Source organism: Hoplias malabaricus, chromosome 1 (genome assembly GCF_029633855.1).
Source record: "Hoplias malabaricus isolate fHopMal1 chromosome 1, fHopMal1.hap1, whole genome shotgun sequence".
In the NCBI taxonomy this organism is placed as follows: domain Eukaryota; kingdom Metazoa; phylum Chordata; class Actinopteri; order Characiformes; family Erythrinidae; genus Hoplias; species Hoplias malabaricus.
Window position 1 is genome coordinate 87907774 of NC_089800.1, and position 117236 is coordinate 88025009.

A 117236-nucleotide genomic window follows, 5' to 3' on the forward strand; every position below is an offset into this window, starting at 1 on the left:
CTTTCTCTCCCTTTCTCTCTCTCCCACCCTCTCTCCCTCTCTTTCTCTCTCTACCTCCCTCTCTCTCTCTCTCTGTCCCCCCTCTCTCCCCTTTTCCCTCTCTCTTTCTGCCTCCCTCTCATACTTTCTCTCTCCCTCCCTTTCTCTCCCTCTTTCTCTCTCCCTCCCTTTCTCTCTGTCTCCCTCATACTTTCTCTCTCCTTCCCTATCTCTCTCTCTCTCTCCCTTTCTCTCTCTCCCACCCTTTCTCTCCCTCTTTCTCTCTCCCTCCCTTTCTCTCCCTCTCTTTCTCTCTACCTCCCTCTCTCTGTCTCCCTCTCATACTTTCTCTCTCTCTCTCCCTCTCATACTTTCTCTCTCGCTTTCTCCCTCTCTCTCTCTCTCTTTCTCTCTCTCCCACCCTTTCTCTCCCTCTCTCTCTCTCTCTGTCCCCCCTCTCTCCCCTTTTCCCTCTCTCTTTCTGCCTCCCTCTCATACTTTCTCTCTCCCCCCCTCTCTCTCTCCCTCTTTCTCTCATACTTTCTTTCTTTCATACTTTCTCTCTCTCTTTCTCTCATACTTTCTCTCTCTCTTTCCCTCTCTTTTTCTCTCTCTATCTATTTCTCTCTCTCTTTCTCTCATACTTTCTCTCTCTCTCACACTGAAAACAGACCTTTATAACAGGATCTATATAATATCCATTGTGTTACTGTAGACAGAGGAGCTGTGATGTGTGTTCACTGTCATCTCCTTGCTTTGATGTTTGAGTTCACCGTCTCTGACGGGAGCTGTTAGATATTTACACATTCACAGAGAGTTAAGACAAATTTATGCTTCTGCTCCATGAACATGGATCAAGTCGAGTAGAGATAAGGCAGGAAGTCCGGAAATATGAACTCCACTTCACCGCACGAGACACAGACCGCACACAGCAGCCGCCTCACGGCAGTTTAGAGTTCGAGTTTATTTAGGCGTTTACTGGAACATCCTGACAACAGCGCGTTACCGTCATCTCAGGTGGAAGTAATTAAAGCACGCCGTTGTTTTTCTGCGTCATGAAGGGCTTTTCTTAATACAGCAATATTTCAACATCCAGTGTTTTACATCTTTTAAAACCATCCTTCATCTTGTTTAATCTAAGCCTATCATTTAGTTTGTCTGATACGGACGGTGTATGTCATGTTCACTTACAACTGTGCCCAGTGGCAGCGTTTATAGTGTGAATAATAACGGTCCTAAAACAGAACCTTGCAGAACTCCGTATGTCACTTGTGTTTATCTGGATCGTACATTTACAAACTGATACTGTTCAGTTGGATAAGATTTGAACCAGGCAGGAGCTGCTCCTGTGATTCCACCCAGTAAACATTTAGCCGTTGATACAACGTTGAAATAACGTAATGACTGCCGTCTAATCAACGTTCTCTTAAGGTTGAAAATGAAAGTTGAAAAGACGTCCAAACACAGACATTGAAAAGACGACTATTAGACGTATTTTGGACGTCCACTGACGTTATCGATTGGTCACCACTTAACTAACTTATTAAGATGGATTTTGGACGTCCATTGACGTTTAAAATATGTCCTTGGCGTACAGACTACTTTTAGACCTATTTTGAACGTCCAGGGACGTTCCTTGTTTACTGGGCATGCTTTCCGATCTTTCTAAGAGGATAGTGTGGTCTATGGCTGTGGTACGGCAGCAGGAAGTGGTGGTACGCCATATGACCTCGAAAAATGTACACCTTCATTAAGGAATTTATTCATAAAAAAAGGTAAAGTTTTCATGTGTAAATTACATAATGATTCACAGTTTTCATAATTATGCGCCAATGAAATGAATAGCATTACATTCATTGTGTTAAAATACAACGTGCTACGCGTACACCGTAGATGATTACGTCTGTGAGGGAACAGCACGTGGGGGGCAGCGTTCCTCCGCTTTTTTTTTTTCTTTCCAGGAAGAGAATGCGATCCCCCAGTTTTTTTTGAGAAATCCTAGTGAAGAAAGCCCAGTGTCAGTTGTTTGCTGGACGTAAGCAAAGGATAGAGATATTTATTATGAAAAGGGCAAAACAAAAGAGGCAGAAACAGAGAAAAACGAAGAGAGAATTCTGTACAAGTGAAGATACAATAGAAGAAAACACTCGGCTGAAGGACTTGGGTCAAGTAGAAAAAACAAAGACTCAGAGTCTGGACTGAAAACAAAAGAAAAATAGATCATTTGTTGCTTTAACAAGTGCTGTCTCTGTGCTGTGAAAAGGCCTGAGTCCAGATTGACATTTTTGTGTGGATATGAACAGAGCAGCCTTTTCTAGGATCCTAGAGATGAATGGCAGGTTAGAAATAGGTCTGTGATGCTCTATGTATGTGGCTTGGATCAAGAGAAGAGTTTACTGTTGTTAGAAGAGGTTTGATTGTAACCGGTAGTGTTTCTTTAAGTAGGTTTGTTAGAATTGTGTCGAGTTGTGGGATCTGATGGAACTTTTATCCCGGTTCTGGCTGCTGAAGCTCTCTTCTGTATCTGTTTTCTGTGCTGTATCAGCCACGTCAGGTTGCAGTCAGTATGTGAAGAAGAGGAATAACTTGAGGGAAGTTTATAATCTCCTCCAAAATCACGTTTCACTGTACGAGGGTCATGCGCGTTTCAACTTTAGGTGTCAGTGATCAAACACTGTGAACATGCAAACATTTAGTGCAAATCAAAATAAAACGAAGCAGATGAAAATGAGCTTAAATAACTTTAATTGAAAGTGAAGGGGGGCGTCACGGTGGAGCAGCAGGTCGTGTCTCTGTCACAGCTCCAGGACTTGTGGGTTTGAATCCCGCTCCGAGTGACTGTCTGTGAGGAGTGTGGTGTGTTCTCTGTGTCTGTGTGGGTTTCCTCCGGGTGACTGTCTGTGAGGAGTGTGGTGTGTTCTCCCAGTGTCTGCGTGGGTTTCCTCCGGGTGACTGTCTGTGAGGAGTGTGGTGTGTTCTCTCTGTGTCTGCGTGGGTTTCCTCCAGGTGACTGTCTGTGAGGAGTGTGGTGTGTTCTCTCTGTGTCTGCGTGGGTTTCCTCCAGGTGACTGTCTGTGAGGAGTGTGGTGTGTTCTCTCTGTGTCTGCGTGGGTTTCCTCCGGGTGACTGTCTGTGAGGAGTGTGGTGTGTTCTCTCTGTGTCTGCGTGGGTTTCCTCCAGGTGACTGTCTGTGAGGAGTGTGGTGTGTTCTCTCTGTGTCTGTGTGGGTTTCCTCCGGGTGACTGTCTGTGAGGAGTGTGGTGTGTTCTCCCTGTGTCTGCGTGGGTTTTATCCGGGTGCTCCAGTTTCCTCCCACGCTCCAAAATCACACGTTGGTAGGTGGATTGGAGACTCAAGAGTGTCCGTAGGTGTGAGTGAATGTGTGTCGCCCCTCCAGGGTGTGTTCCTGCCTTGCTCCCAGTGATTCTGAATTGGATAAGCGGTTTTAGACAATGAATAAATGAATGAAAGTGAATGGATCTGTCCCATGGAACGGCCTGTTTATCCGATACCCGATCTACATCATTTTGTTAATATCGGGACAGATATCCGATCCGACGGGAAAACTGTGCCAGCATTGTATTTGTTACTTTCCTGGCACAGCATGTAAACTATGCTCTGTCCCAAATAGCACCTCTGATCCCTAAATAGTGCACGTCACAGATAATAAAACTAATCATACTACACTACTACATTATGAACAACAGAGGTTTGAGGAAGATATTTGTGATTCAGCCCTAGTGTTGTGGTGGTGTAATTACAGAGCTTCACAGACACCAACACAAACTATAAACACTCACAAAGGCGTAGGGCACTGCTCAAGCTGCAGCGTAGACTCTGAAATGATTTGAGGCATGAATCAGCCTTTACTCTTGTACTATAAGAGAACAGAAGCGTCAGAGTGTGCCACCGAGGTCACATTGCTGCATCCAGCGCTCCCACCACGTAGAGCCCACCCCCAACACTATCAGTGATGAGGGGTTGTTACCTTTAACTCTGTTTTCCTTGAGTGCATTATTGACTCTTACCCATTGGTGCACTGTTGTTGTTGAGGGAGCTGCTCCTCCCAAACACTCAGAGGCAGACCCCTGTGCTTTTACTTTTTCATGTGAATGGAGACGTTCTGAAAACCAGCGTTTGTGCGGAGGAGGCCTGACACCAGCACTAGGACCTCCTCCTAATAGCATTGGACACACAGGATGGTTGAGCTCCTTTACTGATGAGCTGGAGTGGCATTTGTGATCCAGAACGAATCGTCCAACGTGACACCTGCCCTTGCTGCTGCTCTCCTGGCTGTCATCAAATTCTCACAGCAGTGTTGCTACATCTAGAATGAAGTAGTGAAGAGGAACACAGTGCTGTTTAACGGCCTTCAGCTCAGAGGAAATGCTGAAGAAGAAAATGTCCACATGGTTTATGACTGTAGGGTCACTAAGGTGCAGAGCTGCGGTGAGAGACCACACAGTGGACGCCCATCGGGCCGAGGGTCTGCTGTACTTTACGAGAGAGGGGCGTCCTCTCTTAATTAATGGCTTTAATTGGCTACAGTAATTCAGCCTCATTTCCTGTCCTTCCGCGGTTTCCTGCTGGTGATGATGAACTGCAGAGATACACATCTGCTCTCTGTGTTTAATCAGAGAGAGAGAGAGAGAGAGAGAGAGATGGAAACACAGATGAAGATAGTTGAAGAGAAAGAGAAGGAGATGGGGAGAGTGAGACAGAGAAAGACAGAGAGGGAGAGAAACAAAAACAAGTAAAGAAAAAAACAAAACAAAAATCTGTTTATGAATAAATGACTACAGATCATAGCAGCAGCCTGCAGTGTAACCTCTAGGGGGCGTATCAGCAGCTGTTGCAGTCCGGTACCAAATGATCCAGGGCTGTTTCTCAATGCAAAGACGTAGAGTTTGAACTGCCGTAGTTGGTAGTACACACTTGGCAAGTTCGACTCGCGAGTACAAACTCCTGTGGACGGGAGGATGCTGTGTTCGTTCTGTATTTGAAACGGCGGCGTAGTTGATGAGTCACTTTCTCAGTGGCAGGAAAAAAGCCATCACACAGAGTTTAGTGCGAAATGCATTCTGGGATAACTGACTCTCTCAAGTCTACAGGAGTCTCGTCCCACTGCATCCTGGATAATGTGGGCGGAGCAAGAACACTGGGGTCTGGACTGTACTTGGCTAGATGTGGACTTTTTAAAGGGAACGGGAATTGGTTTGCGACTGATGATGTTTCATCACAACACACAAGAAAGCATATTGAGAAACAGCTCAGGACTCGGTGGAAGAGTGTGTAGGGTCACCATGGAAATAATAGAAATATACCCATGAAGGTAGTTGTACCGTAACCATGGAAATGAGCGTAGTGCAACCATGGAAACAAGTGTAGCATAACAATCAACATACGTGAACCATGGGCATGAAAATTGTTTTAGTGAAAAATGGAAACTCTTGTGACACAGTGGAAATGGGTGTGACGTATCCATAGAAATCATGTGGTGTAACCATGGAAATGGGTGTACTGTAACCATGGTAATAGTTATCGCTTCAGGGTCTGTGTATGTGCTTATCAGTCTCAGGTTATAGCTGTGTTTCTATAAGTCGGATTAAGAAGGGCAGCCTGTATTTTTTCCACACCGCATGTTTCCCCCCAGCCTCTAGGTCACTTTGGTAGTGGGTGGGGGGCAAAACCTAGATTATGAAAAGTGGCGGTCCCAAGTGGAAACTACACGAGGGCATGAGTTTGAGGGGGGAATCAGAGTGCTGAGAAAATGAGAGAATGAGTGTTCCAGATGATTGGTCCAGATGTGTGTGTTGCTTCATAATTTTTGCGTGGCCCTCTGGGCTGTAGGGTGGGGGTGCTGCAGCAGCATGTGGGCCAGAAACCACACATACAGGGCCAACAAACATCTGGAGTGTGTGTGTGTACGGGGAGGCCTAAGCATGTAATCCAAACCTCATGAGCAATCAGAATAGTTACAACTGTCTGGGCGTGTGTGTGTGTGTGTGTGTTTGTTCCTATTAAGCGTCCATCTGAGTTTATGTCTGCTCTATGGCTTGTGTACTTCAGCCTCAGACTGTATAAAAGCCAAGCTTAATCATAGCCACAGACTCACAGAGCTGCTATTAGATCTAACTCCAGCCTGGGAGCTGCTCGCTCTCCCAGATGTGCACTGTCCAACCACTGCCTTTTCTGGTCCCTTCCTGTTTTAAACCTGATAAAGTCGACAGAGGGTTAATGTAAAGATATTATTTTGAAGGGCAGTGTTCATAAGGCCGCATAAAACAGTAAATCCTCTACGTACAAACCTTCAAATCGCAATCAAAGATGCACCAAGGAGAGAGACACTACCCAGGCATCACTGGACCCGTTCTTCCACCTCTTCTTCCTCCTCCTCATCCACCCTCTCCACCTCTTCCTCCTTCTCCAGCATCTCCACCTCTTCTTCCTCCTTCTCAAGCCTCTCTACTTCCTCCTCTACGAACTCTACATCCACCTCCTCCTCCTACTTCTCCACCCTCTCCACTTCTTCCTGCTCCTCCTCCTCCTCCATTCTCTCCACCTTCTCTTCCTCCTTCTCAACCCTCTCTGCTTCCTCCTGCTCTACATTCTCCTCCACCTCCTCTTCCTCCTTCTCAAACTTCTGCTTCCTCCTCTACAAACTCTATATCCTCCTCCTTTTCCACACTCTCTGCTTCCTCCTGCTCCACCCTCTCCACATCCTCCTTCACCTCCACCTCCTCTTCCTCCTTCTCAACCCTCTCTGCTTCCTCCTCCTCCTTCTCTTCCTCCTTTTCCACACTCTCTGCTTCCTCCTACTCCTCCTCCTGCTCCACCCTCTTCACCTCCTCCTGCTCCACTTGGATTCAGCAATGGGGCATCACTGATTATTCACTCAGAAAATGCCTTCGCACACCACACACACACACACACACTACTACGCTTCTGGGAAGGCTTACACTAGATATTGGAATTTGCTGTGAGAATTTAATGGCATTCAGCCCCTAAAGACAGCTTGTGATGATGATGTTGCCTTCTAAACAGCAACAAAACAGAGGTCCTGCTTTTGGGTCCAAAAGTGACAAGAAATAAATTATCAGATTTAATTTTAAATCTCGCTGACTTTCCAGTTAAACCTGGTTCAGCAGCAAAAAATCTTGGTGTCATAATTGACCCGGATTTATCATTTGATCAACACATAGGTAGTATCACTAGGACAGCTTTTTTACATCTTCGCAATATTGCTAAGATTAGAAATGCCTTATCCCTCCAGGACGCAGAAACATTAGTACATGCCTTTATTACTTCAAGGCTTGACTACTGTAACGCACTACTGTCAGGATGCACCAGCAGCAATTTAAGAAAACTTCAACTAGTTCAAAATGCTGCAGCTAGGGTCCTCACTAAAACTAGAAAATTTGAACATATCAGCCCAGTTTTATCATCACTTCATTGGCTGCCTGTTAAATTCCGCATTGACTACAAAATTTTGTTATTAACATATAAAGCTCTACATGGGCTTGCTCCTGAATATCTTCAAGATACAATTTCCTATTATGAGCCTCCACGTTCACTCAGATCACAGAATACTGGATTTTTAAATGTTCCCAGAATTCAGAAGGCCTCAGCTGGGGGAAGAGCCTTTTCTTATAAAGCCCCCCAACTCTGGAATGATCTTCCAAAAAATGTTCGGGACTCAGACACAGTCGCAATCTTCAAATCTAGGCTAAAAACTCATTTGTTTAGTTTATCATTTGGTAGCTAATGCTCCCCCATAGATAAAGGCGGCAGATCCGGGGGGTGCATGGACACAGGGAATTATAGTAAACTGAGACGCTGGTGCTGTCGTCCCGCCGCTTCTCGCGATCACTCAGGTTTGTTGACGGTGGAGCGGAGGGATGCCAGTGTTTCAGGATGCTCCCGTGTCTGTGTGTCCTCCTGGTTCTCTCCTTTTAGTTAATGCTGTCATAGTCAGATCTGCCGGAGTCATTAGCCACACTCTGGAAATTTTTATATTTTCTACTTTACAAACACAAAGCAGTTCAAAACTAATTCCATCCCTTTACATCTTTCCGAGTAAACGACTGCCCACCTGTCTGTCTGGACACTGATGGATGACTGTCGAGATCCTCCTCCACGCTTCAGACCAGCTGCCCACGCTCCAGCAACCACCAAGTGCCTTGAAGCTGTCCCTACACTGAAGTTCTCATGGACTACTAACTATCATCACCAGTAGATTGACCAGAGGAGGATGGGTCATCCCTTGTGAGCCTTGGTTCCTCCCAAGGTTTCTTCCTCAGCTGGGGGAGTTTTTCCTTGCCACTGTCGCCCCTGGCTTGCTCACTTGAGGGTTTTACATTTGTCTTTACATTTCATGTCAAATCTTGTCTTACTGGAATTCTGTGAAGCTGCTTTGTGACAACATCAGTTGTGAAAAGCGCTATATAAATAAATTTGATTTGATTTGATTTGATGATGGATGATGAAGTCTGGATCACAGACACCACTCCAACACAGTCCCGAAGGTGTTGGATTCGTCTCCAGGCAGTGCAGGTCTCTCTCTAATGAATGACACGCTCATGTGCAGCCGATCCAGAATGTCCCCTTCTATTTTACAGTGGTTTATGGAGTCTATGGAGAGTGTACCCTAAAAGCACCATAAAGGAAAGTCCATGTAGTTTTTGACATCTTCAAATTCAGTCTTGGGCAAATTCACTAGGCTCCAGATTGACACAGGGTTGTTTTCCAAGGGAGTGCACTCTTTATTATCATTCTCCATTTCCACAGAGACTGACTCTGGATATTGTTGGACGTAATCTTGATTAAATCCAGGCCAAACACAAGAGACGCTGGTCTGCAATACCAAGACAAACTCCAGAGTATACAGGGAAAACACTGGTGTAACCACGGAAACCACAGCAGAGCTAAACTATGGATGAGGTTATAGAACAACCCTGGAAATTAGTGTAGTGTAACCATGACAATGACTGGAGTAACCATAGAAGGGTTTATAGAGTAATCAAGAAACATGGAAACATGTAACATCTAATCTAACGGCTATAGAGCAACCCTGGGTATTTAGTGTAGTGTAACCATTGCAGTGTTTATAGAGTAACCATGGATATTAGCATAGCCATGGGAGTGTCGCGTAACCATGGAGATAACTGTAGTATAACCTTAAAAGTAGTCGTATCATAACCATGACAATTATTGTAAGATAAACAAAGAAAGGATTGTAGCATAGCAGCGCAACCAAGGAAATGATTGTTTAGCAGAAAAATGCACCTAGGTGTATTGTATCCATGGAAATGTTTGAAATATAAACATGAAACTAGTTGTACCGTAACCATGGAAAGTAGTGTACTATAACTGTGGAAACAACTGTAGCATAACCATCAAAGAAGGTGTAAAATGGGTGTGGAAGTTGGTTCATTGAACAGTGGGAAAATTTTTGACACAATGGGAATGGGTGTGGTGTATCCATAGAAATCATGTGGCATAACCATTGAGACAGGTGTAATGTTACCATGGTAACAGGTATAGCTCCAGTGTCTGCATATCTGGGCGGCAGTTGTGCTTGAGTTTTATCAGTCAACTCATGTTATAAATCTGTTTCCATCAGTCAGGATAAGTGGGTCCGGAGCCTACCCAGAATCACACCCTGGAGGAGGCGCCACTCCATCACAGGGCGACACACACTCACACATTCACACCTAGGGACACTTTTGAGTCCACCTACCAACGCATGTATTTGGAGCGTGGGAGGAAACCGGAGCACCCAGAGGAAACCCACGCAGACACAGGGAGAACACACCACACTCCTCACAGACAGTCACCTGGAGGAAACCAATGCAGACACAGGGAGAACACACCACACTCCTCACAGACAGTCATCCGTAGCGGGACTTGAACCCACAACCTGCTGTGCCACCGTGTTATTTTATTTTATTATATTTATTATTATTTATTTAATTACTTTCTTTCTCAGTAATGTCAATTGTTCAGATTTCCTATGACGTATAGGTCTGTAGTCTTTCAGTCTGTCTTTTATGTTGCTTTTGTTGTTGGTTTTTGGTAAAAAAAAACACTGGTCCCCAGTGGAAACTAAAGTTAAAGGTAATCCTAACAGATGAGTGACAGTGGTTTACGTTTCAAAGACAAGCACAGAGTATCTACTGGAAACACTCTTATCTGCTGTGGTTTCTCATCTGTTTTATAGAACTCTTTACTGGACCGACTGGAACAGAGAAGCTCCTAAGATCGAGAGTTCCAGCGTCGATGGACACAGCAGGAGAGTTCTGGTTCGGGACGGTATCGGCCTGCCCAACGCTCTGACCTTTGACCCCAGCACACGTAGAGTGTGCTGGGCCGACGCAGGTACGAACCTCCTCCAGCATTAAAGCAGTCAATCTGGGGCTGCACCAAACCCTTAGAGAAGAAATGTCCCTAAAATGAAGATTGCAAAGCTATGAATGGCATTTAATGAGGGGTATCAGAGTTAAACAGGATTGATACCACCTTAAAAGATTGCTCTTGGTCAGCAGAATAGAGCAGTACAGATGCAGCTAGCATGCTAACACCCACTGTAGTCAAACGTTATAATGACTAGCATTTATTCAACTATTTGAATGAGAATCTCAGGTGCCAGACTGTAACTGCTGCACCATTTAAGGTGGAACTGAAAATCTGAATGACAATCTTAACTAAAAAGTGATTTCTGCACCATTTAAGGTGGAATGAAAATGTGAAGGAGAAACGTAGGAGCAAAAATAGCTGCTGCTGTAAAATTTAAGGTGGAATAGGCAATGGTGTGTTCTCCCTGTGTCTGCGTGGGTTTCCTCCGGGTGACTGTCTGTGAGGAGTGTGGTGTGTTCTCCCTGTGTCTGTGTGGGTTTCCTCCGGGTGCTCCGGTTTCCTCCCACGGTCCAAAAACACACGTTGGTAGGTGGATTGGCGACTCAAAAGTGTCCGTAGGTTTGAGTGTGTGTCGCCCTGTGAGAGACTGGCGCCCCCTCCAGGGTGTGTTCAGGCTTTGCGTTCAGTGTTTCCGGGTAGGCTCCGGACTCACTGTGACCCTGAATTGGATAAGGGTAACAGACAACGAATGAATGAATATATAGCTGCTGTATCATTTAAGGTGGAATGGAAAATTGAAAGGAGAAGCTTGGCACACAATGTTCTTACACAAATGTATTATACCATACTGTGATTAAATAAACACCGGACAGAGTTCTAATCAATCCCTGTGTTTTTCCACTGGAAAGGGACGAAGCGTCTGGAATGCATTGCTCCTGATGGAACTGGACGACGTGTTATTCACAGCAACCTGAACTATCCCTTCAGCATGGTGTTCTACGCCAACCACTTCTACTTCACAGACTGGAGGAGGTCAGACCTCTCTCACTGAACACATGGCCACACATTTACAGCTGTGGGGGTCTTCATACATCAGACAGACCACCGTCATTCACCCCGTGCCCCTCTGAGAGCACCTTCTAATGTTTAGCCCTTCTTTTTCTCAGGGACGGAGTGATCTCTGTAAATCGAGACTCCATTCATTTGACAGAGGAGTATCTTCCTGATCAGCGGTCACATTTGTACGGCATCACCGTCGCATCCTCCAGCTGTTTATAAGGTAACCGAACAGAAGCCACGTCTTGTCAAAGCCAAAAACTACTGTATGGGCTTTTTTTCTTAAAACAAAAGCTGTCCTTTACATGTGTGAACATTTCATTATAAATGGACTGATATTTCTTTTAAAAACGAAGGCTGTTAATGAGGAGTTTGTCCCCCTTTGATGCAGTGTTAATTTTGTTAAAGGCTAAGCACCACTTAATGGACCTCCATGAATATTCCACATTATTGTAGTTACTGACAGATATAAGTATGAATTAAAATGAAAATAGCAGCTTAATTTGCTTTAAAACTGACAATTTTATTAAACTGACGGAAAAACCCGAGCTCGCTACGGAAATTCTCGAACGCGACCGTGACGTCACTGGTGGACAACAGCCGAACAACGCCGCGGTAAAACACCGTTATGACTGACTGTTATGACAGTATCTAGCTAAATAACCAACATTATTCATGACAATAGCCTAGCAATAAGCTAAACTCAAATGTGGAGGTACCGTTATTCTTGTAAATGTGATCGAAGTCGAACTCGAATTCATCCGACACTATAAACCTCCGTAATGCAGCTACGTAGCCGAGTATAATCTGAGCACCGAGTTTAGCGAGTCAAGCTAACGTTAACTAACACCAACAAAACAGGCGAAGTGAGTGTCCTTACCCTGTTTACCTCCATGTTACAGAGGCTCTTGAACACCTTTCGTTGGTGTCCTTACATGCCCATATTGTTGGAAAAGCGCCAGTGAAATGAGCTACAGATAACGGAGTGAGCGGAGGGTCCTTTCCAAAGTGCCCGTTTAAAGTGGACAAATTTAGTCCATTTTCTGGATATTTTGGGATCTTTGGGCCATTTGTTCACAGATGTCCCACTGTACATTGAATGATTGCAGCCAAAAACAACACACCTTTTCCTCATTTTGCATTAAATTAAGTGCAGCTTCTAGAGTGTTGTCCACCATCTACGTCACAGGCAAGACGCCTATTAGAGTTTCCCAACACCGTTGAGGGGGGTATGAATAAATGACTAGAATGAGACGAACACAAATACAAATTTTAGTCAGAAGACTGAGACGAACATTAACTCTTTGGTGCAGTAGCCTCTGTTTCTCAAGGACGACTTTGCAGTAGATGACTGGACGTTTCTGTGAGGATTTGGTGGCAGCCATGAGAGCATTAGTGAGGTCAGGAACTGAAGTTGTGATGAGTTTTGAAGAAACTGGGTGGACAACTAAAGATTATCACAGTGGAAAAGGAGAAATGAGCCCCTATCCTCGGCTGAGTCTAGCTCTAATTGTGGTAAGAAACAGAAGGCAAATTAGCGTTCGCGTTAGTTTGTGGTGAAATATTTCTAAACACGACACACACAACCTTTTTCGTTGCAGGAAGTGTATGCGTTTGGAATGTTTCGGCCCTTAGGAGTGTAAATAACAGAGTACGACAGGTTTTCAGTTAAAGGCAACTCAGGAGAAAAGTAGAAGGCACTTGAAGCTAAATGACGGTGATTCCAGGAGTGGTGACGAAACACAGGCACTTCTTACAGAGACTTCAAAGCATTTCATAGCTGTGGAGAACAGAGGAGCCTCCACAAGTTTGGTTCTTGTAGCTGTGCTGCTTTTCAAAAAGAGGCCTCTATGTCCAAAGTTTTGTGGACACTCCTTCTAATTAGTGATTTCCTCTGCTTTAAGGGGTGTATGTTGCTGACACAGGTGTTCAGCTTGTGTAACTTCCACAGAAGCACGTAGTGAAATGGAAGCACATGACTTTAATGGCGCTTTTCTGCCTCGTAGTCCCTAGTCTACTTAGGTTTTCTGCTCCTCCACCAGGTGAATCAGGTCCTGCTTCTGGAAGTGGGTTCTTGTTTAGTGGCTGTTCTCTCGTGGGTCAGAGTGAGCCGAGTAGGGACTAAACCGCGGCGTGTAAACCGTGGCGTGTAAACCTTGCAGAGCGCTGATCGTCCAGAGAGAGTCGTCACTCTACGCCACGCAACGCAGACGACCAGCACCAACTCTCCATCAGTAAAATCTCCAGCTGCAGCAGAGATCACGTTTGTTTTTATCCGACTCACGACGGCAGCTCGTAAAATGACGCCGTGGTCTTTTGAAGAGGTTCAAACGCTCCTCGGATCGGTGGCCGACGAAAGAATCCAGCGAGAGCTGGACGCTGCAACAAGGAAGGAACAAACTCTACTGATCTGTCTGAACTGATGACGGAGCTGTGTTCAGTCCCAAACAACAACAACACGCCGATACACCATGAGTAAACACCGCTTAACGTCACTGCTGCTGTTGTTTTGGTTTCCAAAGCCCACTGTTCCCCTTAGAGACAGGGGTTTGAGACAGATACATTTAATGCGGGAGCTATGGTCGTGGAGAACCAAACAGAGAGTAGAGTCCAGTCGTGTAGGTACCATACAGTGTAAAAGCAGCATAAGATCAAGGTGCCAAGTGATGAGTGTGGGCTTGAGGGGTGTAAAGTGTCCAGCATTGGGCTGAGGAACAGTGGAAAAGTGTTCTCTGGATCACAAACTCCATCCTGTCCTCACAGCAATGTTCCAACATCTTTGTAATTTCCCAGAAAAGCGGAACAAACTCCTGATTAAAACCCTTCAGACTGCAGCTGTACACAAGCTTTCGTTTACACGTCGCTGGGGCTCTAATAAAGATTTCAAATACTGCATATATGGCCTAACATGGAATTATTTTTTCTTCCAGGGAGGCAGTAATAACAGAGCCAGTCTCGAATGGTGCTATTTTTGGGGACGTTTCTGGCAGCAAACGTTCACCATCAACCAAACATCCGTCACCAACGCCACTGAAAACCTGCTAATGCAAAAACATGAAAACGGTGACTGTGTTTTTATTTTGTTTTAAATCTAGTTTAATTTTGTACATTTGTTTTATACCTCATTTCTTTCTACTGTATTTTTTATAATGTTTTTTTTGATAAACAAAGCAAGCCAAAGAGTTCCAAGTCTTTCTCGGTCATGCAGCGAGTCCTGTTTTTTGTGTGCGTGTGAAATACAGAGCAGTGCAGTATTGGAGAACTTGGTGCACTAATAAGTGTTTGTCGTAATGAATATAGCCAATGTTTCTACCACGTCTTGAATTTTTTAAAACCTTTTTTTTTTTCTTTTTAAAGGTTTTGTAAGATGTTATATTTATAACAATAAAATGTGATTCCACTGCTGTCGAGGGATTTCTTCTACTCTTTATTTATATAATTCCGCAACGTCTTGGCACGGAAACTGGATGTTTACTTCATGAAGCGTTTGGCACAGCTGGATTCGGAAATTGTGCAAGACTCGAGGCCCCTGCGGACTGCAGCTGGAGTCGCTGCGAAAACCAGCGTTCACATTGTCACAGAGCTTTAACGTGTTAACGTTCGGTTAAAGAACGAGACACAATCACTGGGGTTTTTTAATATTGATGTTGTTTATTTACACGCAGATACACCCTGGAAATGTTTCCTCCTTTTGTTCTGATCAAAGCAAAATAAAGTAACTGACTCTGTCCAAACAAGGACGTTTCTCCAAATCCCAGGGAATAGTTCTGTTGAGTTGATGGAAAACAAAGTGCCTTTCATTCTTTTTCAAGGAGTTTCCAAACTGACTGTGGATTGAGACTGCGATAGTAACCCACTGTTAACCCCAAACAACAAGTCTTTTTAAAGCAAATCAAAAAAGTAACGGTTTAATTTCATAATTCCCAATTCATTTTCCCAACCATCCGTCAAAATCACAAATCCGCAGGGCATCGAAGATTCCAGACGTTTGGTTTGACTTCCCGTCCTGAGGGGGATCATCTGCCCACCTTCCCGAGCCGGTGGTCTGTCTTGGGGTCAGCGATGATGGCCTGCACGGCGACGATGGCCTCGTTAATCCGCGTCTGCAGCTCTCGCAGCTCCTCTATGTGCAGGAGCCTCAGGATCTTGGCCGCTTCGTTAAGAGCGGCGTCTACACGTGAGGGGAAACGAAACAGACCCGTTACTGAACAAATGGTGTCAGCTCACATCCACAACTACAGCAAACTGTCCAGAGATCAGCCAATCGCAGATCAACGTTGTTTCTACACTCACTGGACATTTCATCAGCTCCAGGGACCGCACAGGAGCACTTTATAGAACTACAATTACAGACTAGTCCATCTGATGCTCTGCATACTTTGTGTGCCCCTTTCGCCCTGTTCTCGGGTAAAAAGTGGAGTGCTGCTGGAGTTTTTAAACCCTGTGTCCACTCTCTGTGAGACACTACTCCCTCGTTGATGTAAAGTCAGAGACAGTAGCTCATCTGTCGCTGCACAGTGTGTGTCACTCGTCCTCTAGTCCTTCATCAGTGACACAGGACGCTGTCGGCTGGATGTTTTTGGTCGGTGGACTGTACTCAGTCCAGACACTGAGGGGTTTAAAAACTCCAGCTGCAGCAGAGATCACGTTTGTTTTTATCCGACTCACGACGGCAGCTCGTAAAATGACGCCGTGGTCTTTTGAAGAGGTTCAAACGCTCCTTGGATCGGTGGCCGACGAAAGAATCCAGCGAGAGCTGGACGCTGCAACAAGGAAGGAACAAACTCTACTGATCTGTCTGAACTGATGACGGAGCTGTGTTCAGTCCCAAACAACAACAACAACACGCCGATACACCATGAGTAAACACCGCTTAACGTTACCACCGCCGTTGTTGTGGTTTCCAAAGCCCACTGTTCCCCTTAGAGACAGGGTTTTGAGACGACACTGATACATTTCAGTGGGGAGCTGCTAGGGGATAAGCTCTCAGGGACCAGGAACCAAAAAGAGAGCAGGGACAATGTAGCAGAAAAGTGACTGCTCCAGGTCACTGATGATTAGCCGGGGAGTTACCTGACGAGTTTAATCAGGTGTGCAAAAGATTCAGCTCTTCATCTGTGGTCTAACATCTAGTGTTGTTTGTCAGACTTGTGTTCAGACATGTTGACCATCATCGAATCATCAAATATGACTCTACCTCAAATATGTCTGGGTTCGAGACATGAATCATCCCCAATCTGCTCCTAAACAGAAGCAGTGAACATACCTCCAGTGTCAAAGCCCAGAATGTGCTTGTCCAGCGACACAGATAAACCCTAAACACAGAAGAGAGAGCAGCACGTTTCAGAACAGCACAAGAAAAACAGTAAGAAAAACAACGACACAGGTGAACAGTACCGACCTCTTTGGCTTTACCGGCTTTAGCAACGGCCTCTGGGGTCAGTCTCTCCTGGATGAGGATCCTGATCGCCTGACAAACCACGAGACAGATCAGATTAACGTCAGCTCACATGAACACAAGACCAGACAAACGTTAGACTGTGAGATTAGACGACTGCGACTCCTGATTAACTCGAGATCTAATAATGAGTTTGGAGGAGATGAATGAAGGATCAGACGTGGATGTCTGGAACATCAGCCAGAGGGGTAACTGACTCACCTTCAACATCAGCAGGTAATCGTCGTGTCTCTGGATCTTCAGCAGATTGGCCAAAGCCATGACTCCTGCCTTAAAGTCGGGATTATTACCTGCAGCAAACACAAAGGTTAAACCCTCAGAGACACAGACTCCAGAGTTCTCCCTCTTCTCCGCTTTTAAACAAACGCTCCTTTCTCTAGTGACTTTAAAGAGAAACGAGAAGCAACTTTTCATGGAACGTTTAAAGGAATATATTCGTCCTCTTCTCCACAGTGAACACAGTTTTAATGAAAAGTCTGTGACTTGCTTTGATCAAAACCCCACGAGCCCCACAGACCACCCACAGTTTCCTGTGCGCTGCCCAAGTCAGAAACATGGGATAAAACGAGTCGTTCTGACTGTGCGCCGCTTCTGACGTCAAGTGCAGAGACTTTACAATTGCCCCGCCCCCTCCTCTGAATCTGTCCAATCACGGTGTTGGACCCACAGACACTAAGAGCACTGAGTAAGAAAGAGAACTGAGCAAAAACGGCTAAAAACCAGAGCTTCTGCTCCTCGCTGCTGTGCGCTCGGGGTCGGGGTGAACAGCGTGCGGCTCATTATCATTTAAAGGAACAGGTGCTGAAAGCGGGCGTTCTGAACAGGGGCTGTTTACACAGGGGGAGAACACTGCTGTGGGGCTCGTGGGGTTTGGACCAAAGCACAGTCTGGACACAGACAGTTCTTTAAGAAACAGAGCTATGTTCCACTGTGGAGACGAGAGGGAATGTGATTTTCAAAGTAACTAGTTATTACCCATCACTGAACATACTGCTCCATTAGAAGACACTAATCTTAATAAGAAGCGGAGCACAAAGAGGGAGAGGGGCTGAAGACTATCATTAGAAGAAAGGAAAGAGGAGGGAACACTCACTGTCCAGGTTAATGAGAGGGTCAGCTGCTTTCTGGGCATTACTGCTCTCAGATGCAGGTGTGCAGTTTCTGTACTTCTCCACTGTAGCGGGACACAACAAACACAATTTAGCAACAGAGAGAGTGTGTTATATGGTCCTCGAAAGAAGGAAAAAAAAAAAGGCAAAGGGCAGTTTATTTGGCTTCGTTTTTGCTTTATACAAAAGTTGTAGTAAAACGTTGTAAGTGATGTGTTACTGTGAAGAAACCTTCTGTTCACAAATATCAGCAGTTTGTGAAAATGTGGACAAAGCACAGAATTGTAACGACGTATCTGACATATTACAAACAAGGAAATCCTTTCAGAATCAAAGCCCAGTGGTGAAACTGCTCTCAGGTCAGATCCAGTCACTCAAGTCTTGTACACACAGCAGTACACAGTGTATTTTACTTCAGACTCAGAATCTGATACAACACTGCCATCCTGTGGTCTCTTACATTTCACTTAAATGTGAATTCATACTCGACACATACTCTATTATTTTTGCTGAGTTTAACATTAAAAATATAAAATGTCCTCGCAGGAAAGGTCCAGACCTCACGAGCTGTGCTTGGTCTCTTCACATTGCCGCTCTTAATTAACACCCTGCTTTGGGATCCACTGTTTTAGAACCACAACCCACTCCATCCATCCATCTGTAAACAGTCACTTTCCTCATTCTGGAGCAGGACACGCGGTCCAGTCACGTCCCTCTCACTCTCTCTAACTGTCCACAGAGGGTACACCAGGTTAATTGGCTTCATGAACATTATAGTTTATGTATATTTAATTATTATTTATGTTCATTATTATTTATATAAATATTATTATTGTATTATCATGATTATTTATTTAAGAGGTCATTTTAAATTTTTTTTAAATACTATATTATTAAATAAGTTCTACACAATGGTGTTCAGAAGCAGCACGGTGGCGCAGCAGGTAGGTGTCGCAGTCACGCAGCTTCAGGGACCTGGAGGTTGTGGGTTTGATTCCCGCTCCGGGTGACTGTCTGTGAGGAGTGTGGTGTGTTCTCTCTGTGTCTGCGTGGGTTTCCTCCGGGTGACTGTCTGTGAGGAGTGTGGTGTGTTCTCCCTGTGTCTGCGTGGGTTTCCTCCGGGTGACTGTCTGTGAGGAGTGTGGTGTGTTCTCCCTGTGTCTGCGTGGGTTTCCTCCGGGTGACTGTCTGTGAGGAGTGTGGTGTGTTCTCCCTGTGTCTGCGTGGGTTTCCTCCGGGTGCTCCGGTTTCCTCCCATGCTCCAAAAACACACGTTGGTAGGTGGATTGACGACTCAAAAGTGTCCGTAGGTGTGAGTGTGTGAGTGAATGTGTGTTTTGCACTGTAAAGAACTGCCGCCCCTGGATAAGGGTTACAGACAATGAATGAATGAACAATGGCGTTTAAACACAGTGCACAATTTTGCATCAGTAAAAATATAAAACTATTAAACAGACTAGGCCTCGCCTCTATCCACCTTTCCATGGAAAAAATCACTATTCAAAGCGCAGTTTAGTCCAGGACTAGGCTTAATCCCGGCCTGGGAAACCACCCCTAAATAAATTAAGAGTTGATTAAATTATAAACAGAGTATAAGGAGAAGTTTCCAGAAACCTTGATTAAAAAGTTACGTTTTTAGTCTTGATTTTAAAATGTCTGGTGTTGGGGAGCTTCTGAGATTTCCTGATCGGAGTTAACCCTGGGCAGGGCAAGCTGAGCTATTTATGAGGACTCTGGAGTCCAACTGGGCTTATAGTGATTAAGCATGTCTGAAAAATACAACAGTCCTACGCACTCAAGGATGTACAGACTGATAAACCTAGAAGATACATGTAGTCAGTGAAGGCATTTAACAGTTAATAAGACGATTGAGGAGAGGGTATTTCATATCGGACTGAAGGGTATATGAGGAGCGCTTTACCATTATCACCATATTCAAAGCGCACTGCGAGCCCCAGCAGCCAGTCCACAGCCTCCGGTCTTTCCTGGACACTGAAGGGACAGTTCACATCCTGTAGATACTGTAACACAAAGAAATGAACAAAGATAAAACGTGAATACCTCATGACCACCTTCATTTGTTTAGTGTTTTGCCTTTATGACCTGTCCCTCTCCCTCCCGCACCTCTGTTTTATATGTGTGTGTGTGTGTGTTTAAATATATTAATGAAAATGTTGAAATATACCTTCTCAAAGTACTGTGGCCATTCAGAGCTAGCGATGTTCCTCAGGTTTCCACGGTCCTCAATCTTATAATGTCTGATTTTCTGGTCCTCGAGCCAAACCACGAAATTTCTGAACTCAGTCTCATCTTGAGTTAAAAAGAGCAAAGAACACATTTAAATACAGGCATATATTTAATATACAATCAGATTTATTCTTAAATGTATTCCTCCTAACTCTGTCTATCATTGTATTATAAAACTACACCATATTATATCTGCTATATTAAACTACTTCTCGTAGAAGATGTCAATTATAACAAGAAACAAACGCAAATATGTTTTCATTAACAGAAATATGACTTTGTGGTAATGGTGTGTCTTTGGCCTACAGTAAACCACACGCTATAAATAAATGTTTTATTCACAGACCATTTAGAGCGGAATTAATACTCAGAAAGCTGCAAGTATTTAAAGTTAATGGTGATATTTGTTCTGATTTAAGGCTTTTTTCCAGAAATCTCTCCTTTCCAATGATTGAAATCTGTTTTTTATCTCACCTTTACAGTCGAATCCGGTGGGATTGTGGTAATCTAAAGCCGTCAGTTTTCTGCGGAACATGACGATTATCCACAAAAAAACAGATTTATACTAAAATATGAAGTATTTCTGTCAAGTTTTTAATGAAAACTGAAGCTGAAACAGAGACCGTGAGAAACACAGCCAGCGACAGCCTGGCATGGACTGTGTATTTCAAAATAAAAGTCCACCCAGTAGAGCCGGCAAAAAAAAAAAAAAAAAATTATATATATATATATAACTACTGGGTAGTGTCAGTAAAAAAAGCCTTTATATATATATATATATATATATATATATATATATATATATATATATATATATATTTTTTTTTTTTTTTTTTTTTTTTTTTGTTTTTGTTTTTTTTTTTCTTTTGTTTTTAAACAATAAAAGCAGGAAACCAAACTCCATAAATAAAAGATGTTAAATATCAAATTATTTTTTCATGGTATACATCGTTTCCCCCAATAAATTCACTTCATATTTATGACCTCCGAACTGGTAAAGAGACTATTCCTGAGGAGAATCTAAATTTAGTCGCTGCACAATTTATAATGTGCATGTGTTAATTTTCACCTGCTTTTTTTCAATTTTGACAACCATTTTAGAAAATTCTAACCAAAGTTTGATTAAGGCAGTTGTAGACTTTACCTTCATACATTTTTAGTGTAACAATCTCTCAACATCATTCATTCATTATCTGTAACCCTTATCCAGTTCAGGGGAGCGGTGGGTCCAGAGCCTACCTGGAATCATTGGGCACAAGGCGGGAACACACCCTGAAGGGGGCACCAGTTCTTTACAGGGTGACACACAATCACTCACACACTCTCACCTACAGACACTTTTGAGTCTGCAATCCACCTACCAACGTGTGTTTTTGGACTGTGGGAGGAAACCGTAGCATTTATATATATATGTAGTGTAATGTGTTCTCCCTGTGTCTGCGTGGGTTTCCTCTGGGTGACTGTCTGTGAGGAGTGTGGTGTGTTCTCCCTGTGTCTGCGTGGGTTTCCTCTGGGTGACTGTCTGTGAGGAGTGTGGTGTGTTCTCCCTGTGTCTGTGTGGGTTTCCTCCGGTTGACTGTCTGTGAGAAGTTGCTGTGTTCTCCTCTTGTCCGCATGGATTTCCTCTTGATGCTCCGGTGTCCTCCCACGGTCCAAACACACTCGTTGGTAGGTGGATTGATGACTCAAAAGTGTCTATAGGTGTAAATGTGGTGCCCTGTGAAGGACTGTTTTATAGCCTTACTAAACTTTATGCTGAGATTTGTAAAATCACCTCTCTCTTAACGCTAGCAAGACGAAGGAGACTGTTTTGCGATTGATCAATCAATCCCATTTATTTATTTTGCACTTTTCACAACAGAAAGTCATCGCAAAGCAGCTTTGCAAACATCAGGGTCCAAGCCTGCTATGAACTGAAAAAAAACTCCCTCAGCGCACGAGGAACAACACTGAGAGGAACCAAGACTCATGAGGGGGAACCTAGCCTAAGGCAACCCATCCTCCACTGGTCAACACCAGAGAGCACAACAAATAACAAAGCCGTAAAAATGAGCTGATGAAGACGATGAGCTATAGGTAATGTGAAGATTAAATATAAGTTAAGAAGATGTATGAGGGAGACAGGAAACAAAATCAGAGAGGAAAAATAAGGGGGTTAGTAGGTTGATGGCAAAGCAGGGCAAAAATGAGTTTGCTTGAGTAAAGAGCTGTGGCTTAGTCTACATCAGCGGTCACGAATAGGCGGCCTGCGGTCCGAATCCGGAACACGACGCTGTCCGATCTGGACCTGGACCTGTAGCTGATAACTATTAAGAGCAAAATTCTGAACAGAGTGTGTGCTTTAAATGGTGTGACTCTTCTAGTCGTTCCGGTGCAGGTTTAGCGCTCCAGGAAACTCACAGACCAATCACATGTGTTTCTGCATATCACACGTGAGGCTCTTCAGCCAATCAGATCTGTGAATTATAATGAGCGCTGTGACTCCATTGAGTGAAACAGGCTGTTTCTCAATACAAAATATGTCAAGTTTGGACTGCCGTACTTGGTACACTGTGGTCTTTATGTAATTGGAACGCCAGGGTACTTGACGAGTCACCATCTCCGTGGCGCAAAAAAAGAATAGAGCTAAGGTTGGTGCAAAATGCATTCAGGGATATCTGACGGTCTCAAGTCTACAGAAGTCCCGTCCCGGTGCATCCTCGATATTACAAGCGGAGCAAGACCACATCCGGGGATTTGGACTGTACTTGGCTAGGTGTGGACTTTTAAATGGAACAGTACTTGGGCTGAGACTGATGACGTTTCCCATGAACACGTATTGTGAAATGGCTACACACAGGGCAGGGCTCCAGACGCCAGTAAAAACAGCCCAAGGGACGTGATAAGAGCTCTTTTGGAACGACACTGTTGTGTGAGTTAAAACCCGAAATTTTAAAAATAAGCGAACATTTACAGGTTGAAATATTCTCAAAACGCTGAACATGGATTCCCGTCTTTCAGCTTTAATAGCCAATCAGCTTGCTGTTAACGGATAAAGTCCCGCCCTCAAGCAATAAGAGCCAATCAGATTGCTGGTTAAGTAAAGCAGTAAGTCAACTGCAACTACAAGTTATTAGGGACTTTATTTACATATGCATTTTTATGTGAGTGTGGTGTGTTCTCCCTGTGTCCGCGTGGGTTTCCTCCGGGTGACCGTCTGTGAGGATTGTAGTGTGTTCTCCCTGTGTCTGCATGGGTTTCCTCCGGATGCTCCTCCGACGCACCAAAAACACACGTTGGTAGGTAGATTGGAGACTCAAAAGTGTCCATAGGTTTGAGTGTGTGTCACCCTGTGAAGGACTGTTGCCCCCTCCAGGTTGTGTTCCTGCCTTGCACCCAGTGATGCCTGGTAGGCTCTGGACCCATCGTGGCCCTGAACTGGATAAGGGTTACAGACAATGAATGAATATCTCCTATAGGCAGCATTTTCTGATACTCTCCATTTAGCTCATTCAGATCATCTTACCTACTGTTTTATTTAAGCAACTTTACTTATAAAAGTACACTATGGCAGCACATTTTGACAAGGTGTTTTTTTATTGTTATTAAAAAAACAGAAATATAATAAACCCCTCCTCAAAAATGACAAGTACTGCTCTCCTCTTGATGTAGAATGGGCAGTTCTAAGAGTGGGTAATGCTTATGTCAGTATTACCCTGACCAATCACACAGCTACCATAGCCACGCCTCCTCTCTGAGTCGAAGAGACTGGAGAGCTGAAGCTTAGGAGCCATCTAGCTATCCAGCTATTGACCAAGCAATGCCAGCGTTTCGTGTGTGTGCTTTCCCTGGATGCCCATCCAACAGTAAACGGGATAAAGACCTGACCTTCTATAAGGTATCCTTGCACAAAACCTGGATACGTTTCTTAGTTCATCACGGGCACAGTGGCGTCGTCTACAACACGACTAGCATATGCTGTAGACATTTCACCGATGACTGCTTCAGTAACCTCAAGCAGAAGGCAAGCGGCTATGCTAGAAACCTTAGCTTGAAAGCTGGAGCCGAACCTACCCTTTCTCTACAGCCACATCAGGTGAGTCACATTTCCACCATAATTTGTAACGTTACTGCACATAAATCCTACTGTCTCCGCGGCTCATTCGTTAGCCGCTTTTATAGAGTGTCCAGCTGATTCTCCAAAGTCGTTCTGGCTGTGTTGCCACGGTAACACAGACAACATTCTGTTCCCAAGTGACAGGCTGTGTCTAAAACGACTGGGAGGCTGCCTTCTGAGGGAGCGAGGCGAGTGTGAATCGAATGTCGGTGTATAAAATGCTGCCTAAGGTTTCACCGTTCGGACGATTTTTGAAGGCAGCGTAGAAGCATCCATAGAATTCCCATAATCCCGTTCGTCAGAACGGTCAACAGCAGGGTCCGTTGGGTTTAGAAGTTCAAACGTTTATTTACCTTGAAAAATACATAACGGGAAAATAAATTATGGGTTTAAAAATTACAATCATCGTGTACATTTTCTCTAAATAAATAAGTATTATTATTAACAACAATAATAAAAAAGCCCAATTACTTTGGGACGAGCAGTTAAAGAACAGCCATTTGAGCAGACTTTGCCCTGCTGCCTCCTCTTCGCACATACAGTATTATTAAAATGTGTACAACTTTATTTAACATTTTATTTCAGCTATCTCAGCTAAAACATTATTGTTCAATATTAAAAATATTAAATAGTGTTGCAATGGCCAATTGTTTTTATGGCTGTCTTGTAATAACTCACTGACTGCACTCACACATTCAATTGTATAAATAACTGGATTTTTATTTAAACACCTTAATAAAAAATCACTTGTAAACTCTGAAATACAGCCAATGGAACCCTAAAGGTAGGTATTACAAAATAGCTTATTAAATTAAATAATCATCCATTTCTGGGAAATAAAATAAACAAATACTCTGCAAAGTGCAAAACAGCAGCATTCAACGGTAGTGATTAAAACAACCACAACTGTCAACAAACATTTAACTGATTTAACATTTTCTTCAACTATGTTTTGGAAGGCAGACTGGCATTCAGGAAAACCAAGTGTCTCAGCTCGGAGGGGTGGAGGGGTGGAGCTTGCTTGTTGTTCTCTGATTGGTTGAATGACAAGCCTTAGAAAAAAATGGCTCGGTCTTACACGGGAACCGGCTCTCATTGTTCACTTACAAGAGCCGGTTCTTTGAACCGGTTCGTTCGCGACCGACACATCACTAGTAAAGAGACAGTGTAGGCAGCAAGGCGTCGAGTTTGCTGCCTTCTGTTTCAGCCACAGCAATGTAGAGCAATATTTTGGTGATTTCTGAGGCGAGATTTATCATAGAAATAGAAATAGAAAGCCTTTATTGTCATTATACACGGCATACACAATATACATAGTACAACGAAATTGCTGCTCCTTAAAAAGTGCCCATAGTGCAATATTTAAATAGAAAAGTTAGAATTAATAAAAACTACTGTGTAAAAAACGCTACTGTGCACAGACAAGAACTCAACATATAAGTACACAATAGACAAATAGGACAGACAAAACAGATGAGGCTTTGGGGAAGAAGCTGTCCCTGAGTCTGTTAGTTCTGGCCGGTATGGACCTGTAGCGCCTACCAGAAGGCAACAGGTTAAGGAGGTGGAAGCCAGGATGGGTGGTATCCTTCAGAATGTTCCTGGCCCTACTAGGCAGAGAGCAGTCTCCTTCTGTCGGCCTCTGTGCAGCTGGAGTGCCACACTGACACAGCATAGGTCAGTAGGCTCTCTATGGTGGAGCGGTGGAAGGTCATATCATATTTTTGTTTTGTGCTTTTAGTTTATAAAGTTTGCTGACGCTTTCACATAACATCCAAGTAAAAAATAAATAAATACATAGCTACATTATCAAAATGTAGCTCCCAGTTTCCCTGCTACACCATGTACTGTACTTCGTGACTGTAGTGAGTACTCCGCTCCTGTAAGAGGCGGTGGTGCAATTTTGCCGCGTTTCTGCGCTGAGCCGATGTTGAATGGAGCGCGAAGGCTGCTATTTAACTTTATCTGCGTTTTTAAAGCGATAAAGTTTACAAAACGCAGCAAAACCTTCACATCTAATTTTAGCAATACTCATACTAATAAATCCGAGGGAGAGAGTGCGGCTCGGAGCCGTGGGTGATTCTGTTAGCAGCTTTACTTAAACAGGGCGCTTAAAAATCATCAGAGATTTAACATATTAAAGTGTAATTACGCTGTAGTCAGGTTTACGGTTCCAATAAGACTGAAGATGCAGCCTTAACGGGGGGGAAAACACAGGTAAGAAAACCAGATTATATTTGCGTTCACTTATTTCGCAGCGTCTTCGTCTATTTTTCCATTCCACCTTAAATAGCTCTTTTGATTCCTTCAGGCGCATGGATCGTTTAAGGTGGAACGGAGCATTCGAAGAGGGAGCCAAGTTTAAGCTCGTAATTTTTTGGATTTTGTTACAATGAGAAGAAAGTAACATATTTAAAATAAGTCTATGTAACTGTCGACATGAGATAAAAACGGAGGACGAGCAAAAGTATACGGTTAAGTGGAAGATAATGGGAGCTATGTTAATTAGCAGCTAACGTTAACGTCAACAAAGAAATAAGGCTAACTCCAAACCCCGTGAATAGACTGGGCGTCTTTGTACAGTCAGTAACTGAGGTACGGTCTGATTTATCTTCAGTGGAGGTTAAAGATTGAGAGGAAAAGTGTTAAAATAAGAGGGTTTTGGAATGTGTTGGTTTATTTTTGGTGTTATTTACACATCTGTGAATGTCAGGAACCACAGTGTTGAGTAGCTGTATATAATCACAATATAATTTATTCAGATATCCATCAGAAATCAAAATATACAATACATCAAACAATAATAATACATTTTATTCATACATCACTTTTCTACGTAAATATAGAAATGGTAAATACCAAAAATAAAATAGTTTACGTAGTATTTTGATTTTTAAAAAGGCCATTAGAATAGAGCAGTCTATCAATTAATCAATTCGTTAATTCGTCTTTCATCTGTAGGTGTTTAATCCTTGTCAGGATTGGTCTGGGTCCGGAGCGTACTTTGTATCACGGGTTTTCATAAAAATAAACAATTAAAATTTTATCTTTACAGGAGAAAGTAAAAAAAGTGGAATTATGTTGACAGTGGGAATAAAATAAAACTTTTTATCCAAGTTATTTTGGATGTTTCCAGTTGTCCACACACACGGAGAACACAGCCTCTGCCAAAACACATCAATAAATAAATAAATAAACTGGAGACAGAAAAGCATAAATACTTAAATATGACGTAAAGAAATTTGTGTTTCTACATTTGTTTATTCATGAATGAATTTATTTAAAGGATTTCTATGTTAATTTCCACATTTCTTCCTTCAGTATGTAAATGAGAACACACATCTCTTAACCTTAAAGAAAGCGGAGAGGAGGCAGCGGACGGACCAGGCTGAAGTTGGCTTCTTATTTGCATTTTCTGTTCCACCTTAAACTGTCGCAGTTACGATCTGTGTTTAAACGGTCACAGAATAATTTGCATAAAGCCTGCTCTGAATCAAAGTAAACTCAGTGTTACTGGTCCTAAATTGTTTAATACATTTTAAAATATTTAAATATAATATCAGTTCCGCTTAGATTTATAGATATTTGTTCCTTGTTTCCAGCGTCGGATGAACATGGCGACACCGTTTGGAAAACACATGACACAGTAAATAAAAGTATGAAAATGTAGTTGTAGAAGCATTATATTATGAAAATAATTGCATTGTAAACAAAATACAGGGGGTCCTCGACCTTACGTTGCGTCGTAATTCGATTTTCGGTGTAAGTCGGAACATACTTTACGTAAATAACATACTGTAAGCACTTATCCTATCCTAACACCTATCCTAACACAGTAATTATCAAAAAACACATATAAAATACGTTTAATAATGAAATTAAACAGGAATAATAAACATTCATTCATTGTCTGTAACCCTTATCCAGTTCAGGGTCGCAGTGGGTCCAGAGCCTACCTGGAATCATTGGGCGCAAGGCGGGAACACACCCTGGAGGGGGCGCCAGTCCTTCACTGGGCAACACAGACAAGCACACACATTCACACCTACGGACACTTTTGAGTCGCCAATCTACCTACCTACGTGTGTTTTTGGACTGTGGGAGGAAACCGGAGCACCTGGAGGAAACCCACGCAGACACAGGGAGAACACACCACACTCCTCACAGACAGTCACCCGGAGGAAACCCACACAGACACAGGGAGAACACACCACACTCCTCACAGACAGTCACCCGGAGGAAACCCACACGGACACAGGGAGAACACACCACACTCCTCACAGACAGTCACCCGGAGGAAACCCACGCAGACACAGGGAGAACACACCACACTCCTCACAAACAGTCACCCGGAGGAAACCCACGCAGACACAGGGAGAACACACCACACTCCTCACAGACAGTCACCCGGATCAGGAATCGAACCCACAACCTCCAGGTCCCTGGAGCTGTGCGACTGCGACACCTACCTGCTGCGCCACCGTGCCGAATAATAAACAGTAATTAAAAAAAAGAGAGAACAATTCCTTACCTTTGTTCCTATGGTTGGTTTGCACACTGGAAGGGGCGTCGCACTGCGGCTGGGGTGATGCCGTCCTCCTCGGTCCTGAGCCGCGTGACCGTGTATTCTTCCGCAGCGCACACCAAACACGAAGTTCACGTTACAACGTTTACGACGCAAAACCACTTAAGTCGAAACAAGGCTTTATACAGTAAATGGGAGATGTGTCGTAACCACGAAACATCGTAACTCGGGACTGACGTAACCCGAGGACCTCCTGTAGCTTGAAGATCCATGGTTCTTATTAAAATACAAAAGGAAAGAATGTAGAAATTAATAAATGCGTAAATCTCTGGATAAACAAATAAAGAAGTACATAAACGCATGATTTATGCTTTTTCTGATTCGCTTATTTATGTATGTTTATTGTTTTGGCAGGTTTCGCCCTCTGTACGTTCATCATGAATTGTATGTGTAAGTGTCATCTGTAAAGCCCCTGTCCACTCGTTTTTAGAGTCTTCTAACCGTTCTCTGAATGCTCTCGAGTAAAACGGCTCTGAAGTGGCGCAGTATAGTTCTGTTGGCTTTTTTTTTGGCTGAAACACTTAGTTTCTATTGTTGGATTTAGAGATGTAGTAATACATCTACCTTCAAACATACACACCATTATTTGAGGTTTTTTGAGGTTTATCTGTATAGAAAATGTAGATTATTTTACTTATTTAATTATTTTTACTCAATTTTGCACATCATGCCTCTCTTGTTTTGTGCTGTCCCCGGGTGTAGATCATCGTCTAAAAAACGCAATGCGTGTTTTTACCGTGTTCCTGATAAAAATAAAGTTCTCTGGGCACAGTTTTTGGTGAAACACGGTGCATCACACGGCATTAAGCCCTTAACGTGAATATGTAGTCTTCATTTCACTGAAGACCAGTTTCACAGTTTTTCTCAAATGAAATATGGATATGCAAAGCAGCTGTTCCCTATCGACGGTGCTGTTCCCTCTCTACCTTTGTGCCAGTCTGCTAGAGCGGCTCCATATACGGTTTAACCATTCCGATTTTGATAGTTGATTTTAAAATAATTCCCCACCCTCATTATAAAGCCAGTCATCACAATTGAACTTGCCCAGTTCCATCAACGTGGAACCTGTTTTGTTCGTATTTGTGAACCGACTGGGGCTGCTTTCCCACAAACCATAATATAGTGATCCCAGCTGGATCCAAAGAATAGTGGATTTTCTTGGCGTGAAACCTGACGTCCTTGGGCTATCCAGCTAAAGACACTCCAGAAAGAGCACAGAGCCTCAAAGAAAGTGTTTGGCGCTGTGGAACTCTATGGGGTCAATTACAGTGTGTTTATATATTAAACAAAATAAAAGGAAATATAACAGGAACGGTGTGTTTTCTGGGGCTCTTTTTAATGTGACAAAAGGTGCCTTTGCTACTTTTCTCTGCTGGAGAGCACCAAGGTTCCAAGAAACCTGAGCGGAACTGGTTCAAGAACCAGAGTCCTTTTGGTGGGAAAGGACTGTCTGGCTCTACAACTGGAAAAGAAGGAGAGAGCATGCACTGGATAGATATTCTTCATTTTATAATTCTGTCTTACCTCTTTTTCGTTCTCTGTGATTTTTGTGAAAATATCTTGCTCGCTGTAAGCAGTGTGATTAGACCCCACACATGTGGGCAGGTCCGGAGGGCCTGGAGGTTGTGGGTTCGATTCCTGCTCCGGGTGACTGTCTGTGAGGAGTGTGGTGTGTTCTCTCTGTGTCTGCGTGGGTTTCCTCCGGGTGACTGTCTGTGAGGAGTGTGGTGTGTTCTCTCTGTGTCTGCGTGGGTTTCCTCCGGGTGACTGTCTGTGAGGAGTGTGGTGTGTTCTCTCTGTGTCTGTGTGGGTTTCCTCCGGGTGACTGTCTGTGAGGAGTGTGGTGTGTTCTCTCTGTGTCTGTGTGGGTTTCCTCCGGGTGACTGTCTGTGAGGAGTGTGGTGTGTTCTCTCTGTGTCTGTGTGGGTTTCCTCCGGGTGCTCCGGTTTCCTCCCACAGTCCAAAAACACATGTTGGTAGGCAGATTGGCGACTCAAAAAGTGTCCGTAGGTGTGAGTGTTTTAAACCAAGTTGACAGGGGCTTTAAAATATAAAAAAAATATTAGTCAAAATTGAGATAAGGTTTTGTTTCGAGTGATGATGTGTAAAACTTATTCTGGATGCAATATTGTAATCAGTAATAACACTCATATTCACGTGTGAGAACAAGGACTTGCGCAGCATGACAACAAAAACGTGCCTAACGATTAGATCCATTTGTGGCAGTGAACACGCACCCACGCAGTGTTCCAACCCAGTCTAGGGTTCAGCCGTAGCAGAACGAGGTGTGTGTTAGGATTAATGTGTGGGAAATGAATAGCAGAGATGAGAATGTGGACAATAAGGACACAACTGGAAATGCAGAATGGACAATGAATAGAATATATGTTGTAGATGTGATATTTACAAAGACACAAACACCAGTGAACTTCAGGATGGCCTTATGCCAAAAAAATAACAAACACACCTCCTAACTGACCCACAGACAGAACAGAGTCCTGGGGAGTCCATTAAGTCATTGTCCTAATCGTTAGAGACGGGTCTTGGTACAGGAAGATCGCCGGTTCGATCTCCAGGACCGTCGTGAACATCCCATGCCTGGAGTTCCCTTGAGCAAGCTACTGAACCCCCAAATGCTCCCCGGGTGCCGAGGATGGCTGCCCACCGCTTTAGTTGTCTGTTCACAGCCCCTAGTGCACTAGTGTGTGTGTGTTCACTGCCACAGAGGGGTTAAATGCGAAAGACATATTTCGTTGTACAATGACAAATAACAGCATGTTGCACATTAAAAGCCTGTGGTCGCGGGGTCAGTCAGGGGCTTCGAGGGGCGTGCTGCATGCGCGGTAGGTATAAACCAGCTGAAATACATTGTTTATTCAAAAACACTTTCCCATCACCCTTTTGTTCATTCGTGCACACTTTATTAACATGTAGCAGCTCAAAACAAAACTCCCAGGTGTTTAACTGGTCTTGAAAGTTGTGTTCCAAATAGTATGTAGTACATTGACTTATTTTTTTCTTGGCTCTGAATCCATCCATCCATTATCTGTAACCAGTTCAGGGTCACGGTGGGTCCAGAGCCCACCTGGAATCATTGGGCGCAAGGCGGGACCACACCCTGGAGGGGGCGCCAGTCCTTCACAGGGCAACACAGACACACACTCACACTTTCACTCACACCTACGGACACTTTTGAGTCGCCAATCCACCTACTAACGTGTGTTTTTGGACTGTGGGAGGAAACCCACACAGACACAGGGAGAACACACCACACTCCTCACAGACAGTCACCCAGAGGAAACCCACGCAGACACAGAGAGAACACACCACACTCCTCACAGACAGTCACCCAGAGGAAACCCACGCAGACACAGAGAGAACACACCACACTCCTCACAGACAGTCACCCGGAGGAATCCCACGCAGACACAGGGAGAACACACCACACTCCTCACAGACAGTCACCCGGAGGAAACCCACGCAGACACAGAGAGAACACACCACACTCCTCACAGACAGTCACCCGGAGCGGGAATTGAACCCATAACCTCCAGGCCCCTGGAGCTGTGTGAATGCGACACTACCTGCTGCTTCTAACTTTTTATACCTGCTGCTTTTTATTTTGAGCCAGATTCCAACTTTAACTGTAGCTTACACCAACAAACTGTTTTTTTTTTTTTCTTTGAACGTGCCTTAATTTCTTTGTGTTTTCTTTCATTTCAGAGTGTTGTCTCTATGGCAGACGAGGAGCAGTCGTCAGGTAAAACAAAATGGCTGATTAATGTTTAAATGAGCAAAATATTAGATTCTCTGTGAGGTTTTAATATTTATTTTTATATTTTATTGGCACGTTTAATTTAACATTACAACAACATAACCACCTCGTTGTTTCCTCATTCACTGTCTGTTCTCTCAGCTCCACTGACTATACAGGCTCCTTCTGTAGTTCTACAATTACAAACTGTAATCAGCTGAGGCCAGTTGTGGCTGAGGCTTCCCCAGGGATCTGACCAGTGCCCTCCTGGTGATAGGGTCCATTCTTAGCCCACTGTGGCAGTCGCTGGTTTGGATTCTGATTTTGTTTTGTTTTATCCAGGTGCTGAGATGGCAAGGACGGTTGCTGATTTGCCGATGGAGTCCAGCAGCTCATCTGATCGTCCACAGCAAGGACAGGAGGACGACGAACTGGACGGTTTTCCTGTGTTGGGAGCTGAGGAGGAAGACTGGGACAGCAGCTCCAGTCAGAAAGAGCGTAACAGCGAGGAACAAGAGGAGAGTGAAAACCAGAACGGGAAACCCTCTCAGAGTGGAAATGCAGGTCAGCGTGGCTTTGGGAGTGCAGATATAAAAACGTGTGAATCATTCATTCAGATTTTTACAGAATTATTTTAATACAAAGAGGTGCAGCTGAAAGTTTCACTGATACAAGAGTTAAAGGGATTTTTCTAAACTTTCTACATAATAATGAGCTTAGAATTCAACCGAGTGATGAAAAGTGGGTTTGATTCGGTGTGAAATGCTCTGTTCTACACTCTCAGGTAAAAAGGTACTTTACAGATACATTATTGATCACTAAAGGTAACTGCAGTGGTTTTAAAGTCTAGTTGTGTTCCCTAAAGGTACATTACATTCGCTCTCTCTCTTTGTAAAGTTGCATTGTAGACCTGTGTCTAAAAAAGATGCCACAATTTAAGTCCTGGAGATGAAATGGAGAGTATAACATTATCAAAACCTTAATATGTGTAATTAACATACAATAAAGGATGCGGTACAGTTTATTATCCCTAATTAAATGTACTTTACATAAGACCACCACAGTGACGGTTTCTCTGAGAGTGTAAAAAACCTACAAAAGCCTTTTTATTTTTCCTCCCCAGATGAAAATGCTCAGGAGTCACCGATGGAGGAGAGCAATTCACACAATGAAGCCAGTGTAAGTTAAAGCCACCCTCCTGTAAAAATGAAAGGTTTCAAGACAGGGTTTCACACCTCACAAACCTAAGAAGTAACCTACCCATAGAACTTAAAATGTGGGGCTTTTTCATATAAGCGTGAGCTGCAGGCGAGCAGTGGAGGGGGTTCCTAGATCTGTATGTACTAACTGGGTTTAGAATTACACCTAAGATACTTTTAAAGCATAACACTTTTATTTTGAAAGTCACATCTACATATAAATGCTACGGTTTCCTCCCACAGTCCAAAAACACATGTTGGTAGGTGGATTGGCGACTCAAAAGTGTCCGTAGGGGGGTGTGTGTGAGTGTGTGTCGCCCTGTGAAGGACTGGCGCCCCCTTCAGGGTGTGTTCCTGCCTTGCACCCAATGATTCCGGATAGGCTCCAGACCCACCAACGCCCTGAACTGGATAAGGGTTAGAAACAATGAATGCATGAATTATTGAATCTACATACAGGGGTTGGACAATGAAACTGAAACACCCGTCATTGTAGTGTGGGAGGTTTCATGGCTAACTTGGACCAGCCCGGTGGCCAATCTTCATTAATTGCACATTGCACCAGTAAGAGCAGAGTGTGAAGGTTCAGGACGACACATCCAACAGGATTAACTGTGGACGCAAGAGGAAGCTGTCTGAGAGGGATGTTCGGGTGCTGACCCGGATTGAATCCAAAAAACATAAAACCACGGCTGCCCAAATCACAGCAGAATTAAATGTGCACCTCAACTCTCCTGTTTCCACCAGAACTGTCCGTGGGGAGCTCCACAGGGTCAATACACACGGCTGGGGCTGCTGTAGCCACACCGTGGACAATGTGAAACATGTATTGTTCTCTGATGAGTCCAGCTTTACTGTTTTCCCCACATCCGGGAGAGTTACGGTGTGGAGAAGCCCCAAAGAAGCGTACCACCAGACTGTTGCATGCCCAGAGTGAAGCATGGGGGTGGATCAGTGATGGTTTGGGCTGCTGTATCATGGCATTCCCTTGGCCCAATACTTGTGCTAGATGGGCGCGTCACTGCCGAGGACTACCGAACCATTCTGGAGGACCATGTGCATCCAATGGTTCAAACATTGTGTCCTGAAGGCGGTGCCGTGTATCAGGACGACAATGCACCAATACACACAGCGAGACTGGTGAAAGACTGGTTTGATGAACATGAAAGTGAAGTTGAACATCTCCCATGGCCTGCACAGTCACCAGATCTAAATATTATTGAGCCACTTTGGGGTGTTTTGGAGGAGCGAGTCAGGAAACGTTTTCCTCCACCAGCATCACGTAGAGACCTGGCCACTATCCTGCAAGAAGAATGGCTTCAAATCCCTCTGACCACTGTGCAGGACTTGTGTATGTCATTCCCAAGACGAACTGACGCTGTATCGGCCGCAAAAGGAGGCCCTACACCACACTAATAAAGTACTGTGGTCTAAAACCAGGTGTTTCACTTTCATTCTCCAACCCCTGTATATAACTGAACAGAGAGGAGTTTTAGGGTCAGGGAGAGGGACTTTGGTGAACGCAAAATATAACTATATCTAAAAACCTCACCTTTAGAGTGAGAGAAACATGCTGCCACACATTTAGCAAAATTCTCAGAGAATTATGGGTTGCTGAATGCCCCGTTCATCAGTGTTTAAAAGTATGTTACTTAATGCATTTGTAATTGTCATACGTGTTTTAAACTAGTGTCCAGTGTGTTCTGTAATATTCTGTAGCCCCACACAGTTTTATGAGCCTCAGTTTGACGCAATAAATCAATTTTACTCTTTAAAGTTTCTACATATTTCCTCTTGCTTGAATTTCTATCGTCTTACTGATTATGGGTTGACATCTGCTCAGAACTGTGATACGAGTTGAACAGGCTGTAATCGTTTTACGGCTTTAATAGGTGCGTGCTCTTGTGACGAGTGTTTGGATGTTGATTAAAACACTTTCCGTCTCTCTCTTCCGCAGACGTCGACTCGTGAGCCCGGCGGGAGCGTGAGGGAGGAAAACGTCTATTCTCCTCTAATGAAGATTAAGGATGAGCCCATAGACGAGGGCTATGACAAAGCCCTGAACCCTCCATCTGACGTCAGTCGAGTTAAAGAAGAGCTTGAGAACGGAGAACACGAGGTGAGGTTTGCCTTTATCGTTGTAATGTAAAGGATGCCTGGTTGTGCTGAAAATTGTGCTGAATTAAAAGAAAAAGCACCACTCTGAGAAGTTAGTTTTGATCTGGTGTGAATTATTAATTATAAACTGTAAGGTAAAGTGAAGTTGATTATTTATAAACAATGTTGGAATGAGTATGTAATGAGAAATACTGTGATGGACTGGGGCTCTATCCAGAGTGAGAGTCTGACAAAGATAAAGAGCTTACGGAAGATGAATGAATGAATATATGCTATTTTTCACTGGAATAATGTTGTCATCTCTTTCAGTTAGCGCCTCCTCCAGACGAGCTGAGGATCAGTTCTGTTTTCTCCGTTAGAGGAGCCAGTGATTCCATTTCTGGTGAGTGAAATAATCCCATTCACGTGACTCGAATAATGAACTGACGAGACAAATTAAACTTTTGCTATTAGCTTTTAGAGCGAATCCAGCTTCACTCTTGCCCCTACGTCTCCGTTTTCAAGCACAAATGAAGTGTTGAATTAGTTTCATGTTGAATTAATAATCTTACAACATTGGCAGTTAAGTTACTTTGATAGCTGCCTGTTTCAGTCCTGTTCTCTGTATGGGTCTGTGTTAAATCAGTTTGAACAATGAAAATCATGTGTGAGTTGTTGCCTTAATGCTGGGGAACTGCTGTATGGGAAAGTGAAGTCTCTTTGGAAGCTGGGGTTGGGATTACTCACCCCTAATGTTCGTTTTTTTGATGAATCTTTCTTTTGAGGATATTCTTTGCACAGATTCAGTCGAATCGTTTAAATTAAGGCTTTTGCTACGAATGCTTTGCAGCCGATGGTGATCTGGCAAAACTAGACTCGACTGTTCCATCCATCCATCCATTATCTGTAACTGCTTATCCAATTCACGCAGACACAGGGAGAACACACTACACTCCTCACAGTCACCCGGAGTAAACCCACACAGACACAGGGAGAACACACCACAGTCCTCACAGACAGTCACCCGGAGAAAACCCACGCAGACACAGGGAGAACACACCACACTCCTCACAGACAGTCACCTGGAGAAAACCCACGCAGACACAGGGAGAACACACCACAGTCCTCACAGACAGTCACCCGGAGAAAACCCACGCAGACACAGGGAGAACACACCACAGTCCTCACAGACAGTCACCCGGAGGAAACCCACGCAGACACAGGGAGAACACACCACACTCCTCACAGTCACCCGGAGGAAACCCACACAGACACGGGGAGAACACACCACACTCCTCACAGACAGTCACCCGGAGGAAACCCACGCAGACACAGGGAGAACACACCACACTCCTCACAGACAGTCACCCGGAGGAAACCCACGCAGACACAGGGAGAACACACCACACTCCTCACAGACAGTCACCCAGAGTAAACCCACACAGACACAGGGAGAACACACCACACTCCTCACAGACAGTCACCCGGAGAAAACCCACGCAGACACAGAGAGAACACACCACACTCCTCACAGACAGTCACCTGGAGGAAACCCACACAGACACAGGGAGAACACACCACACTCCTCACAGACAGTCACCCGGAGGAAACCCACGCAGACTCAGAGAGAACACACCACACCACTCACAGACAGTCACCCGGAGGAAACCCACGCAGACACAGGGAGAACACACCACACTCCTCACAGACAGTCACCTGGAGGAAACACACACAGACACAGGGAGAACACACCACACTCCTCACAGACAGTCACCCGGAGGAAAACGCACACAGACACAGAGAGAACACACCACACTCCTCACAGACAGTCACCCGGAGGAAACCCACGCAGACTCAGAGAGAACACACCACACCACTCACAGACAGTCACCCGGAGGAAACCCACGTAGACACAGAGAGAACACACCACACTCCTCACAGACAGTCACCCGGAGGAAACCCACGCAGACACAGAGAGAACACACCACACTCCTCACAGACAGTCACCCGGAGAAAACCCACACAGACACAGGGAGAACACACCACACTCCTCACATTCACCTGGAGGAAACCCATACAGACACAGGGAGAACACACCACACTCCTGCGACACCTACGTGCTGCGTCACCATGCCGCCTTCGACTGTTCCTTTTATACATAATCAGAACATCTCAGAATTGTGCTTCTTTGCTTTAGATGGTCTGAAATAAATGAGGTTGGTCTAAATAAGGGCTGGACGTTAATTGAGTGTAGGGATGTCACGATACCAGAAATGTATAAATCTGTACCAATACCACTGAAATTCCATGATTCTCGATACCAATTTCAATACCATGACAAAAAATAAACAAATGAAACGAATGCATATCAGCATAAATGCTTTTATTTAAAAAGCCTTTTTCCATCAAAATTTAATTTAAATAGTGTTAAATAGAGATTTTATTAAATGATTGGTCTTGTTTCTAACCCAGTACTCTACCCCTTTAAATGCCAGACGTGTTGGAAAGTGGGCAACCTCCCTCACATCTCTCCTGTATTGTTAATGGTCTCAATGGGAAAAGGCAGCTAGTGAAAGAGTCTAAGCTTTTAAAACATATGTAGTGTCTTGATTATAGTTTGTTGAGCTTGTGGCTGCCAAATAAAACCAGTTGAGTTGTCTCTTGCTGCGTGTGTCTGTTAGGCGCTAAAACAGAATGCGCTCTGCTGAAGTATGGGTCTCTGTTTGTCCCTCCTCCTTAGTTGTGCATCACCGAAACATAGCCCCTGATTGGTCTACAGATTTGATTGACATGTCATTGGAAGGCTGAGAGCCTAAGATACATGGGCAACATATTTTAATTGTTTTTTGAGTTTTGGTACTTTTGGTAAACCAGTACTCATTACACAAACATGGGGGTTACTAATGTACTGTTTGACAGAAAAAAGACTAAAATTTGGATTAGTATTCAAGGGAACAGCCTAAAGAAAGCGCTGTTGTGCATTGTGTGCGCTTCTGGGTTCTTCAGGCTTTGTGACCCAGCAGTTTTGTTTGGTCGTTGGACTCAAATGCTAAATATATCCATATGTTGTTGTTATTGTTATTATTATTATTATATATATACAGTGGAACCTCTACCTACAAACTTGATCCATTCCGTGACCCGGTTCGTAAGTAGAAAAGTTCATCTCTCGAGTCAATTTTCCCCATTTAAAATAATGGAAAAGCAATTAATGCGTTCCAGCCCCCACCCCGAAAGTCACCCTTTTTGCACTGATATATGTTTACAACACTCTCAAATTAGTAAAAAAATACATGTAGCGTTACTAAAAATAAAAGAGAAATACAGTGGAAACAGTAATAAAAAAGAAATAATAAAGTTGTAAGTGGTTACACATCGCTAACTTGAAGACGTGACGACTGGCTGGAGGAGTAACACAGGCACTGGCTGTATGACGGGAGGTGGGGGTGGGGGGAATAACGGAGAGTAGGTGGTGAATGTGGGGATACGAAGCGTAGATACGGCTTAACTTAGCAACTTAGCGATGTCTGCTATTTACACTAATGCTAAATTGCTAAAGCTACAATGTGCTAATCTTAAAAGCTCACTCAAGTCTGGGCGCTGGGAGACTCGCCTATTGGGGTCAGGGGCCATTTCCAGCCGCCGGCTCGGCGGAGGCTCGGGTTCGTTTCTAGAGTCGTGGTTCGTTGGTGGAGGCAAAAAATATTCAAATGCCCGGTTCGTATCTTGGAAGCTTCGTGAGTAGAGGTTCCACTGTATATATATTTTTTTCAGCCAGTCACCAAAATTAAGAAATATATCGTGATATAAGTTTTGGCCGTATCGTCCAGCCCTAGTCTAAATTATGATGGAGATGAAGAGATGAAGACTCCCCAGTGTTACTCACTCTCAGACAGTTCAGCTCATTACAGTTGTGTTTTGTGTAACAGTTGCATAAGTTATTATTTTTTTCATATTTTCAGTCTGCTAGCTCATTATTGTGGATCGGTCTGAGCTGACTTTCCTCTCTTTGGCATTTCTGATACACTGCAGTACACTTATCACGACTGCTGTGAAGGCGGCATTAGATAATCTCAGTGCACAAGTCACAGACAACACTTAATTTATTTAATTTCCACTCAGAATGGAGGTTGGGTGAAAAGTGTTCCTCAGGAAAATGCAGAACAAAATATGTTTCCTATAGAATATGGTTTTTGAGAGACAGCTCGGTACTTATTTCCTCTGGGAAACTGAGCTGTCTCTCTCAAACTCATAAGCCAATGGGTGTGTACCAGGGGCGTAGAACTAGCATGGACAGAGGTGTCGTGTCCCCATCAATAACCAGCGACTATGGAACTGTCCCCCACCAATGTCAAGAGCAAACATACACCATTGGTGTATACACTCATGGAGTTAATTTTGTGCCAAAACGTTTCAGAGAAGAATATCACATTTTGAAATTTTAGGTTTTGAGAGGACACCAGTGATGTGAGAGGCTTGCTTTGGTTTATTGAGAAGTTTAAAGGCGAAGCAGCAGCTCTATGAAAGTGTCAAACAAATAAATACAGTGGAGTTTGAGTTCCTAACTTGTGTTTATTGATCGTCAGAAAACATGTTATTTCTTACTAATTGAAGGAATAAGGTTTAAAAGACCGTTGTCCCCCCCCCCCCCAAAGGTGTTGGGAAACTCTAATAGGCGTCTTGCCTGTGACGTAGACGGTGGACAACAACTCTAGAAGCTGCACTTAATTTAATGTAAAATGAGGAAAAGGTGTGTTGTTTTTGGCTGCAATCATTCAATGTACAGTGGGACATCTGTGAACAAATGGCCCAAAGATCCCAAAATATCCAGAAAATGGACTAAATTTGTCAACTTTAAACGGGCACTTTGGAAAGGACCATCCGCTCACTCCGTTATCTGTAGCTCATTTCACTGGCGCTTTTCCAACAATATGGGCATGTAAGGACACCAACGAAAGGTGTTCAAGAGCCTCTGTAACATGGAGGTAAACAGGGTAAGGACACTCACTTCGCCTGTTTTAGTTGGTGTTAGTTAACGTTAGCTTGACTCGCTAAACTCGGTGCTCAGATTATACTCGGCTACGTAGCTGCATTACGGAGGTTTATAGTGTCGGATGAATTCGAGTTCGACTTCGATCACATTTACAAGAATAACGGTGCCTCTACATTTGAGTTTAGCTTATTGCTAGGCTATTGTCATTAATAATGTTGGTTATTTAGCTAGATACTGTCATAACAGTCAGTCATAACAGTGTTTTACCGCGGCGTTGTTCAGCTGTTTTCCACCAGTGACGTCACGGTCGCGTTCGAGAATTTCCGTAGCGAGCTCGGGTTTTTCCGTCAATTTAATAAAATTGTCAGTTTTAAAGCAAATTAAGCTGCTATTTTCATTTTAATTCATACTTATATCTGTCAGTAACTACAATAATGTGGAATATTCATGGAGGTCCATTAAGTGGTGCTTAGCCTTTAAGAAGCTGTGAGATGATTGTGACCAATGATAGCACCCATCTCTAAAGAGCTCTGATTGGCTGCAGTTTTGGCACAAACCTTACAGACTTTTACAGTGAGATGTGAAACTGGAGAGTGGTTTGTTGATTGAAAGTAGAGAGAGCTGTTGCAGGTTTTGATTTGTGGTGTTTTCCTTGCAGGGAAAAGATGAACACAAACGGTTGTGTATTTGTTCAGATCTGAAGCGAGAAGTGGAGCTTGCTCTTTCTCAAATCGTGATTTGCAGCCTCAGTAACAGCCATACCCTCTCTTTGCTTTACACAGCTTCTGTTGCAGCCCCTCAACCGCCTTCGTTTTCCTTGACTCAATCGACTTCAGCGATCAAAGCTCCTCTCATGGTTCTGCCGACTCAACAAAATCCTCATCTTCAGGCCAGACCCTTGACTCAAATTCAGCTTCATCTTCAGCCTCATTTCCAGCCTCAGCCTCAGCACCAGCCTCAACATCAGCCCCAGCCCCAGCTCCAACTTCAGCCTCAGCTCCAGCCTCAGCCTCAGCCTCCTGCCGCTTCCATAAGGATCTGCTGCTCCGGCTGCTCCAAAGTCCTTCAGAAAGGACAGACGGCCTTCCAGAGGAAAGGCTCCAACCAGCTCTTCTGCTCCACCGTCTGTCTGACTGGGTTCAACCTGCCTCCACCCATCAGTATCGCCCCAAAGAAAACCTGCCACCTCTGCCTCAAGTGAGTTGCCTACCTGAATCATTCTCTCTCTCTCTCTCTCTCTCTCTCTCTCTCTCTCTACACCGCTGGTAGTGTGAACATGGACATCAAATCTCACTGCTCGTTTGCATGAAGTTGAGAATATCTCAAAGATTTTTCATTCTGCTTTCTAACTCTCTCTCTTTCTCTCACACTCTCTCCCTTTCTCTAACTCTCTCTCTCTCTCTAACACTCTCTCTCTCTTTCTCTAACTCTCTCTCTTTCTCTAACACTCTCTCTCTCTTTCTCTAACTCTCTCTCTCTTTCTCTAACTCTCTCTCTCTAACACTCTCTCTCTCTTTCTCTAACTCTCTCTCTCTTTCTCTAACTCTCTCTCTCTTTCTCTAACTCTCTCTCTTTCTCTAACACTCTCTCTCTCTAACACTCTCTCTTTCTCTAACTCTCTCTCTCTCTAACACTCTCTCTCTTTCTCTAACTCTAACTCTCTCTCTCTCTCTAACACTCTCTCTTTCTCTAACTCTAACTCTCTCTGTCTCTAACACTCTCTCTCTCTCTCTCTCTCTCTCTCTCTCTCTCTCTCTACACCGCTGGTAGTGTGAACATGGACATCAAATCTCACTGCTCGTTTGCATGAAGTTGAGAATATCTCAAAGATTTTTCATTCTGCTTTCTAACTCTCTATCTTTCTCTCACACTCTCTCCCTTTCTCTAACTCTCTCTCTCTCTCTAACACTCTCTCTCTCTTTCTCTCACACTCTCTCCCTTTCTCTAACTCTCTCTCTCTCTCTAACACTCTCTCTCTCTTTCTCTAACTCTCTCTCTTTCTCTAACACTCTCTCTCTCTAACACTCTCTCTTTCTCTAACTCTCTCTCTCTCTAACTCTCTCTCTTTCTCTAACTCTAACTCTCTCTCTCTCTCTCTAACACTCTCTGTCTCTTTCTCTAACTCTCTCTCTGTCCCTTTCTCTAACTCTCTCTCTCTCTCTAACACTCTCTCTCTCTAACACTCTCTCTCTCTAACACACTCTCTCTCTCTAACACTCTCTCTCTCTAACACTCTCTCTCTCTCTAACACTCTCTCTCTTTCTCTAACTCTAACTCTCTCTCTCTCTCTAACACTCTCTCTCTCTAACACTCTCTCTCTCTAACACTCTCTCTCTTTCTCTAACTCTAACTCTCTCTCTCTCTCTAACTCTCTCTCTTTCTCTAACACTCTCTCTCTCTCTAACACTCTCTCTCTTTCTCTAACTCTAACTCTCTCTCTCTCTAACACTCTCTGTCTCTTTCTCTAACTCTCTCTCTGTCCCTTTCTCTAACTCTCTCTCTCTCTCTAACACTCTCTCTCTCTTTCTCTAACTCTCTCTCTCTCTAACACTCTGTCTCTTTCTCTAACTCTCTGTCCCTTTCTCTAACTCTCTCTCTCTCTCTCTAACACTCTCTCTCTTTCTCTAACTCTCTCTTTCTCTAACTCTCTCTCTCTACTCTCTCTTTCTCTAACTCTCTCTCTCTACTCTCTCTTTCTCTAACTCTCTCTAACTCTCTCTCTCTCTCTCTCTCTCTCTCTCTCTCTCTCTCCCTTTCTCTACCTCTCTATCTCTTTCTCTTTCTTTAACTCTCTCTCTCTTTCTCTAAATCTCTCTCTCTCTCTAACTCTCTTTCTCTAACTCTCTCTTTCTAACACTCTCTCTCTCTCTTTCTTTAACTCTCTCTCTCTTTCTCTACACTGCTGGTAGTTTAAACATGGACATCAAAAATCACTGCTCGTTTTCATGAAGTTGAGAATATCTCAAAGATTTTCACCACCACATCTTTCTCTTTCTCTCTCTAGAAATGTACCAATAATTGTTATTATTATTTTATTATGTATGTATTGTTATTATTACATTGTTTACCATGACTGCATTAAAAAGACTATTCAATGTCTTTAATTCAGATCTTCAGTCTGGCTCTTATCTATTAGAATTTAAGAATCATGGTGTAGTAGGTTATGAAGGAGACATGCAAAACCCCTATTTCCATGCTTTGGTCAAAATATCTGAAGGATCAAACAGCGCAGCATATTTTTAACCCTTTCTTAAAAGCCCTGTTGAAAACCAGGGTAAGCCTCTGTTTATTTCAAAAGTGAGGCACAAGGAGTAGAAATGCTATCTTTAAAAACCTTTCATTCAGTTCTCTTCCTTCTCCCCTCTCCTTTTTAAATTTGTACTCAGTGTTTGAGTTGGTGGGCTCCAGATCCCAAATAAAGGTGCTAATGCAGTTAAGTGATATTTTTTAAGTATGTCTCCAGTGTTTGTAATTTGATATAACTTTTTTAAATCCTCGTTTTTAAGGGTGATTGGGAACCCGAAGGACCTGATAACTGTTCCAGGGGATTCTTCAAACCTCTTGGAGTTCTGTAGCCAGGCTTGTCTGACCATCTACAAAACCAGGACTGAGGGCTATAATGAAGAAGAGATTGAAAGATGCACCTTGTGCAGAGCTCCCAAAGAGGTAAGAAAAACAAACCTAAAAACACTGTATAGTAACTAAATCTTCCCCTGTGTCTGTTGATTCTTTATCACTGGACTTTATTAATAACTCAGGAGCTGTTCATGTTCACACCTTCTATCTTTAAACTGATATAAATTACAGGAAGATATTATTTTAATTTGTGTACGTATCAGATACCTACTGTAATCTATAATCTAGTTGAACGTGGCATAATTAGAAGGAGAAAGAACTGGAGTGTATTATATATCAGTGCTTCTCAATCTTTTTAGACCAAGTACCACCTATCAGTCCTATGTCTTGCTTGAATATTTTTAATTTCCATGCATTACACAAAGTTATTCTGAAGTAATTAAAAAAATATTTTGAGCAAATACAAACAATTCGGCTTAAACTGAATGTTTTAGAGACAGTTGTACATTTATGAGAACGTATACAATTGTGGAGAAATAAGCATTTTGAAGAAAAATAAAAACACAAAGTCATTAATTTAATATGCGCTTTAATAGACTATAGGGGAAAACAGCATGGCCGCTGTGACCTGCTCCCGGCGCTTGTAGCAGTAGGTGAAGGAGGCGCGATGCAGTGAAACAGTGTTTTAGGACTCTAATGATGCGAAGATTGGCCATGTCCTCTTCCTTCAGTTAAGGGTTTTCTCTGTTTATGCCTCTAGATTCAGTCCTTCTGGGCTTTGGAGTGTTTCGTGGGGTTGGTCTCTGTTTGTTTTTCTCGTTTCCACTTTGGCATCTTTGCAGTAAAATCCAAATTACTCGTTTCTGTCTCTCATCTTTTGCTCACATTAAGTAAGAAGCTGAAATTGGGCTTTCTTTAAATGGATTTTGCAAAATACTGGGAGATCGCATTCCCTCTCTGGAAAAAATGAAATTATGAAAACTGTGAAATATTATGTAGTTTACTCATGAACATTTTTCAGTTTCAGAGTTTTAGTTATTAAATATTTAAATTAAGAAGTACTTTTTTCAAGGTCACATGCCGCCGTGGCTCAACGTGCAGCTTCGCTCACTACCTACGCTCGCTAACCTGCTAACTAGCTCGCTAACTAAGGCGTACGTGTGTTGAATGTGTGTTGTTTCAGCGTGTTAGGCTGGTTTATATTATAAAGTTTCAGGCTTCATTTGCACAAAGACTTTTATGTTGATGAACCTGAATAGGGGTGGAGTGGGGAGAGCACGGTTTACTGCTGGAGCCTGAATAGAGGTGGAGTGGGGAGAGCACGGTTTACTGCTGGAGCCTGAATAGGGGTGGAGTGGGGAGAGCACTGTTTACTGCTGGAGCGGGGAGAGCACGGTTTACTGCTGGAGCCTGAATAGGGGTGGAGTGGGGAGAGCACGGTTTACTGCTGGAGCCTGAATAGGGGTGGAGTGGGGAGAGCACTGTTTACTGCTGGAGCCTGAAAAGGGGTGGAGTGGGGAGAGCACTGTTTACTGCTGGAGCCTGAATATGGGTGGAGTGGGGAGAGCACTGTTTACTGCTGGTGCCTGAATAGGGGTGGAGTGGGGAGAGCACTGTTTACTGCTGGTGCCTGAATAGAGGTGGAGTGGGGAGAGCACTGTTTACTGCTGGTGCCTGAATAGAGGTGGAGTGGGGAGAGCACTGTTTACTGCTGGAGCCTGAATAGAGGTGGAGTGGGGAGAGCACGGTTTACTGCTGGTGCCTGAATAGAGGTGGAGTGGGGAGAGCACTGTTTACTGCTGGAGCCTGAATATGGGTGGAGTGGGGAGAGCACGGTTTACTGCTGGAGCCTGAATAGGGGTGGAGTGGGGGAGAGCACGGTTTACTGCTGGTGCCTGAATAGGGGTGGAGTGGGGAGAGCACTGTTTACTGCTGGAGCCTGAAAAGGGGTGGAGTGGGGAGAGCACTGTTTACTGCTGGAGCCTGAATATGGGTGGAGTGGGGAGAGCACGGTTTACTGCTGGAGCCTGAATATGGGTAGAGTGGGGAGAGCACGGTTTACTGCTGGAGCCTGAATAGGGGTGGAGTGGGGAGAGCACTGTTTACTGCTGGAGCCTGAATATGGGTAGAGTGGGGAGAGCACGGTTTACTGCTGGAGCCTGAATATGGGTAGAGTGGGGAGAGCACGGTTTACTGCTGGAGCCTGAATATGGGTGGAGTGGGGAGAGCACGGTTTACTGCTGGTGCCTGAATAGAGGTGGAGTGGGGAGAGCACGGTTTACTGCTGGAGCCTGAATAGAGGTGGAGTGGGGAGAGCACTGTTTACTGCTGGAGCCTGAATAGAGGTGGAGTGGGGAGAGCACGGTTTACTGCTGGTGCCTGAATAGAGGTGGAGTGGGGAGAGCACTGTTTACTGCTGGAGCCTGAATATGGGTGGAGTGGGGAGAGCACGGTTTACTGCTGGAGCCTGAATATGGGTGGAGTGGGGAGAGCACGGTTTACTGCTGGTGCCTGAATAGAGGTGGAGTGGGGAGAGCACGGTTTACTGCTGGAGCCTGAATAGGGGTGGAGTGGGGAGAGCACTGTTTACTGCTGGTGCCTGAATAGGGGTGGAGTGGGGAGAGCACTGTTTACTGCTGGTGCCTGAATATGGGTGGAGTGGGGAGAGCACGGTTTACTGCTGGAGCCTGAATATGGGTGGAGTGGGGAGAGCACGGTTTACTGCTGGTGCCTGAATAGAGGTGGAGTGGGGAGAGCACGGTTTACTGCTGGAGCCTGAATAGGGGTGGAGTGGGGAGAGCACGGTTTACTGCTGGTGCCTGAATAGGGGTGGAGTGGGGAGAGCACGGTTTACTGCTGGTGCCTGAATAGAGGTGGAGTGGGGAGAGCACTGTTTACTGCTGGAGCCTGAATAGAGGTGGAGTGGGGAGAGCACTGTTTACTGCTGCAGCCTGAATAGAGGTGGAGTGGGGAGAGCACTGTTTACTGCTGGTGCCTGAATAGAGGTGGAGTGGGGAGAGCACTGTTTACTGCTGCAGCCTGAATAGAGGTGGAGTGGGGAGAGCACTGTTTACTGCTGCAGCCTGAATGTGCCCTTTATCGATAATCACATTTATCCCAAAATATCTGAAAATAAGAAACCGAATAAATAACCAATGAACAAATAGTTCGGAAAATCAGCTCTCAGCGCCTGCTCTAAAATAAAGCCCCACTTTATTGGCTCCCAGCATGGCTCCGCTCGCTAACTCGTGCACTACACGGTGCCACTAAGAGCACGGAGTGTACACAAATAAACCAGAGCCTTTTTGAGGTGTAAAGCTAACAGAAATGAGCAGTAGCTTTGCCTTGCTTCGTTGTGTTTTAGGCTTCGTTCAAGGCTTTAACGTTGACAAGGCTGAAGACGTGGAGTGGATAGTTGCCCCCAAAAAAAGTATCAGAATCTCCCTCTTTCTCATCTCTATCAATCCTCTTACCCTCCTTTTTTAAATCTCTCCCCCTCTCTCTCTCTCAGATCCAGCATGAGGTTAATCATCAGGGCGTGGTCCATCGACTGTGCAGTGACGAATGTTTCCTTCGTTTCCGTTCGACTAAGAAGCTGTCGATGAGCTGCTGTGAGAGCTGTGGGACCTGCACCGTCACAGGGAACTATCACCTCGTTCAGCTCGAGAACAAGATTAAAAAGTTCTGCAGCCCCATGTGCATCAACAACTTTAAACAGGTTTGAAGAAAGTCCATCCTTTTCTTTTAAGGATCACAATTCCACATTTTTTTAACTAGAGATGCATGAGCACCGACGCTGGTGTTCAATGATACCAAGTTCATTTACTCGTGTTCGCAAATGAGGCTCCGATACCAACATCCGATACCTTGTGCCTAGTGCACGTTGCTAATGAGCAGACGACTCAAAATGTCGGCGATCTGGAATTATTTCACAGTCGGTGATGGCAAACCATCAAAGCGGACAGCGGAAGAACCTTACTTGGTTCATCGCTCTCGAATTTTGAATTGGATCCAACGCCATAGACCAGGCTGTTGCTGTTTAAATAAACACTGCCTATGAACAAACACTCACAAGTGTGGAACTTCCCAGCCCTTACAGTATAACGAATACTGTCTTACCAAAGATACACAACACTGTGTAAATGCACATCAAGGGCTTGTTGCCTCTCATGTCACTCATTTATAGATAGATACATTATTGATCCCAGAGGGAAATTCAGATTATTGGTGGTGTAATGTGGGAAAATGTTTTAATTATTAACAATTCTCCTGATTACTTAATTCTAAGTAAGTATCGGTATCAGCAAGAAATACACATATCTATGTATCGTTACACTTATATAGCGCCTTTTTAGACTCCCAAGGATGCTTTACAATCCACACACTGCTCAGAACTCAATCCACACACACTGGCGAGAAGCGGCAGCCAAATGCGCACAGCATACTGGACCAGGAACGACCGTCCACCTGGAGGACTGCATCGGGCACTAGGGTTTAACCCAGGACACAGCGCCAATCCATATCTGGGCTCACACACATTCACTCACACATACACACTCCAGGACAGTTATTAGAGAAGCCAGTTCACCTACCCTCCATGTTTTTGGACTGTGGGAGGAAACCGGAGACCCTGGAGGAAACCCACGCAGACACAGAGAGAACATGGAAACTCCACCCAGATGGGACTTGAACCCAAGATCCCAGCACCGAGAGGCGAACGCGCTCACCACTAAGCCCCCGTGCCGCCCTATACATATACACACTGGTATTTATGCATCCCTACATCATTCCATGCTGCTTTAAGTGAAAACTGCCTCACCAGTGAAGATCAGGGCCGTCCCAAATGCCATTTTTAGGGATTAGGAGCTTGGTCTGTAATATTTGTTTTGAAAGTCTGCTTCCAACGTCCACTTTAAGATCCCAATCCCAACCAGGGGTGCTCTAATTTCACGTGTGAACCTGATAAAATGAGCTGTGGCTTCACAGTGCTTTGTTAGTGTTGGGTTGTTTTACAAAGACTGCAATGTCGACGAGCCTGAATATGTGGGTGGAGTGGGGAAGGGGCTGCTCTTGTACGTAGCCTACATTTATCCAGAAAGTGGGCCTGCGTAATGTTCAGAGTTGTACATGAGGGAGAATTACATGTGTCACCTCTCTCCTGGCGGGGTGTGATTTGGGACCAGGCGGTCCGACGAGTTCAGACATTTCACATAGATCTGAAAAGTGTTTAAAACTACAACACGTAAGTGAAGTATTGCACATTTAGTGTCTCTTTCTGATGAGACAGAGATAATCAAAATGTGTTCTCTGACTTTGACAAGTGCTTTATTTCTTAACTTCTTTGTGTTTGTTGCACTCTACAGAAAAGTAATAAGAAAGTTCACTGCCCGTACTGCAACCAGTTTAAATGTGTGGATCAAATGCTGGAGGGGACAAACACACAGGGAGTCATTGAGTTCTTCTGCTCCACGAAATGTGTGACCAATTGCCAGGCGTCTCGCACTCTCTCAGGTACATTTACACCCAACTTTTTATTACACCCAACTCACACTGCGGTCTACACCCCGTCATCAGACTGTTTTGGGTGAAGTGCGTATAGGAATAACAATGTTTTATACATTATACGTAGTCCAAGATTATAAATGAATATAAATATCAATTACCGTCCTTAAAAAACAGTGTTATTACACACTTCTGTAACCAAAGATTAGCCTCATCTCTCACGGTACTTACTGTATAATAAGACATGTAATAAGTGATTTTATGGGGTTTAAAAATGTATATTATGTACTATCATCAGGACAAATAAATCACACACATTAACACTAATAGCCACTGATTTTTTCACAGGTGCTTCATTCCCGTGTACAAACTGTCAGAAGCTGGCGATTCCTCAGTATCACCTGGCCATGCCTGACGGCTCCATCAGGAACTTCTGCTCATACGAGTGTGTCAGCAGATTCCAGGTAGGTCTCTCAAAACCATATCACGGTTTCTGGATCACTCTGTGTCTATGTTGTGTTCAGCATCCAGTGTAAAGCCTTCCCAGATGAGTTGAAGCTGCTGCTGTTGCTGCCGCAGTAAAGTGGGGTTTACCACTGATCAATTCTCTTAATTTCTAAAGAAATGTTGGATGAGCACGTGTCCAAATTTTGGCCGCTGTAGTAACTCAGTTGGACTGCTTATGTTCATGACTAGGGCTTTGCCGCTGATGATGATGCAGACTCGGTATTACACTAATAAATTAGGTATTTTGCAGGTTACGCCACATTCATTTAGATGGAATATGGAGGAAAACAGAATCCATAGCCTTTAAAACTGATATGGAGTTCAATTTGTGCCAAAATCTTAGAGCCTCATTGTCCTATCTCAGCACAGTATGATAAAACATGATAAAAACCTGCTCACAAAAGGTCATTTCCTTTCAAAAATGCGAATGTACACAAGGCTCCTTTGTAAAATGTAACCTGCTCAACAGCACACTCTACATTTAAAACTCAAACGTGATTTTTAACGCCGTTCTCAATTCCACAAACCGTTCTCAAGTTTCCGATCTGATCAAAGGAAAACACGGTAAGGTTTGTGCCAAAACCCCAGCCAATCAGAGCTCTCTAGGGGTGAGTCCTGTCATTGTACCAATTCATTGGACCCTGCCATGGTGATGTTACTGCTGTGTATCCAGAGAATCTCAGTCGGCTTCATTATAAGGGCTGGGTATCAGTTGAAGGGCTGACTACTCAGAGTCTGTAGGCCATGGTCATGTTGAAACACGTGGAGTTGGACTTTCAGAAACATTAATAAGGCAGAGACACAGCAAACAATAAAACCACACTAAGCAAGAACTTGTATTAATCTATAGTTTATTCTTTTTCTTTCTTTTATAGGAGAAGCTGCAAAGTCAGCCGGCTCAGATGAATGGAAGCAATACCGTTGCTCCAAATCCCACCCAAAATACAGCCCTTCGTGGGCCCCTGTTCAACACCTCGACTCATCCCTCTGCACCTCCCCAGTCTCTCAACACCTCTACCCAAATTCCTCAGACTCTTGTGCCTACCTCTAACCAGAATCACATCAACCAGCTAAACTCTTCATCCTCAGCTCCGGGAAGTGTTAAACTTACCTGTAAACAGTGTCAGAGACAGTTCAGCTCCAAACCTGACCTCCTGCAGTTCAAGGTAGGACTTCACTTGCTCATGAGGCTTGTTTTTTTGTGGATGAGGAAAGGCTTAATGATTTTGTTCTAACCATGTTTTTAAAAAAATCTTAACAGCAAAAAAAAAAAAAAAAAACAGTCTTCCACATTTAACCCATCTGTACACACACACACACACACACTAGTGCACAGAGTGGTGGGAAGGCACCTCAAGCGTGGAGCAGTTGTGAGTTCTGTGCCTTGCTAAAGGGCACTTCAGCCATGGGTTGAGGGGGGAGGAGGAGGACAGTGCTGTTCTTTCACTCCCACTGCCCCCAATTTTCCTGCCAGTCGTGGGAATTGAACCAGCAATCTTTCAGGCCTCAGCCCTCTTCTCTAGTGTTGAATGATCGCTGTATTGTTTCTGCCACATAAAACTACACCAGTGTCATAAGTGGGTGAGGGGTGTGGGTCCTTTTTAAAGTGGTCTTGTTTTCCTCTGCTGCAGAATCATGTAGGTCTTTTCTGTACACGTGTGTGTTGCGACATCTACAAGAGAGAGAAAGGTATCAAAACGTTGTGCGAGTATTGTAAAGAAGAGAAAGTTCTCAAGGACATCTCTATGTACGAACACAAGCCTCGGGCCTTTTGCACTGAAGGTACGTTCCTCTTCTATGTTGGTTTTGAATCTGAAATCATTTCCTGAGTCTTTGTGAGGGAGATTTTAAAAATGTAAATGTTCAGAACGCCCGCTTTCAGCGCCTGTTCCTTTAAATGATAATGAGCCGCTCTCTGTTCACCCCGACCCCGAGCGCACAGCAGTGAGGAGCGAGGAGCTCTAGTTTTTAGCTGTTTTCACTCAGTTTTCTTTCTTCTCCGTTCTGGTTTTCTCAGTTTTATTCGGTGCTCTTTTTTCTCTGCGCTCATTGTCTGTGTTGCTGCATTTAACCTCGTACTCTCAGATAAGCGCAGATCCAGCGCTGTGATTGGACAGACTCCGATGAGGGGGCGGGACCGTTCTAAAGTTTCTGCACTTGACGTCAGAAGCAGATCAGAACCACTCGTTTTAACCCATGTTTTCTGACTTAGGCAGCACACAGAAACCTTACAGCTCCGGTGGTTTTGTTCACAGCGTGTGTTGTCCTGAGCTCCAGGTGCACACATTAAAATGCGCAAATGCACGGAACAAGGCTTTGTGCATAATATTTCCCCTTTAACTAAAGCACAGCCTCTGTAGATCCGTATGATTTTATGAAAGTCTTGTTTGTGTTGTCCTCTGGCTCTAGTTTTATGCACTCAATTTTAACAAGTGTTTGTTTCTCTTAAACAGGCTGTAAACTGCTCTTTAAACACGACCTCATGAAGCAGCACGGAAAACAGTGCAGTACATGTGCTTACTGCTGCAACATGACACACAGCACCATTCAGAACCACTTCGGAGGGAAACTGGAGGAGTTCTGCACGGAGGAGTGCATGTCCCTCTACACGGTTCTATTCTACGAGGTCAGTGAGGCTCTTACAATGGGGTTTAGGAAAAAATGAAAGTAAATCTTTCCAAGATACGAACCGGGCATTTGAATATTTTTTGCCTCCACCAACGAACCATGACTCTAGAAACGAACCCGAGCCTCCTCCGAGCCGACGGCTGGAAATGGCCACTGACCCCAATAGGCGAGTCTCCCAGCGCCCAGACTGGAGTGAGCTTTTAAGTTTAGCACATTGTAGCTTTAGCAATTTAGCATTAGTGTAAATAGCAGACATCGCTAAGTTGCTAAGTTAAGCCGTATCTACGCTACGTCTCCCCACATTCACCGCCTACTCTCCGTTATTTCAAGTTCGTAGGTAGAGGTTCCACTGTATTTTACATATTCATAATTAAAATAAGACCTGCATATGCAGTTCACCTGTACTAAAATTACTAAAATAGTTAAAATGGTATTTCTATACAAGGGTCCTTGACGTTGATCCGTTCCTACGTCGCGTTGTAAACCGATTTTCGGTGTAAGTCGGAACATACGTACATATTGTACGTAAATAACATACTGTACGCACTTATCCTAACACCTATCCTCCTCGGCCCCGAGCCACGTCACCGTGTATTCGTCCGCCGCGCCGCACACCAAACACGAAGTTCGCGTTACAACGTTTACGACGCAAAACCACTTAAGTCAAAACAAGGCTTTATACCGTAAATGGGAGATGTGTCGTAACCACGAAACATCGTAACTCTGGACTGACGTAACCCGAGGACCTCCTGTATTCAGAAAACAATTCCCAGGCACTTCACCACAATCAGACAAACCCCTGCACACACACGCTTCTGATGTGTTTTTTTGTGTAAGATGCCAATGTTCTTGTTTCTGTTAACAGATGGCAAAGTGCTATTGGTGTAAGACTCAGGGGGTGCTTAATGAGAGTCTGAAGTGGGACGGAATGATAAAGCACTTCTGTAACCTGCACTGTGTGCTACAGTTCTGCTCTAAAATCGTGGCCCGAGACCAGCCGATCAGCAACGGTACTGTTTTCTTAGTCGCCTTTTTGTTTGCTAAAATCTCACTCAGTTTTGTCTAAAGCTTGTCATGTCTTGGTTTGTTTCTCTACAAACACTTAGCAGTTTCATACCGCATTAAAACTGAAATTACTCCATGGTTATTATTGGCAGACTATAAAACCTACACTCACTGTAGATTCATACCGCCTTCAGACCAGCAAGTGTTTAATTGCTTTCACTGGTAGGAAGGTTTGAGGAGGGGGACATTTATTACTGTCAAACCATTAACTGCACACGATGCAGATGGATACTGGATCAAAATGGTCCATTACCTTTTGTAAAATTAGTGAATGTCTGACTGCTCTCACATTGTTGTTGCTGAGTTTGTGCTGAATGTGAGGATGTGTAGCTTTGTGGGATTTTTATGGAGGTGACATTTGTAAAACTCTCAATGTCAGATAACCCTCTGGGGTCTGAGGTAAAGGACCAAATCTAAATTCTGCTACAGAAGCTGTGGTCCGGGTCAGCCGTGGCCTAATAGTTCGAGGACCGGGCTTGGTTCTGCACTGCCCCTTCAACTGTGCTCAGAATTACTCCTTGGTTATTATTGGCAGACTATAAAACATACACTCACTGTAGATTCATATCACCTTCAAATCATTGCCTTGATTGGCAGGAAAATTTAGCGGGTGGTGGGTGGTTGGTTACTGTCAAACTATGAACAAATAAATAAAATATAGCTTAAAATCTCAACCCTGGAATTGGCTTCAACATAGACGTCTTTATTAAAAGCAGTTAATCACTGGATAAACAGCTGTGCTGTGTTGAAACAGGTTATAAATAAATGTTCTCTAACATTTTTCCCTTTCCTCGACTCTCCTTCGCAGGTATAACCACCGCTGCTGCTGCGTCTATCTCTAAAGACATGCCAGTTATTGGTGGTGTTGTTTCACTGGCTTCTGCTTTGGCTGGTAACACAGCTCTTACAGGTAAATTCACTAAAGAGTTTTATTCAGAGATGGTGCTGTTCTGGGGAAGAACAATTATCGTTTTTATATTGAAAGCGCAGTTTCAAACAATGCAGTTTCCAAATCAAAGGAGCTCCAGTTTTTATTGTCTTTCATTATGTAATTATTCATTGGCTTAATCATTTTAATTAGGGATATTTAACCTAGACGGCACGGTGGCGCAGTCACACAGCTCCAGGGGCCTGGAGGTTGTGGGTTCGATTCCCGCTCCGGGTGACTGTCTGTGAGGAGTGTGGTGTGTTCTCCCTGTGTCTGCGTGGGTTTCCTCCGGGTGACTGTCTGTGAGGAGTGTGGTGTGTTCTCCCTGTGTCTGCGTGGGTTTCCTCCGGGTGACTGTCTGTGAGGAGTGTGGTGTGTTCTCCCTGTGTCTGCGTGGGTTTCCTCCGGGTGACTGTCTGTGAGGAGTGTGGTGTGTTCTCCCTGTGTCCGCATAGGTTTCCTCTGGGTGACTGTTTGTGAGGAGTGTGGTGTGTTCTCCCTGTGTCCGCATAGGTTTCCTCTGGGTGACTGTTTGTGAGGAGTGTGGTGTGTTCTCCCTGTGTCTGCGTGGGTTTCCTCCGGTCTCTGTCTGTTCACAGCAGCTGATATCACACTGACCAATGTCCTGTCCGTCAAAACCACATATCTCCCCCCATTCTCTTGCTGCTGTCTGCGTGTCTGTGCTAAAGTTAACGACTGATCTCACGTTTACTCACGTGAAATATTAGAGCAGAGACTATAATTAATCTCAATAAGGATTGAAGAAGCTGATTTTCGTCAAATTTAGTAACGATAGACTCTGCTTTTGCTGAAACATGGATTCACAGCGGCAGTGTTGTAGGAGAATACGCTGCAGGCTGTGGTCACACGGAGGTGGACGTGGCTTGTTGAAATCCACTAAAAGAGATCTGCGTTTGTCAGTGTTTGCTGAGATTTGTCAGTGTTTGCTGTCTACAAAACACTAAAAAAAAGTCAATTTTACGTATGAAACTTTTGGACATGGTCTAAATAAAGATGTTTTTACATTTCTGAGCTGTGATGGGTATAAATCTGTGGTTTATTTTTGCTGTTACCCTCAGAGATATACAGTCTTTACCTGTTCCTGAAAAGCTAACGTGTGTTTAAATACGATATTTAAATGTTCTCTACTAGGGGTGGGACTTGATTAAAATAATTAATTGAATTAATTAGAAGCTTTGTAATTAATTAATCAAAATTAATCACATTTTAATTACATTTCAATATTTAGCATGAGAAATATTGATTGAAGTTTGGTCGATGAATGAATCAACGAACATAAGCTTAAATTCAAAATCTTGTTTATTTTCCCACCAGTCTACTCCCAGTGAATTGTCAGTTTGTGTGACGTGGACTTCGACATTTTGTTTCTGAATGTGAACCCCGACATGTGGGTTTTTTCAAGGGGGCTTTTTTATTATATCCATGTATTAGACTAGGGCTGTAGGTGACACAATATCTCATTTACAAGTGTTTCTTACGTACAGCACATGTATTGTTCACGTCCACATCCGAGTGAAATTTACTGACGCTAAATCACAGCTTAGGAATGATTCTATTAAAGAAACTGGTAGGATATCACATGTAGTTCCAGCTGAAAACATCATAGAACGACTGTTTAATGCAAAGGGTGGGTTGTTAACAGCACAGGGAGGGTTTTAAAAGTCCAAATACTCGTTAAATACATTAAAAAAAATCTTTCCTCTACTTCACGGAAATTCGTCGTTCACGGGTGATCTTGGAACGCATCCCCCGCGAAAAACGAGGGATCACTGTAGTGTTAACACTACTGACCTGTGCACTAGCCCCAACATGTTTTGCGTTGAGGTGGTAACGAATGGTGGAAGTGCTCCTGTGATACGTAAACTCCTTCCTGCATAAAGTGCAAATAACGTTTTTGTTTGTACTTCGATCTGGAAGTTTTTGTATTTAAATTTCCCATCCACCAGCGTAATCTCTTCCGTCATCTCCATCTTGTTCACCACATTGTGCGTCGTTATAATCTGTACGCCTGGAACTCATGCACTGAGAAACCTTCCACGGTGCCAAGTGCGATTAAAATGCGTTAAAATTTTTATTTCGTTATTTCCCCCGTAATTAATTAATCGAAATTAACGCGTTAAAGTCCCACTCCTATTCTCTACTGATCTGTGACAAACGTTCAGTGCTAAAGCAGACACTCGTTTTAATAGTCTACTGTCTACTGGCTGTATACCGTTGTTATTGTTGCTTCAGTTGTTACAGAAAGCTCTCCTCTATGAAACCGTAATGCCCTGGGAGAACTGATTAAGCCATGCCCCACTAAGCTGAAATAGTGTGGATGAACGCTGGGAAATGTATTAACGGTACCTTATTGGTTTGGAAATAAAACAGACCTCTGTAGACCTGTCACTGCATGTCTTATTTCTGTCTGTTTACTTTGTGAGCTGGAAAATGATCCTCGACTATTTCAACCCAAGGTTCCTTTGAACTTAAAATAGATGGTCAGCTTAATTCCTGCTTTTCTTTACTTCATAGTGTGGAAGGGACAATTCAAACATGAACAAATCACCACAAAACCAACTGCCTTCTGAATGAAAATGAAACTTTATTCGGTAGATTATCTCGCCAGCGGGAGAGCTCATTGCACGTCGGCTCACTTCCTCTTTATAAACGACACTTTCCCGTTTATGCAGTTTCTCAAAGTCTGTTGTTTCTGTGTAGTTCGTGAGGTCTGTTTTCTCTATCAGACCAATCATTCATCATTCACGTGAAGTAACTATAGATCCCCATTTCCCTGGAATCACGCACTGACCCTGCGTTTTCTTCTTGCTCTCGCGAACCCCTGCAGAGAACAAGGTTGTAAAACTGTCTCTAAACACCTGCTGTTATCAAGTCATAAATTCTACAGAGCAGAAAAGAAGTGTTCCTTCTGAACCATTCACTTTATACAGGGGTCGGCAACCCGCAGCTCTTTGATCCCTCTGATGCGGCTCATCTTTTGAAAATTATTTTTGAGTATTTAATTAAAATGTATTTTATTTCGGTTCGTTCATTTTCAAAATGTAGTTCTATGAATATTATGGCGATCATTCATTCATTCATTCATTCATTCATTATCTGTAACCCTTATCCAATTCAGGGTCGCGGTGGGTCCGGAGCCTACCTGGAATCATTGTGCGCAAGGCAGGAATACACCCTGGAGGGGGCGCCAGTCCTTCACAGGGCAACACAGACACACTCACACACTCACACCTACGGACACTTTTGAGTCGCCAACCTACCAACGTGTGTTTTTGGACTGTGGGAGGACACCGGAGCACCCGGAAACCCACTCAGACACAGAGAGAACACTCCTCACAGACAGTCACCCGGAGCGGGAATTGAACCCACAACCTCCAGGTCCCTGGAGCTGTGTGACTGCGACACCTACCTGCTGCGCCACCGTGCCGCACTTTATGGTGATCTTGTAACATATAAAATATTTAAATATTTTTTAAAAAATTGTCGCTCTTAATACACGTCACAACTTCCAACGTGCGACACCCGCCAGTGTGTGGTTTCTTGAACTTTTTGAACGCTGACTGCACGGCGCCAGTAAAATAATGACGGCACGCAGAGAGAGGACAGCAGTGTTGTTTGCTGCCAGTGAATAATTTAAGGTCGGCGTTTTTTTTCCCATTACTACAAGGACTCAAATAGAAATTGAGTTTTTTACTTAACCGTCAACAAAACGTCTTTTTTTCGGAGTTAAAAATGTTTTGTTGAGTGCAGAAATGTTATTTCCTTTTTTTCTGCAGTCGTTCATTGATTTCATAAATGTAACACAGTGTAGTTTGTTTATACAGAGCACAAAGGCAAATAAAAAAACCCTGTTATGTGCAGTGTTATTTCATGTAAAATTTCAAAAGGGTTTTGTGACTTCCAGTGTTTTCTTTACTGTGTGAAAGGGGTCCAAACGACTCTTTTAGTGGTAAAGGTTGCCGACCCCTGACTTAATACAAATCAACCCTGTATTTTCCTTGGAGGAAAAGGTGAACAACCCAATAGTTAGCGAACTGTTCTCATTTTAATATTTCACAATCTGTGGCTCTTTTTTATACATTTTTTGCACATATATATTGTTTACAAAATATATGATTGGCAATGAAATTCATCCCATATCTGCCTCAGCATTTTCTGTTGGAAAACTCAGTTCCATAACTAACATAAGAGTCGAGAGTCGAGGCAGTTACTGTTAGTGATGTCTACATTCGCAGTTTGAGAAGGAAAAGGGCAGTTGTAATCTGTGATTGTTTTTCACAGGAGCTCTTCCTACCTCTAACGCCAGCTCGAAAATCATCGGTGATGTGAGTACAAACCGTTTTATTGTTATACGTGTGGAAGGCTTTGCGATCGTAAACACCCGTGATGGATTTTCATTCCTTGATCCTTTGTCTCTCAGGCCAGCACTCAGACAGACGCAGCAATGAGCGCGAGTCCTCACCAGAGACGGATGCTGAAGAACAAAGCTCTCATGTGTAAACCCATCATCGAAGAGCAGGGCATTCAGTGTGGGCTTGAGTCTCCAAAACAACTGTTTGAGACAGGTCAGGTCATATTTTGTGTGTGTACATGCACTTTTGTATTTGCGTGTGTGGTTGTTTTCTGATGTGGCGCGACTTGGTAGGTTTCAGCCTGATGATTACAGGTTTATAGAACAGATTTTTATTTTTTTTTTTTATAATGTAATTGAAATTATATCATAAAATATATGTTGAGTTGTGAAAGCCTGGTTAAGTTGGTCATATGTTTGAATGTCTTTAGTCAAAGGACACGTTTTTCTGATTTCTTAAAGGCTAAGCACCACTTAATGGACCTCCATGAATATTTGACATTATTGTAGTTACTGACAGATATAAGTATGAATTCAAATGAAAATAGCAGCTTAATTTGCTTTAAAACTGACAATTTTATTAAATTGACGGAAAAACCCGAGCTCTCTACAGAAATTCTCGAACGTGACGTCACTGGTGGACAACAGCTGAACAACGTAGCCGAGTATAATCTGAGACACCGAGTTTAGCGAGTCAAGCTAACGCCTATTAGAGTTTCCCAACAACGGTCTTTTAAACCTTACTCCTTTAATTACTAAGAAATAACATGTTTTCTGACTCTCAATAAACACAAGTTAGGAACTCAGACTCCACTGTATTTATTTGTTTGACACTTTCATAGAGCTGCTGCTTAGCCTTTAAGTGAGATTCACGTCTTTAACCCTCTGGGGTCTGCGCTCCTGCTGCTGGGATAAAAATATATATTTAAAAAAAAAAGGTGTTGACCTGCTCTGTTTTTCCTCCCGCTCACAGTGATTGATGAAAATGGAGAGAAGGTGAAGCTGGTGCCGTTTCCTGTGCCCATTCCGATGCCTGTGTACATTCCTGTGCCTATGCACTTGTACACTCAGTTCACTCCTGTTCCCCTCGGGATCACTCTGCCTGTGGGTACTTCATCCTCCGCTCTGTTTTTCTGAAACTCTCCCTTTAGCAGAGTCTTCCTTTGCCCACGGTGCTTAGATCTCTACCAAACTAACAGTAAAACATGAAGATAACACTAACACTACTGATGTTGCAAATGAGTCGGAATTTGTTTCTCAGAGTACAAAGACTGATGTGAAGCACTGCTTTTATAAAGCATCAAAAGCTGTGAGTGCTCCTGGTGTCCCCTTTTGGAGAACGTTAACTTAAATATGAATGTGAAAGATACAAGCCAGGTGACTTGCATCTACAAAACCTGTACCTATATTTAACAATCATCTCATATTTTAAATAACTTTGAAAAGAGGGCAAGTTTGTTTATGTAAACCATGTTATTACTACTCCTTGTGCGTACTCGCCTCCTAGTGATGTCTAAAGAAAAACAGTCAAAGATAAATGGCAGAGGGAATGGGATACATGCCTGGATAATAAATTACACAAAGTGAATATCCACCTTAAAAACCACTGGGTCCAAGCAGTGTACACAAGCCGCCGTATCGGATGCTCCAGATTCACTCACGTGTATCTAGTAAAGAGTGACGTAGCCCCATAGTGTGCAACAAACCAAACTCAGCTTACAATAAAGCATTTTTTTGGCCACGAGGCAACAGAACCTTAATGCAAAGTCTATAACAGGATTATTCAACAATACGAAAGCATCAGTGACCCTCTAATTCCTGTCCGTAACAGAACTTAAGCGGCACATATGATTAACTTAAATAGATGGCAGCTTTAACGTCCCTAAAATAAACTGTATTAGGAAATCAATTACATCTTACTAACTTTCTTACCGTGAATGTGGCCCTATGGGCAGATATGGGGTTAAATACAAACTAGCCAACTAAAGAACCACATTTATGGTTCCAAGACAAATATACACTCTTCTGAAGGTTGTAGGAACTTATAAATTCATGAAATGATGTGAAACTAAATGTGGTTTGGTGCAGATACGCTAGGTGTTTTAAAATATATATATTTGGTAAGCAGATATTAAAATAAAACTTGAGCTTTTCTCATACAATTCTAAAATGCTACAATATATTAGTAAAATTATAACACTATCTGCCCTAATTGTATTGTCTGTGTAATGTATTTAGTGTCCTATACATTCATTTCTTGTTTTGCCGCAGGTGCCAGTGCCGTTGGTTGTTTCAGCTCCTTCAGACTCCGCTGAAAAACAGCCCAGCGCTAGTAAAACTCCTGAAGTTCCCTCTCAGAGCTCAGTGGAGGACGAAGAGGCAGAGAAAAGCAAAGACCCACCCGTCTCCCATGGAGGTGTGTGATGATCGCTTTCATAGTCTCGAATTTATTAAAGTGTTTATAATGAGAAGTTTTAACTGAGTCTTTTTACACATTCAGACCTGGACAGTACGTACAGTGGTGACCTGGAGTCGGAGGCGAGGTCGACACCCTTCAGCTGGGCAGATAATGAGGATTCTTCATATCACAAGCCTTTAATCCCTTCATCTAAGACAGAGGGACCACCACAGGCCCACACTACAGCCACATCTCCCATCCCACTGGACTTAGAAAAGGACTTTCCTATCGGTAAGACTAACCCTAATCTTTTTTTGAAGATAACAAACATAGGTTAATCAAGGTTGTATTTTTTGTAGGTTCTTGTTAAAACCTTGTTAATTTGTTTCTATTTACTGAGTCCTGTTTTACTGCAGCCAATTTAAAACAAATAGGAATCACAGCAGTGACTGAGAGAATAATAATTCAGTTAAATTTTTTAAATTTTACCTTGACAGCATCAAATGATCATGAAAGTTCAAAGGAGCAGAAGTCTCCCAAACGCAGGAAGAGAGGAAAGAGGGTATGTTTAAACACACACCAGTTTACAGACCATATTCAGAGTTACTGTAACTGAAGTAATGTTTCATTTAAACACAGTGAAGCATTCATTGCTGTTGCTTTTGCTTCAGTCCGGAAACTTTATACATTTATGGTTCACTTCACTCTTTTTTTGGTGAAGAATCACTTGAATCTCAAACACTTCCTCCATAGATTTACTTATAGGTTTCAACACACACTTGTTTTATCAGACAGTTTTGATATACTTGTATTAAAATGAATTATTTTACATATAATGATCAAATTACAGCCAAACTGGCTAAGGGTTAATCACCACTGATTGATTGAAGCAGATTTAATGTGTGTCCACTGTTATACTCTTTTCATCAAGGTATTTCCTTCTCATAAAAATACTCCTTGTTTTTTCTACACCACTGTGAACCTAGAATGTTTCTTATATAATTCAATTAATTACATTTGTTCTGTGACTAAACCTCACCTACCTGTTGGCCATAGTTTATTATTCAAACTAGATTTCCTAAGGTTGGAGGAAGCTGGTTTCTCTTAGGACTTGTCTCTGTGTGTGTGTGTATATGTACATGTAGATCTGTATAAATATAATTTAAGCTTCAATTTTGCCTTTAAATTTTACATAAATAAAATGAACCTTTTCAGTTTAGATTTTCCAAAATCTGAGGATATCCTTTTATTAAAAAAGGGGCTTGTTTTAAAAGTGAATTTAAAGCACTGAAAGTTGCGAACAATGGTATGAACACAGTCCAGCTTTATCACCCTTGCTGTTGCAGTACTAAATTTAAAACATGATATATTAAAATATAGAGGGATAAAAGTCAAATTCTGAAAACTACACCCAAACTGTTTTGCTGTGGAAGATTTCCTGCTCAAGCTCTTTACTGCGAGGACTTCTTCAGCCGCAGGTAAGATGGATGCAACACTCTGCAATTGTCTGTGTGTGTTAATTTTTTATTATTTATTGTTTAAAATTATTCTCATAATTTCTCAGGCTTGTCCCAAAGTCCACACTTTAGTGCCATATTTAGAAAGGCTATAACTAGGCTTGGGTCCTAAAACAATAGCAGAATTTATTGCCATAGACACGTCATCTGTAACGTTGATTCAAATTTACAGTTCAATGTTTTCTTTTAAATGTTAACTGCCTGGAATGCACATAAAACACATAAATCAGTGTTAAAAACACTAAATATATTATTGACAACCTATTTTTCAAAACAAAAAATAGATCAAAAATCAAAAATTATGAAAAATTTTGCATAATTTGTCAACTATTAAATTGTAAGTGATAATGTTAAAGTGAAAAATGACGTGTTATTTCTAATTTGAAAATCACAAGGACATAAAAACAGCAAAATGCTCCGCCTGTTTGTTGTTGTCAGGATGATGATGCTGAAAGAACAGATTTGTTTTTTTAGGAGTCGACTCCTATTCACTATCGATGTTTATTCCACCCGGCCGCTCTCGCTGGGTACAGAGACGATGCTCAAAGGGGCGACTTAGGAAAAGGGTTTTTAAAGATAGATACAGAGTGAACTCATAACATTTTAAGCCAAAGGCTGATGGTTTGGATGATAAAATATAGTTAGTGAAAAGGAATCAACTCCCAAAGTATTGATACTTCGTGTTTTAGATGTCACTGGTATCAACTGCCGGTCAATGATTAATAGAGTTGAAACTCTTGGAGTCAACTCTGTCTTGGTTTGTAATAGGGCCGCACAATTATTCATATATTTATCCTTATCACGATGAGTTTTTGTGAAAAACGCATCAAAAAATGCTACGATAACACCTTGAATAACAGCAGATTCAAACTGCATTACCAAAGTTCATTACCCTTTTGCAGCAGCAGCAGGAGCTTGTCATGCTGCTGACTATATTCACTTGGCATAACATAGCCGAAGCTAGGGGGAGGGCTACAGTGATTGTACACACTAAACACGCAAGCTCTGAAAATGAGTGCAGCCTTTTGAACATCGAAGACAAAAATGAGGACAATTTTGTACCAAAAAGAGAGACGGGGTCTGGGAAAACTTTGGTTTTAAACGAGATGGCCATGCTCAGTCCAAGGTTTTCTGAAAAGTATGCCGACTCCTTGTAGGTATCGTCACAGGGAACATGACGAACTTTACCCTCATTTAAGGTGGTGGTTCCGAAAGGTTGGGGCCGGTCAGTCATAGTGAAATCCCTGCGTGTGAGTTCATGCGCACAGACAGAATCCTTCGTGACAAAAATGTATGATTTTAAGCATTGAATTGAAAGATAGTTTGTCACTCTGTAAATGAACATGAAAGAAATTATTAGATAGAAATCAGGAGAACTAATGTAAAAAATAAATGAATAAATTTAAAACATTATTCTCTCAGCTTATTTGGAGGTGTTTACATTTTAAGAAGTTCTAACTGTGGAGTTCTACACTAAAAACTGTTCTGTCTATTCAAAAAATTAATTCAAAAAGTTATTTCATATGGTAACAAACTATTCAACTCTGGATCAATACTTTGGATCAAATAATGGTTCATTCAAAGTATTTAATTGACCTGAATAAACCCCGTTTATTGCTGGGACAATATAGGTTATAGGTTGTATGGGAAAACTATGTTGTACAGTGTAGACCTAACATTTAAAAAAAATTCTAGATGTTTTGGTGTTTATATGTTGGCATTGTTGGTTTTGTGATGTTGAGCCCCAGCTAGAGTAACTTTGTATTAATACAAGAAAATAATATTAGTATTTAGATATAGACACTTCTATATTTATTATTCACTTGCGTGTTTATTTATTTGTATTTTTATTCGCGGTTGTTCAGGGAATACAGCCTTGGATTGCACAAACTTCATGCACTATTACAATTTATATACTCGTTATCTAATTTTAGGGGATACCTCTCGTTGAAGAAACCTGCAAAAATAAATGTAATTATTCTGATTTCGTTACACAGTAAAGACTTATTTTCAGGTTATGAATGAACTGCTGTTCAGAGACACACACAAACATTCTTTATTTTAATTTTAATTTATCGAGTTTCACATCGATTTCGGGATATCCGAGAACATTATCGCACTTCTCATTTTTTTATCCATATCGTACACGCCTAGTTTGCAAGGATCTTCTGCAGTATTTTTGAACTTAAAATGCTTTTGTTAGAAAAATGCAAAATATGTTTAAAAAAAAACTGGGCATACTAACTTTTAAGCTAGTTAGTAATAATTAATTCCTCTAAAATACTAAAACCTTTTAAATATGCATGACTAAAATTAGGCTTGTGTTCCCATTTTAATGGACAAAATCTAACATGGATTAAATTGATAAAGTGAGACAAATTAACACACCTTTTAGTCAGAAGGTGAAAACTAAATCAAAATCAGCTGCAAAAACTAACCAAAAAAAAAAAAAACCACACACACTCATGCACCCTCCCTCTTAAACAGCCAATCAAATCAGTTCATCACCTGTAGAGTTCTGCTGCTTAGTGAGGAGTGAGGCGTGAGAAAGATCTGAAAAATCATGAATAAAAACAAGTCTTTAAAAAGCACGGATCAGTCCACCAGTGCGGCAGTTTTTATCTATACACCAAGAGCAGGAATACGCTGCTGCACACTGATTCCTGGAGAATAAAATGCAGATAACCAGTGTGATCGTCAACACTAGAGAGATATATCGATAACTTTCGCCCGTGCGTTTACAAACTAATTTTAGTGTTCAGGTAATAGAATTACACCCAGTCAGTTAGCAAAAATCAAAACAGTCAAGAGTTGTAAAGCAAATTCCCTCTTAGACTTTAATTTGTTTCGGACAGTGTATGTGTGTGTATGTATTTTTACAAATTGGTGGACTTGGGCACAAACTGTTAGATGTGATTCTCTGCATTTCATGCCGAATTTCCTTGAGGATGGTGATTAGTGTGCTGTGTGAAGAAAGTACACTTGGTTAAATTAGTAGTATTTTAGTCTTCATTGAGGCCACAACACGTTATTTTTAAACAAAGACTGTGTTCCAGTAGTTTGTGTATTGCAGAAGTGTTTCAGCCTTATTTCTTTCAAATTCATTCCTTGCAAAGGATTAAACAGACTAAAATATACTCAATAATCGTTACGTACGTCAGAAAAAAAACTCATTTTTGCAATTGAAAATACTTAGTTGCTCTGCTCAAATGTTAACGTAATATTAAGCTCACCTTATATATATATTCTGCCCTTGTTCGCAACTGGTTTCAAAAACTTGAGCTGCTTTGCTAATGTAGTTTCCTTTGCATGAGTTAAAAACTGTAAAATTCTCAAATCTAGTTTCATTAAATAAATAAATGAATCGTTCATCTGTTGAAAAAATAACATGCGTAATTTGGAAAAGGATGACTAAATCCTAATATAATTTTTGCTTCATTTACACATTTCATTGAAAGTGGCATTTCAATTTGAGAATAAGTAAATACATTTATTTAAATCTGTGTATTGGGCCATCAGTTTGAGCCATCAAGTCTGTTGCATGCTTCTTCAGTGGGACATTTATATATATAACTTTTTTTAATGTTTAGTTTTTCATACTGCTTTCTTTGAAAGTCTGTCCCACTGCTCCAAATTCATACTTATATTTAAAGAATCAAAATAATTATTTAATCATTAATTTATTAATTTAAAGAACTTAATTAAAGTATTTGTGACAAAGTACTGCAAGTTACTTAGAGAAAATACTTAAAGATATTTTTTCTTGTTCAGGCAATGATGGAAAATCTGGAAGAGGATTTGGACAAAAACCCAGATTTCACAGACTCTTTCTCCGACACTATTTCAGAACAGTTAAACATGGAAAATTGTGAACTTGATGAAAACAAACTATATAACAATCTTTCGAGCACTTTGGAGTTTCTTTCAACTGATGACGAGCAGGTTGAACAACCAGTAACTGATGAATCTGACGCACCCCTGAATCCGAATCCAAGTGGATCGGCAAGCAACCAGATACTGTTCTCCGAAGCGAAGTACTGTTTTTACTGTAGAATTCCCAGTCCTAACATGGCAATGCATTTGGTAAAAACACATGCAATGGAAAAAGATGTTGCGCATGCCCTCAGTTTTCCAAAGACATCTAGAAAAAGGAAACTTTTACTTAAAGATCTTTGCAAGAAAGGCAATTACCAACATAATATTGAGGTCCTGAGAAAGGGACAGGGACAAATTGTTGCTGAAAACCTCAGCAAAGGAAAAAAATCAATCATGGAGTATTTGCCCTGCCAATATTGCCTGGCTTTTTATCTTCGTAATGACTTGATAAAACATGAGAGCTCATGCCAGATGAAGGTGAGTTCAGAATCCTTTTTAAATGAATTACGAAAGAACGCTATTTGCTCTGGTCAGCAGTCCTTTGCTGACACTACATCTCAACCAACCCTAGAACTCCTCGCCAGATCAAGTGGTTCCAGTCCTGATCCCTGTCCACTACATGGTCTTCACTCCAGTAGTGGTTTGTTCTATGAAACCATCTCTGAACCCAGTTTTGGATCATCCAGTATGCAACTTGGTCAGTTACATTTTGACGTCAAGCATGAGTCGCATTGCAAAATTGAAGAGATGGATTCGGAGGGCGAACAGTGTGAGCTGTCAGATGAAGATGATGAGAGAGAGGATGAAATGAATCTGAATCATGAATCTGATTCAAATTCAGAATCAGACTCTGAGAATGAGTGTACTGGCGACTCAGCTCTAAAGGCTCAGGATGGCACAATATGGATTGAACAAACTGTTTGCAGCTCTCGGGGTAGAGTACCCGAGTGCAATTTCAACAGAGAAATGACAGGGCCCACATGTTATGCCAAGACCAATATTACGAGTCCACTGAGCAGTTTAATGTGTTTGATTGACAGAGAAATGTGGGACAAGATTCAGAAATACACTGAAGCAGAAGGTAAACAAAAAAATCCTAATTTCAAGATGACAGTCGATGAACTGAAAGCATTTGTGGGCCTCCTTTATGTGAGGGGTTTAACTGGAGGCAAAAACATGAAGCTGGAAGAATACTGGTCTGCTGACTATGGAAATTCTGTTTTCATAGAAACACTCTCTCCGCCAAAGTTCAGAGAGATCTCTCGCTGTCTACGCTTTGATGACAGGAACACAAGAAATGCCCGCCTTTTGACAGATGAATTTGCAATGATCTCTGACATACTGAATACGTTTTTGAAGAACAACCTGGCTTGTTACGTACCTGGCGAGAACATAGCTGTGGCCGAACAACTGTTTCCTGCCAAGGCACGCTGCTGTTACGCTCATTACATGGCCAATAAACCAAACAAACTTGGTATTAAATTCTGGGTGGCTGCTGACGTTGAAACAAAATACATGTTGAACGCAGTTCCCCATCTAGGGAAAGATGATGCCGGACAGACTGATCTACAGTTTTCAGAAAATATTGTGTTGCGCTTGATGGAGCCTTTCGTCGGGCACGGAAGAAATGTAACAACAGACAGTTGTTACACCTCGCTGGTACTGGCGAACAAACTTTTGGAGAACAAAACCACCATTGTTGGTGCGATAAATAAAAAGAGCCGTGAGATGCCCCCATGTGTACGAGTAAAGTCTGAACGACTTTCCACCAAGATAGTGAACGCTGGAAAAGTAACACTCACCATTTACCAAGCAAGACCTAAGAAAAAAGTATGCATTCTGAGCACAAAGCATCAGAGAATTTCAACTGATAACAGTGAAAAGAGACTCCCTGAAACTATTGCCTACTACAATGGCACGAAAAGTGGCGCTGATGTTATGGCTCAAATGGCACGACTGTTTTCTGTGAAGGGAAGCACCCGCTTTTGGCCTTTAGTCGTGTTTTACAACATCCTCGATCTGGCAGCAATCAATGCACATATTTTATACAAACAGTGCATGAAAATTAAGATAAGTAGGAGGAAATTCATTCGCCAGATGGTAAAGGAGCTGTGTGCACAGCAGAAAATGGCGAAAGCAGTGGCATATAAGCAAATCATACTTGAAACTCCTGTCCTGCCCATGAAAAGGAAACAGTGTCAAGTTGCCAAATGTGCAGGGAACAAAACCTATGACATCTGCCAGAAATGTAAGAGATATGTCTGTGGCAAATGCGCAAAGATTGCACCTAAGCAGTGCTTTGACTGTTCATAATTATAAGATGACATGTTAAGAGATAGGAGCCAAAAGTAATCGCTTGAACGGTGATCAAACTACTTGCAAAACAGCACACTTTGAAGGGAACCTCTGAGTTGATGGTTGGGCTGTTGTTGTTTGCTGCCGCTCAAATATCTCTCCAGCTGAAATGGCAACACACTACGATGAGGAAATAAATACTTACCGTTGTATACCGTTGGATGTATTAAAGGACTCTTTGACTTTACTATAGATATGTGATTGCAGATGTGTTTAGTATAATTGTATTTAATGAATATAAAAATGTTTGTTCATGTAAAGCTTTTCTTGAAATTATTTTTTTTGTAAATAAATGCGACAAAAATGTGACATTGATACACATTTGTTTTTTTTCTCTAAAATGTGATAAGTATTGCCATAAATACACGTGACTAATATTTTTTGAAATACTAATAATTACTACTATTATTAGATTTCAGACCATACAATGGTCAGTTGTATGACCTTACAATACAGTGATTCATTTCCAAACTTTGCCAACATTTTCTATTTTGTGTTGAATTAGTTTGAGCTTGTTTAGACTAATGATGGGTTTTGAAATGTGTATGTTTGGTATGTGAATTTGCATCAGCCAATTCATTCAAATGCACAGTAACTTGGAATAATGGCTCTCATTTAGGAGTGGGTTTGGAGGTGTTACTGGTTGTTAACTCGTCAGGGAAAAGTCAGCACTTCCAGCTCCAACAGTGCAGCTGGATCAGTGACATGTTGATATGCATAAGCTCAGAGAAAGTGCTGAGAGAAAACGGCTGATAAACACACACAAGGACAACGAAGCAGTTGTTATTCTTTGTCAGCTACAGTTTAAGCAGAGGATTTTTTTTTCCATTCAGTGGATTAATATTTGGTGGGCGGCACGGTGGCGCAGCAGGTAGTGTCGCAGTCACACAGCTCCAGGGGCCTGGAGGTTGTGGGTTCGATTCCCGCTCCGGGTGACTGGCTGTGAGGAGTTGGTGTGTTCTCCCCGTGTCCGCGTGGGTTTCCTCCGGGTACTCCGGTTTCCTCCCACAGTCCAAAAACACACGTTGCAGGTGGATTGGCGACTCGAAAGTGTCCGTAGGTGTGAGTGAATGTGTGTGTGTCTGTGTTGCCCTGTGAAGGACTGGCGTCCCCTCCGGGGTGTATTCCCGCCTTGCGCCCGATGATTCCAGGTAGGCTCTGGACCCCCCGTGACCCTAAATTGGATAAGCGGTTACAGATAATGGATGGATGGATGGATTAATATTTGGACAATTGCTTTGTATCTTGGTGAAGGCAAACGAAGTGTGTGGTTTTCACAGGGCAGGACCTACATGCACGTGACCAGCCCGGCTATGAAAACAAAGAGCAGAATACAACACACACACACACACACACACAGGGCATTCTCTGCTCAGGATGCCTTTACTACACTGTCTTTTCGTTGAAATTAGTCGCTTGCTTTTAAATTAATGTTTAAAATGACAGGACAGTATAAAGATACAAATAGGCTAAGTAATATTTTTAAAAATCTCTATTAATTCGGTCTTAAATTCTCTATATATTTTAAAGAAGCATTTTTGTATGGAGTATATAAATGTTTTATGACAGTTCAAAATGCTTTACAAGAAATAAAATGGTGGAATTTATTAGGAAACAAGTAGATTTATTAAAACCAGGTGATAATGCAGAGGTCACAAGTAGATCAAGCCTCTTCGTATTTCAGCCGTGTAGCAGAAGTAACCAGAAACTGATCTAAATTGTGTTGTAGAAACATTTTTAAATCATTCAACATTATTTACATATTTAACAATTCACTGAGAAACTGCGAGCAAGGCCAGGGAGACATTTAAATGTAAATAATATCTAAAAATGCAAATTGTCAGGGAATACGATTGTTGATTGATTGGTGGGGGAAAGCAAATCATTTGCAAGGGAACTGTGTCATTATCTCTCCATAGGAACGTCAGCTGCATCCTTTAATAGTATTTATTCCTAGACCTAATAGTGTGGTTCCATAAAACTAGGTTATGCACACACACCTTTCACCAACGAGGTGTGCTATAAATAGGTGAAACCAACACAGTGTTCGTAGTAGGTAATAACAACAATCAAATGGCTTGGTTTTGACTGTGGCCGCATGGATTTAGAATATTGTTATTAAATAATAAAACTGATAACTGACTGTGACTAAACTTCACCTGCAGTTTCCACATGATCCTCAAGCTAGGCTTTTTGGACTGGTGTCTATATGTGTAAATATGATTTTATATTTATATTCAACTTTGCCTTTATTATAAAACCAAATACCAATTCAGTTTAGATTTTCCAAAATCTGTTTGTTGTAGTTGCGCTGATCTGCATAAAGACGATACCCAGCAAAATGTTTTTCATGAACAATGGTGTGAACACAATTACTCCTTGTTATTTTGCAGTACTAAACTTATAACTTGGTGTATTAAAGCAACATAGATGGATGAATCAAATCAAAATTTGAGCGCTACACTCAGTTTTGCTGTGGACGATTTCCTGCTTGAGTTCTTTTTTCCTTCTTGAGTTGTGAGGACTCCATCAACTGCAGGTAAGACTGATGCAACACTGCAATTCTCTCTTTTTGTGGGTTTTCCTAAAATAGATTTTACAGTTTTTTTAGATTTTGTCCCAAAGTCCACACAATAGTGCCATATTTAGAAGGACTATGCAGCTAAGTGTAGAATACTTTTCAGCTAAAAGCAAAACAATGGTTGTCTGCATTTCAGATTTCAGTGTTACATGTCTGCTCCTGTTTTGTATTATTTATTAAATACAACATTTTATATGTAAATCTGGTGATGAACAAAAATAGTTTGTGTTGGCAAAGGCGGATAAAATAAATTACCCAATTTCCACTTTATATCAAAGCAACACTTAAATCAAGTTAAGTTTATTATCACAAATTGGCTGCTTTAGTTTGAATTTTGAGATACGTGGCTAAGGTAATTTAAAAGTAGTATTTTTTTTTTTTTCTGACAATAGTTCTGAAAATAGTGGTTTCTGACATTGGGTGTGTGTTTTTATCAATAAAATACAAATGAGAAACCTCTTTTGCTGGTGGACTTTAGAACAAGCTGTTAGAATATATATATATTATTCTCATTTTGGATTTCACTGATCTAGTAGATTTATGTAATATTTAATTGATGGCATTCTTTCAGACCATAGCACATTACTGTATTTTAAACAAACGCTGTTCTAGATATTGAATTTAACCTTTGCAAAGGCTTAAGACTAAAACAAGTTGTTTATAAAATATACAATTATCATTATATACTCATAAAAAATAATTGTAGCAATTGAAATCCACAATGGCGCTGCACAAATCTCAGCATAGTGTTAATTTTTTTTCTGCCCTTGTTCGCAACTGGTTTCAGATGCATCTTTGCTAATGTAGTTGCCTTAGCAAGAGTTTAACAACAGTATAATCCAAATAGTGTTTAAATTTTAATGTTGAAATCCAGTTTTGTTAAATAAATTATACACACACACACTGAATGATCACTGGATTAGAAACCTAACTTGTATCTACACTCACTGTCCAGTCTCCACAGGAGCACTTTGTATTTCATCAATTACAGCCTGGAGTCCATCTGTTTCTCTGCGTACCTTCGTGTTCCCTTTCTCCCTGTTCAAGGTCATATCCCCCACAGAGCAGGTGTGATGTGGTGGAGGATCATTCTCAGCACTGCAGTGACGCTGATGTGGTGGTGTTAGTGTGTGTTGTGCTGGTACAAATGGATCAGACACAGTAGTACTGCTGGGATTTTAAAACCCTGTGTTTACAGCTTGTCCATACTTGCACACACCTACAAGGGGGACCAACAAGAAAGATTTAAAGTCAGTTGCTGCACAGTTTGTGTATTGTCCTCTTGTCCTACATCAATGGACACCGCACACTGTTGGCTATATATTTTTTGGTTGGTCGACTATTCTCACTCCACAGAGGCTTTAAAATCTCCAGCAGCAATGCTGTTGGATGCATTGCAGTACCGGTGCAATGGTCTTGACCATTGAAGAACAGGGTGTGATGGAGATAAAGTAAGAAGAGAAACAGATGGACCACAGTCTGTAATTGTAGAACTACAGAGTGCTGCTGTGTGGTCAGTGGACCTGACGAAATGGACATTGAGTGTTGAAACACGGTAGGTGTTCCTAATCCTGTGGTTGTTGTGTGTGTTTGTATGTACTTTATGTATGTATATGGAATATATATATATAATATTCCACAGAGATATATAGTAGGCTAACACACTGCTACAAATTTACATGTGTGTTTTAAGGAATGTTTTGGCTCAAACATTTTGAAAAACATTTTTATGGTATTATTAAGTGACAAGGTATTAAGTTCTTAATAGAAAATGATTAAAATATATATTATTTTTCAGGCCACTGTGGATAATCTGGAAGAGGATTTGGACAAAAACCCAGACTGTACAGACTCTTTCTCCGACACAGTTTCAGAACAGTTAAACATGGAAAATGGTGAACTTGATGAAAACGGACTGGATAAAATTCTTTCAAACACGTTGGAGTCTATTTCCACTGATGATGAGCAGGTTGAAAAAAAAGGAAAACATAAATTGGACTCGACCCTGAGCCCGAGCCCAAATCTGTGTGGATCGGTTTGCAACCAGATATCGTTTTCCAAAACGCAGTACTGTTTTTACTGTAGAAAGCCCAATCCTAATATGGCAATTCATTTGGAAAAAACACATGCAATGGAAAAAGATGTTGCACATGCCCTCAGTTTTCCTAAGAGATCCAGAGAAATGCGACTTTTGCTTGAGCGTATTTGCAAGAAAGGCAATTACCAACATAATATTGAAGTCCTGAGAAAGGGACGTGGAAAAATTGTTGCTGAGAAATGCAGCAGGGGAAAAAAGTCCATCATAGATTATTTGCCCTGCCAATATTGCCTGGCTTTTTACTTTCGAAATGACTTGATAAAACATGAGAGCTCATGCAAGATGAAGATGAATTCAGATGTCTTTTTAAATTACTTCCAACAGAACACACAGTGCTCTGGTCTGCAGTCTGGTACTGATTCATCTAAATCCGTCTTCAAAACCCTCGCTGAATCAGAAGGGTTCAGTCCTGATCCCAGTCCAACATCAAGTCTGGATTCCAGTAGTGATTTCTTTCATAAAACAATCTCTCAACCCAGTCTTGAATCCTGCTCTATGCCAAGTGTACAGTCAAATTCTTTTCAACCTTGTTTCAGTTCCTATCCAGAACCTAGTGCTCTGTCTAATTTTGATTACTGTTTTGAAATTGTGGAGAACTGCAGTCCTGAAACAACTTCAAACCCCACAGTTTGCCAACAAACTAGCACCAGTCCTAACTCTCACTCTTGTCTCGAGTCATGCCTTCAGACAGACACCAGGAATAAAACAGATCCCTTACCTACTCTTGAAACTTGCAACGAACCCAGTGTTCAGTGTAAACTACAACCACTTGATTCTTGTCTTAAACGCAAGGTCAAGTCGAAATCTAATACTAAACTTGGTCACCAAGCCAGAATTAATCGGAGATATAAAAAGTCGATGTCAAGTTCAGTGCAGAACCTGAGATCTAAGACTTCAGCCATGCCTAAGGCCAGCCCATTTGTTTTTAGAAATGAGGAAAGTCAACATGAGCTGTACTCTGATGTCTCAAGTGGAGCTGAATATTATCCATTTGATGATGAGCAATCCATTTGTAGCATGGACATGGCCAAACTTTCAGACAAAAGGAGGTGTTTGGCTGAGAATGGTGATCTCAGACCAACTTTGCGCTCATCATCTTGTGAGAAAACCAGTTCTCGGTCTGAGATGAGGTCCCTCAAGAAGAGCCAAAAAACGACAAAGCCATTCTCAAGACGAGTATCTACTCGACGTTCTGGTATAACTTCTTTAACCTCCGCGTCATCCCAACATCCAACTGCAAAGAATGAAACCAAACAATGTCCCAGACACAACCTTGTGCCAGAGATATTGCACCGTCAAAGTGTTAAATCAAATGCTGAAAATGTGAGCAACGATGAACGTGAGCTGAGCGCATTCTCAAATGATTTGGAGTTGAAAAACGAACCTGAGAAGCAAACTTATACTTGCAGTCTCGAAGCTGAAGAGCCATCAGTTAGCCCTGCTGCAGCTCCTCAAAGGAAATCAGTAGAGGAAGTTAAAGTGAATTCCAAGTCCACCTCACTATCTTGTGTAAAAGTCAGTCAGTCCAAGGGCGCTTCTTCAGAGACAGAAGTATCTTCTGTGAAGTTACCTGTGGTAAATAAACGGTTCTGCATTTACTGTAAAGAATCTGTTATTAAAATGGCGAGGCACTTGGGACGGGTGCACGCAGATGAAAAGGATGTAGCAAATGCCCTTAGCTTTCCCAAGTGTTCCAAAATAAGACGTATTTTATTTGGACTAATACTCAAAAAAGGTTGTTACCAGCAACAAACTGAGGCTGCTCAAAATGGAAAAGGAGAAATTGTCCAACAGAACCACACAAAGGATACACCATTGAATGAATATGAATCTTGTGCCTATTGCCAGGATTCTCTTCCTTCAAGAAAGCTTAAGTATCATATAAAGATTTGCAAAAGCAAACCATCTTCATCACTGTCCGACTGCCTTTCTGAAAGATGCCGAAAAATTGTCAACAACATGCAGATTGATTACGTTTCCAATTATTTGAGAAATGATACCTTGATCTGCAAATTCGGCAGTGAACTCTGTGAGAAAAAACAGAAAGATTGGAAGGCCAGATTTGATTACGTATCAATCAGAATGAGAAGACTAAGTAAGTTAATGTTAGCTGTGAAGGAGCTGGACCCGAGTATTGAGAATCTACATCAATTATGCACCGAATCCAGGTTTAATTTGGCTTTAGAGGCTGCGAAGAAGCTCTGCTCATTTGATCAGCGCTCAAATAAATTCAAAAATTTAGGGAAGGCAAATAACCTGCGATTGATTTTGCAGCAGGCCACCAAAATTGCTTTGAGAGAGGATGCTGTTGAAAATAAATGCACAGCTCTTGCTAGAAGGTTCATTATACTACTCAACACGGAGTGGGTTGCTTGCATGACTTCCCAGTTTGGCAGATCACCTAGCCTAACTAAACTGAACAAGGAGGATGTCAAAGCCATTATGAAAGATGTTGTGAAACTACAGGAATTTCTTAGTCTTACAGAACGTCAAGCGACAGAAGAACTGGTGAAGGACCCAAATCCCAAAACATGGGAGAAACTACGCAATAACATTCTGGCTAGCGTTACTCTGTTTAATAGAGGACGGAGAGTCATAGCCGAAGAAATCCTGCTTGAAAACTACTTGAAAAGACCCAAAAATTCTTTCAGTGCAGATGAATATGAGACCCTAACAAATCTGGAACAATGTCTTCATGAAAAGTTGATCCAAATTGATTGCACTTGTAAAGATGGAAATACGGTTTCGGCGTTACTCACTGGAAGAATGAAGTCCAGCTTGGACCTTCTCAATAAATACCGCAAGCATGTGGGTGTCACTGAGGGAAATCCATATGTGTTTGCTCTGCTAAAAGGTCCTTCTAACATGATGGCACATAACTGCATTGAAGATTTGGCCCTGAAGTGTGGTGTAAAGAATCCGGAAAGTCTTAATTCTCCACAAGCCCAGAAGTGTGTGCCTCTTGTATTCCAGATTCTGAGTCTTGATGACCACGAAATGCAACATGTAGCCGAGCTTCTGTGTGACAACAGGTTTAACTGCCAAAAACTGAGACAAAATCCTTCAGATTTGGTGGAAGTTGTCAAGGTGCTTCATAAAATGGACCAAAGAACTAAACCGCAAGAAGAAAATTGTCATGAGACAGGTAAAACACACACTAACATGCTGATATCATTTGAATAATGTCTTACAAAGTTAATTCCTTTATATAAATGTGAAATAATTACGTAAAAAATAACTTTGCAGAGACCAAATTGATCATATTGAGTTTTTGAGACTTCTACAATGCCAATTAAAAAAAATCCATTTACATACCTTCAGGACCTTAATATATTGTTCTTAACTGTTTTCACTGTTTTCATTTCATTCTCCTGCACCTAAACTTAAAGGAAGAATAAAATGGGCTGTGAAAGAACACAAAGCTGTGATGAGGCAAATGAGAAATATTATTTCCCGTGGGAAGAGCCCAACCAAAAAGGATTGTATGAAGTGTTTGAGGAAAGAACCAGATGCTCTTCAGTCAAGAACATGGACACAGATCAAATGTTACACGCAGAACATCATAGCAGCTAGAAAAAGCAAACCAAGGCAGAAGAAAGCTGACAATGATGAAGGTGGTCATGGCGAAGATCATGATGAACCTCGTCCCAAAAAAAGACGGCTGAAATGAGTGGGAAGAGATGCTTAGATTTGTTTAGGACACTGTTGTTTTTCTTTCTCTTTTTAAGTTATTTACACTTTACGTTATATATACACACACCAACCACAAATATTAAAACGTAAAAAATATAAACCAGGTTTCATTTTCATTGCACAACACAATGTACGACCAAACAGTGCCTCCACATTTGAGCAGAGAGCATTTGGAGGTTAGGCGCCTTATTTCTGGGAATCTCAGCCATAGATGATGAGGGAGGATCTCTTCATCTCATCATTCAGCTTCTGCTTCTGTCTTCACTACTGCTCTAGTCTCATCACGTTCTCAGAGCGATATTCCACCGTTCAGAAAAGACCTTTGTCCCAATGATCTGTGTTTTAAGGTAAATACTAAAGAGAACATTGCTAAAGTTCCACTAAACTCTCCAAGCTGATAAAGTCTTTTGTGCCAGTCTGAAGTTTGAGCTTGGAGCCAGGCAACTTTGAGTTTTGTGATCAGTAAATTGAGTTTTATAAACAAAGTTAAGAACAGGAGGAGAGTTTCAGTAGTGTTATTTTTCTGTGCAATCTTTTGGGTTACAAATATTATATATTGCTTCAAAGTCAGGCAATCGCTGTAGCTGTGGCTCTCTCTAATTCATGTAAATCTTTAACCAAATCAACACATTTTTATCGTACAGCTGAACGGTGATGATAAAACAGGTTTTATTTTTTCACATTCAACAGAATTAAACACTAATTCTTCTTCAAATGTAAAGCAGATCTCAAAGGTGAGCTCTGAATGAAAGGAAATAAATTGTAACTATGATCTATTTAACATTTAAACACTTGTTGCTGCTCTCAAATTCGTTCATACCTCACTTTATAATGGTCTCAGGTTCAACTCTGTTTTTTCTTTGTGTTTTCCTTGGTTTTGTAAAGCAGAATGAGAGACGATATATCAATGAAATAATATTGTTGTAATTATTGAAGACTCTTGCTTTGGAATACTGTGGATATTCGTTAAGCCTCTATCAGCTCTGTGCAGATTTAGTTCATTGTTAAATTTCTGTTTCCTGTTGTATGTTTTTATATTTTATATAATGTAGCTTTTTATTTTTTCCCAAATTTATAGCGTTACCTTTGAATCTCGGCTGTTTTCTTTTTTGTTCCGCACTTTCTTTTTTCTTCAGTGTTGTATCTCTGTACCCTGCTTCACATCTGTGTAATATTTATACATTAAATACACTGGAAAATGCTGTGTTTTTCTCCTTTGTGACTCTTATAACGTCTCTTTTATAATGGTCTTGTTTCAGTCAGGATTTTAAAAAATTATTATTGTTATTATTATTTTAAATCTTCAGCAAGAATATGGTCTTTGTGTTCGTTTGTGTGTGCGCGTGTTTCCTTTGTACATTTTTTTTTCAAGAGATTGTAGGAATTTAAGATGTGTGCAAAAAATAATAAGAATGAAATGCATAAATCCTGGATGAGAGGCGCAGAAATCTAGTCCTGAAATGTTCCAACATGCTTTTCTTTCAGGGACGGAGGCGTTTGGGAGCAGATGTGGCAAACGGTTCCTCGTCCAGCTCCAAAATCCACCACGTTTACGGAGTGAAAGCCTGGGCCAGCTGGGTGCAGTGGAGAACCCAGCAATCCGACGGTGAGCTTGACCAACGTGGGTTTGAAACCGCAACCGCCGTTAATGGTCTTGTTAAGAGCAGGGCAGTGTCGGCGATGCTAAGTGTGCTGTCATCATTGCTGATGTTGCTTAGCAACAATCTCGGGACTTGGTGCTTTATTTTCTGCTCTTCTGTTTTTAACAGTGTGAGGGAAGTGAATACTTCAGATAGTTTCTGCATCATTGTCTCTAATGACTATTGAACAGAAAGTGTGAGATGTTTCACACCAAGATTATTTGCCTTTACTGTTTTGTCACATAATTGTTACATAAAATTTTGTTAAGTCACTTAATACACAATGTTAGCATTGGACTGGAATCTCTAGCCTTTGCCTCACAGCGCCTTTTTGTTCATTTGTATTTTTGAGGGAGGACTGTCAGAAATAATGGTTACTCTTTCTGTAAATGGACTAACCCTTGTGTTTAAATTACATTTCTGTGTTTGTCTCTGTCAGTGAGCCCTCTGGTCCTGAAGGAGGACGTGTTGCAGTGTAATTCAGAGGAGCTCAGCGAAGGCTTGTGTCAATTCATCACTGAAGTTCGCAGACCAAACGGCCAGCCTTACGCCCCAGACAGTGTCTATTATCTCTGCTTGGGCATCCAGCAGGTTGGAATTTCACAGTTACTTTGTCTGTCCAGTAAACCCTCTCATTGCTTTCTAAACAAAAATACAGACACTGAATAGGACAGCTGCTTTAAAGGGCCCTCATTGTGCACTTGTATAATAATATGAGGCACACTGGGGCAGCCACATGTGAGCCTAAGGTCCCCATTCCCCGTGTGAAACACAGGCTAGAGAGGTAAAACCCCCTGAGCATTGGGTTGTGTGGATTTGATTGGATTTAGTGGCTTTTAACATCGGTATCTAAGGATCATTATGTTCTTAGAACATTATTCCAGCTTTTCGCAGACACGTTGTGAACAGGTTTACACATATCTTTGTCCATATATTATGTGTTTTAAGGTAAACACCAAAGGCTTAAATCTGTGGCCACTCAACACTCCTCGAGTTACAAATATCTTTTTAGCAATTCTCTGGGCAGGAGGCAGATAACCAGACAAGGAGAGAACAGGAACAAAATTTCAATAGAGTACTTTTTCTGTGCAGATTTTTGGGGGGTATGAGTACTTAAATATATAGGGGTTGGACAATGAAACTGAAACACCTGTCATTGTAGTGTGGGAGGATTCATGGCTAAATTGGAACAGCCTGGTGGCCAATCTTCATTAATTGCACATTGCACCAGTAAGAGCAGGGTGTGAAGGGTTAATTAGCAGAGGGTAAGAGCAGAGTTTTGTTCAAAATATTGCAACGCACACAACATTATGGGTGACATACCAGAGTTCAAAAGATGACACATTGTTGGTGCACATCTTGCCGGCGCATCTGTGACCAAGACAGCAAGTCTTTGTGATGTATCAAGAGCCACGGTATCCAGGGTACTGTCAGCGTACCACCAAGAAGGACCAAACACATCCAACAGGATTCACTGTGGACGCGAGAGGAAGCCGTCTGAAAGGGATGTTCGAGTGCTGACTCGGATTGTGTCCAAAAAACATAAAACTACAGCTGCCCAAATCACGGCAGAATTAAATGTGCACCTCAACTCTCCTGTTTCCACCAGAACTGTCCGTCGGGAGCTCCACAGGGTCAATACACACGGCCGGGCTGCTGTAGCCAAACCTTTGGTCACTCATGCCAATGCCAAACGTCGGTTTCAATGGTGCAAGGAGCGCAAATCTTGGGCTGTGGACAATGTGAAACATGTATTGTTCTCTGATGAGTCCAGCTTTACTGTTTTCCCCACATCCGAGAGAGTTACGGTGTGGAGAAGCCCCAAAGAAGCGTACCACCAGACTGTTGCATGCCCAGAGCGAAGCATGGGGGTGGATCAGTGATGGTTTGGGCTGCCGTATCATGGCATTCCCTTGGCCCAGTACTTGTGCTAGATGGGCGCGTCACTGCCAAGGACTACCGAACCATTCTGGAGGACCATGTGCATCCAATGATTCAAACACTGTGTCCTGAAGGCGGTGCCGTGTATCAGGACGACAATGCACCAATACACACAGCGAGACTGGTGAAAGATTGGTTTGATGAACATGAAAGTGAAGTTGAACATCTCCCATGGCCTGCACAGTCACCAGATCTAAATATTATTGAGCCACTTTGGGTTGTTTTGGAGGAGCGTGTCAGGAAACGTTTTCCTCCACCAGCATCACGTAGAGACCTGGCCACTATCCTGCAAGAAGAATGGCTTCAAATCCCTCTGACCACTGTGCAGGACTTGTGTATGTCATTCCCAAGACGAACTGACGCTGTATCGGCCGCAAAAGGAGGCCCTACACCACACTAATAAATTACTGTGGTCTAAAACCAGGTGTTTCACTTTCATTGTCCAACCCCTGTAGTGTTTCAGTGTCACATTGGTTCTGGTCCTGTTCTACCACTGCTCTGCATATTTTAAAGGTACTCCTGCTCCAAACACAGCTGTGACAGTATCGGGAGAATATTACGACATGCAGGGAAGTGGTTCTCTAGACCAGGATTGAGAAACACTGCTCTAGATCTAAACAGAGCTCAGTGGGAATGTCCTTCAGAGACGTTTACAGAAATGTTAAGAAGAAAAGGGGGGGAGAAAATCACTCTAATGACGAGCTACAGCACAACGGCGTGTCAGTGACAGACACTGTACTGTATGTGTTTTTAGCAGAATGCCATTTGCGCACCAAGTTGTTTTTATCAGAAACGCAGACTTAAGGCCGTGTCCACAGAGAGGAGAGCGTTTGCTCTCAGGATTGAAGCGGAGCTGAAATAGCCAGCGCTCCAGTGACAGCTGGATGTGCTCCGTCACACAGAGAAATTTCATTTGTTTTGTTCATCCAGTGTCTGTGGAACTGGCAGCTGCACAACATGAGTAAACACTGCGCAGGGGGTGTGGATTGTTCAAGACTGGGTCTTTGTTCAACACTCGGGTTGCATCTGAAATGCTTTACTTTTTATTTACTTCTCACTAAACCTCACTGCTGTGACCGTTATGGAGGATGAGATTATTAGAATCATTTTATTTACTCACCTGCACCTACATTGGAGAAGCCGTGGCCTTGAGGTTAGAGAAGCGAGCTTGAGGCCGGAGGGTCCACGGTTCCATTCCCGTTATGCTGTATTAAACATTTTGTAAAAAAAACAACAGAATCATTGATGGGCTGTTCAGACAGTAGAGCCAATATGACTTTAACTGGCCCTCAGCCTCTTAGTTTTGGTGGTGCGTGCTCCTCTGACACCAGAGTTCTTCTGTTGGACATCTGAGCTTTCACTGTAAACCTCAGGAGCAATCGAAGACCAGGCTCTGTAAACCCCACCTAATGGACGCTCAGAGAACAGTAACTAAAACTCCAGCAGCTTAAAGGGAGCGAGAGAGTGAGGGGAAAGTAGATTTGTTTGGAACGAGTCCTAATAATTTGCATTTGGTATATTTTATTTTATTTTTTCATTTTTTTTTATTTGTTTCCTTTATTATTTAAGGAATTTAGCACTTTCAGGTATATATGTATTTTTTTTATCCTCAAGTCTTTGCCTAATTTTCTCCCCAACTCGAACACACGGCCTTCCTCCGAGAGAGATGACACAGACTGCTTCTTTTCAAGCTGCTGCTAACGCAACAGTATTGAACAGTTTTACTTGTGGGAGAGGAATGCAAACTGCCCAGATCCATCACACAAGCTGAGAGACACCCGCACTGGCCAGCACCATGAGCAGAGAGAGGCTGTGAGAGGAGGGGCTGTCCTAGACCCCCAGAGAGGCAAACTGTGCTCTCTGGGAGTCTAGGCCTCTGATCGCTGTATTTTCCGGGGTCTTGTTGTCAATTCTGGTTTCTTTCTCTTATTCAGTACCTCCTTGAAAACGGACATCTTGAGAATATCTTCATGGACCCACTGTACAGCCAGTTCACCAGGAACATCACCAAACTGCTCAAAGACGGGGAGCGCACCTTGCCACCTAGCGGTAACACAGCCTTCTTTGTCTTTTTATTCTTATGTTTTTTGTTGTCAATGTCTTTTTTTTTTTTTTAATTTTCACATTGGTTTTTCAAATGGGAACCGACCAGTAGACGTGCTCTGTCAGATACAAGCCTTAAAGCCAAAGAGCCACAGCAGTGGACACACGAAAACACTTTAGATGTGCTTTATATTTCAAAATATGAACAAATAACAAAGTAAAAAGTAATTTCTGTTGATGTAAGTATTTTTGGAGAGTTAAACTAATGTAGAACTTTTACACTGAGACTGTGAGGTTTTGTGGCTCTCGCATCTTTTTAAAATGTTTAAAAATACACTTTGCTGGCGTTTTCGTTGGAAGTGAATGCAGATGTCGCAAATGAAGGAGGCAAAGGTGTTTTGCTCTGTCATGTGCTGCCCTGTCCATTGCTCCAGGGTGTGTGTGTGTGTGTGTTTTCACTGTCACAGATGAGTTAAATGCTCAGTCCCAGTTTCTTTGCACTAAAAGCAAGTTTAAAAGCATTTAAGCTGAGATCTTTGAGAGAGATGACTTGAAAAAGAGAGATTTCTTTTATCAACAACTGCACAACAGATTACACGAGAAGATTAATCTCCAGATCCTTTTTCTCTTTTATTTTCCTTAAATTTCATTCACTCTGCTTTTTAAATGCGCTTCAGGGAAACGAAATTGTTTCTTCTGTGGCATCTTTAACTTCTTTTTTTAAACGTGATAACAGCTGGGTTCAAGTGTACTTCCCTGGGGAGGGGTGGGGTGGGTTTGTGTTTTAATGGTGATCACGCTGACATATGCAGTGTGTTTTATTCTACCCTCGTGTTTTTATCCACAGGGTTCCTGCAGTCTCGTGTTGAGGAGAGCTTCCTGTGGGAGTGTAAACAGTTGGGTGCTTTGTCTCCGTTTGTCCTGCTGAACACACTGCTGTTTTTCAGCATCAAACTCCTCAACCTGAAAACTGTGGAGCAGCACCAACGCCTTTCCTTTTCCAACATCACCCGCTGCTCCAGGACCACTCAGCAGGGCACCACTTCTTATCTCAGGTTCAGAACAACGGGAAACGAAGACGACCAGGAGAAACACGGTGAGTCTGGGGCGGAAAGCAGTGGGTTTTCACGCACGGTTGTCGTGGATGAGTTTTAGGCAGTGACACGTGTAACGACACGTCCGAAGCTGATGGACTGTGATGCTGTATACTACATTTTCAGGGCTGAAAGACCTGTTAAAAATGAGAAGGACCTGTCAGAGTTGTCATGGTCACGGTTCTCAGGCTTGAGACAATCCAATCCAACTTTATTTATATTGCACTTTAACAAAAGAACAAAGGGCTGTAGAAAAATAAAATACAAAATATGAACAATACATCATTACAGAGTAAAAACGAATGCAGTCAACAGACAAGGTGATGAAAGCTAAGGAGAAAAGAAGTGATTTAAAAACAGAGAGTGTGGAAGCCAGTGTAGGAGCCGTTACAGCAAAAGCACAGTCCCCTCTAAGCTTGTAGTCCGTTTTGGGCGCTCTCAGGAGCAGCTGACCTGTGTGAGTGGTGAGGCTTGAAGGGCTGTAACATCTCCGAAAGATAGGAATGGGCAAGACCATTTCGGGATTTAAAAGTTAGTAACACCATTTTAAAATGGACCCTAAAGTATATGGGCAGCCAGTGAAGTGAAGCTAAGGTGGGGGTATGTGCTCATACTGACGTGTGCCAGTTAAGAGCAATGCTGCTGCATTTTGTACAGACTGCAACCGGGCAAGAGAGGACCCACTGACCCCCGTGTACAGTGAGTTACACTAATCCAGCCGAGTGGTAACAAAGGCATGGATTACCATCTCATTGTTGTCTCGAGACAACTAGCTTTACTTCGGCCAGGGGCCTCAGATGAAAGAAGATTTGACTACTGCTTTGATTTGGCTGTCAACCTTGAGTTCTGAGTCCATTTTCACTCCCAGATTTGTGATAACAGGCTTGGTGTACTGAGCCAAAGAACCCAGGTGTAATGGTGCCACCAAAGACCATCAGAGACAAAAACAGCACTTAAACAAGCAGTGGAAATAAAGCCCTTTCTTTTTTATCTAATGAATCCTCGGGGTGTAACACCAAGCAGGATTTCTCCATAAGCCCAGACAGGAAGGTCCCCCTTCTCTTTTTCATAAGGACTGGTTTGACTTTGGCCTTAATTTATCTGGATGTCCAGGAAATCCTGTTTTGTGGAATACCCATTAACTCTGCGTATGCTCTATGTTTTTGTTTAAGGATTTGTGAAGGTCTAAAATCATAAAAGATTAATATAATATGTCATAAATATGTATTTAATAATAGTATATGTTATAAAGTATAATATGTTTAAAATAAAATGTTGGGCTAAATTTGTGTGCTGTAATAATGCCTTTAGCCATGTAAACATAGCACATAAAGTAAGGAAATTTGGTTTTGTAGATTATTTCTTTGTTGTAACAATGCTTCTTGGCAATACATCGGATCCCGTGAGAAAGCCTGTTAATTTCCCTTTTAAATGGTGCCACATTTGTAAGGAACATGCATTTGTGGGATGAGCAGTAGAGCTAAGTGTGTGGGTTGTGCCCATGAAAAATTTGCCAAATCCTCTCTGCCAAAGCCAAACAGCTTCTTCTGCCATTGACTCGTTTGGCGTGTGGTGGACTGGATGATTGAAGTTTCAAGAAACAAGACGTATTGGTAATTTAACAGTTTATTCATTTAACAAATTGGAGCCTCAGTAGCGTGTGGAAGAACCATACACAGCCACAACAGCCTCCACCACCTCCTCCTCACGCTGGTCACCAGCCTGGTCACACACTGCATCCCATTCTTCAACCAGCATTTATCACAAGTCACTGTGGCACGAACGGCACGCCCAAACTGATCCCACAGGTGTTGAGGTCAGGAGCTGTCAGGCCATTCCTTCCTCTCCACTCCCACAGTCTGGAGATGGTTTCTGATAAACCCTGCTCTGTGAGGGTGATCGTTGTCTTGGAGGATAGAGTTCGGTCCAAGACTGTGGAGATATAAGATTGCCACTGCTTGCAGAATTTAATCTCGATATCTATCCGCATTGAGAAGCCTCGTTTTTCCAGTGAGGGAGATGCCGCCCCACACCATCACACAGAATAAGCTGTTTGGTTTTGGCAGAGAGGATTTGACAAATTTTTAATGGGCGCAACCCACACACTCAGCTCTACTGCTCATCCCGCAAATGCATGTTCCTTACAAATGTGGCACCATTTAAAAGGGAAATTAACAGGCTTTCGAACGGTTTAAGATTTTTTGCCAAGAAGCATCGTTACAACAAAGAAATAATCTACCAATCACAAACTTCCTTATTTTTGTGCTATGTTTAAACATAGCTTGTGTATTAGGAGCTCTTTTATTAACTGTGTGTGTTTGTGTGTGGTCCAGGTCCTGTTGTACTTGGTAAAAGGAAGCGGGAGGACGAAGAGGAGCAGGACGAAGATATGGAGATGCCTGAGAATATCGAGAACCCTTTACGGTGTCCTGTTCGACTCTACGAGTTCTACCTCTCTAAATGGTGAGGAGCAGATCCGCCAGAAACTTTCTGCTGCGTTAAGGTTAATGTGAAGAAATGAGAAACCAGGGAAAATATTTCTGTGCACAATATTAACTTCATGAAGCTAAAAGACATAATATAATTACTCCTCTTCTGTTAAAAGAGTGCAGAGAATGTACAGGGTGGGCCATTTATATGGATACACCTTAATAAAATGTGAATGGTTGGTGATATTAACTTCCTGTTTGTGGCACATTAGTATATTGGAGGGGGGAAACTTTTCAAGATGGGTGGTGACCATGGTGGCCATTTTGAAGTCGGCCATTTTGGATCCAACTTTTGTTTTTTCAATGGGAAGAGGGTCATGCGACACATCAAACGTATTAGGAATTTCACAAGAAAAACAATGGTGTGCTTGGTTTTAAAGTAGCTTAATTATTTCATGAGTAAATTACAAGTTTCACACCACTTATAAAATGTGTTCAAAGTGCTGTCCATTGTGTTGGATTGTCAATGCAACCCTCTTCTCCCACTCTTCACACACTGATAGCAACACCGCAGGAGAAATGCTAGCACAGGCTTCCAGTATCCGTAGTTTCAGGTGCTGCACATCTTGACGGTATGGTGTCAAAGGGGGTATATGGGGTACAAAGATAGTGGGGCCATTCTTCATCAATGTAAAGCTCAAGGCCACTGGATATGCGAAATATCTACATGATAATGTGTAATTAATGAAGGCAATTGTCTATGCTGTGAAGATAAGAGATGTGCAGCACCTGAAACTACGGATACTGGAAGCTTGTGCTAGCATTTCTCCTGCGGTGTTGCTATCAGTGTGTGAAGAGTGGGAGAAGAGGATTTCATTGATAATCCAACACAATGGGCAGCACTTTGAACACATTTTATAAGTGGTCAGAAACTTGTAATTTACTCATGAAAGAATAAAGTTACGTTTACGTAAAACCAAGCACACCATTGTTTTTCTTGTGAAATTCCCAATAAGTTCGATGTGTCACATGACCCTCTTCCCATTGAAAAAAAAAAAGTTGGATCCAAAATGGCCGACTTCAAAATGGCAGCCATGGTCACCACCCATCTTGAAAATGTGCCACAAACAGGAAGTTAATATCACCAACCATTCCCATTTTAAGGTGTATCCATATAAATGGCCCACTCTGTACATTAATCCAGTGTTTCCCAAAATCTTTCTGCAGTGCCCTGTGTTGCAGATGAGAATACCCCCCGACCCCATCACACACTTACATGTTTTCTGCTTCCAGACTCCACTGTAATAAATTTTAAACGTTGTAAATGATACAAAACAAAAATCAAACCGACAAATCAGTTTTACAGTGGAATTATTACAGGTGACATGCACTTGTAATACCCCCACCTTTGAGAGCCCATGCTTCTCTTTGGGAACCACTGTACGATGCGTATAAATCATCTCTTTTTCAAGGTACAAACTCTGTATAATAGAGAATGAGTATTTTAACTCTAGTAGCTTTGTGTGCTGCTCAGTTTGCTGGCTGTATGATGTTATCTCATTTATCTCAGTGACTGTCAGTACTTTGACACCAACCCATCACAGCGGCCATTACGAAGAGAGCAGACAAAGATGAGGCTGTTTTTAAATGAGGAGCATTCCATTTTTTATACTCTTCATTGCAAAAACGCCTTTAAGTCTTTGGCCACATTTCCCAGCTGCTAATGGGCTTCAGTGACACTTCTGTTCCTCAGCTGTCATTCCCTTTTGCCTCCACAGCTCGGACTCAGTAAAGGAGCGTCCGGATGTGTTCTACCTGCAGCCAGTGGATTCCTGTCTCCCCAGCAGCCCGGTGTGGTTCTCATCTCAGCCACTAGAGCGCGCCGTGCTGGAGAGCATGTTAACACGCATCCTCGCCGTCCGGGACGTCCATGTGGACCCCAGACAGCAGCTTTCAGACTCCTCGGACGAGGAGAGCTCCTAATGATGACCCTGAGAGGCTGCAGGGAGCGACTTTCTCTGCTCTCAGCTCTCTGTGTGTTTTCAGTGCTGACACAATGAAGGGAAGAACTGTGACTAATCCTGCGCCTTTTACAGACACCTACACACTGTGGGTTCAGGAGGGGAGGGAGAGAGCTGTACGAACGCCACAGTATTGGCAGTGTGTACACACACACACATTCGGGGGCTAAATTAGTTTTTATTATTGCTCTTACAGCAGGAGAAATGAGAAACTAACGGAGGCATGGTCTTGTGGAATGAGTGGGTCAATATTTTATGAGCAGACTGTTTAAATCCCAGGTCCCGTGAATGGTTTTTCTTTGTAAAGATTAACACTGCCCTTCTCTTTGGTTTGTTTACTGTTTGCCTATTTTCCTCTCATCCTCTGAAGGCATCTTTAAAACTGTATTCTTAGACATTCTTCTGTTATGTAGTCTGTGTAAACACTTTTTATGATGTGGGTTTGTTTTGTTGTTATGAAACTGCTGTACCCTTCAGGGGTGAAGAATTCTGCGTTAGTCAGCGGAGCACAAGTGTGTGTTGTTTTTTATTTTATCGCTCTTTTGTAGCTCAAGTGGTTTTTTTTTTTTTTTTTTTTACATGGTCACGAAAAGTGGCCAAATCAATTCTGCAATGTTTAGCCACAAGATTATGCAGATATTTGCACAGATACATTCAGTGCCTGCCTACGATATAAGGCCAATTGTCATTTGCTACCATGGTAACACAGTCGAGGGCTTTTGCTAGCGCACTGTGCTGGATTCTGCAGGTTTGGAGAAAACGCACAGCTGAGAAAATGGTAAGGACACTGGCTTCAGCCCTCAGGATTTCATCAAGTTTCTTCTGCAATCTGTCATTTTGATTTGTCTCGTTTTTTTTTGTTTGTTAAACTCTAGGTCAATGGGCTCCACGAAGCAAAGTAAGATGAGATGAGGCTGTCTGCTTTCCTTTGATAAATCTGTGAGAAGTCATTGAAAGCGTTCTCTGTCTCGTATGTGCATAAATACCGCCATCACTTGCAGATTGTATGCATTTCTGACTCGTCACGATAAACTGCGATCATTGGAAAACTCAAACTGATTACATTTGTGTTGCCCAAGCAAGAGAAGGTGGGAAATAAAAAAAACGTGTGGGTGTACACAGGGCACAAAAGGTGTCAATTCAGAGGGTTTGTGAGTGGGAGAGGAGGTGGAGTGCAACAAAGGCACACTGACAGTACATGCTGTTTTTGACAGTAATAATTATCCATCTCTTCAAACCAAATCCATGCATTTTATGCATCATCTGGCATTTTTTTTAAGAGCGGTCTTCATACTCCAGTCTACTTTAAACTTGGGATCATTCATACCATCTCTGTGTTGAAAAGAACGGTGGTGGCGCACAGAGCTGGAGCTGTGAATTTCCTCCGGCTGGAGTTATCTAAGCCGACTCTTTATAGAGGTCAAATCCAAATTGAGGTGAAAATAAGTAAAATCAAATGAAGAGAGTCGGATAAAACTGCAAAAGCCCTGAAGCAGCATCAGAACTTGGAGGGGGAGGGGTATCAGTGATTGAGAGAGTCAGAGAGAGAAAGAGAGAGAGAGAGAGAGAGAGAGAGAGAGTCTGTGTGTGAGAGGGAGAGAGAAGGAAGGGAGGGAGGTAGAGAGGGAGGTAAAAGGGAGAGAGCGCTAGCGTTGGTGTAGAAGTAGGAGGCCATTTGTCAAACCATCAGTGTTTCTGTATGAGACGAGATAATGTACCGGAGGCTGAGATGTGGACTATTCCTGGTTTTCATGGAGACTTTGCACACTTGGACGGCAGGAGCGAAAGGCACCAGGGCCGTCCATCTGTCACAGCACTGATGCTGTGATTTCTGGAGAGGCTACTCGTCCTCAATAATGGAAATGATTATCACCATGAAGAGGGAAAGTGGGCAGAGAACCTGGAAAAGACGGATGCCAAATTTGTATCTGAAAGAGCAGTGAGTTTTCACCTTGTTCGGTCGAACGTCTATTTTTTACCTTTTGCCCGACTGGATGTCGGACTCTAAAAGTGAGGTGTGTTCTTCAGGAGCGTCCGATCTGTTTGCTGAGGAGAGCAGATGGTGAACAGTTCCAGAATGCACAGAGGAGATGCTCTGGTACATGTATGTCTAATTTCCTTGCGTTGATTTTGTACAAATGTGCTCTTGTGTTTTCACAACTGCCAGCCTCACTAACTCATGAAGTTACTTCCATGTCACCAGATATAACTTAAGTATTGAAGTGAAACAGTTTTTATCAATTTTAAGAAATAAAAGACTTTAACTGCTCACTTTTTGAACACTTCAAGACTTCATGGACTGTTTGGGCGCTCCATAAGATTTTCTGCATTATGGATTAATGTGAAGTTCAAGAACTCCCAACAACTCATAACCACCTCAAAACTTATGCCAGAAGTTTAATTGCCGTTTGTTAAACCATGGGAAAGCCACTTAGTCGACCTGGTTGTTTGCGCCAGAGTCCTTGCTGCTCAAAGAAAAATGAAAGGGAGGGCTACAATGAAGATGGCTATATCCCGCAACGCTCCATCTATGATACTATGTGTATCAATGAGCAGATTGACCATAGCTCTGCCCACAGTACGCTGGGCTCCAGGAGAGGACGGGAAACTGATTTCTCCAGTAATGGCTCCCTCGGAGGCGACATGTTCGATACCAGGTCTTCCGTACTCCACAACAGTGGGAGAAGACTCGACGAAAGGTTCATTTTCGATTCCCTGAAGTTGGCGAACGATGAGCTTAGATCCCCGGGAGGGTTCGTGAGGTCAACTTCTCCAAGTGTGTCATGTTCTTCCGCTCCTAGTGGATCCATGAACAAGAGGCTTCCACTTCCGGAAAGTGGCAAAAAGGACAATCTCTGTCGACACTCATGGAAGGTCTTGACACCTCCAAAGTTTCCAGATGCTTTGGAGCTGTCTCCAGGGGAGAGGAACTACTTGAATCCAGGGGTGGCTTTCTTTCCGAACAGCATGACCTCTCCACAGATTTCTCCTTTTTCTGGATCCCCCTTTTCCACTGGTTCACACACTCCATCTGTTTTCTTCTCCCCTTCGCCCCTGCCATTCCATCAGCAGTTCCACAGACAATCTTTGCCCACCCAGCCCTCTTCACCCAAACCTCCTCTCTCAGAGCTGTCAGTCAGTGCTCTCATGTGTGGCCAAGATATGCAGGAAGAAAGAGAGAATGAGAACACGGGAGAAGCTGTAAAAGAGAGAGTATTTGAGACTTTTAAACCTAAACCCATTGAGCCCGTTCAAAAGGTTGAACCTGTTGAAATTGTTGAACCTGTGAATGAGCAGCCACCCCTCACACCAGAGCCAGAAAGTGACACGACACCCCTTGTACATTCCCAGATTTCAAAAGGACCAAAAATTTGCACAACGTCCATGGAGTCCACTTGGCCGCGGAGGCTGATTGGACGAAGGAGGACGGTGAGACAAGGTGGCGCAGTTCATAATCTTCCCATTCTTCCCCCACTGCCCTCGCTTCTCATAAGAAGTGTCTCAGACAAAAAGCCTATGCCTCGCCTCTCTCCGTTCCCTGAGCACCAGGGCAAAGTGGAGGGGCAGCTCGGAAAATCAAAGTTGAAAAGTGAACTCAAGGACTGTTCATTGCAGGACTGGAAGATGATGCGGCCGATAGAGGAAAAGAAAGGAGGATCATCAAAGAATGATAATGTGATGGTGGTGGAGGAGGAGGTTGTGGAGAGCACTAGCCAAATGTCACCTGTTAAAGAGAAATCAGAGGAGGTTTCTGATGAAAATGCTGTTGCCGAGTGTGAGGCTGAGAATTGGGAGGCTGTCCTGGAAATGGTCAATTCACTTTGGGATGAATCGTGGAACGTGGATTCGGATTCACAAAATGTAGGCTCTTTGAGACGTTGGCCACTCTTGCACCCTCCGACAGGGTTTGGTGGCTCACAAGCACCCTCTTGTGCAAGCTCGGAGTTGGGGGTTGAGGACATGTTGGAGCTCGAGAGGTTGAGTAGGGAGGACTCTCTAGACTCAGAGCTTAATGATCTACTCCTATGCCAGGCTGAGTTCCAGCCAAAGGAAAGAAACAAAGTGATTGTAACACAACCAACAGGACAAAGCATTATTAAAGCTAAAGTCCCAACCTTCCTGGATCTGGACACAGCTGGGACTCCTCTGGGGAATAAATACGGCCACACTGGATCACCAGATTCAAATCTAACCTTGGATTCAGATTCCAGTGGTGTTTACATGTCAAACCCCAGCCAGACCAGCAAAGAGGATGTTACATCCGATGGTGACAGATCCTTCTTTGAATCGGACTTGGGAAGCATAACATCGCTTAACAAATGCGAGAACGAGCAAGTGGCTGGGACATGTCTGCCAGAAATAAGTGAGTCCAGACTGTCAACTTTGGATAAGTCGTGGCCATCTGTGCAGAGAGCTGACGGTGAGGATTCAAGCAGAGTTTTCCGAAGCAAAGCCGTAGTTGTGCAGGGCTCAAAATCCATGGACAAAGGATGTCCACGTAATCAGATTCATAACACTGTGAACACATCAAAGACTGATGTGCCTTTGCCACTATCCCCTTCAAAACATGACGTTAAAGGGGCTCTACTGGACCCCGGTGACATGGATCCTTTTGTCACAACAGACAGTTTTGTCTACCTGGCTGTGTCGGTCATGCCCCCTCCCCCACAAGAAGTCGTATCCACTCCGGCAATAGAAGAACCCTCACCTCCAACATCCCATGCAAAGCCTTGCCCCTATCCAGACGAATGCGACTTCCTGTCCACTGACAGTTTTGTTTACCTGGCCGCCCCAGATTGTCACCTCCTGGGAACGGAAGGTCACTCTGTGTACGGGGACTCAGTCGATTCTGAGGACAGTGGTTCCAGGGCAGATTTTGTTATAGCGTCCACCGTAGGAGACAGCGACTGGGACTCGGACTTGTCTGATTCTGACCCTGACCCAGGGTCAGACAAACCTGCATGGGACCACTGGGAGGAGCTGGAGCAGGATGTCCTTCAGAGCCTTTTCAGCGAAGGCCAATCAGAACGAGCGAGCCAGTGCCATGACAACCATGCTCAGCAGATTTCTGGCCGGTGCGTGGAGTCGGCTGCTATTGTCGAGCGGGAGGGAGCGGAGGTGTGTTCGCAGCACACGCAGGAGGCAGAGCTGCTCGCAGAGGTGAAGTCTGTATCCTAACAACTTTTCTGGAGGTGGTGAAACAAACCAAAACACAGTTTAGAAAGACACACACCAGTCCTGTTTTCGTTTAGAAAACCAAGGTGTTGCAAAACCATTCCCAGAAATAGCAACTTCTACACGTCTCTGTGATGAGAGACATTGGTGTCAGTGTTTCAGGAACACGATGCAAGTGTTGCAGAAAGCATCTCCATTCCGACAGCCTCTTATTTAAGCAGTATTTATTTATAGATCTCTTATTTAAGCAGCATTTTTAGACCTACGGCATTGTGAATTGAGTTGCTTAGACTCGTTTTTCGGAAAACCTTATTTGTTGCTTTTGTTGATCATGTTTAAAACCGATATGATCTGATCTGGCTATTAAGACGTTGTCGTGATTTTGTGAACTCTGTTAAGGTTTTCATCTGAGAATCCTTGCAATCATAGCGCAATAGAACGTCTTGTCGAAGAAATACTATATTCACTATATACTGTGTATTCTATAAGACAACAAAGCAGCGGGGGGATTCTGAATGGACGGTAGTGGGCGTCAGTGAAGACTTTCACGCAGACGGTTTTCTTGATTTTACACGATGCTGCGTTTTGTTAAATGTTTATTTGCTGAGTTTGTTGAGTTCACCCAACACCACCGATGTTTCCAGAGCCGTGCATCTTACCTGTAAAACACATAATAAACAAAGGCAATAGAAGCGGATGGCTGTACTGTCCGAGCTGTCAATAAAGCAAATGTGAACAAGTTACAGAGATATCTGGATTTCTTTTGTCGTTCTTTCTTTGGACTGAAAAGCTGAGCTGTGAAATGTTCCTCACTCCTCCTCACCCCCTCCCTCCTGGCTTCTGCCTTCTCTCTCCATCTGTCTCATGGCCTAGAAATATATGATTTCTCATGTGTATTGTATGAGGGGAGGGCACGAGAGGATGGTTTTGTGGCAATGTAGGGGGCCGGAGAGGGGCTATTTTAGGACAAATTAATTAGTTCAGTCTTAACGAGGGCACATTTTAATGCATTGTGTGCCAGGATAATACACAAATGGGTCATTCTGTGTGACACCATGTTCTTCTGTGTGTTCTGCCAAAGTGCACGAGCCTCCACCACCTTTTGCTGCTTCTCTGTAACCCACATTGTGCTCCATGTGGTTCCTTCCATCTGTTCCCTTAAATGTTCTTCAGCAACATAACCCTGATTCTGGGGGTACATTCTGCATTCTTTATTTACTGAGGTTTGTCAGTGTCCTTTACTCATCCTAGATACACACTCCAGGCTCCAGTCCAGACCTTCTGTTGACCCTGAACGTCTGAGTGTTTGCGCACACCCCTTTTCATTTTACACTCAGCTGTAGGTGCACACACTGTGGACGTAGGATATGGCATCTCTATAAGAAACCATGAAGTGCGGTATAAACCCCCTCCAGGACTGGGCTGTGGAGAAGTGGAGCTGTGTCCTCTGCGGTGACTGCAGGGTTGAATGGAGTGTCTGATCCAGGACTAGTTCAATATAATTCAATATAACCTCTGTTTTTGTGGCTGAATACCATCAACTCCTCAAGGAAAGACCCAATGTCAAGGCCAAAGACGCTGTTACTGCAGTAAGTCGATAGAAAATAAGAGAAATGTTGAAAGAGGTGGTGACCACAATTTTTGTCTGATTTTATAATTACATTCTGTGTCTCGCAGAACAGGCTGCAGTCACAAGGGTCACTAAAATATCATTTATTCATTTATCACAGGGCATGGGGCACTCAGACCTTTGGACAATTTCATACACAGACACAGACACACACACACACACACACACACCTGTGCATGATGTTATGCCAAGCCAGGGCCCCAGGAAAGCGGCATGTGGCAGTGATAGTAACAGCCCACAGCTGTGAATGACAGGGTGAGTGTGAAATTGTCCACAGCTGTGAATGACAGGGTGAGTGTTTGAAATTGTAAATGAGTGTGAAATTGTCCACAGCTGTGAATGACAGGGTGAGTGTGTGAAATTGTAAATGAGTGTGAAATTGTCCACAACTGTGAATGACAGGGTGAGTGTGTGAAATTGTAAATGAGTGTGAAATTGTCCACAGCTGTGAATGACAGGGTGAGTGTGTGAAATAGTAAATGAGTGTGAAATTGTCCACAGCTGTGAATGACAGGGTGAGTGTGTGAAATTGTAAATGAGTGTGAAATTGTCCACAGTTGTGAATGACAGGGTGAGTGTGTGAAATTTTCCACAGCTGAGAGTGACATGGTGACTGTGTGATGCCCCGTGATTCTGGGTAGAAGATGGACCCACCCTGAAATTGTCCACAGCTGTGAATGATAGGGTGAGTGTGTAATTGTCCACAGCTGTGAATGTGTGAAATTGTCCACAGCTCTGAATGACAGGGTGAATGTGTGAAATTGTCCACAGCTGTGAATGACATGGTGAATGTGTGAAATTGTCCACAGCTGTGAATGACAGGGTGAATGTGTGAAATTGTCCACAGTTGTGAATGACAGGGTGAATGTGTGAAATTGTCCACAGGTGTGAGTGACTGGGTGAGTGTGTGAAATTGTCCACAGTTGTGAATGACAGGGTGAATGTGTGAAATTGTCCACAGGTGTGAGTGACTGGGTGAGTGTGTGAAATTTTCCACAGCTGAGAGTGACAGGGTGAGTGTGTGATGCCCCGTGATTCCGGGTAGAAGATGGACCCACCCTGAAATTGTCCACAGCTGTGAATGACAGGGTGAATGTGTGAAATTTCCAAAGGTGTGAATGACAGGGTGTGTGTGTGAAATTGTCCACAGCTCTGAATGACAGGGTGAATGTGTGAAATTGTCCACAGCTGTGAATGACAGGGTGAATGTTTGAAATTGTCCACAGCTCTGACTGACAGGGTGAATGTGTGAAATTGTCCACAGCTGTGAATGACAGGTTTAATGTTTGAAATTGTCCACAGCTCTGAATGACAGGGTGAATGTGTGAAATTGTCCACAGCTGCGAATGACAGGGTGAATGTGTGAAATAGTCCACAGCTGTGAATGACAGAGTGAATGTTTGAAATTGTCCACAGCTCTGAATGACAGGGTGAATGTGTGAAATTGTCCACAGCTGTGAATGACAGGGTGAGTGTGTGAAATTGTCCACAGGTGTGAGTGACTGGGTGAGTGTGTGAAATTTTCCGCAGCTGAGAGTGACAGGGTGAGTGTGTGATGACCAGTGATTCCAGGTAAAAGATGGACCCACCCTGACCCTGAAAATGATGATGCAGTCACTGAAGATGGATGACATCAGTGAATTCAGACGTCTTCGATGGAGATTCTGGCCTCGGGTGTCAGCGGTATGTTGCATACTTCTCATGATAAAATGTAAGCAGTTATTTCTGCAGAGGACAGTGGCCACGTTTCAGTGGACGTCTTTGGCCAGGATTGTGGTGCAATGCATTGTATTCTCCAAATTGACACATTCCAAGAATTGTTCTTTAAAAGAGACCTTTGCTCACAAGAAACTGTGATTCTGAATCTCCAGGAGCGACTGTTTGAGAAAACTGGCTGTGTGTTGCTGTGAGTGGGTTGGTTTTATACACATACAGTGTGTGTGTGTGAGAGAGAGAGTGAGAAGCCGGGGCACGTGTAGGAGGAGTGCAGCTGAGTGGGTGAGTCAGTGTGTGTGGGATTTTCGCGGTCAGTGCCGTGGTATTGATTCTCTGGGCTTCGTTGTTCTCTCTGTCCGTACCTCGGCACTTCATCAGCGAAGAGCTCAGAGATGAGGCTGTTACTGGGGCCTCTCTAATCTCAGTTTGAGTGAAGGCTCTTTAAAAGACTCATAAAAACGTGGCAAACGATATTTGTGAACGTGATCTGTACGTCTTGAGATGGAGAATTAAATCCTTTTGTATTTCTTGAATGAATCAGTTTATGTTCCATAGCGTGGGTCCCCCATATGGTTGTGGACATATTTAAAACAGGTCCATGGCAGAATATTTGACACTTCAAGGCCACTAGGTGTCAGTATCGAGGCGGTGTGAAGATGTGAAATAGAAATGTTTGAAAAAATGACTGATGGATCTTTTAAACATGGACTGGCAACTAGTGGCTCGAGTTATGGACAGCTGGTGTGTGTGTGTGTGTGTGTAAGAGAGGGTAGGAGGGAAGTAATCGTCAGTTACTGAAGGCGAAAGATCAAGAGGTGACGCTTATGTAACATGTAAATGAAAGTGTAGCGAGGCCCTGAGAGAGCCGCTGGAGGGCTTTTATTTTTAAAAGCGTTCCAAGGTAGCAGCAGTGTGGGCTGAAAGAGGAGAATGGAGGGATTGAAAGATGTGGATGAGAGAGAGAGAGAGATCTGTGGGCTTTGAAAGAAGAGAGAGATGATGCAGAAGTCTGAGGTTCACAGGTTTTCACCTGTTTACAGACGGTTTACTGAGGACATTCCACACTGACAGCGAAGACTCAACAGGAAACACACAGATATTAACATCTCCCTCGCAATATACACAGAGTTCAGAGGTGGGGTTGGAGCAGGGGGGGGGGGAACTTGCAGCATTTTTACTCAAGAACTGAAAGGAGTTAAAGGTTTGTTTGTTTTTACCAAAACATTAATGAATTTTAGTGTTCATTATTTTACTTGTTTTTTTTTCTCTATAAAATGCCACTCAAAAAAGAAAAGGATTAAATTTCCCATGAGGTCCGTGAACAAAGCAGTTTATTCTCCATAGAGCGGGGGTCTCTCAGGACTTTTCCATCAACAGGGAACCAGTTAGAACCATTCAGTGCATTTCCACCGAAACAAACAGGAAGATTCATTCCCAGCTGGAACCAAAGAACAGCGGGTTCTGCAGTTTGGACCATGATGGCCTTCCAGAGCGTGTGGAGATGAAGCTGCAGAAAGGGTAACACGTTACAATGGGGTTTGGTAGTTAATAGATAATTATGCAGGGACTAAGCGGGAACTAATGATTAGTGTTAGACTTAATCACTCACTCCTATTAACTACCGGGGAGTGCTGATTAATTACTCAGTAGGGTAAAGTGAATTAATGATGAAGGAAGTTCACTATTAATTAACCACCCTGAGCATGGCCTCAGGAAAGCTTTATACACTAGAGCTGTGAGAAGGTTGTACGTTTGAAACGATGTTGCAGTTTTGTTTATCAGCTGGTGGTGTTCCCGTGGGATAAAATCTATATTGTAAACTGTTTCCCGTGGTGGTTGCTATGGAAGGCAAAAAGGGTCATAAGTGTGTGTGTCTGCTCAAAGATACCTACATGTTGAGATGTGAGAAAGGAGAGAAGATTAATGTTTGAACTCTTTGAACACCATGGGTTTACACAATTTAAAAAACAAAAAAAACCATTTAAGGTTTATTTTAAATGTTCAAATGCCATGTGTGAACAAAGTCATGGAATCTCGTGGCAAACAGGTGACTGCACTTTTTAAAAAGTGCTATTTGTTTTCCACATCTTCCAAAATCATTTGCAAGGCCGTCTGAGCAGAGATTCTATTGGCCAAATTATGTCCCGCCCCCTATTTGCAGCGACCTCTGTCTTGGTTCCCACAACACAGAAGGTAAAATGTGAGACAGACAGGTGTTGCAGGTTTGGCAAATGTGAGACAGAAAGGAGGGGGGGGGGGTTAAAGGTTAAGGCCGTCAAGTCTGAATTAGAACAAATAATGAGTTGTATCATTTTTCCTGGGTTAAACCCGTCCCACAGACCCGAACACTCAAGGGTTAAAAATAAATGTAATATAATAAAGGAAAAGGGCAAATATTAACCATTTAAGCTGTTTATAGAAGTTGTAAATTAGCTGAAGTAAGCATCTGTTAATTATTTGACTGTAAAACTGCTTAATTATAAACACAAAACGGCACCAGACCCATGATCAATCACTGACTCAGACGTGGAGGACTACGGTCTAAAGACATAACACTTAGAGCTGTTCAGTTTTGTTTTTGTAGGAAGATACTTTTACTGCACAATAAAATCCAGTACCTTGGTCCAGACGTGGAATACACAGCTCTGTCTGAAGGCCTGTGCAGATGTGTTTTACATGTTTTTCCTGCTTCATATTCATGCAAACAGGTCTCATTTGCGTGACTCCCCCTCAGGATCTGTCCCTGGTTTCACTGACTTTTCCAAAGTGCTGTTAGACTTTGGTGTTTTGTGGTTTTTACAAAGCACTGAAACATAGAATTAGAGTTCAATACAAGACGATTAAAGGTATTAAATATGTTTATTATTAAAAATACAGTATACACACCGGCTGTTATGGTAAATAAGAATACGTTCTTAACGACTCGCCCTGTTAAATTACAGTCAAATATAAATAAAACGAGGACATAGTGTTTCTGATGCAATGAAGTAATTAGTGTTTTTAACCCTGAATGAGTGAGTGTGAGTTTGTGTGTGAGAACGTATCTTAATGAACATGTGAATGAGTGACTGAGTGAGTGAATGAATGAGTTAGTGAGTGTGTGTGTGAGACTGAGTGAGTGAGTGTGAGTTTGTGTGTGAGAACGTATCTTATTGAACATGTGAATGAGTGAGTGTGTGACTGAGTGAGTGAGTGTGAGTTTGTGTGTGAGAACGTATCTTATTGAACATGTGAATGAGTGACTGAGTGAGTTAGTGAGTGAGTGTGAGTTTGTGTGTGAGAACGTATCTTATTGAACATGTGAATGAGTGAGTGTGTGACTGAGTGAGTGAGTGTGAGTTTGTGTGTGAGAACGTATCTTAATGAACATGTGACTGAGTGACTGAGTAAGTGAATGAATGAGTGAGTGTGAGTATGTGTGAGAACGTATCTTAATGAACATGTGACTGAATGAGTGACTGAGTGAATGAGTGAGTGTGTGAGTGATTGTGTATGTGATGTAGCTTGGTTTTCTCCTCTCTCTCTCTCTCAAAGATAAAAAAGTGCTGTTTGTCTGAGCTGAAGACACTAAAGCTGTGTCTGAAACTATTCACCTATTCACTTTCGCTAGATTTGAAAATATAAATCACTGTATAGTGCACTATTATAGGAGAATGTAGTGAATGTAGGACGCTGCTAAAAAAAGTGCACTATAGAGTGAACGGTTATAGTTTTATGGGGATCACTAACCTTCCACTGAAAATGAACAGTAAACTACAACAGCCACTGGCCACTTCCTTAAACTGTAGAAGTAGAGCATAAATATAAAAAAGATAAAAGATAAAGTCTCTATACATGAAGATATTATCACTGTTGGAACAAAACCTCATATCTCCAGAATGGTACATTTAAAGGGGAAGCAAAACGATCACTTTGGTGTTAGTAATTTTTTGCTACGTGTCGTTGACCTGTAGCTCTCTGTAATGTGAATGAGTCTGTCTCTGAAATGCCACACACGTGCAGTTTGATACGTTTATGAACATTGCAACTTTCATCAACAACAAAAGCATCTTATTTAGGAGGCAACGTGTAGACTGCACATGATTAGAATGAAAACAGCCAGTCAGCGTTTACCGTTGAATAAAGAGAGTCATATTCAGATGTCTCCCTACACCCTACGTAGTGCAAAGTGTAGGTCAAAAAATAACACTTTCTTCATTTAAGTAGTGTGTTGAATGTGAATCTGTGAAGTAAACTATGTAGGGAGTAGGTGGCTTTTTGTAACACGGCTTGATGCACTTTAAACTGTGCATAAGCAGAAAGATGCATGAAATCCGATTTGACCGTTCACATTCATGTCACAATGCCGACAAATTCACTACGTATCTGTGACTCAAATCTGATTAGACGTGCTCACACAGCCCTTCAGTACCCACTCTTAAAATTGAGAGGTTGAGTGCCGACAGCAACAGTGTGATAGAAATACAGCTGCATGCAAAAGTGCTAAAGTTTGGAAACGCTTGTTTGACGCATGCTTTGTGAAAGTGTAAATAAGTGAGGGTCCCCAATGGAGAAGTGCAGCAAAGAGGGAACATTTGTATTTAGAAATGAAGTGTATTTCTAGATACTTTACTATTAAATATCCTTCTATATTTAATCATTTACAGTAAACTTTGAGCGAGTGGGTGTATACCCGAGAGTACCACTGACCCAGTGGGTCAAACAGCCCCAGCCCCCCAGGACTCAGAGGACCTCTCTGGAAACTCTGGAGTGGGGAAAGTCCCTCTTGGAGGAATATGGAAGCCTTGCATTAAGCGAGGGAATGCCTCACACTTGCACAACCTGAATGTACTTTCCCATGAGACCACGCTCAACTCTATAGGAGGGGGGATACAGACAAGACCATAACGAAACATCGGGGGGGTTGGGACCAAACCTTCTCGGGGGCAGGGAATTCACTAATCTCAACCACTTTTGGTTTTAGCTTTGGGTTTTTTAAGTGTGTATTTCAGAAAGCACCTCTACGTACCTGCTTCTTATTCCTCTATATGTCTTCCGCCAATTCCACCTTAAATGGTGCCGGTGCCAGAATGTAAATGCTGCACCCTTTAAGATGGAATGGAGACAATTTGAACAAGGGAAATAATGATAAGGCACTTGGATAAAGAAAGCTGAAAAGTCAGAAAGACCAACAGTTGCCAAGTCTGGGTCAGTTTTAATTCAGATTTTCCCGTCCACCTTAAATTGGTTTGCAATGTTGAACAAACTCGGTTCCTATCACACCTCTGGTGAGTTGTGAGTGGTCTCTCGGGATTGAACGGTTAAGGTTCTGCAGACATTTTGAATTTCAGGAGCTCCTCTATATAGTAATAAACCCGTTTCCCGTAACCATTACGTATCCATTAAAGCAGCAGTAGGTAAGATTTGGTATTTTGCCTCTGGGCTCCCACTACAGTTGAAAAATGTAATAAACGTTTACAGCTCTGCCCTGAATTCAAGGGGTGGTTGTTTCCTACCCTCCTCCAAAAGTTACATAGTGCAGTTTCTGCAGTGCTGAGCCCCGAGTAGCAAGGAAAGAGGCTCTAGTCTTCCTACTACAGCTCAGTGGAGCATCATGATGATTGTGAAGCTGTGATTTTTAAGGTTAAAATAAGACCTAGTGTTGCTTTCATGCAACTATCGTGCTGTGTTTACAGTTCACATCATCAGATAATGCTTTTCTCTATAACAGCTTGAGTCTGGCAGCTCTTGCTGAGGTTCTGCTCACTTCCCAGAGCAGGATCTGTCCTTATGAATCTGGACTTTGCGCCGTAACTCTCGGCCTGAGTCTGGCTGCTCTTGCTGAGATTGTGGTCGCTGTCCGTAGTGGGGTCTATCCGTATATATCTGGGCTGTGGATCGGCCTGGTTGGTGACGTCACATTTCTCCACGAAGATCATCCTTTCGTTGGTTTTGCGGACTTGGATCAATTTGTAGGTTTTTTTGCAGATCAGATAAAACATCTCACACAAGCACATGAAGATGCAGACGGCCGAGGTGATCACCATGAAGAGCGTGAAGATCTTTTTCTCAGTGGGACGGGATATAAAGCAGTCCACGGTGTTGGGACAGGGCTCCAGGGAGCATTTGGAGAGCCTCGGCATATCGTATCCTTCATAGATGTAGTAAAGCAGGTAGAGGAAAGCCGCATCGACGCCGGCTTTAAAGAGGAGGCTCAGGAGATAAGTCCACCAGAGTCCACCCCTCTTCTTCCCTGGGTTTGCGTAAAGGTGCGAGCCTTTGTGAACCTCCGTGTACTTCTTGTCCTTCTCTTCCCTGTACTTGACGTGAGCCACCACCAGCAGCGAGGGGCAGGTGACGAAGATGAGCTGCAGGGCCCAGAGGCGCACGTGAGAGATGGGGAAGATGCTGTCGTAGCACACGTTCGTGCAGCCTGGCTGCCTCGTGTTACACACAAAATCCTTGCTCTCGTCGCCCCAGACCCTCTGAGCCGCCACAACAAACACCAGCACCCTGAACACAAACACCACAGACAGCCACACGCGGCCCAACACAGTGGAGTATTTGTTCACCCCGCTCAGGAGGTTCTGCAGACCCGACCAGTTCATCCTCACTTAGCGGTGGCTCTGGAAAACACACACATTGATAATTAATGGTAAGTTCCTCCAGAGACTTTGCCCATACACACGGATCAGCCACAACACTGAAGCCACCTCCTGGTTTCTACGCACACTGTCCATTCTCTCAGCTCCACTGACCACAAAAGAGCACTTTGCCGTAGTGGACTATTCTCAGTCCAGCAGTGACACTGAGGGGTTAAAAACTCCAGCAGCACTGCTGTGTCTGATCCACTCTACACCAGCACAACACACACTAACACACCACCACCACGTCAGTGTCACTGCAGCGCTGAGAATGATCCACCACCACATCACACCTGCTCTGTGGGGATCCTGAGCGCTGAGGAACAGGGGGAAATGGAGATAAGAAAGTATGCAGAGCAACAGATGGACTACAGTCTGTAACTGTAGAACTACAACGTGCTCCTGAATGGTCAATGGAGTTGAGAATATGGACAGTGAGTGTAGAAACATGGAAGTCATTTTAATGCTATGTCTGAGAGGTGTATGTGAGTACATTCATGTAGTAATAATATGATATTACTTCAGGGGTCCAAATAACGTGTCTGGCTCTTTCAGTTATAAAATAACACACATTTATGTTAAAACGATAGCACTCAAATAAAAAGTTCGGATACTTTGCTGGTTCTATTACGACAGAGTTTTAGGGCCATGGCATTGGAGAATAAAGTCAGAATATTTAGAGAAACACTGTTAGGGTTGTTATTGATTATTAAACGTAAACAGACAGACTCACAGTCTGTGCTCCATGAGTGAGTTGTGAAAGGAGCAGTGAACAGAATTATTTATTAAACACATTCACACGACATGACGACTAACCCCCGTCAGTGCAGCCCCTGACTGCAACGCGTACGGCTGTAGTTTATTGTACGAGTCCGAGCCGTAACCCGATGGAGCCTCGTGGGCTCCTCTCCCTCTGAATCCACCATTTTCATGATCATTAATTGTATCCTGTGAAACACGCCCTCTTCTGAATAAACGGGTTCTTCACCGATTCAAGGTTTAAACACTAATCACAATCTGGTCCTGATGAGGCAGGGGGCTGAGTGTTTATTCCTGAAATCTATCCCATAATATGACTTCAGCAACACACTGCATTCCACAATTACACTGTGGTTGTGTCTGCCCCATTGTACGTGCAGCGAATTATTCCGACTTTATTCTCAGAATTATTCCGAGATTATTCTTAGAATTCTGACTTTATTCTCTGAATCTTCTTATTTTTTCTCTGGTTTTACTCTAAAATCAGGACAGAACACACCCAAAACAAGCCCACAACAGCAACATTATCAATATCATTAACACACTGTGGTCTGTGGATGATGCTGGGACTGCGACGAAAGACTCTGAACTAGTGCAGAAACACATGGCGGAGAAATGTGTCCACAATCTGAAAAGCAGGACATGATAGTTTGGGTCAGTCAGTCTCCTGGCGATTGCTGTCATGAATTTGCCGGTCTAAAATTAACCAAATTCTCCAGTGGGTTTCAGCGCCTCCATTTCCTCATGAAAGTGATTCTCTGTTTAATTAGTTGACAGAGAGTTTGTGCTGAATTCAAGTTGAAAAACCTCAGGCGTTAGACAATAGAGTACGTCCTGAACTTTATAAACCACACTAGTCCCATGTTGTTTTATTAAACCTGTTCACACTAGTCCTTCTTCACTGGTCAGGTTTGACCCACTCTTGACTTGTGAGCCGCTCAACGTAGCACAGCAAATTAAGGGGCCAGAGCATGTACACTGTAAAATCACGACTCCCTAAATGACACATCAGGATTTCTGAGTTCTTACTAATGTTTATCTGCTTAAGGACTAGGGCCAGAGATCCCAGAGCTCCCATATGCAGGAAGACATGTGTCTTTATGAAGATGGCCACTGTATTTCAAGAGCAGTGGAGGCTGGAGTTTTCGAGAAGTGAGTCGTAAGGTTAGGGACCTCAGCTGTTCTCCATCTAAAGTTCTCTAGACATTATCTTATAGGGAAATCCATCCTCTTTTTAGCTCCAGCCTGATTTGACATTTGTGTCTGGGATTTACTTCTTTTTTGGAAATCCTCTACCTGTGCAATGCTGCCAAAGCCACTGGCAGCAACACAACCCCAAAGCACTTTGCGTCCACCCCCAAGTTTCACAGCGGGCAAGGTTCATTCATTCATTCATTATCTGTAACCCTTATCCAGTTCAGGGTCAGAGTGGGTCCAGAGCCTACCTGGAATCATTGGGCACAAGACGGGAATACACCCTGGAGGGGGCACCAGTCCTTCACAGGGCAACACACACTCACACACATTCACCCACACACTCACACTTTTGAGTCGCCAATCCACCTACCAACGTGTGTTTTTGGACTGTGGGAGGAAACCGGAGCACCCAGAGGAAACCAACACAGATACAGGGAGAACACACCACACTCCTCACAGACAGTCACCCGGAGCAAACCAACACAGACACAGAGAGAACACACCACACTCCTCACAGACAGTCACCCGGAGGAAACCAACACAGACACAGAGAGAACACACCACACTCCTCACAGACAGTCACCCAGAGGAAACCAACACAGACACAGGGAGAACACACCACACTCCTCACAGACAGTCACCCGGAGGAAACCAACACAGACACAGGGAGAACACACCACACTCCTCACAGACAGTCACCCGGAGGAAACCAACACAGACACAGGGAGAACACACCACACTCCTCACAGACAGTCACCCGGAGGAAACCAACACAGACACAGAGAAAACACACCACACTCCTCACAGACAGTCACCCAGAGGAAACCCACTTAGACACAGGGAGAACACACCACACTCCTTACAGACAGTCACCCGGAGGAAACCCACCCAGACACAGAGAGAACACACCAAACTCCTCACAGACAGTCACCCGGAGGAAGCCCACGCAGACACAGAGAGAAAACACCACACTCCTCACAGACAGTCACCCGGAGGAAACCCACCCAGACACAGAGAGAACACACCACACTCCTCACAGACAGTAACCCGGAGGAAACCCACGCAGACACAGAGAGAACACACCACACTCCTCACAGACAGTCACCCGGAGGAAACCCACGCAGACACAGGGAGAACACACCACACTCCTCACAGACAGTCACCCGGAGGAAACCCACGCAGACACAGGGAGAACACACCACACTCCTCACAGACAGTCACCCGGAGGAAATCCACGCAGACACAGGGAGAACACACCACACTCCTCACAGACAGTCACCCGGAGGAAACCCAGGCAGACACAGGGAGAGCACACCACACTCCTCACAGACAGTCACCCGGAGGAAACCCACGCAGACACAGGGAGAACACACCACACTCCTCACAGACAGTCACCCGGAGGAAACCCACGCAGACACAGAGGGAACACACCACACTCCTCACAGACAGTCACCCGGAGGAAACCCACCCAGACACAGAGAGAACACACTACACTCCTCACAGACAGTCACCCGGAGGAAACCCACGCAGACACAGAGGGAACACACCACACTCCTCACAGACAGTCACCCGGAGGAAACCCACCCAGACACAGAGAGAACACACTACACTCCTCACAGACAGTCACCCGGAGGAAACCCACGCAGACACAGAGGGAACACACCACACTCCTCACAGACAGTCACCCGGAGGAAACCCACGCAGACACAGAGGGAACACACCACACTCCTCACAGACAGTCACCCGGAGGAAACCCACGCAGACACAGGGAGAACACACCACACTACTCGCAGAGACAGTCACCCAGAGCGGGAATCAAACCCACAACCTCCAGGTCCCTGGAGCTGTGTGACTGCGACACCTACCTGCTGTGCCACCGTGCCGCCCTTTTTCTAAATTGCATTCATTAATATTTTAAACTGTACATCATCATATATTTTGAAGCTTATTTTGTATACTGTATAATTGTTGATCAATCATTCTCCCAGTTTTCATTAAATGTTGCTTAATATAAAAAATGACAATAGACATTTTATTTAAAAAAAAAAGCAATTAAGCTCGATTCACAAACGCTAACAATTAGATGACCATCTGTAAATCGTCTAAACCCAAACCCACACGTACAGTATTATCCCCAAGAACAGAACAAATCCATCACATGCTGCTTAATGTTTGGTTATTTTGTGTTTAATAAAATGAAAACTTATTTTTACGCCTAAAATAATCCAAAGCTGAGTGTTATAAGGAGCGTGGTAAGTTTAGGGGAGAGTCTAAAACGCTTAACACGGCTCTTGTAGAGAAGAATTCTAAGAATTCTGTTGTATATTAATTACATTTTAATAAATAACAAGAATCAAGGTTATAATCAAGGGGGTTCTTTGCAAATATTTTAAGTTGTTTTATAGGTTCTTTATTAATTTTTATTCATTTTATTAATTACTGCCTTCAAAATCAGTTGTCCTCGGATGGGAGATAAACATTTAAATTTTATTTAAAAGAAAACTCAAAAAGTAATAATTGAATTGAATTATATCATTACCACATGAAAGAGTACACTGTAATCCGTATTAAAAACTACAAACAATGAGCTTTGAACAATATTTACTGTTATTTTCTGGTTTTTATAAAAAGCAATAAAATCAGGCAACTACAAGGTCAGTACATTCCTGAGGACCCCATTTTCAAACCTTCAGCTCTGCTGCGTGTTTCAGGATCACTCAAGCGACCGCACGTTTGCTATTTTCTCTTAAACTTAGACACTGCTACTGTCACCAACAACACGACAACACTGTCTCTTTTGTATAAAAATATTGGATTAGATAAATAAATGTACACTTTTTTTAAGAAGAAGTCTGAAGTAGCTAGCAACAGAAACAAGATGGCTACCGTCACAACTCATGTATATCGTGTGAAAGAGTAGTTTCCCTCCATATGGTCCTCGGCAGAGGCTACAATATAACTGTTGATCACAATAAATACCAATATATGACCTGCAATGTTTCATTAACCGCTTTTATATTTTTATTTATGTAATTCCTCCTATGTTTCTTCATATTGTTTAATCTAGGGGATGAGGTGTGCCTTCACTCTCTGTCAATTCACTATTACGCCATGTTCATTCGTCCTACGTTATTTGGCTTACTACCTACCTACATACCACAGAGTATACAACCCGGTCTCTCACTCACTCTTGGTATAGTCACTTATGTGAATGGGTAATTACCATAGAAACACTATGTGACAGTGACACGAAAACTCCTCCTCATTACAGTCATCACTCACAACAGAAAAAGGCATAATGCGAATTACAGATCATAGGTTCTTATTCCAACAAAGGCATAAAATATTTTATTATAATATTTCTCCTGAGCGATGTTTATTATTGGTGTCCTACTTTAGCTTTAACGCTAACGAGAACATTTCTTTCACTTAACGTTATTTTGACTAATTTTCAAAAGGTTAACACTGAAAAGAACAGTTCTCTAGCCGTTATTTGCTTCGATATTTTAGCAAATAATGATTTAGAGAGGTTATATTTTCCGTAAATAAAACTAAGACCGTGGTATTAACGGATGGTAAAGACGCAGTAATGAGGAGGAGTTGTCATGTGACTGTCGCATAACACGGTGCACTGATATGAGGGTTTTTATGGTAATTACCCAAATACAATGAAATACCCAGATACAATGAAAGTGAAACACCTGGTTTTAGACCACAATAATTTATCAGTACGGTGTAGGGCCTCCTTTTGCGGCCGATACAGCGTCAGTTCGTCTTGGGAATGACATACACAAGTCCTGCACAGTGGTCAGAGGGATTTGAAGCCATTCTTCTTGCAGGATAGTGGCCAGGTCTCTACGTGATGCTGGTGGAGGAAAACGTTTCCTGACTCGCTCCTCCTCCAAAACACCCCAAAGTGGCTCAATAATATTTAGATCTGGTGACTGTGCAGGCCATGGGAGATGTTCAACTTCACTTTCATGTTCATCAAACCAGTCTTTCACCAGTCTCGCTGTGTGTATTGGTGCATTGTCGTCCTGATACACGGCACCGCCTTCAGGACACAGTGTTTGAACCATTGGATGCACATGGTCTTACTGGTGCAGTGTGGAGTTAATGAAGATTGTCCACCAGTCTGCTCCAATTTAGCCATGAAACCTCCCACACTACAATGACAGGTGTTTCAGTTTCATTGTCCAACCCCTGTATGCGACTATGTGACTATCACGAGTGATTGTGAGGGTTGGAGTATACAATACTGACTAAAGCCAAATGAAAATTTCATCAGTGAGTAGCCAGCGTAGTGACCATTGTGTTTATAATATTTCCTTTGGTTTAACTCAAACCCAAATGGCAAAATAATTCTGACCCAGGTCTGGCCCACATCCCCCACTTTAACAATATTCAGACGTGAGGAAACGCTTGCTTCTTTAGCCTCACACTGGAGCTACGAGTGTAATGTAGCTAAAGAGTAATGGAAACTGATGTCTGGAGGGTGACATTAGATACCCTTTCTGTGTGTAGTGTGACCGTGTGTGTGTTTTTGCTGTGTGTAGTGTGACCGTGTGTTTTTGCTGTGTGTAGTGTGACCGTGTGTGTTTTTGCAGTGTGTAGTGTGACTGTGTGTGTTTTTGCAGTGTGTAGTGTGACCGTGTGTGTGTTTTTGCTGTGTGTAGTGTGACCGTGTGTTTTTGCTGCGTGTAGTGTGACCGTGTGTGTTTTTGCTGCGTGTAGTGTGACCGTGTGTGTTTTTGCTGCGTGTAGTGTGACCGTGTGTGTTTTTGCTGCGTGTAGTGTGACCGTGTGTGTTTTTGCTGCGTGTAGTGTGACCGTGTGTGTTTTTGCTGCGTGTAGTGTGACCGTGTGTGTGTTTTTGCTGCGTGTAGTGTGACCGTGTGTGTTTTTGCTGCGTGTAGTGTGACCGTGTGTGTTTTTGCAGCGTGTAGTGTGACCGTGTGTGTTTTTGCAGCGTGTAGTGTGACCGTGTGTGTTTTTGCTGTGTGTAGTGTGACCGTGTGTGTTTTTGCTGTGTGTAGTGTGACCGTGTGTGTTTTTGCTGTGTGTAGTGTGACCGTGTGTGTGTGTTTGCTGTGTGTAGTGTGACCGTGTGTGTGTTTTTGCTGTGTGTAGTGTGACCGTGTGTGTTTTTGCAGTGTGTAGTGTGACCGTGTGTGTTTTTGCTGTGTGTAGTGTGACCGTGTGTGTTTTTGCTGTGTGTAGTGTGACCGTGTGTGTTTTTGCTGCGTGTAGTGTGACCGTGTGTGTTTTTGCTGTGTGTAGTGTGACCGTGTGTGTTTTTGCTGCGTGTAGTGTGACCGTGTGTGTGTTTTTGCTGCGTGTAGTGTGACCGTGTGTGTTTTTGCTGCGTGTAGTGTGACCGTGTGTGTTTTTGCTGTGTGTAGTGTGACCGTGTGTGTTTTTGCTGTGTGTAGTGTGACCGTGTGTGTTTTTGCTGTGTGTAGTGTGACCGTGTGTGTTTTTGCAGTGTGTAGTGTGACCGTGTGTGTTTTTGCAGTGTGTAGTGTGACCGTGTGTGTTTTTGCTGCGTGTAGTGTGACCGTGTGTGTTTTTGCTGCGTGTAGTGTGACCGTGTGTGTGTTTTTGCTGCGTGTAGTGTGACCGTGTGTGTGTTTTTGCTGTGTGTAGTGTGACCGTGTGTGTTTTTGCTGTGTGTAGTGTGACCGTGTGTGTTTTTGCAGTGTGTAGTGTGACCGTGTGTGTTTTTGCTGCGTGTAGTGTGACCGTGTGTGTTTTTGCTGTGTGTAGTGTGACCGTGTGTGTTTTTGCTGTGTGTAGTGTGACCGTGTGTGTTTTTGCAGTGTGTAGTGTGACCGTGTGTGTTTTTGCAGTGTGTAGTGTGACCGTGTGTGTTTTTGCAGTGTGTAGTGTGACCGTGTGTGTTTTTGCTGTGTGTAGTGTGACCGTGTGTGTTTTTGCTGTGTGTAGTGTGACCGTGTGTGTTTTTTTGCTGCGTGTAGTGTGACCGTGTGTGTTTTTGCTGTGTGTAGTGTGACCGTGTGTGTTTTTTTGCTGTGTGTAGTGTGACCGTGTGTGTTTTTGCTGTGTGTAGTGTGACCGTGTGTGTGTTTTTGCTGTGTGTAGTGTGACCGTGTGTGTTTTTGCAGTGTGTAGTGTGACCGTGTGTGTTTTTGCAGTGTGTAGTGTGACCGTGTGTGTTTTTGCAGTGTGTAGTGTGACCGTGTGTGTGTTTTTGCTGCGTGTAGTGTGACCGTGTGTGTTTTTGCTGTGTGTAGTGTGACCGTGTGTGTTTTTGCTGCGTGTAGTGTGACCGTGTGTGTTTTTGCAGTGTGTAGTGTGACCGTGTGTGTGTTTTTGCTGCGTGTAGTGTGACCGTGTGTGTTTTTGCTGCGTGTAGTGTGACCGTGTGTGTTTTTGCAGTGTGTAGTGTGACCGTGTGTGTTTTTGCTGCGTGTAGTGTGACCGTGTGTGTTTTTGCAGTGTGTAGTGTGACCGTGTGTGTGTTTTTGCTGCGTGTAGTGTGACCGTGTGTGTTTTTGCAGTGTGTAGTGTGACCGTGTGTGTGTTTTTGCAGTGTGTAGTGTGACCGTGTGTGTGTTTTTGCTGCGTGTAGTGTGACCGTGTGTGTGTTTTTGCTGCGTGTAGTGTGACCGTGTGTGTTTTTGCTGCGTGTAGTGTGACCGTGTGTGTTTTTGCTGCGTGTAGTGTGACCGTGTGTGTTTTTGCAGTGTGTAGTGTGACCGTGTGTGTTTTTGCTGTGTGTAGTGTGACCGTGTGTGTGTTTTTGCTGCGTGTAGTGTGACCGTGTGTGTTTTTGCAGTGTGTAGTGTGACCGTGTGTGTTTTTGCAGTGTGTAGTGTGACCGTGTGTGTTTTTGCAGTGTGTAGTGTGACCGTGTGTGTTTTTGCAGTGTGTAGTGTGACCGTGTGTGTTTTTGCTGCGTGTAGTGTGACCGTGTGTGTTTTTGCTGCGTGTAGTGTGACCGTGTGTGTTTTTGCAGTGTGTAGTGTGACCGTGTGTGTTTTTGCAGTGTGTAGTGTGACCGTGTGTGTTTTTGCAGTGTGTAGTGTGACCGTGTGTGTTTTTGCTGTGTGTAGAGTGACCGTGTGTGTGTTTTTGCTGTGTGTAGTGTGACCGTGTGTGTTTTTGCTGTGTGTAGTGTGACCGTGTGTGTTTTTGCTGTGTGTAGTGTGACCGTGTGTGTTTTTGCAGTGTGTAGTGTGACGGTGTGTGTTTTTGCTGTGTGTAGTGTGACCGTGTGTGTTTTTGCAGTGTGTAGTGTGACCGTGTGTGTGTTTTTGCTGCGTGTAGTGTGACCGTGTGTGTTTTTGCTGCGTGTAGTGTGACCGTGTGTGTTTTTGCAGTGTGTAGTGTGACCGTGTGTGTTTTTGCAGTGTGTAGTGTGACCGTGTGTGTTTTTGCTGTGTGTAGTGTGACCGTGTGTGTTTTTGCTGTGTGTAGTGTGACCGTGTGTGTTTTTGCAGTGTGTAGTGTGACCGTGTGTGTTTTTGCAGTGTGTAGTGTGACCGTGTGTGTTTTTGCTGCGTGTAGTGTGACCGTGTGTGTGTTTTTGCTGCGTGTAGTGTGACCGTGTGTGTGTTTTTGCTGTGTGTAGTGTGACCGTGTGTGTTTTTGCTGTGTGTAGTGTGACCGTGTGTGTGTTTTTGCTGTGTGTAGTGTGACCGTGTGTGTTTTTGCTGTGTGTAGAGTGACCGTGTGTGTGTTTTTGCTGTGTGTAGTGTGACCGTGTGTGTGTTTTTGCAGTGTGTAGTGTGACCGTGTGTGTTTTTGCTGCGTGTAGTGTGACCGTGTGTGTTTTTGCTGCGTGTAGTGTGACCGTGTGTGTTTTTGCAGTGTGTAGTGTGACCGTGTGTGTTTTTGCTGTGTGTAGTGTGACCGTGTGTGTTTTTGCAGCGTGTAGTGTGACCGTGTGTGTTTTTGCTGCGTGTAGTGTGACCGTGTGTGTGTTTTTGCAGTGTGTAGTGTGACCGTGTGTGTTTTTGCTGCGTGTAGTGTGACCGTGTGTGTTTTGCTGGTTGGACGGGTTGCGTGTAGTGTGACCGTGTGTGTTTTTGCAGTGTGTAGTGTGACCGTGTGTGTTTTTTGCAGCGTGTAGTGTGACCGTGTGTGTTTTTGCAGTGTGTAGTGTGACCGTGTGTGTTTTTGCTGTGTGTAGTGTGACCGTGTGTGTTTTTGCAGCGTGTAGTGTGACCGTGTGTGTTTTTGCAGCGTGTAGTGTGACCGTGTGTGTGTTTTTGCTGCGTGTAGTGTGACCGTGTGTGTTTTTGCAGTGTGTAGTGTGACCGTGTGTGTGTTTTTGCTGCGTGTAGTGTGACCGTGTGTGTTTTTGCAGCGTGTAGTGTGACCGTGTGTGTTTTTGCTGCGTGTAGTGTGACCGTGTGTGTGTTTTTGCAGTGTGTAGTGTGACCGTGTGTGTTTTTGCAGCGTGTAGTGTGACCGTGTGTGTTTTTGCTGCGTGTAGTGTGACCGTGTGTGTTTTTGCAGTGTGTAGTGTGACCGTGTGTGTTTTTGCTGTGTGTAGTGTGACCGTGTGTGTTTTTGCAGCGTGTAGTGTGACCGTGTGTGTTTTTGCAGTGTGTAGTGTGACCGTGTGTGTGTTTTTGCTGCGTGTAGTGTGACCGTGTGTGTTTTTGCAGTGTGTAGTGTGACCGTGTGTGTGTTTTTGCTGCGTGTAGTGTGACCGTGTGTGTTTTTGCTGCGTGTAGTGTGACCGTGTGTGTTTTTGCAGTGTGTAGTGTGACCGTGTGTGTTTTTGCTGCGTGTAGTGTGACCGTGTGTGTTTTTGCAGTGTGTAGTGTGACCGTGTGTGTGTTTTTGCTGCGTGTAGTGTGACCGTGTGTGTTTTTGCAGTGTGTAGTGTGACCGTGTGTGTTTTTGCAGTGTGTAGTGTGACCGTGTGTGTGTTTTTGCTGCGTGTAGTGTGACCGTGTGTGTGTTTTTGCTGCGTGTAGTGTGACCGTGTGTGTTTTGCTGCGTGTAGTGTGACCGTGTGTGTTTTTGCTGCGTGTAGTGTGACCGTGTGTGTTTTTGCAGTGTGTAGTGTGACCGTGTGTGTTTTTGCTGCGTGTAGTGTGACCGTGTGTGTGTTTTGCTGCGTGTAGTGTGACCGTGTGTGTTTTTGCAGTGTGTAGTGTGACCGTGTGTGTTTTTGCAGTGTGTAGTGTGACCGTGTGTGTTTTTGCAGTGTGTAGTGTGACCGTGTGTGTTTTTGCAGTGTGTAGTGTGACCGTGTGTGTTTTTGCAGTGTGTAGTGTGACCGTGTGTGTTTTTGCAGTGTGTAGTGTGACCGTGTGTGTTTTTGCTGCGTGTAGTGTGACCGTGTGTGTTTTTGCAGTGTGTAGTGTGACCGTGTGTGTTTTTGCAGTGTGTAGTGTGACCGTGTGTGTTTTTGCAGTGTGTAGTGTGACCGTGTGTGTTTTTGCAGTGTGTAGTGTGACCGTGTGTGTTTTTGCTGCGTGTAGTGTGACCGTGTGTGTTTTTGCAGTGTGTAGTGTGACCGTGTGTGTTTTTGCAGTGTGTAGTGTGACCGTGTGTGTTTTTGCAGTGTGTAGTGTGACCGTGTGTGTTTTTGCAGTGTGTAGTGTGACCGTGTGTGTTTTTGCTGTGTGTAGTGTGACCGTGTGTGTTTTTGCAGTGTGTAGTGTGACCGGTGTGTGTTTTTGCTGTGTGTAGTGTGACCGTGTGTGTTTTTGCAGTGTGTAGTGTGACCGTGTGTGTTTTTGCTGGTGTAGTGTGACCGTGTGTGTTTTGCAGTGTGTAGTGTGACGTGTGTGTTTGCTGTGTGTAGTGTGACCGTGTGTGTTTTTGCTGTGTGTAGTGTGACCGTGTGTGTTTTTGCAGTGTGTAGTGTGACCGTGTGTGTTTTTGCAGTGTGTAGTGTGACCGTGTGTGTTTTTGCTGTGTGTAGTGTGACCGTGTGTGTTTTTGCTGTGTGTAGTGTGACCGTGTGTGTTTTTGCTGTGTGTAGTGTGACCGTGTGTGTGTTTTTGCAGTGTGTAGTGTGACCGTGTGTGTGTTTTTGCTGCGTGTAGTGTGACCGTGTGTGTGTTTTTGCTGTGTGTAGTGTGACCGTGTGTGTGTTTTTGCAGTGTGTAGTGTGACCGTGTGTGTTTTTGCTGTGTGTAGTGTGACCGTGTGTGTTTTGCTGGTGTAGTGTGACGTGTGTGTTTTTGCTGTGTGTAGTGTGACCGTGTGTGTGTTTTTGCTGTGTGTAGTGTGACCGTGTGTGTTTTTGCAGTGTGTAGTGTGACCGTGTGTGTTTTTGCTGCGTGTAGTGTGACCGTGTGTGTTTTTGCTGCGTGTAGTGTGACCGTGTGTGTGTTTTTGCTGCGTGTAGTGTGACCGTGTGTGTTTTTGCTGTGTGTAGTGTGACCGTGTGTGTTTTTGCAGTGTGTAGTGTGACCGTGTGTGTGTTTTGCTGTGTGTAGTGTGACCGTGTGTGTTTTTGCTGTGTGTAGTGTGACCGTGTGTGTTTTTGCTGTGTGTAGTGTGACCGTGTGTGTTTTTTTGCTGTGTGTAGTGTGACCGTGTGTGTTTTTGCTGCGTGTAGTGTGACCGTGTGTGTTTTTGCTGTGTGTAGTGTGACCGTGTGTGTGTTTTTGCTGTGTGTAGTGTGACCGTGTGTGTTTTTGCTGCGTGTAGTGTGACCGTGTGTGTTTTTGCAGTGTGTAGTGTGACCGTGTGTGTGTTTTGCTGCGTGTAGTGTGACCGTGTGTGTGTTTTTGCTGTGTGTAGTGTGACCGTGTGTGTTTTTGCTGTGTGTAGTGTGACCGTGTGTGTTTTTGCAGTGTGTAGTGTGACCGTGTGTGTGTTTTTTGCTGCGTGTAGTGTGACCGTGTGTGTTTTTGCTGTGTGTAGTGTGACCGTGTGTGTTTTTGCTGCGTGTAGTGTGACCGTGTGTGTTTTTGCAGTGTGTAGTGTGACCGTAATCTGATAGAGTGTGT

The 117236-nt window shown here is 43.1% G+C and overlaps 4 protein-coding genes across 7 annotated transcripts; 2 read left to right on the plus strand and 2 right to left on the minus strand.

Annotated features, from left to right (window-relative positions):
• Nucleotides 1–15040: 15040 nt before the first annotated feature.
• Nucleotides 15041–20862, minus strand: rtraf (RNA transcription, translation and transport factor). The gene is made up of 8 exons (XM_066685793.1): nucleotides 20680–20862; nucleotides 20144–20268; nucleotides 19880–19979; nucleotides 17943–18023; nucleotides 17051–17139; nucleotides 16793–16861; nucleotides 16658–16706; nucleotides 15041–15562 (listed from the first exon to the last, which is right to left on the minus strand). Exons 1-8 carry the CDS (start codon nucleotides 20738–20740, stop codon nucleotides 15408–15410), a joined length of 729 nt encoding a protein of 242 aa, XP_066541890.1. The 5' UTR covers nucleotides 20741–20862; the 3' UTR covers nucleotides 15041–15407.
• Nucleotides 20863–24018: 3156 nt separating this feature from the next.
• si:ch211-266o15.1 (zinc finger MYM-type protein 4) lies at nucleotides 24019–90815 on the plus strand. 4 transcript variants are annotated; one of them, XR_010803792.1, is made up of 29 exons: nucleotides 26237–26518; nucleotides 32610–32646; nucleotides 32983–33204; nucleotides 33764–33819; nucleotides 35797–35958; nucleotides 36267–36339; nucleotides 41712–42126; nucleotides 44436–44595; nucleotides 48017–48223; nucleotides 49869–50016; nucleotides 50356–50471; nucleotides 51390–51680; nucleotides 52146–52296; nucleotides 52968–53140; nucleotides 54008–54152; nucleotides 55016–55117; nucleotides 59438–59481; nucleotides 59577–59721; nucleotides 60481–60611; nucleotides 61779–61923; nucleotides 62008–62196; nucleotides 62403–62467; nucleotides 79511–79631; nucleotides 80105–80256; nucleotides 83541–83655; nucleotides 84497–84745; nucleotides 87077–87206; nucleotides 88951–89971; nucleotides 90069–90815. XR_010803792.1 is itself a non-coding variant. In XM_066675947.1 (28 exons), exons 2-28 carry the CDS (start codon nucleotides 32622–32624, stop codon nucleotides 89153–89155), a joined length of 4137 nt encoding a protein of 1378 aa, XP_066532044.1. In that variant the 5' UTR covers nucleotides 26237–26518; nucleotides 32610–32621; the 3' UTR covers nucleotides 89156–90815. The 4 variants fall into 4 exon arrangements, 3 of the variants coding, with proteins under 3 accessions (XP_066532043.1, XP_066532044.1, XP_066532042.1); XM_066675947.1 differs by having other exon boundaries at nucleotides 88951–90815; XM_066675946.1 differs by lacking the exons at nucleotides 26237–26518; nucleotides 79511–79631; nucleotides 80105–80256; ... (3 more) ...; nucleotides 88951–89971; nucleotides 90069–90815 and adding exons at nucleotides 24019–24280; nucleotides 67194–69941.
• On the plus strand, nucleotides 75288–79123 carry LOC136700694 (uncharacterized). The gene is made up of 2 exons (XM_066675948.1): nucleotides 75288–77477; nucleotides 77722–79123. Exons 1-2 carry the CDS (start codon nucleotides 75350–75352, stop codon nucleotides 78000–78002), a joined length of 2409 nt encoding a protein of 802 aa, XP_066532045.1. The 5' UTR covers nucleotides 75288–75349; the 3' UTR covers nucleotides 78003–79123.
• An 8095-nt stretch (nucleotides 90816–98910) lies between the features above and the next one.
• gjb9a (gap junction protein beta 9a) lies at nucleotides 98911–104314 on the minus strand. Its single transcript, XM_066685794.1, has 2 exons — nucleotides 100333–104314; nucleotides 98911–99221 (listed from the first exon to the last, which is right to left on the minus strand). Exon 1 carries the CDS (start codon nucleotides 104299–104301, stop codon nucleotides 103399–103401), a length of 903 nt encoding a protein of 300 aa, XP_066541891.1. The 5' UTR covers nucleotides 104302–104314; the 3' UTR covers nucleotides 98911–99221; nucleotides 100333–103398.
• Between the last annotated feature and the right edge of the window lie 12922 nt (nucleotides 104315–117236).

Bases quoted from the DNA above. Each gene is read 5' to 3' on its own strand.
- rtraf (XM_066685793.1), bottom strand. From the start codon at position 20,740: ATGTTCCGCAGAAAACTGACGGCTTTAGATTACCACAATCCCACCGGA. The intron at 19,980-20,143 runs GTATATTTCAAC...TTTGTGTTACAG, and splicing joins GGCCACAGTACTTTGAGAAG to TATCTACAGGATGTGAACTG. The intron at 16,862-17,050 runs GTGAGTCAGTTA...GTGGTTTGTCAG, and splicing joins ATTACCTGCTGATGTTGAAG to GCGATCAGGATCCTCATCCA.
- si:ch211-266o15.1 (XM_066675946.1), top strand. From the start codon at position 32,622: ATGGCAGACGAGGAGCAGTCGTCAG. The intron at 54,153-55,015 runs GTACTGTTTTCT...TCTCCTTCGCAG, and splicing joins AGACCAGCCGATCAGCAACG to GTATAACCACCGCTGCTGCT. The intron at 60,612-61,778 runs GTGGGTACTTCA...GTTTTGCCGCAG, and splicing joins CCCTCGGGATCACTCTGCCT to GTGCCAGTGCCGTTGGTTGT.
- LOC136700694 (XM_066675948.1), top strand. From the start codon at position 75,350: ATGGACATGGCCAAACTTTCAGACAAAAGGAGGTGTTTGGCTGAGAAT. The intron at 77,478-77,721 runs GTAAAACACACA...CTAAACTTAAAG, and splicing joins AGAAAATTGTCATGAGACAG to GAAGAATAAAATGGGCTGTG.
- gjb9a (XM_066685794.1), bottom strand. From the start codon at position 104,301: ATGAACTGGTCGGGTCTGCAGAACCTCCTGAGCGGGGTGAACAAATAC.